Source organism: Sorex araneus, chromosome 4 (genome assembly GCF_027595985.1).
Source record: "Sorex araneus isolate mSorAra2 chromosome 4, mSorAra2.pri, whole genome shotgun sequence".
Classification (NCBI taxonomy): domain Eukaryota; kingdom Metazoa; phylum Chordata; class Mammalia; order Eulipotyphla; family Soricidae; genus Sorex; species Sorex araneus.
The window spans coordinates 191,098,454-191,235,375 of NC_073305.1; the positions used below are offsets into that span (position 1 = coordinate 191,098,454).

At 51.8% G+C, this 136,922-nt stretch overlaps 2 protein-coding genes across 8 annotated transcripts; one reads left to right on the top strand and one right to left on the bottom strand.

The window, feature by feature from the left end:
* Nucleotides 1-10,743: 10,743 nt before the first annotated feature.
* Nucleotides 10,744-18,837, bottom strand: DLL1 (delta like canonical Notch ligand 1). 2 transcript variants are annotated; one of them, XM_055135190.1, is made up of 11 exons: nucleotides 18,714-18,837; nucleotides 18,347-18,640; nucleotides 18,211-18,271; nucleotides 17,865-18,122; nucleotides 16,469-16,529; nucleotides 15,893-16,023; nucleotides 15,639-15,808; nucleotides 15,344-15,560; nucleotides 13,845-14,550; nucleotides 13,645-13,762; nucleotides 10,744-11,789 (listed from the first exon to the last, which is right to left on the bottom strand). In XM_055135190.1, exons 1-11 carry the CDS (start codon nucleotides 18,765-18,767, stop codon nucleotides 11,658-11,660), a joined length of 2,202 nt encoding a protein of 733 aa, XP_054991165.1. In that variant the 5' UTR covers nucleotides 18,768-18,837; the 3' UTR covers nucleotides 10,744-11,657. The 2 variants fall into 2 exon arrangements, with proteins under 2 accessions (XP_054991165.1, XP_054991166.1); XM_055135191.1 differs by lacking the exon at nucleotides 10,744-11,789 and adding an exon at nucleotides 12,979-13,567.
* Nucleotides 18,838-32,107: 13,270 nt separating this feature from the next.
* FAM120B (family with sequence similarity 120B) lies at nucleotides 32,108-89,038 on the top strand. Of its 6 annotated transcripts, none has more exons than XM_055134554.1 (12): nucleotides 32,108-32,213; nucleotides 38,965-39,086; nucleotides 39,779-41,058; nucleotides 49,820-50,000; nucleotides 52,472-52,573; nucleotides 58,005-58,177; nucleotides 61,751-61,843; nucleotides 72,096-72,302; nucleotides 74,144-74,252; nucleotides 77,215-77,307; nucleotides 79,657-79,708; nucleotides 86,116-89,038. In XM_055134554.1, the coding sequence occupies exons 3-12, from the start codon at nucleotides 39,799-39,801 to the stop codon at nucleotides 86,126-86,128; spliced, it is 2,283 nt and encodes a 760-aa protein (XP_054990529.1). In that variant the 5' UTR covers nucleotides 32,108-32,213; nucleotides 38,965-39,086; nucleotides 39,779-39,798; the 3' UTR covers nucleotides 86,129-89,038. The 6 variants fall into 6 exon arrangements, with proteins under 6 accessions (XP_054990529.1, XP_004617327.2, XP_054990530.1 ...); XM_004617270.2 differs by having other exon boundaries at nucleotides 38,965-39,060; XM_055134553.1 differs by lacking the exon at nucleotides 32,108-32,213 and adding an exon at nucleotides 33,555-33,687 and having other exon boundaries at nucleotides 38,965-39,060.
* The last annotated feature ends 47,884 nt before the right edge of the window (nucleotides 89,039-136,922 follow it).

Genomic DNA, 136,922 nt, shown 5'->3' on the forward strand with positions numbered 1-136,922 from the left:
AGAACTGCACAGGAGGAAGAGAGCAGTGTGGAACGCCTTCAAGAGCGTCGAAAAAGTGGTTAATAGAACGAAGAACCTCCGACTCTGGGCACATCTTTTCGATTCCACCGTTCTTCCTGCACTAACATATGCCTCAGAGACTGGGCCCTACGCAAACAGGACGAGAACGCTATTCGGGTATCCCAAAGAGGAATCGAAAGAGCTATGATGGGAATATCATGTCTCACTCAAGTGAGAGAAGGAATCCGGAGTTCTGACCTCCGTTGACAATCAAGAATCAGGGACGCTGTCTCGTTTGCCAAGACATCAAAGATCAGATGGGTCAGTCATGTAATGCGATTCAGAGACGACCGCTGGACTAGAGCTGTTACCGACTGGATTCCACGGGACATCAGAAGACCTCATGGCCGCCCACCAACTAGATGGTCAGATTTCTTCGTCAAATCCCTGAATGAACAATTTGACGCTCTTCCTGTTCCTGGAGCAAGCAGATATCATTGAGCTGCACTAGCTCTCGACAGGGACAAATGGAGACGTTACTGGTGCCCACTCGAGCAAATCAAAGATCAACAGGATGACAAGTGACAAGTTTATTGGATCACCATGAGATACAGTTACAAACTTGCAAGAGTATGTTTCAGTTGTACAACATTCCAGCACCCATCCCTCCACCAGTGCACATTTTCCACCACCATTGTTCCCAGTGTTCCACGCGCCACCCCCGCCCCACCCCACTCCCTGCCTCTGTGGCAGGCACCGTCCTTCTTACTGTCTCTAATTTGGGGCATTATGGTTTGCAATACAGATACTAGGAGGCCTTTGTGTTTGGTCCTAGGTCTGCTTTCAGCACACATCTCCTATCCCGAGCGATCACAAGGGCACTTTCTAAAGCTGCTGGTGGATGGTCCTGAAAACACCCGGCACACACGCATGGGCCTCCATGCCCACACCCACGCCCCTCAGGGTGACACGGTCTAACAGTCTCCACAGTGGAACTTTGTGCAGGAGGGCAGGCTGGGCGGGGAGGGGTGGCGCGGTTCCCGGCTGCAGCTTGGCTGATGGAGTGGAGAGGTTGGCCCTTGTGGACCCTACACCTGCTACACACGGGTCATCCCCTCAGCCCAGGATCTGGTCACGGCAGCCATGGAACTGCCTCCTGGACTCGGCACCCATCACCGGCCAGGAAGCCCCGTGGGGAGTCAGTCTGTGCTGGCCAAAGGCTGTCCCCAGTGGGGGGAGCAGGAGCCTGCAGCCCAGAGCCCTCCCCAGAGCTGCTGCATCCTTCCTGTGCCCCGGAAATGGGGGTCCATTGGGCGCCTCACACAAGGGTCACAGCACGGGGGGCCCAAGCTTGTCCCCTGTGTCAGCTGCTGGGCTCATTGCTCTGGAGCAGGTCAGCATTCTCCTGCCCCTGAGTCAGGGTGACCCTGGGCAGGGGACAGGGCTGGACAAGGAAGCAGGAGAAGGGGCCCCACAAACTCCACCGTGGGCTACACTAGGACCACCTGCTCGGGCTTTGAGCACTGACCCTCGGCCATAGGACGGGCATCCTGCAGGCAGAGCAACTCTGAGACAGCGCAGGCGGCTCTTACTAGAGCCAGTTCCAGACGACTGAGGGCCCAGCAGCTGCTGCCCCTGGGACAGAGACCCCCTCGCACCCCGGGGACCAGGACAGCCTGCATGTGTCAGAGGACATGATGCCACGGAAGGCCCTGTGCCTCTGTCCCACCCACCAGGCCCAGCCGCTGTGGGTGTCATCGCGGTCTCCGCATGGACCTGGGGCTGCTCTGCCGCTGCATGTCTCGTGAGTCACTTACCAGCACACACGGCTGCCAGAATCAGAAAAGCAGGAAACATTCCTTAAATATCTCAGACAAACCCTCTGAAGGGCCCCGCTCCCCACAGAAACGTCTCTGAAGAGAAGAGCATGAATCAGAGGCAGCTGTGCCCGCACCTGTTGGTCCCCTGCACGTTCCGGGCTTTCCCTGAAGGAACCTGGTTCACCACACGCTGCTCAGGAGACAAGGGCCAACAGCACCCGGGGACAGAGGCCCGGCTGGGCACTCCCCTCTGCCACAGCAACTCAGGGCTTGGCAGGACACTCAGCAAGTTCAGGACAGGGTCACCCCAAACCCCACACCTGGGCCTCACCCCACCCCTGAGCTGCCCTGTGTTCCTTCATGCCCAGCCACCCGTCTCCTCCAGACCTGCCCCGTCGCCCCACCTGCCCCATCGTCCCACCTGCCCCGTCTCCCCACCTGCCCCATTGCCCCACCTGCCCCTCTCCCCACCTGCCCCATTGCCCCACCTGCCCCATCTCCCCACCTGCCCATTGCCCCACCTGCCCCATCTCCTCCAGACCTGCTCCCCATTAGCATCCTGCACGCAATTTTCTCAGTTCATGAGATGAGTCTCCCATAATGATACCAGTAGGTGACTGGGAGCTGTTCAGGCATGGACCAGGCTGGACATCCCTCGAGGTGGAAGCCATAATGCACAGACTGACGGTGTGGTCGTAGGGTGATGGGTCCCCAAGACATGCCCCTCAGCTCCTCCTGGTGTCCAGAAGCGAAGCTCCTGGAAGGGCAGCCAGGCTGGGGGCACGGCCTCCTTCCACCCTTTCAACCCACTCTGTGGGGCCCCAGGGTGATAGCCTAGATGGCACCTGCTTTGTCCTCTTGGCGAGGGGTGGGCAGGACAGACTCTGCTATGAACTAACTGGTCAGCTTTTCCTGGAAAAGATGGGTCAGAGATTATTTGGTGAGCCCGTCTATCAGGGGAGCCCGTCCACCAGGTGAGCCCGTCCATCAGGAGAGCCCGTCCAGCAGGAGAGCCCGTGCATCAGGAGAGCCCGTGCATCAGGAGAGCCCATCCACCAGGAGAGCCCGTGCATCAGGAGAGCCCATCCACCAGGAGAGCCCGTCCACCAGGAGAGCCCGTCCACCAGGAGAGCCCGTCCATCAGGAGAGCCTGTCCATCAGGAAATCCTGTCCACCAGGAGAGCCCGTCCACCAGGAGCAGCATCCGGTGTTGCCCTTGGTTCTTGCCTATCCAATCAGCCAGAGCATGGATAGGCTGGCCAGCTCACACAGCTTCCTCATCCAGAAGTGTCTCAGTGTCTCTGACGGCCAGCCGTGTGCCACCCAGGAACAGCCACATCAGGTACATCTGTGGCTGAGGTGTCCAGTGCTGGGAGAAGGTGCTGCCAAGAGCACCAATCTGAAGTGCAGGCACCAGCCAGGAAGCAGCCACTGGCAGTGGTGACAGCACTTGAGGATGGCCCCATTGCTGAGTGAGTCCCAACAAAGGGCAGGGGCTACACTCAGGAGGGCCTCCCAGCCCCCAGCAGTCCCTGGGTCCCCCTCACTCCTCCTCCTGGGGCCCCGACTCACACCCAGATGACCACCAGTGGTCCCTGAATCCCAGGGCCTGTGAGTCACTGCAGTTAGGAGCCAGAGGGACCTGCCCCTACCTGGCCTCCTGTGTGCACACAGGACCCTCCCTCTGCTCGGAGGCTCTGGGAAGCTCTATGGGGGCTGTTAGGGGGGGGGCGGGCAGGGAAGGCAGGATACAGGCCGACCAGCCTCAGTTTCTCCATTCCCAGGAGAGAAATGTGTTCTCAGAACAAGGACCTGCTGGGGCTGTTTATCAAACACGGTATAAAGTTTTCTGGAGAGAAGTGTCCATGCCGGCAGCAGTGTCCAGACCCACGAGGGGAGCTCAGTCGTGGGAAAGATACCCGACTCGGACTTCCCATCTCCAAGCCAGGGTGGCAGCCGGTGTGAGGGAGAGCAGGCTGTGCGGTACTGGGGCCGCTTCCGGCGAGCAGCAGGGACAGCACAGGACACAGCGGCTCTGCAGAACAGTGCACCCAGGCCTTACCATGGCGTCTCAGGGCCTGCCCCAGCCGCCAGGGCCCACCACCAGGATGAGGCCCACCCCAGTGCTGGCTGTGCTGACCTTGCTTCCCTCTGGCTACAGATCTGTCACCTGCAGTTAGAGAGCTTGCAATGGGGTTCTGCCATCTTATGCCTGAAACCTCTATTTTGGGCCCCAGAATGCTTTTGCTCACGTGGAGTAAGGGTGAGGGTGAGGCAGCAAGCATGGAGGGTGGCTGGGGAGAGGCAGGGTGAGGGTCAGCGCCGGCCTGAGTCTGAGTCTGGGCCAGCTGTCGCTGTTCCCTGATTGGCGGGGCAGTGCTCACCGTTGTCGCGTGCACTTGGTGCCGTGGCCCCACAAAAGCACCGTCTTCCACAAAGGATGGTGGCTCCAGGGGGTGCTGGGGCTGTGCTGGTGCCCACGGTGTCCTGAGAGTGAGCCCAGCTCCCGGTTCTGGATCTACACAGCAACGACCTGCTCAGGAGCTCGACCCGCGTGCAGCCTGTGGGGTCTGCAGCTCTCAGCAGTGCTGGGCTCTGTGGTGGCTCTGGCTGGGGGCCCTCCTCTCTCCCACACTGTAAGGCCCAGAAGTCACTCTGCAGACCACAGGAAGGACAGGGGCCGTGCTGGGCTGTGCTGGGCCCCCGGGCAGGCCCTAAGCCTGTGCGTCCATCTGCAGAGATGGACAGGACGGGCTCCTTCCCCTTGGGGTGCTGAAGCCCAGGCCGGGCCTTCGCCCGCAGCCCCAGTTCCACCACAGGGGCTGCCTTCTGATGACCCCACTGGAGCAAGCAGTGGGGTGAGGCCTGGGATCCCACACTTCAGCCAGCACTCCCACCCAGGGGCCTTTACGCTGCAGCAGGAGACCGCAGGAAGCAAGGGGGTCTCAGCGGAATGAGGAGCCAAAGAATGGGGTCCTAGGCACCAAAAACTTCAGGTAGACACTTGCCTGGAGTGGCATGAGTGCAGTAAGGCAGGGGGTGGGGAGAGACGGGCCCCTCAGTGATGTATGGGGGCCAGTCCCTCAGTGAGGTATGGGGACAGGCCCCTCAGTGAGGTACAGGGACAGGCCCCTCAGTAAGGTACGGGTAAAGGGCCCCTCAGTGAGGTATGGGGATGGGCCCATTAGGGAGGTATGGGGGGACGGGCCCTCACTGATACCGCTAGTGGGGGACTAGTTCTCGCCACTCTGCAGAACTAGAGCAGCGATGGGAACTGTTCTCCTAGCTGGTCTCCACGCGCTCCCACAGAGCAGCCGAGTCCTGCCCCCTAGAGCCTCCCCCTTCTTCCTCCTCACCTGAGCTCAACCAGTCACCTCAGACCCTGTTTCAGTGATGAACCTCAAGGGATGTGACTGAGACCAGCAAACCAGCGGAGCTGTCTTGATGCTCCCTGAGCCCTCAGCTCCTCAGGAGTCACCTCCTGCTCGGTCCCCAGGACCAACCCAACATTTCTAGCCCAGACCTTGACTAGAGGCCACAGTCACAGCCAACAGGACCACACAGGTGACCGGGGTGCTCAGCCACGTGTCTGAGGAGACCTGGGAGCCGGCCCCACATGGCGCACACAGGACAGCGCTGGCCCCACGTGGCACACACAGGACAGCGCCGGCCCCACGTAGCGCACACAGGACAGCGCTGGCCAATCTGCAGCTGGCCTGAATGGCATGGTCCTCATGGATGCTCGCAGAGCCAGAGCCAGGGTGAGGCCAGCAAGCGAAGCAGTGGTGGAGCCAGCAGGACAGTTATGAGGGACACCGGTCACTAAGGACAGTCACGCTGCACACCCAGCCTGGTGCTGCACAATCTCTCACATGCCCCAGCAGCTTGTGGCATGGCCATCTGCCCTGTCACCTGCTGAGGGAGCCAGGGCTAGTAAGAGCTAGAGCGTGCAGCAGGTGTGCCCACTGCGGCCTGCTCCTTGGTCAGTCATGGGCTGGAGTCAGGGCCCTCCCAGCTCCCAGCAAGCCTCTGAGTGTTGGTGTTCACAGGCTGCTATTTGCACTCAAGTTGCTGAATGAAGTTGTTCAATCGTGATACAGATTGGATGGAGAGCAGCTGGTAGAAGTGTAAATTAGTATAAATTTTCTAGTGGGAATTTATAAATATATAATAAGTGTCTTGAAAATGTTTATTCCTTTCAACAAAATAATTCCACTTATAGAAATTTATCTTAATGAAAAAATTAGACACAATCACAATGATTTATGTACAATGACGTTCGATGAGTTATTATTTAGAACGCTGAAGGATGGAAGCCATCCAAGAGTCGACAAATAGGGGAGATTAAACCATCAGGACTGCAGCTGAAGCAGCGTCCACAGCGCCGTCCCCAGTGGGGGCTGCCAGCTGCCGCAGGAGCTCCGGGCAGCTCTGCTGCATGGTCCTGTTGGAAAAACTTGGAGAGCTCAGCTGAGCCCTTAAAGAGCAGAGCCCCTCAGCATGAGGGCTCCTGAGGGGCCCACACTGGTTAGAGAGGAGCAGACAGCAGGGTCTGTCAGGCATGAGGCCCCGAGAGCTGGGTCTGGGTCCCGGCAATCATCTCTCCACAGGCCACGGTGCTGCTCGATACACCAAGAGCTGCACCCAGAAGGGGCTTTCCAGAAACTAACCCACCCCCGGAAACAGTCAGCGGCCAGCAACAAGTGAACAGCTCCATCACCTCGGGCGTGCAAGGTCGAGCAGGCCTGCCTGCAGGCCCTTGGGTCCCAAACTCCTGGACTCTTCGGAGAGAGGAAGGAAAAGGAAACAACCCGGATTGAGTAGAGTCTCTGAACCAGAGAACTCTGAACGTCTCTGTCCCCTGGTGTGTGCACCACACACACGCAAACATGCACACACTGCATGCAGAAATACATGCAGACATACAGTGCAGTAAACACATGTGCATAGACGCATGTGGCTGCATTCCATGTGTGCCCATACACCCCAGTCACGCGTGCACATGTGAGCACCCGTACACACACACACAGAGGGTTCATAGTCTCACCACACACCACGCGATGCCTGCCAGGCTGGGGGCCTGGACCTGGCGGGGAGAGGCGGCCCAGGCTGCCTCAGCAGGCCCCCGAGACGGAGTCTGGCCCTGAGCTGACAGGCTGCAGGAGAGGCCCACACTCCAGCCTGCGCACGCAGCTGCCCTGCGTGGAGTGGCCGCCTCCTCCATTTGCTGTCATGGCACTTCCTCCGAAAGAGAAAGGGTCGTCCTGGGGAGGGGACAGAGCCGGCGGGCTGTCGAAAGGGAACCCACTGGAAGAGCACCGGAAATAGCAGATAAAACTAAAATAGCGCACTTAACTTTTGGAATGAGCCCACGGAGGAAGGGAGGAAGAGGGTTGCGACATGGCGCCTTGTGAGTTCGGTTTGGGCCAGTTTGGTAAATGAGTTGACCTCCCTGGGGACACAGCAGAGGCGGCCCTGCCGGGGGAGAGGAGACGGTGCCCTCTGCCCTGGTCTCTGGACAATGCCCTCGAGGCCCTGCACACATTGGCAGACGCCCGCCTGACGCAGAGCCATCTGCGTTTCTGCCCCATCCTGCAGCCCAGCCCAGGCCCCACTGCCAACACAGCGTCAGCCTCGGTTCCCCTCAAGTCCAGGAGCCTGTGTGCCACAGAGGCAGCCTGGCTCCCCCGGGTCCGGAGGAGGGGCTTTGCTCTCTCCTCCCTCATCTTCTGAGTCACAGAAACGGCCTTCCAGGAGTGGGAAGGAAGCCTCTAACTTCCATTTGGGGTCTTAACTGAAATTCCCAAATGTAGGATGCTTTTATCCCTGGTAACCGCCATTTGAGGCACTGCAGAGAGAGCAGAGTTACAGCACAGCAGGGAGGGCACGTGCCTTGCGTGCGGCGTGCGGCTAACCCAAGTTCGATCCCTGACACCCCATCCAGTCTCCCAATCCCACCAGGAGTGATCCCTGAGCACACAGCCAGGAGTCAGCCTGAGCATCTCCAGGTTTGGCCCCCAAACAAAAACAATAACAAAAACTTAAGGTGGGAGATTGGGCCGCACCCAATCTCGGGGGATCATGTGCGGTGCCAGGATGGACCCAGGTGTGGCTGTGTGCAGAGCAAGCACCTTCCCCTGCACCATCGCTCGGACAGCAGTCAGCAAGGTAACAGACCCTCCTTCTCGAAGTTTATCGGCTGCTTGGCTCTGTGAGTGAAGGGCTCACTGGGACCCTCTGTGTCAGCCTCCCTCCCACAACAGGATACATGTTGGGCTTCCTCTGCTGGCGGTGACCCAGCAGGACTCTCCACAGTGTGATCAATGACCAGGCCGAGTGACATCTGGGAGGTGCCATGTCAATTCTGTGCCTGGAGTTCCCCGCCCCGTCGAGGTCCCCTGGGAGGTACTCAGGAACCCAAGCTGACATAGTCCCTTCTGGTCAACTGCTTTCAAGTTCAAATGAACTTTAAAATGTACTGAAGTTGGGTCAGAGAGAGTACAGGGTTCAGGCACTTACCTAGCACCACATCATCCCAGTGGGAGTGAGCTCTGAGCACAGAGCCAGGAGTAGTCCCTGAGCAGAATTAGGAGGGAGCCCTGAGCATCACCAGGCAGGGCCCACCCACCCCCATGTACTAAATTTGAAGATAGTGATTTGACTACGATCGATCGGGGCAGACATAGATGCAGCCATGTGTAGCAGAGAGGAAGCTGGTATCAGAATCGGGAACCTGAGCACGGGCCTGCGCGAGCCCCACCCTCACAGGCCTGAGCAGTAGCCCGTGTCCCAGAAGCACATCTGAGGGTGCTCCATCACCTCTTCCTGGCTGGGCTTTGAGTCCTGGGGACCCAGGAAGCCTAAGTGGTTCCTCGGCTGGCCACGAGGCTGCAGACAGCTCCCGAAAGCCCTGCTCCACCATGGGCCCTGTCAGGCACCCTGCGCCTGCATCGGCCCTGAAGCCTCCGGGAAGAAAGGGCCTTGTCCACAGCCTGTTAGGGAAGCATCATGGTGGGCCTGCCCACTTCTGGAGCACCCACCCCCACCTGTCCAGACTGTGAGCCATAGTACAGTTGGGAGGGCACTTGCCTTGTACAAAGCCGACCCAGATTCAATCCCCAGCACCCTCATGCTCCCTCAAGCCTGCCAAGAGTGATCACAGAACCAGGAGTGCGTCCTGGGCAGCACCTGGTGTGGTCCAAGAACAACAAACAAAACAGCCAGCGAACTCCGGACTGACACATGTGTGCAGCTGCAGTTTTCCTCCAGAACCAGGACAGTGCTGTCTCCAAGGCTGCTGACTGAGAAAGTGGTGACCCACAGCCAAGGCAGAGGTGCAGGTCAGGCAGGGACCCTAGGAGGAGCAGGTTGCTCACTGGGCGGGTCTGTGGAGCACACCCTGCGTGGGAGTCTAAGAAAATGATCACCGGCTCCTGCAAGCACAGAGTCTGGGGCTGGCCAGTCCACACAGTGGCTCTGTGTGAAGCCGCAGCTCGCGGCCCATGCCAAGGCCACACGTGATCCTTAATGCCATGGCCTGCTCTGTCATCACAACAGACACCAGCCACCATCCAGGAAGTTGTGGACTCTTCCCCGACATGGTGGCTGCTTTACACTGCTGGGGAAGGGTGTGGCGGTGCTTTGCTCTGATCTCAATGTCCTCTCGCCCAAGTGGACAGGAGCAAGGGAGATGGCCTTCCCCCTGTCTGACCTCACATCACGGTCGCAAACTACCAGCAAGGTGAGGGGAAACACCAGCCTCGATGCTCCTCCCCCACACGCTGACCACCTGTGGTCACAGCTCTCCTGCCCAAGCACCTCCCGGACTGGACACAACAGGAATCCAAGGCTGGACGCACAGAGGCCGTCACACATGCTCTGGGCAGAGGCACTGTCCCAGGGCCCAGCTGCAGGGAGGAGCTGGTCAGATGCTAGGCGTCTTGGGAGGATGGAGGGGCCGGGGGCCCAGGGCCAGCACGGGGAGAACAGGCAGGAGCCAGCCCAGCCCAGAAGGCCTGGGCCTCAAGTCACGGCCCTTGAACTCGATGCTGGAATTTGTCAGAAGTGGTTCACCAGCAGCAGGCATGGAAGACGTGCTGGGACTCGTGCTCTGGAAAGTCCCGCATGGAGTGTCCCTCGGAGGTTGTGCAGTGCCCCTCTGCAGGCTCTGGAGCGACAGTCATCATTCGAGCCTTGGGCCTGAACCCGGGATCCTCGACCCGTGGCTCATGAGGCAACAGGGCTCTGACAGGTGACTTGCGTGGTCATCTGAGGGTTCTTGCTGGCTCCCTAGAACCTAGCAGGTCACAGCCTCAAATGCACGGACCACATGCACCAGCCAAGCCCCTGCCTGCTGAGTGTCTGCACAGCTTCCCTTGCTTTTCTCATTTCTTTATTTCTGTTTGGGGGCCACACCCAGCAGTGCTCAGGGGTCACTCCTGGTGCTGCTCGGAACCCGTGTGGTTCCTGGGACAGAAGCCAGGCCTCTGGCTCTCAAAGCATGTGCTGACCCTGTGAGTCACATGCTGGACCCCCTTCGCACTTTTCCTATGGGACATCCTGCTCATGGAAACAGAGGAGAGGACAGGAGGACAACAAGCCCAGGGCAGCGCACATTCTATCCCTGCTCCATCTCTCTCTCTCTCTCTCTCTCTCTCTCTCTCTCTCTCTCTCTCTCTCTCTCTCACACACACACACACACACACACACACACACACACCCTGCTCAGAGCTGGCAAAACAAAGTCCAGGCACTCTGGTATTTGTTTGTAATATTTCACAAATCTTCCCTAAAAGATAAAGACTTGCTTTCACCTCAGTAATGACTCTCACATATAAAACACTCAAGAGAAATAAGATTTTAAAAGTTTTTAAAAATAAAAATAAAACAATTTACATGGACATCAATAAAATACCCACCCACCTGTGTTCTCACTTCTCCGCTGGCATGTGAAGTCTCAGCTGCTTTCAGCCACGTCCCTGGGTCTGCATGGCCTGCTGAAGCTCCCTGCACCTTGCTGGGCCTGGTGTCCACCCTGGCTCCCCCGCCTAGGTCCCAGCGGTATCCAGCAGCATCCTTCTACCTGTGGTCTTGTCACAGTGACCAGGTGGGACCTGAGCAGACTCAAGTCCCAATATCTCTGCGCAGAACCTGCCTGCCCAGCGGGCACCCGTGTCAGGCACATGGAGCTGTGACCCCTTGCAGGGATTGGCACCACTGGCACAAGGCAGCAGCTGCCCTCAGCGGGGCTCACAGTTGCACAGGATTGCAGGCACCTTTGCTGCTCCACTGCAGAAACCGGGGCTTGCTGCAGAAAACGGCTGGTCCCGTGGCTGGGCGGCGCTGGCCTGGAGGCACTGGAAGGCTGCCACAGGCCTGGGACACGGGAGCATGCAGAGAAACAGCCACAGGGCAGGCCTGCCAGAGGAACACCAGCCAGGGTGCACACGAAAAGGCAGAACCAGCCCAGGGGCATCACAGCACTCCAGAGGGGAAGGGAAAAGATCTAAAGAACACTCTGAGGCTCCCCATCTCACGGGCACCCACACCCCAAGGACGGTCCGGAAAGATCTGGCCCCTGGCAAAGCCTGCAGGCACACAGCCGCTCACAGCTCCTGGCCATCCCAGGAGTAGGCCAGCTGCCCGTGCAGAATTCGCTGGAGTGAGGGACGAGCTATTGGAGCACTGGGTCTCCCTAGTTCCACGCCGATGGAAACATCCATCTCGGGACATCCCCAGCCGAGCTGGGACTCCAGAATGGCGAGGCGAGGCTCAGCCTCATCACCGCAGGTCACCCGCTGGATGAGGGAAAGGTGCTCCTCCCCTGACTTCCAGACTTTACCAGACAGTGCAGGAGATATCTGAAAGCGCTTGGCAATCCTTTGTGAAATGGGCCACCAGAATTCTGGCATTTTCCATCTCCATGAAAGCAGATGAGACCTTGAACTTGTTACCCAAGTCAGGGCGCTTCTGAAAGGGAAAGGGCAGCTATTAATTAATAATTACTCCAGGTCAACAGGCGCACAACGGGCGCCATGCCACCACCCAGCACCACAACCTGTGGACAACTCCCTGGTTATTCTAGAATGTGCCACTCACCGCGACAGCAAACAGAGGCTCTCTGAGACACTCAGAACCCTAAAACCCCCAGCCCCCACCCGGGCTGGCCTCTGGAGTCCAGCCTTGGGGGATCAGAGTGGGCAGCGCGAGGAGGCGGTACTGGTCCTGCTCTTCCCTGGGGGCCATGCTGCAGCACATCCTTCCCCTGTAGGCCCACACCCGGAGTGTGGACTCAGCAGCACACAAGGCTCACCTCTCCTCCAGGAACATTCCAGAACTGGCAGCTGGACGGTAAAGAATCCCTTCCCCTGCAAGAACTCATCCGCCATCTGAGAACCGCCAAACCTCACTGCCATGGGGGCCCTCGGACCCCCAAGTCTGCTCTCAAGCTGTGTCTCTGGTGGAGGCCCACGGTGACGCCCAACGGTCAGCCTGCTCACTCACAAACCCGAAAGGCAGCTAGCTCATCTCTCCAAGCTGTTTCCTCAACTCCTGAGCACCGCACCAGGATTCCCGGGGGTGCCCACGGGAGGTGAGGGCAAGCACGCAGGAAAGAGCATCTGCACCATCACTGGGTCTGTTTTCTGTGCTGCGCCAGTGCTCCTCGGAGCAAATGGTGAGAGCCCATAAACAAATGTGGCACGTTATTCCAGAGCGAAGGCAGGAGCCGTGTGGAAGCCCTCGTGGGTCCTTGATCCCAGACAGGGCTGCTCCAGTCCTGGGAGACGCCTGCATGGGATGCACGAGGCCAGGAGCTTCTTCCCCAGGACTGCCGGCTGTAGCCTCAGTGGCCACCGGCATCAGAAAGCCCAACACTAAACGCCCAGTGGACTCTGCAGAGTGTCTCGGGAGTGGTCCCCAGGCCCCCAGCTCTGCTGGGGTGGCACTGTGAAGTGACAGAGCATCGTCCCTGGTGGTGTCTGGGGCACCTCAGTACCTAGAGGACTGGGAGCCTCAGGCTGGCAACACTGGCCACTGCACAGCCAGAGGAGAAACAGGTGAGTGAGCAGCTTTGAACAATCCCGTGAGACCAGCAAGACCCAGGAAGGGGGAGGTTGAGCCGTCCTGTCTGGCAATGAGCAGAGCAAGCCAGTGGGTCTCTGGTTGCCATTCATAATATTTATTTGGAAAAATATCTTAAAAAGGATTTTCTTCATTAACAAAACAGTAGAAAAACCTCAAATAACATTTGCACAATATTTCATAAATACATTTATATACAAAAAATATAGTCACGTAGACCCGAAGTGCCTTTATACATATTTACCAAAGATTTAAATTATAAAAAATGAACATCACAAAATACTCAAGCTTTACAGATATCATGGAAAATATTTTTACAGGTCCAAAAAAATAACACACATCTTTTTCCACCTAGAAAAAACACATTTTAGTATCAAAAAGGACAATAAAGGCAGTGTTTGTGATTCTAATTCAAGAAAAGACTGGCTCATAAGAATCCAAAATATACATTTCAGGCAGTGTGCGCCCCGTGTGGAGTTCAGTCGCTCATCTAAATATATCTCTGTAAAAAGCAAGGGTCCATAGTGCAACGGAGAGTGCCTGCTGGCCGGGGCAGCGCAGCGGGCGCACCGGGAGGCTCCCGCGACTTTCAGCAGCATTCAGGGGGCTTATATCCTTGGGAGTACCCAGTCCAGAGTCGGGGCTGCCGAGCTGCGCCGTCACACCTGGAGGGACCCCGGGAGGGAGCGCTCAGCACGGGCACGACCTCCTCCCACCCCGCGCCGCCCACACGGGCACTGACCTCGGTGGCTATCACGCACTCGTCCTTCTCCTCCGAGATGACGAACACCGACTGGTACTTGGTGTCCTTGGACAGCTCGAACGCCGCATCCGGCCGCCGCCTCTCAGCCACGTCCCCCCTGCGGGCCGCATGGGAGAGCACAGTGAGCGGGTGCCCGTGGGTGCGCCCCCTGCCCCACCCAGCCCAGCCCTGCCACGCACCCGAGGGGCGCCCGGTCCTTCTCAGTGCCAGCGGGCACCAAGTTGTAGTCCACGGCCGGGCAGCGCGCCGGGAAGCTGGGCTGGGCACCGTGCTCCCCATGCAGCTCAGCCTTCTTGTTGGTGTTCTTGATCTGCGTGGGCCCAATGACGCTGACCGCGATGTCCTTCTCACGCTGGCAGCTGGCCAGGTTGTTCATGGTCTCCGTCTCGGCCCGGCAGGGGTCGGCGGGAGGCCGGCGCTTCTGCAGCCGCAGCCGCACGCAGACCACGCCAGCCGCACAGCCCAGCAGCAACATGAGGACCAGGACAGCGCCAGCACACACGGCCACCCAGGGGAAGGGCCCGGCCTGGCCCTCCACGTACTTCTCCGACGGGGGCCCAGGTTCCGGCTCAGGCAGCAGGAACTGGCAGTTAGGGCCGCCATAGCCGCGGGCACAGGCACACACGTAGCGGCCGTCCCGCTGGTGGCACGTGGCTCCGTTGTGGCAGGGTGCGTGCTCACAGCTGCTGACCGGGGCGCTGCAGCTCGGGCCCGTGTACCCAGGGGGGCAGGTACAGGAGAACTCATTTATGCCATCCCGGCACGTGCCCCCGTTGGCGCACGGGGACGGGGCACAGTCGTCTATGTTGTCCGTGCAGTGGCGCCCTGAGAAGCCGGGCTGGCAGCGGCACAAGTACGTGCCACCCAGGTCCACGCACTGTGCACCTGGGGGAGACGAGGACGCCGGTCACTCAGCGGCTCGCAGCCGGCTTCGCCAGAGATGGGCTCACAGCCCCATCCTGCAGACCCCGGACACACAGGCAGTCGGCCTTGCCCACTCTGTCCGCAGACCCCCCACGTGCATGCAGCCAGCCTCGCCCGCCCGAGACCGCACTCACAGCCCAGTCTCCCCACCCCACAGATCTGGGGGGTTAAGCACATGACCTGGCCTTGCCTGGTCTGCAGACCGGGGCATGCACACAGCCTGCCCTTGCCGGCCCCCAGGCCCCTGGAAAGGCATGTAGCACCACCCCTCAGTGCCTCCAATGGGAGTCAGCGGGCAGCACCAGCACGAGGGCACAAAGCCTGCAAGAGTGTCCTCAGGCCCAGCAAGTGACAAGCTGATTGATGGGAAACCGAGGCACAGAGAGGGTGGTGCCCACCCAGAGTTTTGAGAAAAACAGGGCTGGGAGCAGAAAGCAGGAAAGGACAGGGGAGGAGGGCCAGGGAGGATTTTGTGGCACGTAGACACCCTCCTCGTGGGGAAGGCAGGGCCCAGGACTGCTCAGGGGTCTCTGTCAAAAGCAGCTGGACTATTTGGCTAAGGCCCAAGTTCCCTCTCTGCAAGGGTGCCCTGGACATCCCACCCACTCATCGACAGCCCCCTGCCCACACACTGACACAGCGGTGGCCATCCAGTGACTGAGGGGCAGCTTCCTGCAGAGGCACGTGCAGCAGAGGCTGGGGCCAGGGGCAGGGGGGGAGCTCTCTGCCCTGCTCGATGGGGCTCAGCTCTCACCGTTGGAGCAGGGCTCGGAGCTGCACGGATCCACCTTCTTCTCACAGTTGAAGCCAGAGAAGCCGGCCGGGCAGCGACAGCTGTAGCCTCCCCCGGGGTTGTCCGTGCAACGTCCTCCATTGAAGCACGGGCCGTCAGCACACGCCATGGCGCTCAGTTCACAGATCCGGCCATAGAAGCCCGGAGGGCAGCTGCAGGAGTAGCCGTTCTCGAGGTCCTGCAGGACAGAGAGGAGAGCCTTGCAGGGTGGTCCTCAGCACCCCACCCGCCTCCACACAGCAGAAAGAGCACGCACCGTGCAGCTGCCTCCGTTCCTGCAGGGGCCAGGCGCGCACTCGTCCACCTCGGTCTCGCAGGTGGCCCCTGTGTACCCAGGCTGGCAGGAGCACGTGTAGCTGCCCTGGCCCGTGTTGGTGCAGGTGGCCCCATTCTTGCATGGCCTGTGGTGTGTGCAGTAATTGAGGTCTGCGAGGAAGCACAGGAGAAGCAGGCTCAGAGCCTTCCCAGGCACTGTCCCCTTCCCGGGGCACCGCAGGGCTCGGGCCTTACCCTGGTTGCAGAAAAGCCCCCCCCAGCCTTCCTGGCAGTTGCACTGCCATGGCTGCTGGCAGGTGCCGTGGAGACAGCCTGGGTACCGGATGCACTGGTCACAGTAGCGGCCCTGCCAGCCCACTCTGCACCTAAGGGCAGAGAGTGTCAGGCAGTGCGGGGGGCGGGCCCACAGCAGAACCCGTCTCCCCCCAGGGCGCCCGGCAGCTGTGGGTCCCACAGGCAGGGCCTGCTGTCCCTCAGCCTCCCACACACAGTCCTGCCCAGAGGAAGCTTACTCAGGAGGCGCTGTCCCCAGGGTGTGTCAGAGACCCCCTGGACGGTTCAAAGGCGCCAGCCCACTGGAAAGCCCCCATGCTGAATGCTCCCTTTCCGCTGCTCTGGGGCTCTCTAAATCCCCACGCACAACCACCGGGATCTGAGGTGAACCCTGGGACCCTGACCCCTGGCCAGGGACAGAAGCACCAGACAGCAAACCGGCCTGACAGCACAGGGAAGCACCAGCATGCACCGTGTCAGAGGCAAGGGACAGGCAGGAGAGCCAGCAAGCAAACCTGAGCCAACCCTCTGACTTACTTGCACTCCCCAGGCTTCTCACAGAACCCATGCTGGTCGTCACATCCTGGGAAGCAGATTGCTGCAAGAGGGAAAGCACAGGTCAGGCCCCACCCAGGCGCCCTGCCCATCCGAAGTCTGCCAGGGGCACTCGCTCAGCCTCCCGCCTGACACCAGGGGCTTTACTCAGGCCAGGGACCAGCATTCTTCTTAACACAGTGCCTCAAGGACAAAAGGGCGCGGAAGCCCCCGCCCCCACCCACCCCCTTTTCTTCAGAGAGAGGGTCAGAAGTCCTTCCCCCACTCCTCCCCCACTTCCCAATTCTATGAGCAAAGCTCCACCTCTTAATACCCAGAAAGTGTGTGTGTAGATAAGGGTGGACAGCTGGTATGCAGAGTACCAGGGCAGACAGCTGCCCTATTGTCTGTTCTCTCCCAGCAGCTGCCCTAGTGCAACAATACCGGCCTCCCCCCACCCCTGTGCCCCCTCACACACACCCCAGCGCGCACACACGCACGCACAAGCGCACAGACACACACACACACACACACACACACCCTCTCCACCAATGGGGATTGGCGTGTGTCCCTGCCGCCTATCCCCAGAGATCTAATCTATGGCACGCGTGAGCTGGGGGCGGGGAGAGCCTCCAGTGTTTGAATAAGAGAAAAAAAGTTGAAGTTTATGGCTACCCCATGGCGAGGAAGAACAGGGAGGAAAGGCAGCCGGCCCAGAGGGCCTGGGGCCGGAGGCCAGCAGCCCAGCCCCAACGGGTCTGAGCCAACACGTGCGGCTCAAGCCGGATGGCCCTGAGCACTCCAGAACTGGGGTGCTGAGCCCCCTCTCCAGCACAGAAGCAAGCTCAGGGCGCCCAGACCCTCCAGGGAACTCACCACCTGGACAGCTGCAACCAAAGGCCATGAAGGCCCAGGGGAAGCAGACCTGAGGGCAAGGGACCCCTGGGCGTGCCGGTGTCCCTCTCACAGCGGCCCTGGGTGCAGGCAAGCCTACCCATCCAGCCACTCTCGGCACAGGTCCTCCAGGAATCCCCAGCCAGGAACAGTGCCAGGGCGTTGAGTGCCCAGCACTGATGCCGGAACATTCTCATGGCTGTCTGCACCTCAGCTCCCAAGAGGGACAGGGAATCTCCAGACTGTGGTATAGGACTCCTGTCACACCCTCCTCTCTCTGTCTGGCTGGCTCTCTGGTGCCCAAGTCCCCCCACTCACGCGCACACACACACACACATACACACACACACACACACACACACACACACACACACACACACACACAGCCCCGGGGCGGCAAGGCTGACTTCCTGTCCCCCTGCCTGCTCCAGAACCGGACGTCCCACTGTGGAGCTCCATTGCCGGGAAAGGAGGAAGGCCAGAGGGCCGCGCGGCAGGGACTCACGTTCGGTGCAGTACTGGCCTTTCCAGCCCGGGTCGCAGACCTTCTCCCCGCGCTCCCCGCACGTGAAGTGACCGAAGGCGTCGTCCCGGGGCCGGCAGAAGACGGAGCAGCCCTCCCCATAGTAGTGCTCGTCGCACACGAAGCGGTACGAGTACTTGAGGTCCGTGCGGCCGCTGCTGTGCAGGTCCTGCGACCACTCCTCGCCCACCGTCAGGTGCCGCTGCGTGGCCAGGCGGCTGATGAGCCGGTCCGGGTTCTCTGCGGGAGACGACGCGTGATCGCGTGATCGCGGGGCGCGGGGCGCGAGGTCCGGGGCGCGAGGAGCGGGCGGCGCGGGGCGCATTACCTGTGGTCAGGTCGTCCGGGGAGTCGGTGTGAAGCGCCTCGATGATCAGCGAGAAGGTGCCCTGCGGAGGAGGGGCGCGTCAGCGGGGCGGGCCGGCCGCTGCCCTCCCGCGGGGGCACGGCGCGGGCCCGCTCACCGGCCAGGTGAAGCCGAAGGGGAAGCGGATGGGGTTGCTGAAGGCGGGGTCGCTGCCCGCGCCGTCCGGCAGGCTGAAGGAGCCGGTGCCCAGCACGGGCGTGACGAAGCTGCCGTAGGTGCAGGGCGGCTCGGGGGACACGCTGCTCTGGTAGTGCTTGAGGCACACGCGGAAGAAGGTCCTGCAGGCGCACGGCGGGCCCGCGCCCCCGCGGCAGCAGCTGCGGTTGCCCGGCAGCCCCTTCCTGTTCACGAACTCCTGCAGCTTCAGCTCGAAGACCCCCGAGCTCCAGACCTACGGGGGAGGCGGCTGAGCGCGGGCGGGGCCAGGCCCGCGCCCCCCGCCCGGCGCCAGCGCGCGACCCTACCTGGCACAGCAGGGCCGAGAGCACGGCGAGGGCCAGCGCGGCCCGACGGCCCATGCTGCCCCCGCGGGACGCCGGGCAGGTGAGGGCCGAGCCCGGCCCCGCGGCGCGGCGCGCACGGCGCCCACGCGCGACGGGCCGTGGGTCAGCCCGCGCGGCGGGGCGGGGGCGGGGGCTCGGGCGCGGCGCGGCGGGCGCGGCGGGCGCGGGGGCGCGGGGGCGCGGGGGCGCGGGGGGCGCCCGGACTGGGCCCGCGTCACTCGGCGGCGCCCCGCGCTCGCGCCTCGGCAGCCGCGGCGAAGACTGGCGTCCCCCGGGCCGGCGCGGCCAGGGCCATGCACGTCGCCACGCCGCGTCCTGCGCGAGCGCCCTGCGCCGGGCTCCGCGGTGCGCGCCGCCGATCTGGCCGCGGCCGGCGCCCGCGCGCTTATATCCCGCCGGCCGCCCGCATGCCTAATGAGATGCAAATGAGCAGCCCCCCAATCTGGCGAGCGCTGTCACAAAGGAGCCACTTTTCCAACCCTCCGCTCAATGGCTCGCCAAATGGTCAGTGAGCTGTAAAATGTGCAACTCCTCCCCGCCCCCACCGCCGCACAAAACGCGCTCATTTACATTCCTGCGAAACCCCGGCGGCGCGCCCGCGCCCCCCGCCGCCGCTCGGACCCGCGGCCCGCCGGGGAGGCGGCCGGAGGGTACAATGGGCAGGGCCGCGCGGCGCGGGGAGTCCGGGGCGCGCCCGGCCCGCGCCCGCCGCGGCCCCCGCGCGAGCCCGGCCCGGCGGCGCGCGCTCCCCGCCCGCCCCGGGCAGCGCCGCCCCGCGCCAGCCCCGGGACGCGAGCGGCTCGCGCGGCGCCCCCGGCCGGACCCCGGGCCCCGGGCCGGGCGCGCCCCTCCGGCTCCCCGCGCCGGGGCGAAGTGAGTCCGCCGCGCGCGGTCCCGGGCTGTCATTGAGGCGGCTGTCATTGTGCGAGGCCGGATCACTGGGTCTTTGTGCGCTCAGCTGTATGGTAATGCGGGCAGCACCTGCTCGCGCACAATGCGCGGCGAAAGAGCTCCCCTCAGCGCGCCGCGGCCCGCCACAATGTCCGGCCCGGGGTCCGAGGGCCTGTGCACGGCGTCACCTGACTGGGTGGGGACACCTCCCGCAGACACCACAACTTTTGTTTTCGTTTTCTGATTATTTTTTTTTAATATAAGGGATATGAGTTTATTGGCAGGCCCAGACCACACGTACCACACAACGAATTATCGAACTCACCCTCGGAGCAGGAGGACCCTTGGGGCATGGACTAGCCTGGCATCTAGCCGCCCGCCGGGCGTTGGTCCCTTCGCTGGCACGCGCTCCCGCACCCGGCACGCACCTAGGGCAGCTGCCCTGGGTGGCAGCGGGTCTCCAGTGATCACGTCACAGCCACCTGCTGGGATGGAAGGAGGGCCATCCCAGCAAGATGTGACTTTCATGGCCGCGGGGGTCCAGGTGATGGGCTCTATCTGTCCTAGAACTCAGAAAGAAGGAGAAAGCCCCCAAGGCCAAGTAAAGCCCATGTGAACAGCCATCTAAAGTCATTCACTGAACCACCCTCCTGGCTATCCCTGCCTGGCTGCAGGCAGCCTGCAGACTTGACTCTGGGGGTCCCCGGTTCCCTGTCCAGTTTGGGAACAGAAATGTAAGTGTGGGACAGGCTCCCCCCTGCAGCCTGGGGAGAATCAATGGAGAGGAAAGAACGAGACTTGAAGGCCAAGGGGCGGGGGGAGGCAGAGGCAGGCTCCCACCCAACGGGGGTGGAGGGGGGTTAGAACAAATGGAGGCTTTAGAGGTGCTGCTGCCCACCACACAGGCCAGTGTGCCCACCTCAGCGTGGCGGCTCACTGCAGACTGCCGAGGGCTTGCTGCCTCCCAGAGGCTGGGCCCGCTGGAATCCTAATTTAATCTTGCCACCTAGTGTCGGCACCCTTCTCTCACTACATCCACATTTCCTTTAAAAGCTCATTTCAGCACATTCTGCTCCCTACAGCACGGAAGGTGGTCTCGTGTGTGGGGTGTGTGTGTGTGTGTGTGTGCGTGTGTGTGTGTGTGTGAGAGAGAGAGAGAGAGAGAGAGAGAGAGAGAGAGAGAGAGGGCATGCAAGGGGGGTGGGGTGGGGGGCTTGGGATCAGGGAAGATACCACAAAAGCACAAAAGAAAGAAAAGTGAGCTCTAAATCCTCTCTGCTTTCAAGACAGAGAGCAGATTTCTGTAAGAAATAAAATATCAGGAACCTTTTAATTAGAAAGTGGAAGTGAGAAACAGGTTCATTTGAATGACTGTTTAGAAATCTGGAAATAAAAAGTTCCACGCGCAAGGGCTTAAACCTTGGGGTGGGGGAAGACTTGCCCCGAACCCTTAACAAACCCCCTCAGTATCAAGTATTTGTTAAATTGACACGGCACAGATTTCTCGATTACAGCGGCAAAGCGGAACTGAAAGGCATCGTAAAATCCATCAGAATCCTGCCCGAAGCATTCATTCTTTTCCAACTTAATTTATGCCACGCGATTCTGTGTTGGGGAAATCAAGCAGAAAGCCCTTTTCTCCTCCTCCTCCTCCTCCTCCTCCTCCTCCTCCTCCTCCTCTTTCTCCTGCTCCTCCTTGTCCTTTCCTCTTCTTCCTCTTCCCTTCCTCTCTCTTCTCTCTACCCCCTCTCTCTCCTTCCCTCCCATCTCCCTCTCTCCCCTCTGCCCCCTCCTACTCATGTTGGTTCCTCCCCCCCCTCCCTTTCAAAGCCTAGTGAGAGAGACTGTTTAACTATAGGGGCCTGTTGTAGTTTAACTCCTGCACACCAGTAGCTGGGATGAACAAAGGAGAGACTCGAGGTCCAACTATTCACCCTTTCTTTGCACTTTAATTTTCATTGATTGGGAAGACAAGGGGAGCCCTTAGGGATTCAGGCTGAAGGGGATGACACGCCTTTAGACGCCATCAGCCCCCTAGCCAGCCATCTGCTCCGAACCAAATGGCGTTTTTTCACTCCCTAACTGCATGTCTCTATACTCCCGCAACTAAGCACTCTGAACCCCTAAATGCAGGAGGGAGCTTAAGCTGGACTATGTTAAATAGGCTTGCCTCCATGCTGGCCAGGCCACCAGATTCCCTCCTCCCCCACACCATAAATCCTCACCTTGTTCATTAGGGAAAAGCAGGAAACTTTCTTTTAAATACTTTTTGATGCCTCAGCAAATGTTCCGTACAAAGTGAGACTCATTAGAGTTTAGAAGGCACCCGCACCCCGGAGCCGGCAGTGGAGAGAGTGTTTGTTGTCTGGCGCTGTTCTGGCTTTGCCAGGTCTGCACAGTTCTGAGTCCCAACAACCCCAATTACTGGGGGATAGGCTCAGGGTGGCGTGAGTGGAACCACGGCCACAACTACAGTGGCGCTCCCCGCTGGCTAGGACCCCAGGGTTTTCTCTGCATTCCACTTGGCCCCCAGGGAAGAAAGGCCCAGGATCACCACTTTAGCAAAGGAAATGTATCTCCTCAGCAAAGGGTAGGACCAGTGCTGGGCCCACACAGTCCTGTCTCAGTCCCGGTCCAAAAAAAGGTTCTAATCCCTGGGTGCCATGGGCGGGGTGGTGGCGGTGGTGGTGTTAGAGGCTAGAGGAAAGGAGGAGGAGGAAGAGGAGAATGGGGAGGAGTGGGGGAGGAGGAATAAAAGGGGGAAGAACAGGAGGAGGATCAAGAGGAGGTGGAGGGGGAGGAAGAGAAGGGAGGAAAAAAGGAGTAAGAGGAGATGGAGGAGGACAAGAAGGAAGAGGCTATGGAAGAGGAGGAGGAAGAGGAAGAGAAAGGAAGGGAAGGAGGCGGAGGGGGAGACCCGGACCAGGCCGGCCCGCAGTCAGCAGTGCGCGGGCAGGCCCCGCTCCGGCCAGCGCGGGTGGGACCTGGCGCGTGAGCGAGTCCGGAGGCCTGTGCGGGCCGTGTTCTCGGGGCAGCCCGGGCCCAGGTTCCGGAGGAACGCGGCGCGGCGGCGCGTCCGCGGGTCCCGGGGGTCCCGGGGGTCGCGGGCCGGGCGGCGGGCGGGCTTGCAAAGGCATGTGCTGCTTTGCATGAGAAAGGGCGAGTCGCGTGGCTCAGCTGGCGGCCCGGACCCGCGCGTCATCTGCCGGGCCGCCCCTCATCTCCATGACAAAGCGCTGTTTACCTGCCCGGCCCGGGCCCGCCTTTGTCCGGCTCGGGTGACGCGGCAGCTGCGCGGCCGCCCCGCGCCGCCCCGCGGAACGCCCGGGCGCTCCGGAGGCCTTCCTGGAGGCGGCGCGCGCGCACCTGGAGCCCGCGCCGCGGCGGCCGCCCCTCTCTGCGAGCATCTGCCGGGAGAACAGATGTGAGCACCTGCGGCGGCGGGCCGCATATGTTCCATCCCATTCACAGGCATTCAGCGCGGCCACAATGCGCCGCCTTTGTGCGCGCGCCGCCGAACGTATTAATCTGCGCTCCCCGGAGCACCGGCCTGTTTAATTTTTCACCAGCAATAACATCTGATCTAATCCCTAAATCGGCTCCGAGGCCTCCCGCCCCGCCCCCGGACGTGTGAAGCTATTCACCCCTCCACCTGTTGCCGGCCGGGCTGGGCGCGGGGCGGGCGGGGCGCCGCCGGGCGGAGCGAACCGCGCGGAGTGGACGGCCCGCGGGCCCTCGGCGCGCCGCGAAGGGTCGGAGGGCCCACCTCGCCCTCTGCTTGAACTCCGGCCGTGGTCAGCCCGGGAGTAGCCACACTGCCCGGAGGTAACGAGCGCAGGTGCTGGTCTCCTTGCCGACTCTCATCTCTGCACCCCTTCCTACGGATTTGTCTGGGGCCGCAATGAGTCCCTTAGTGCCACTGTGGCTGTCACGACGCGGACGCACATCGCGCTGCGAGGGAAGGCTGAGGCCGTCTAAACAAGCCCAGCCCGTTCTTTCCTTTCTGCCCATCGCCTAGGAAAGGGCTTCTGCATTCGCGCTCAACCCTGGCCCTCAAGGCCCTGCTCCAGCCAAGGCCCGGGGAGAAGGGCCCGGAGCGCTGGCCCAGCCCGGGGGAGAGCAGGGCACGCGCGCAGACTGAGGCTTCAGCTCCCTGCTTCAGCCCCACGTCGAACAGCCACTCCAGGCTTGCAGTCCTTGCATTTCAGGTTTCCTGCTTGTGATTTTCATTCTTCTCTTTCTTGCCACCCCTGCGGACTGTTACCTTCCAGACTTGGTTGCAAAATGCTCCTCTCTTTGGAGAAGGTGGGGCTGGTGAGGTGTGTGACCTGTGACCTCTGAGCAGGGCCCACAAGGGACTTGCAAAATGAGCGCAAGACTCAGCCCAGCCAGTGCCTGGGAGTGAGTCTGGGAAATTTAGGAACCTCTGGAATTATGGTGTGCTTCCCGTCACTGTTGGAGTTGTTCCTGCTGCCTCGGAGGGTCACTGAGGGTCCCTGAGGCAGGGACGGTTGCTGCTTTCAGGGTAAGGGTCCAGCCCAGCCACTATCTCAGAGGCCAGACTAAGTCACAGGTCACCTGTCACTGCATCCACTGCTCCCACTCTTGTTTCCCTGAAAGCAGCCCGCCTGCCCCTGGGCCAGGACCACTGTGAGCTCAGACACGCTCTATGGCACGGATACATGACACAGGGAGGGCACAGCTGCACTTCCCATCCAAAAACTGATACTTTTTGTTTGTTTGGGGACATACTGGGTGGCTCAGGGGACCATACATGGTACCAGAGGTCAAAACATCATCTGCCCTGTGTAGAGCAAAAACACTATCCAGTGCACCCTCTCTCTGTTATCCTGCATGGTCCCATTTTGGGAAAATTTCCTTTTTCTTTTTCTTATTTTTTTTTCATTTTGGGTCACATGCTCAGGGTTTATTCCTGGTTCTCCACTCAGGAATTATTCCTGGTGATGCACACGTGGCCATATTGAATGCCGGGGATCAGACCCAGGTTGACTGCATGCAAGGCAAATGCCCTGCCCGCTGTACTATTGTTCAGCTCCTGGGAAGATTTTTTTTATAGGATTAATATGTGTTCTGTAACTGCTTGATAGAATTCACCACTAAACCCAACTGGACCTGGGATTAACATGGCTACACATTTTCTATTTATAAATTCAACTCAATAAAATTTAATAAGGATTTTCGGGTTTCCTTTTTCCCCCCATTTTGTTTTGTTTTGTTTAGCTTGTTCCAATCTCATTGATTTTAAAGAGTAATAGTAAAATCCTGACAGATTGTTGACTTAACAATAACATTGTTTCTTAAAAACACACAGTGTCAGCTGGGATGTAACCCAACAGTAAAATGCCTCTGAGACCAGCAGAACAATCATCGTACAAACAAAAAGCCCTACAAGAGACATAAGTAACCATGTACAGAGAAGTGATTAAAAGTTACTTAGATCAGTGGTTTTTAACCTCTGGTGGGCAGACCAATGCCATAAAAATTTCCTGCAAGTTTGAAAAAAAAGTTTTTACCATTAGCTGACAGTGCAGGTAGGAAAAGTTGGAAAACTGCTGACTTAGGTAACTTTGCAACATATAGAAAAAAAACTTATATAGGAAGGCACATAGAAAAATAATTTTTTAAAGCCTTAAGTTCTTGTTCTGTACGTGACATTGTTTGTGCCTCCTGAGCAGAGCTCAGGGGTTTGGAGGCCACTCCCTCGCCCTCGAACTGGGCCAGTGTGTGGAACAGAACATGGAGCCAGTGGCCAGTGCACTAGGCTGCAGAGCCGAGCACCAGCTGTCAGGTCCAGCATGCCGGGACGCCAGGTTCTCTATTTCTTCTTTGGTCAGGTGGTGATTAGTATGGTTCAAAGACTTTCTTCCTGAAATCTACAGGTGTTCAAACATTCTTTTAACCCTTTTGCATAAGATCTGTGATACCACTTCCACCATTTGTATGGGTGACAGCTTTATCAGATTTATTGATCTTACAAAAAAAAGTCTTTTGTCCTCTTACTGCCACTGCTGATCAAAGCAGGAAATCAGAGCCTCATGTCACTTCATTTGTCCTCCTTTTCTCAAGAATCTCCACCCTTCATTCATTGTCTACTTCAGAAATTTTCATTTAGTATCTCATGTTTTATTTTCTAGTCATTTCGAGTGGAAGGACAAATTCTGTAGACATATCCCTTCATGGGAAGAAGCTGAAACAGGGTACCTTAGACTAAAAGTAACAAAACCCTAATTCAGTACTACACTGTTTCTCAATCTTTTTCTTTTCTTTTCTTTTGCTTTTTGGGTCACACCCGGCAATGCACAGAGGTTACTCCTGGCTCTTCACTTAGGAATTACTCCTGGCGGTGCTCGGGGGACCATATGGGATGCTGGGAATCAAATCTTGGTCAGCAGCATGCAAGGCAAATGCCCTACCCGATGTGCTCCAGCCCCCTCAACCTTTTTCTGACTGTGGCTTTCTTCCTATGGTCCCCCTGTCCTACCAGTTGGACCCCAGTCTCGTGCTGTGGCCCCCAACTCACCTGTAGCCCCCTTGGGATCCCCTGGGAAATGCTGCCAAGTATGAAGTGTCTCTCCAGTTCCCACCCTTCTTGGAGTGGTCTCCACAGGTGGCCTGGACCAAGCTGGCAAAGGACTGTTTCTTTGAATATGGCACTTTTTGGTGTGTGTGTGGGGGGGGTCTCATTGCTGTTATTGTTGTTTGTTTTTGGTCCACACCTGGCAGTGTTCCGGGGTTCCTTCTGGCTCTTCACTCAGGGATAACTCCTGGTCCTGACAGTGCTCAGAGGACCACATGGGATGCCAGGGACCAAACCTGGGTCAGCCACGTGCAATGCAAATGCCCTCCCCATAGCCTCCTTCACATGACACTTCTTCTCACAGTAATACACTTTATTAGTGGTGTCTGGGATATATCTCAAAGGAGTGGGGGCCGGAGCAATAGCACAGTGGGCAGGGCATTTGCCTTGCACTCGGCCCACCCGGGTTCAATCCCCGGCATCCCATATGGTCCCCCAAGCACCGCCAGGAGTAATTCCTGAGTGCAAAGCCAGGAGTAATCCCTGGGCATCACTGGGTGTGACCCAAAAAGAAAAAAAAAAAGGAGTAGGACATGTGCTCGGCATGTATGAGGCCCCACATTTGATCCCCAGCACCAAATGGCACCCTGGGGCCCCTGGAGGCATGACAGTGCTGCCGCCGCCATGTCCCCAACACTGAGCTGTCTGGCTATATTCACCTGCTGGGTGAGTATCGCAGGGAGTGGCATAGGGTAGGTACAGCTCCGACTTAAGGAAATAAATCGTCAATAGCTACTGTTTGAGTGTCAGAGCTAGTACAGCAGGAAGGATGTTTGCCTTGTAGGTGGCTGACCTGGTTTCAAAGTCCCTGCACCCTACAGGGTCGCTTGAGCCCTGCCAGGAATGATCCCTGAGTGCAGAGGCAGGAGTAAGTTATGAGCACCATAGGTGTGGCCAAAAACAAACAATAAAATCATTACTGCCCCTCAGTTGCATAGAAATCAGCGTTTCGGGGCTGTCACCTTTCTCTCAGGATGTGTGGTCATGGCACTGCTGCTCAGACAGAAGCTTGGACAATGTGGCTGTTGTAGTCAGAAAATTTTAGCTTTTGCCAGAAATAAAACTGAAACAAATTCCAAGTAAACCCTCAAGGCTATTTAACAGGCTGGTTTGTCACCAAGAGAATCCTCTCCCAACCCTGCCTGCTTTCACCAGCTCTCTCTACTCATGTTCCTTTTCTTTCTCACTTAAGTCTTTCTCCACAGCCACATCCTTCCCTTCCCTATGCTTTTCTTCTATGTAAATCCTTCTTCCTGAGACTGCTATGCCCCAGATGAGGGCTGGTCTGGACCCACTGCACTGTCACTTGGGTCCAAGCCAACCCAAGTTTGATTCCCTAGTACCACTTGTGGTCCCCAAAGCAATACCCAGATCTCCGGAAGCAACTTTACAGCGCTGATAAGTGTAGACCACCCCCCCACCAGTAAAAACAGACAAAAATTTTCTAATGCTTCGTATTTTTCTAATGCTGTGTATTGTCTGTGAACTTCCTAACTCTGGAAGATAAGACTCTAACTCCTGATGAATACACACATTTATGAGTACACACACACCACATCCCAATCTTCAGAGCTAGCACCTGTGATGAATATGACGCTCAATATTTACCTGCCAGAAACTGTTATTATTTATAGCTGAAGCATATGGTATCATTATGTTTTCTCTTTTGTGCAATTTTTGTTGATACTGAATTCAATGATTGCTCTATATGTTTTTGTCTTTTCTATTACTTTTCATCACCAACATATTTTAATGCTTTTCTGTTGCTTCTCATCACCAACATATTCTAAAATGCTCTAAGACGTTAGTGTTCTATGCATTTCACTTTTCCTGGAGGTGTTTCTATGTGGAGCATACTCGATGCAGTCTGGGTGGGTTCTAGTCTGTGTCCCATTTCCCTGGCCTGTCTTCACTGGTTCCCCACCACTGTCACTGTCACTGTCATCCCGTTGCTCATTGATTTGCTTGAGCGGGCATCAGTAACGTCTCCATCATGAGACTTGTTACTGTTTTGCTTTTTTTTTTTTTTTTTCCATATCGATTACACCATGGGTAGCTTGCCAGGCTCTGCAGTGCGGGCGAGATAGTCTCCATAGCTTGCTGGGCTCTCCGAGAGAGGCGAAGGAATCGAACCCGGGTTGGTCTCGTGCAAGGCAAATGCCCTACCCGCTGTGCTATCGCTCCAGTCCTCTGTGCTATCGCTCCAGCAAGATTGCATCGTAATCTTGGAGAATCTCCTTGCAGGGGGTGCTGAAATAAATTATTCTGTAAATAGTATGTTCAAGCTGCTTGTCTGAAAAATAGCTTTGTTCTACCCTCAAACATTTTTGGGGGGAACATACTCAGCTGGGCTCAGGGATCACTTCTGCCAGGACTTGAGAGACCATATGTTGTGTCAGGGACCAAACTTGGGTGGGTAGAATGCAAGGCAAGCACCATATCTGCTGTACTTTCTCTCTGGCCTCTCTAACCTCAAACTTAATTACTGCTTCATTTGCAAGTTCAGTTCCATGTAACATTATTTTCTTCAGAAATTTGCAATATAAATTTGTTAAGATTTTCGATGCTATTCTGATTGATTTCCAATCCCTTAAATCCTCTGATCATTGTCTTTTTCTTCATTAAATCTTTTACCCCCACCAGGTGGGAGGGGGGTGGAGGGCACTGGGCCATACTCAGCGGTGCTCAGGGCTTTCTCCTGACTCTGTGCTCAAGGATCACTTGTGGTGTGCTCGGGGGACTGTTGTATGGAATGCTGGGGATTGAACTCAGTCTGCCACAAGTAAGGCAAGCACCTACCTGCTGTACTACCGCTCTAACCCTCATGGAAATTTTTAAAGACTTTTTTTCTTACCCCCCAAATTCCTGTGAGGATGAGCCTTAGTGTGGCTCTTTTTGTTGTGCTGGTCTCTGGGGGACCCTTTCCATATGAGAGTGTGTCTTTTATATCTGGAAATTTCTTGAATTATTATTTTTTCTTTTTGGGTCACACCTGGCAATGGACAGGGGTTACTCCTGGCTCTGCACTCAGGAATCACCCCTGGAAGTGCTCAGGGGACCATATGGGATGCTGGAAATCGAACCCGGGTTGGCCGTGTGCAAGGCAAAAGCCCTACCCGCTGTGCTATTGATCCAGCCCCTTGAATTATTTCTTGAATAATTTCCTTGTCTTCATTTCGTCTGTTCTCTTTCCTGTAATTCTTATTTTTCAGATGTCAGACTTACAAATCTTCTAATTTTTCCCACTTTTATTTCTCACCATTTTCTTTTGTTCTCAGAGAAATCATATTTGTTTTCTATTTTTTGCAGCAATATTTAAGATTGTTTTCTTTGTTTCGTTTTGTTGTTTTTCAGGAACTCTTATTTCTCAGTGTGCTTTTATAGACCTATTTCCTTCATGCATGGATGCCATGTTATCTGCAGACTGATCAAGGTTTTATAATATAAACCAAGGTTTGATAGTTCAGGTAGGTAACATGGTTACAGCAGTGTTCGTGGTTACAGTGTCGATGAAGAAAACCATGGCCAGCATCTGCCCATGGCCTGCCACCGCTGCCTCTTTTCACCTCAATCAACCTCTTTATGATCTAACCCAGGCCTAGGGTTTGTCATTGGTAACCAAGTTTTGTTTTGTTTCGTTTTGCAGTCACACTCAGTGGTGCTCAGGGCATATTCTTGGCTCTGTGCTCAGGAATCACTCCTGGTGGGATTCCGGAGACCACATGGGGTCCCGGGGACTGAGTCCAAGTCAGCTATGTCTAAGGCAGTGCTTTACCTGGTGTACTATCTCTCCAGCCCCAGTCACCAAGTTCTTAATAATAACATTTTTCTCCATTCTGGCTTCTGCCTTTCTGTTTCTTTCTCCCCAGAGGTCACCTGAGCATGTGTGCTGTTGCTGCTCCTGGGAAGCTCCGTGGGGTGGGTGAGGGTTGCAGAGCCAACCCTGGGCTCAGTCAGCCCTCTTCCCTCAGTCTGGCCAAGTCCCCTCATCCCATTGGCATCCCCCGCTTCTCTCTGCTGCCACTTGAGTTTCCACTTTGCTTCCTGAGTTTGCTCCTTCAGCCTGATGGAGATCTACCTCTTCTCTTCCCCATCCAGGTGCAGCTGCTTCTAGACATCCCATCTGCTGCCCAGCTTCCTCCCCGCCCTTCCCCACCACCCAGCTCTGTGTTTCCTCTGCTACAGCAGGGTCTCCTCAAGGTCAAGATTGTGCCTCACCCTTCTCCATGCAGCCCCAGGCTCCATGCCAGGCACGGAGAACTGTGTGTGCATCTGATGTAGGGGAACATGTCCATGGGAAAGAAAAGCCTTGATGCCAAAGGAGACAGCCTTCCCAAGTTATCCAGCACAGAGAGGTGGTGTCACTTCACCTCGGTGCTTTATCTGTCAGGTGCTTTTTTGTAAGTGACTGAAGGAAACTGAGAGACTGTTTCCTTAGAAGTGTTCAGTCACCTGACTTTCCATGAAGTCCCTAGTTCCTGGGGGCTCACAGCAGTCTCTGAGATGTGAACAGTGTGGGAAGAGAGGTTTTAAGATGCACCTTAACAAATTCAGCATCGCTCATTTATGAAGTTTATTAATAATTTACTTTAAAAAAAATCTAGGTTGGTTTCTGCGTTGTTCTTTTGTCATCACATTTGACTGCCAAGATACTCTCTTGGCTGCAGGTAAAGGGTGCGTTGCAGCTAAAAAAAATGTTTGTGCCATTGCTGATATCTGATGTCCTCAACATAGCTCTTATAGATCTTAAGTCTTAGGGGAATTAAAAAGTGGTAAGGTCGCTGCTCCCCACCCAGACAAGATCCCAAGCAGCCACCCACGAATGGCTCCTCCACTCCTGAATGGCCATGATCCCAGAGGCACACAAACCAATTTCGGAACCCAGCGGCTTCTGGCAGAAATGCTTCTAGACTGTGAACTAAGCTATGGCTCCATGCTGCTCCGGACTTAATTACTAACATACCAGAAATCCAAAACCGTGCGGCTGCAATAGTGGCTGTGCGACATCATATGCTCTTCATTATCAGCAATAGAAAACAAATTATCAAATGATGACTTTTCGGCAGGTCTGATTGTTGGGGGAAAATTCCAAATAATAATAGTGGGTTTTCTGTCAAACCATTGAATGTAATCAAAGTAAAGAGAGAGTGAAAATCATCTACCACACAGGCAGGGTTGGGAGTGATATGGGGGGTGTACTGGGGTTCTTGATAGTGGAACATGTGCACTGGTGAAGGGATGGGTATTTGTTCATTGTATGACTGAGACTTAAACCTGAAAGCTTTATAACTATTCTCACGGTGATTCAATTAAAAAAAAAAAATGGTAAGGTGGTGGAACTGAGGCCAAACACAAGGTGGAACCCTGTGTGATCGATCGGGTGTCACCATGCACCTGTAGCCTCAGTGTCCCGACCGGGACCTCTGCCATAGGAAAGCGTGAGGGCCTAAGAACCAGTGCACGGGCAGAGGCGCTCGCCTGGCACAGGGCCAGTGCGCTTGGCTTTTTCACAGCCCTCTTGCTCGTCCCCACCTCCCTGCTCCCAAGGACAAGTGCCAGAGAGCGACTGCGTCGTGGCCCCGGGGACCCTGCGCTGCGGACAGCGGGGCCACAGCAGGAGCGAGCACCGTGCTGCCAGATCGTGCCTTTGGGCTAGCCTGGGCCTGAAGACGAGCTGGACACCCTCAGCCAGCCCGCCGGGACTGCAAGTCCCTCTGCAAAACCACGGGTCCGAGCTCGGTGCCTGGCCCGCCAGTAGGCAGCAGCCAACGGCGGACGCCCCGCGGTTTCCGAGGCAACGGGGAACGGGTCGCGGCCCGCGCCTGCGCAGTGCACCTCAGCGTGGCCCCGGAGCGGGGCTCCTCTGCGCGTGCGCTGGCCTGCGGGCGGAAGCGGAAGCGGAACCGGGCTGGAAGCGGAAGCTGGGCGGGGGCGGCGGTGACGGCGGCGCGGCCGGGCGGGCGCGGCTCCAGGTAGGACGCGCTCGGCTCCTGACTCGGACCCGCGCCCGGCGGGGCTGCAGTGTGGTCGGGGCGGCCACCCCGTCCCCGCGCCTCCACTGTCCACCCGACTGACCCGCGTCGCGGCCCCTGCGGCGGACACCGCGCTGCCCGGCCAGGCTCCGCGCCCCTGCACACCTCCCCGAGCCCCTGCACCCCTCCCCGCGCTCCCCGCCCTCTCCGCCTCTGCACCCCTTGCACCCCTCCCCGCCTTCCCCGCGCCCCTGCACTCCTCCACGCCATCCCCGTGCCCCTGAACTCCTCCCTGCCCTCCCTGCGCCCCTGCACCCCTGCACTCCTCCCCATCCCCTGCGTGCCATCCCCGGCCCTTCCCCGAGCCCCTGAGCGCCCTGCCCGCCTTCCCCTAGCTCCTACACCCCTCCCCGCCCTCCCCGAGCCCCTGAGCGCCCTCCTCGAGCCCCTGTACCCCTCCCTGCCCTCCTCGCCTTCCCCAAGCCCCTGCACCCCTTCCCGGCCCTTACCTGAGCCCCTGCACCCCTCTTCGTCCCACCCCGAGCCCCTGCTTGCCCTCCCCGGCCCTTCCCTAAGCACTTTCACGCATCCTTCCCTGCGCCCCCACACCCTTGCACCCCCTTTCCCTGCACCCCGCACCCTTGCGCGCCGAGCTCCTGCACCCTTTCCTCTGAGCGCCATTCTTCATTCTGCCGTCCTCTGTTTCTGCGCCCCTTCACAGCCCATCTGCACCCTGTCTCCACCAGCCCCACTGTGCCCCCTGCTGCTCTTGGAGGCGCTCCAACCAGGAAAACCCTTTTGTGTGTGGAAATGTCAGGGTCTGTGGTTTTGTTTCGTTATTTTCTAGTTCGGGGCCACACCCGGTGGTGCTCAGAGCTTGCCGCTGGCTCTGTGCCCGGGGATCATGCCAGGACTGTGGGAGGGGCCATCCGTGGCGCCAGGCATCAAACCCAGGTCAAGCGTGTGCTTTCTCTCGCCTGGAGATGGCTGTTTTAGGGTTTTGGTCAGTCCATCCCTGCCCCTCGTCCTGTGCAGCTGTCATTCTTGTGTCACATTTACTGTGACACACACAGGAGTCAGGCCTCAACCTCTCTCACAGCCAGGGGACAGCAGAAGACCCAGGGCGAAATCTGTCTTTGGTTGGGGCCCATACCCAACAGTCTGAGAGCCCCACTGCCAGCCTGGGGCTTGGGGACTGTGTTGTGCCAGGGGTCCGGCCCAGGGTCACAGCCAGGAAGCACACAGCCTAGTAATGGGCTTTTTAGAGAGAGCAGCTCTTTACTGCAAAGCTGCTGCCATCGACTTCTGCCTTGGCGTTTGTGTTCCTCCAGGCTTGTCTGCTCTCCCTCACCCTCACCTCACCCCTGCCCCTTCACCTGTGTGTGCTCGTTCTTGAGACTTGGAGAGAAGATGTAAATGGTGGAACAGATGAAATTCTTCCTGTGCCCTGACTTTCGTTTGCTCTGTCAGGGAGGTATGCTACTGGGGAAAAAAAAAGGGTTTCAAAGATTTAAGACAGTGTGTGAATGCATTTCTGACTGTCATAGAAGTAACACATCATTTTCACAAGTAAATCAGTAGTGTACAGAGATGAGTCATTTACCTTCATTCACTTGAGACTGTTGCTGGACAGAACTGCCATCTCCTGAACACCCTTTTCCTTTATATAAAAATCACTCCGTAAAAACAGAGGAATCCAGCTCAGCTCCTGCCTCGGAGTGTCCTCTGCGACATGGCCCCAAGATGTCCTGCGTGCACGTCCCTCGCCTGTGTGCCCAGCAGCCGCGCTCCTGCCTTCAGCTGGAGCCTCACCAACTGCAGCATCATAAAGTCGTTTGCACTGTAAAGCCTTTTCGAACCAGGACAAGAGGAAAGGGATGAGTTTTCTCCGTAGTCGAGTTTGTCCACTAGGCATCAAAATACCCTAATTAGGAAAGAAAACTTTCTGAAACATTTCCTTGCCTTCTTTAATTTGGGGGTGGGGTAGGGGGGTTACAGGGGCTACCCCTGGCAGCTTGTCCTTGCAGGGCACCAGGTCTGCGTTGTGGTGCTTGCGGACATGCTGTGCTAAGGGCTGAACTCAGGACCCGCTTGGCAGGCCTGGGCTGGGCTGAGGCCTCGCCTGTTTCCGCTGTCTTCCCAGCTCTTCTCCCACTTCTCAACGACTGCTGGATGTGAAGTGAACCTCCCCAGTGGTATGGAGTCAACATTTGGACAGTGGCTGTTAGTTTGTAATGTAGTTAGTGTTGGACTTTTCCTGGCACAAATGGCTGTTTTCCTGATTTGGGCGGTTGTGTTTTCCCTGTGCCAAGTGCCAGCAGGTCTGGCCGCTGTCACTCAGCTTCCCGAGGGCCTTTTCTCCACGGGCCTGAGGGACTAACTGTGAGCCAGGGCTCTTCAGCATCTGTTTTGACTTCTTCCTCCCGCTACTGGAGACAGAAGGAATGAGGCACATCTTTCTGCAGGTGTGCGTGTTTTCCTCCTGTGCTGAGTAGCAGTGGCTCTCCCATTGTGAGGGGCCTTAAAGAGATGCCCAGAGTTAGCCAGAGCTTGTGGCATTCCCTATGCTTCAGTTAGGACCCCAAGGCCAGGCGCACCCTCAGCAGGGTGAGAGCTTGGCTGGGTTCTGCAGACGTTGGGTCCCAGCTCTGCTAGGCGCTACAGAGCAATTGAAAGGCATCAGGTCCCGGTGGGCTGTGGCTCAGTGAAAGGAACAGGGATCGGAGGCAGATGGGGACAAATCCCAGCTTCAGTGGGACTTGGGCAGGTGTTTTAATGGCCTGCACTGCTGGCTGCCGCCCAGCAGCCCACTCGCCCTGCCCCCTGGCTGGCAGAGCCGTGGAGTTGAACAAAACTGGGCCTGTGCCAGGGGCTGGAGCAGTGTCTGCTCTTGGCTTCTAGACTTTTGGGTCAGCTGCACATACACAGAGTGTGCTTGGAGGCACTTTGGCCTATGTGACACCCCAGACTGAGCCTTTCCCTCCTTCTGGATGCATGTCTTGGTCAGGGACTTCGTCCAGATCATCGCTGTGTCCACATCTACCAGCCCCTGGTTGCAGCAGAGCAAATACTAGTTGGATATTTCTGAGCAAATACGGAGGTTTAGATCTGAGGCCTGGAGTTCAAAGGTTTTTCCTGTCCCTCTTTGTCTCTTGTGGAGGGGAGTATCACCGCATCCCTGCAGGGGTCCTGAGAAGGCCCTGGACCCTCTGCGTGATGCATGCATTTCTCCCCGTGGCTTTTGGCTCTGTCCCCTTCCTGTGCTCTGGGATGCAGTGGCCGCAGAAAGCCTTGGGGCCTGAGTGCCGCGTGTCTGGCCACCATCCCTGAGCAGTGGCTCCCCCAACCCCCAATTTTTCATGTTTAAAGAATGTATGACAGTTAAGTTGTAGCTTAAACTGATAAATAGAACCGATCCTATATACCTTAATAATTCTAAGAAGCATGCCTTTGGGGTTTTAAAAGCCACCCCTTCCTGTTCTTCCTCAGACCCCCTCCTCCACCCAGACAAGCTCTTGACTACCGGGACCTCCACTCGGGGTTGATGTTTCTGCTGGATGTGCCCTGCGCTCGTACACCCCTTTCTCTTCTACAGCTATGCCCACGTGACTGTTGGTCATCGAATGACTCTTCCTTTCGTAGAGGTAGAGGGTCAGGGCCTCTATCCTGGTTGTAGCTCTGTGTCTTCTGCGGTGAATGACATAGAAGTTCCTTACTAAATAGGTAAACTATTTCAAATAGAATTCCTTGGGATTGTAGAAGTAGTACAATGGTTAAGACACTTGCCTAGCATGTGGCCGACCTGCTTGATCCTGGGTCAGACATGGTCTCCTTAGCACATGTGGTTCCCCAAGCCCTGCCAGGAGTGATCCCCAAGCATAGAGCTGGGAGTAAGCCCCGAGCACAGAACCAGGAGTTATACCCAAGCACAGAACCAGGAGTGAGCCCCAAGCATAGAGCCGGAAGTGAGTCCTGAGCACAGAACCAGGAGTGAGCCCCGAGCATAGAGCCAGGAGTAAGCCCCAAGCACAGAACCAGGAGTGAGCCCCAAGCATAGAGCCAGGAGTGAGCCCCGAGCACAGAACCAGGAGTGATGCCCGAACATAGAGCCAGGAGTGAGCCCCGAGCACAGAACCAGGAGTGATGCCCGAACATAGAGCCAGGAGTGAGCCCCGAGCACAGAACCAGGAGTGAGCCCTGAGCATAGAGCCAGGAGTGAGCCCCGAGCACAGAACCAGGAGTGAGCCCTGAGCATAGAGCCAGGAGTGATTCCTGAGCACAGAACCAGGAGTGATCCCTGAGCACAGAACCAGGAGTGATGCCCGAACATAGAGCCGGGAGTGAGCTCCAAGCACAGAACCAGGAGTGAGCCCTGAGCATAGATCCAGGAGTGATTCCTGAGCACAGAACCAGGAGTGAGCCCTGAGCATAGAGCCAGGAGTGATTCCTGAGCACAGCGCCAGGAGTGATCCCTGAGCACAGAGCCAGTAGTGATGCCTGAACATAGAGCCAGGAGTGAGCCCTGAATATAGAGCCAGGAGTGAGCCCTGAGCACAGCGCCAGGAGTGAGCCCCGAGCACAGAACCAGGAGTGATGCCCGAACATAGAGCCAGGAGTGAGCCCTGAACATAGAGCCAGGAGTGAGCCCTGAGCACAGCGCCAGGAGTGATCCCTGAGCACAGAGCCAGTAGTGATGCCTGAACATAGAGCCAGGAGTGAGCCCTGAGCACAGAGCCAGTAGTGATGCCTGAACATAGAGCCAGGAGTGATCCCTGAACATAGAGCCAGGAATGAGGCACGAGCACAGAACCAGGAGTGAGTCCTGAGCATAGAGCTGGGAGTGAGCTCCAAGCACAGAGCGAGGAGTGATCCCTGAGCACAGAGCCAGAAGTGAGCCTCGAGCACAGAGCCAGGAATCAGCCCCGAGCACAGAGCCGGGAGTGATCCCCGAGCACAGAGCCAGGAGTGAGGCACGAGCACAGCTGGGTGTGGTCCAAAAAACAAATAAATTACTTGGTATTGTTGAAGAAAACAGTGTCAGTGGGCTGCTACTGCATATGGACAGCCCTGTTTGCACAAACTTCACCTGCCTGGGGCCTGGGGTGTGGTTCACTGGCAGGAGTGCCCCCTTGGCTTCAGGGAGCTGTAGGTCTCGTCCCTGCCAGGCACCGCTGGGCATGGCCTGAATAAAACAACAGTGAAAGAATTTCGATGGTTACCAGAATGTACATTTTGTTTGACTTGCACCTGGGGGTCCAAGGGTTGCCCCAGGGAAGAGTCTGGTGTTTCAGTGGTAGTACCGGGTGGGATTACTCTGTGATAGCTGCTCTGTGTGAGGCTAAGGAACGTGTCTGCACTGTGCCCCTTAGAATGATGCGAGGGTCTCGGGCCAGACAGCTCAGCCGGCTGAGCACATGCATTGTCATGGGAGACCTGGGTTTAATCCCCAGCACCACCAGCTATGACCCAGAAAACAAGATAAAAAAGGTGCTGTCAGAGAAGGTGATGATGAATTGGGATATGTTCATAATTAAGACTGTAGTGTCTTATAGAAAAGTCTTATAGACAAAGGAAGTTAGAATGGTCAGAAATGTGTTCTTTTGCGGCCTGGAGCAGTTGTAAAGCAGGCAGATGCTTGCCTTGCATATGGCTCTCCCGGGTTCAATCCCTGGCATCCCACGTGGTCCCCTGAGCCCCACATGAAATGATCCCTGAGCACAGAACCAGGAGTAACCCTTGAGCACTGCAAGGTATGGTGCTCAAACAAACAAACAAAAAATACTCTTGAAATGTTAGATGTATCACTATCTTTGGAAGGCGAGATTGCGAGTGGGCTTCCCTTACCCGTTTTGTGTTTTTTCTCTGATTTTTTTTTTTTTTGCAGAGAACATCATGACTTTGGGGGTGGGGTCTGTTGTATACTGGAGGTTGAGTGGGCGAACCCCTGAACTCTCCCTGGCCTCTTGGACATGACTTTATTATTATTTTTTTGTTTAATTTTTTGGTTTGGGACCACATTTGGCAATGCTCATGACTTACTCTTTGCTTCGAACTCAGGGATCACTCTTGGCGGGGCCTGGGGGCCACATGGAGAGCTGGAGATCAAGCCTGGGTTGACCAGGTGCAGTGCCAGTGCTTCCCTCCGTACTGCTGCTCCAGCCTGGACATGACTATTCTTTGAATCAGGAAAAGAGCTTATTCTCCGCAATAGTGTGGAGCAGATAGTAATGTCTTGGAGCTTTTAGCCCATGTTCTTCCTTCACTGTGTTGAAGGAGGACCTCTTAAGTTTCGCCTTTTTAGGCAGATTGGGGGTTGGGTGGGAAGGAAAGGTAATATGCCACCCAAGGGCCTGAGTGCTGGTGCTCCCCGCCTGAGGCTGTGTCTCCGTGGCTGACCCTGAGGCTTCTGTTGTGGGAGGTGTGTGTGGTGAGTTCTCACCCCTCCTGAACTCTGAGTGTCTCAGACCTGTTGGGAATCACGCTAGTAGGTGCCCCAGCAACTTCCTCTGGAGCCTTCCTGTGGCCGTTGGGCTGTAGGGAGAAGGCAGCCATCCCGGGAGGGAGATCCAGCCCTGCTCCTTGGAGGGTCTGTCTGCAGGGAGGCTGAGGGCTTCAGCCTACCTGCCCGCTACCTGAGGGGCTGGCATTCAACTTGGTCCCTTCTTTGTCCCCAGTTGGAACCTATAAACTTAATGGTTCCCAGTTTCTCTTACAATCTGCCCTTTGTTTTCCTGTTTGTTTTCACTCACAGATACTTCTTGGCCCTCCCAGGCCGGACCCCGTGGCTTGTGACTGCTGCTGGCAGACTATTTGGGCAGAAAGACTCCTGCCTCATCAGACACACACGGTGAGGGGCTTCAGGATAAGCTGCAGGTAGAGTGAGTGAAAATGTATGGACATTCTGACCCGCCTACAGGCCTGTGACTGTCTGTGCAATAAAACTCTGCACTACTCTAAGCAGTAAAAGGCTTAAAAAACAGGGAAAAAAATCAAAGAATGCTCATGCATATTTCATTTAAGCATTTCGTGTCACAGCAAACAATTCCCTTTTAGAGCTGCTCCCTGCTCTGAAAGTGCTGAAATGCTGCAGGTTCCCTCTTCCCCCACCAGTCACAAGTTCCTGAATCTTTGCCAAATCCACCCAAACTTTCCTTTGTAAATGTTGTAGAGTAACACTCCTGAGGTAATTTGTGATTTGGAATGTGAGAGCTTGATGGTATGAAGAACAGTGGAAACAGCACGTGTTTAGTTAAGGTGAACTCTCATTGTCGGGTGAGAAAGGAAGAAAACATTTGAATAAAATAAAACAGAGGCCCGGCCTGGCTTCTTATAAAATAAGGAGGAGAGTACTTCAAAAACACAGTGTTGACACTTGCAGTTTTAGACAGAAAATAAAGAAAACAAGTGCCTTTTCATCTGATTGCAAGTGCGGCACATGGCCTGACCTCTGGGTACCTGGTGGCCCAGGTACATGAATCTTCCTCAGTAGACCTTCATCAGTTCACGCATCACGGTGGGTACGGGAATGTTTTTGAAATTATTTCCTGTTGGTTGTTTCCTTTCAGGCCCCTGCTAGTGCTGCGTGATGGGTGTGAGAGGTCTGCAGGGGTTTGTGGGCAGCACGTGCCCACATATATGCACAGTGGTGAACTTCAGAGAGCTGGCAGAGCACCACCGGAGCAGGCACCCTGGCTGCCCCCCGACCATCGTGGTGGATGCCATGTGCTGTCTCCGGTACTGGTACACGCCTGAGTCCTGGGTCTGTGGTGGCCAGTGGAGAGAATACTACTCTGCCCTGCGGGAGTTTGTGAGGACCTTCACAGCTGTCGGCATCAAGCTGATATTCTTCTTTGATGGCATGGTAGAGCAAGATAAGAGAGAGGAATGGGTGAAGCGGAGACTCAAGAACAATAGGGAGATAGCTCGGATTTTCCATTACATCAGGTCACACAGGCAGCAGCCAGGCAGAAATATGTTCTTCATACCCTCGGGACTGGCCATATTCACACGGTTCGCTTTGAAGTCTCTGGGTCAGGAAACGCTTTGCTCGCTGCAGGAGGCCGACTATGAGGTGGCTTCCTACGGCCTCCAGAACAACTGCCTGGGCATTCTCGGGGAGGATACTGACTACTTGATCTATGACACCTGCCCCTACTTTTCCATCAGCGAGCTGTCCCTGGACACTCTGGAGACAGTCATGCTCTGCAGAGACAAGCTCTGTGAGAGCCTGGCCCTGCGCCGGACCGACCTTCCTCTGCTGGCCTGCTTGCTCGGCAATGACATCGTCCCTGAAGGCGTTTTCGAGAGCTTCCGTTACAAATGCCTGTCTTCCTACACGGCGGTCCGTGAGAACGTCGACCGCAGAGGCAGTGTCATCTTGGCTGTGGCAGACCACATCGCTCAAGTTCTTCGTCTGCACCAGGGAGAGAAAAAGCTAGAAGAGATGCTACCATTGGGACAGAACAAAGCTCTTTTTTATAAGGGACTGGCATCTTATCTTTTGCCGGGGCAGGAATCTCCATGGCTTTTCCAAAAATCCGAAGATGTGATAACTTTGAACAAAGAGGTAGTGCCCACGTACACACACCCTGAGTCCAGCAGGCAGGAAAGCTCTGAGGGCCACCAGCAAGAAGTGCCCGAATGCAGGCAGGGTTCCTTGGGAGCAGTTTTTGAACCCCAGCAAGAAGTTTCTCTGCCTGTGTACTCTGAATCCAAGCAAAAATCACCTTTAGATACAGAACCTGAGTTTGGGCTAGAAGCTGAAATGAAACATGAAGACCTTGTGAATATGGAGCCTGAGACCCAGCCCCAAGTCACCATGGTGTCAGACCCTGAAATCTTAATGGTATGTAGATGTGTCCACTCAGATCTACCACTGTCCCATTGTCATCGATTGCTCGAGCGGACACCAGTAACGTCTCCATTGTTAGACTTGTTACTGGTTTTGGCATGTCATATATGCCACGGGTAGCTTGCCAGGCTCTGCCATGTGGGCAGGATACTCTCGGTAGCTTGCCAGCTCTCAAATCTCCCATGACTGGAAATGTGTTCATAGATGTACTTGTCAGTGAGTAGCTCACTGCCTGCGGCTGTATGTGGTGGGGAGGGATCTGGGAGTCGGGTGAGGAAGTGTGGAACACATCGAGAAAGCAATTTTTAACCAGTCGTTGTGGGGTAAGGTGCGTCTCCAGAGAAGTTTTCAGTACAGGTGGAATTGGAGCCAACTCTGATGCAGTTCATTTTGAATTAGCTAATCGAGGGTGAGGCAGGAATCTGGTGTTCACTTTTGAATCTGGGTCACTGGGTGCAGAGTGGTAGAGGAGTTGGCTGGAGCTTGGGGTATAAAGAGAGAAACATTCGGAAAAGGTAGAGTGTAGGCAGCCTTGGAGACTGCTAAATGTTACACGAGGTTCTTGAACTTAATTCTGACATTCATATAGAACCTTTTACTTTTTTTTTTTTTTTTTTTTTATTGAATCACCAAGTGGAGGGTTACAAAGTTCTCAGGATTATGTCAGTTATACAATATTCAAACACTCTTCCCTTTACCAGTGCCCATCTTCCATCACCAACCCCCCCAGTATATCTGCCGCCACCTCCCACCTCCCTAGTCCCCACCCTTGTACGTGATAAGTTTCACTTCATTCGCGCTTATCTCGATTACATTCCATGTTTCAACACACAACTCACTACCGTTGCTGGGGTTTCCCCCCAAAAAGAAAAAGACAGTCCTATTGCCAATGAGGCATTTGATAGTTCTCCATTACTAAGAATATAGAGATATTAAGTCCTGCTGTTTGGGGGCTGGAGCGATAGCACAGCGGGTAGGGCGTTTGCCTTGCACGCGGCCGACCCGGGTTCAAATCCCAGCATCCCATATGGTCCCCTGAGCACGGCCAGGGGTGATTCCTGAGTGCAGAGCCAGGAATAACCCCTGTGCATCGCCAGGTGTGACCCAAAAAGCAAAAAAAAAAAAAAAAAAAAAAAAAAAAAGTCCTGCTGTTTGTTACATAACTTTTCTTTTTCCCCCTTGCCCCGCGCCACCGAGTTCACGCCTGTTTAGTAATCGCCACGCTGTCTGACAAAGGGAAAAAAAACCGAAGAGGATGGTTATTTCCCGTCATCAGCCGGCGTGGGGCTCTGGCTTAGTTGATAGTCTAGTAGAGTGTCTGCAAGCAGTTTCTGGAACCAAAGGTCTTGCGCTGATATCGGCTCCGGCTCGAGATACCACCAGCGTTCCGCTGGTCCATGTACCTAATTTTTCCCCTTATTTCCCATTCCCACGCCACCAGGTCTGTTTGCTTAATGGACATCACACTATGTTTGACACCACACCACGTTTCTTCCCGAGAAAGAAGGATATTTCTTCTCAGCCGGCGTGGGGATATAGCTTAGTTCAGTCAGAGAGATGGCTACCATTTTGATTGCCTTCAATATTTCAACAAAATACTTACTATTCTTGTTAGGATCACCCACAAAAGTCCGACCCATTAAGAAGGAACCATTACATATTGCTGATACTAAGATGACATTAGGTCGCGCGGCCGCAGTAGCTACTGCGGCCGCGCGGTTTTGGGTTTCTGTCTAAAGTCCAGGGAAAAAGTTGAAGGAGAGAGAGAGAGATTTCCGCACGGGGGACCTGGCGGAAACTCTCAAGTCACATACTGCAGGTTGCTGGTGGGCTGCTGGTGTCCCAAGCAGCTTCCTCCTCTTCGTCAGTCATTCTGGGGGTGCAGGCGCGGAGAAATGGGAAAGCCCACGTGGCTGCACTCTCTTTAAGTGTCCGATGTGGGCGGAGACCGGTACTTCCCCGCCCTCGATCCCCCGCCAGCCGCGCCGCGCGTTTGGGTGCGTCTCTCCGTTTTGTGCTCAGAGAAGTGGGGTAGATGCTGTGCTATGCCCCGGAGAAGTTGAGGGAAAGAGAAAGAGATTAAAGAAAAAAAAAAAAAAAAGAGAAACGCCGGTCCCCCGCTCGGGGGACCTGGCGGAAACTCTCAAGTCACATACTGCAGGTTGCTGGTGGGCTGCTGGTGTCCCAAGCAGCTTCCTCCTCTTCGTCAGTCATTCTGGGGGTGCGGGCGCAGAGAAATGGGGCAACCTTTTACTTTTTTTTTTAAATGGAGGGCTGCCAATTATCCATGTTGTATTTGGTTCTGTTGTAAGTGAATTCTGTATATTATCTCATTAACCCGCCTAACAGCCCCTTGAGACAGGCAGCATTTTTGCGTTGCTGATGAGATGGTCCAGGCAATTCACAGATCAGTTTGGAACCAAACTTCTGTCCCTCAGAGAACCCTTGTGGTGTCTGCATTGGAGACTGAGCGTTTAGCCAGCACCAGTGTAGGTACTCTCTGCCTTTCCTCGTCATCACTCACTCCAGGTCTGGTTCCTGTCTGCTTCCTGGGCCTGAGGCTGAGCTTCTGTGTGTGGGCGGCAGGACAGCGGCACACTCTGCATGGCCTCCTGAACAGCTCTCCTCATCCTCGGTCACACATTCCTGATCGTGGCACACCCCCCTTCCCTCAGAGCCCTTCTTTGGGTGGCAGAACCAGCTTCTCTTTCTCACCACAAACTCTGCGCTAACTTCTTGAGTATTCAGTGGGTCATTCCTTTGTCTTATATCTTTATTATTTAGTTTTGGGGGTCATATGCAGTGGTGCTCGGGGTTGCTCCTAGTGCCATAAATTTGCAGTGCCGAGGCCCAGACCAGAGTTGGCCAAATACTGCCCGGCACCTCATCACATTCCTCCGACACTCTTAGACCTTAGTTTGTTTTGTTTGGGGGCCACCCGGTGATGCTCAGGGCTGACTCCTGGCTCTGCCCTCAGGGATTAATCCTGGGGCTGCTCAGGAGACCCTATGGGATGCCAGGGACTGAACCCTGGTCGGCCACATGCAAGGCCAACGTCCTACCTGCTGTACTAATGCACCGGCCCTATCTTAGATCTTCAGTGTCTCTCTGTGGTGTGTTCCTGCACACACTTACATGGCTTTTCCTGTCTTGAAAGGCTTTCATCTCTTCCTCTGTCACATTGTAGCCAATCAGCTAACATTGATAGAAAATTGCAGTGGAAAAATAGAACCAGTGCTTTAAGAGTTACAGATGAAAAAGTATTAGTTATTCTACCTGGAAACATTTTTAAGTCTTTCATAGAGGAAATTATAGCTTGGAAATCTGGGAAAGGGTAGAATTGTGGGAAGTATTGCAGCTAAGTACTGCGTAGGACAAAGGCCCATTTAGAAGTATGTGAGGAGATTTAGTGCTTGGAGCTGGGAAATAGACAGGAGTGTAGAGAGTGGACCGATAGATCTTGATGGGCCTCACTGGGATCCCCAAGTGCCAGAACCCAATTCCATTCCAGGCCCCACGTGGCTCTGTGGTTGTCGTAACCGCCACTCACTGTTCCGGTCATCACCCCTTTGCTGTGACTTGCTGTGTCTAGGGTAAGTGGTATTGTCTGCACCCTTGGGTCCTCAGTGCCAGAGGGTTGTGTGTCTGCTTGAGGCCGGCCTGGTGCTCAGCCACCACGTCTGCCCTGCCTCTGCCTCTGCCGATGCAGTGTTCTTGGGGACCCCCGATAATTCACAACCCCATTCTAGCTCCTCCTTTCCTCCCAGCCCCTCCTTAGCCTCTGTCTCTGTGACTGAGTGTCTGTCTTCTCTGGGCCGCACCTGGTCTGCAAGGCCTCTTGCGTAGGGCTGTGCTTAGCACAGCAGCCACCGTCAGCGGGTCCTTGGGGTGGGAAGCAGGGTTGCCCCTGAGTTCTTTGCAAGGGTAGTTCTGCACTTGAGAGGGTTAGGGTGGAAGTTTTGTGCTCATTGAGGAAGTGTTGAGTGTCCTTAGCAAGGCTGTGAGCATGTGTTTGTTTCTGGGCTGAATGAAATAGCTGTTGTAGTTCTTTCTTTCCAGCTAGAAAGGCAGAACGACGGCCGGAGTTAGGAGAATGCAGTGGGAAGAGACAGAAGCAGTTTCTGGAAGTGTCTGGAAGTGAGACACTGACTCTTGTCTGGAGCTGACGCCCTGTCCTGCATCTCCAGGGGCGGGTGTTGTCTTAGCTGGGAAGAAAGGACAGGGCCATCACCCTCTGACACACAGAGCACCCCAATCTCCGAGTCCTGCTATGTGTGGCTGAGATACTCTCCACGTAGAAGACTATGTGCAGTGGACTATGAAAAGGGTGACCTGGGCTGAGGAGAGGCTGGCACCACACGTGCCCCTTCCAGCCCCCAGGAGATACCCTGAGATTAAGGGGGGATGAGGAGGAAAGAACCCCTCGTGGGCTGCTCTGTGGTTTTAGGGTCATTGTCTGGAGGGAGGGAGAGCAGCTGAGGTGTGGTCTGCTCTCCGGGAAGCCTAGACAGGCAGGGCAGGGCCAAGAGTCCCTGGTGCTAGGGCAGAAGTGCCGTGGGGAAGCAGTGCACACTCCCTGCCCTTCCTGGGCTCTCTGCCTGAACTCTTGGAAAGCAGTTTTGAGTTTAATCATCCCAGACTTTTCCCTTCCCATGTTTCTGCAATTCCTTTCAGCTCTGTCTGATAAGTGACCAGACTTCAGTCAAGGCTGGTGTCACCCCTGGGCATGGCTGCCCTCAGAAAGACCCCGCTGCTGCCCTCCCTCCCAGCACAGCACCTGGGGGATGAGATTTGAGAAGTTGTGGGGTTCATATAGCGTTGTGAACTGAAGTAACACTTAATTTAGAATGTGTTTTGGATTTTTCAGATACAGAACACAGAAACGAGAGCAGTCAGTTGATGATACTGATGTACTTAAGGAATCAGGAGAATAAGCATGAGAACCTGTGTTTGCACAGGAAAGGGGATTGCACCTCAGGTTCTGTGCACTTGCCCAGACTGAAGATTTGCTAGTAGGGTACTTATGTAGATTAATTTGTCAAGATGCCAATCTTTTGAAATTAAAAAATGAGAAATGGAAGAGGAAATAGGAAAACAAATTGGAGCACTTCTTTAAAAATCATGAAGTACACGACGATTCCTGATATATCAGGACACTCAGAGAAATCGTCACTACAGATTTTACTATGTTTTTAGTTAGGCTCCATGATTCACAGTTGCTCATGATAGGGTTTCAGGCATACAGAGTTCTAACACCAGTCCCCCCACTAGTGTAAACTTTCTCTACCAAAGCCCCCAGGTTCCCTCCTTCCCCCAGCCTTCCTCTCAAAAGGCACACTTAAAAAAATGGGAGGGAGGGGCTGGAGCGATAGCACAGCGGGTAGGGCGTTTGCCTTGCACGCGGCCGACCCGGGTTCTAATCCCAGCATCCCATATGGTCCCCTGAGCACCGCCAGGGGTAATTCCTGAGTGAAGAGCCAGGAGTAACCCCTGTGCATCGCCGGGTGTGACCCAAAAACCCAAAAAAAAAAAAAAAAAAAAAAATGGGAGGGAGGGGACCACACCTGGCAATGCTCAGGGTTATTCCTGGCTCTGTATCTTGTGGCTCTGCTCAGGGGATGTGGGATGCTGGGGATTGAACCCGGGTTCAAGGCAAGCCCCCAACCCCTCTGCTGTTTCCCAGAAAACACATTTTTAAGTTGCTCTAGTTTTGATCTCACAGCTGTTGGCGCTGTGGATTAAGTACATACCCATGCACTCAAGGCTCCTGCCCCTGCCCTGTGTACTCTCTGCCTCGTTCTCCCTCCTCGATTTCTCTCCTTCCCTGTCCTCATTTCTGGCTTTGGTTTGTTTTTCTTTTTTCTTTTTGGGCCACACCTCACAGTGCTCAGGGGTTACTCCTGAGCACTCAGGAATTACTCCTGGTGCTGCACTCTGGAATCACTCTTGGCAGTGCCAGGGGAACCATATGGGGTACTGAGAATCAAGCATGGATTGGCCACATGCTAGGCAAGGCCCTGCCTGCTGTGTTATCACTCCAGCCCGTGTCCTTCTCATTTCTGTTACCTAGAGCCAGGAAAGTCTCGGTCTCCCCTCTTTGATACCTTGCGGTTCCCTCCTGTTATTCCATACACCACAGATAGGTGAGAGCTCTCTCTGTTGGCCCCTCCAGGTTCTTCACGTACTGTGATACCCAGTTTCACCCAGGCTGCAGTGATTCTCATGATTTTATCAGTTCTGGCAGCTATATTGTATTCCATTGTGTATACATAACACACTTTCTTATCCACTCCTCTGTCATGGACACCTGGGTTGATCCCATGTCCTAGCTGCTGTGCTAAGTGCTGCAGTGAATAATGGGGTGCATGTGACCTTTTGAATGAATGCATCTGTCTTAGGGAGCACGTGGTCTTTGTTGGTTCGTATCCAGTAATAATCTTTTTTTTTTTTTTTGCTTTTTGGGTGACACCCGGCGATGCACAGGGGTTACTCCTGGCTCTTCACTCAGAAATTACTCCTGGCAGTGTTCAGGGGACCATATGGGATGCTGGGAATCGAACCCAGATCGGCCGCATGCAAGGAAAATGCCCTACCTGCTGTGCTATCGCTCCAGCCCCCGTATCCAGTAATAATCTTAAAACCCTTTTAAAGTTTTTCTAATGTTGAAGCCACAAGTCTTGCCTTGGAAATAGGCATTTGTCAGGTATCTGGCGTAAAGTAATTAACACTGCTTTCCATGTATTGACTCCATGTACTAATAGGTCTGTTAATTTGGCACTTGCTTAAGACTTTTATATATGAAGGAACTGGGAAGCATAGATTAAGATTCAAGCCTAGAAATGAATTAGCATGAATAGGACAACTGACCTATGTTTATTTTTTATTTATTTATGTCTTTTTGCTTTTTGGGTCACACCCAGTGATACTCAGGGGTCACTCCTGGCTCTGCACTCAGGAATTACCCCTGTCCATGCTCAGGGGACCATATGGGATTCTGGGAATCAAACCCGGGTCGGCCTCGTGCAAGGCAAACGCCCTACCCACTGTGCTATCACTCCAGCCCCTGACCTATGTTTAAATATGAAAAACTCTGATGCAATTTTTCATGCTTTGAATTACCCCAATAGTCATTTTGTTTGGGGTCCACACCCAGCTCTTTGCCAGGGGGCTGCTCCTGGCAGTGCCAGAGATTGACCCTGCCCTCAGCTTCTAGCATCTTCCAGCCCCTAATACAACATTTCAAATGCCTTTAGTGATAGACTCTTTGGATTTACATTTTCAGGAATAACTAGATGAATTTATTCCTTTACAAATGAAAGTACTCATCATAGGAAGGTAAGTTCTATGTAGGTTGGGGCAGGAGAGATAGTACAGTGGGTAAATCAGGTTCAATCCCCAGTACCACAATCCCCAGTACCTGAGCCCTGCCGGGAGTGATCCCTGAGTACGGAGCCAGGGGTAAGTTCTGAGCACAGCTGGGTGTAGCCCCCAGATCCAAACTAGAAAAGACACTTTGGTTATTTGAGGCCTCTGATGGTAACTGGTTAATAAATAGACAAGAAAGTGGTGTTAACTTGAATTATGTATCTCATTATCTGCTGTGAGCAGCGGCTTGCCGACATTGCAAAACAAAGAGATGTGGGCTTGTGGGAAGTCACTGAACAAAGGCAGCAGCATCTGTAGACCAGGAGGAGTGTGCGGATTATTGGGGCCACAGATGAGGGGCCACAGTCTCTAGGCCAGTAGGGGCCGCAGTCTGGACACCAGTAGGGCCACAGATGAGGGGCTGCAGTCTGGGTACCAGTAAGGGCCACAGATGAGGGGCTGCAGTCTGGGTACCAGTAGGGCCACAGATGAGGGGCCGCAGTCTGGACACCAGTAGGGCCACAGATGAGGGGCTGCAGTCTGGACACCAGTAGGGCCACAGATGAGGGGCCGCAGTCTGGACACCAGTAGGGCCACAGATGAGGGGCTGCAGTCTGGGTACCAGTAGGGCCACAGATGAGGGGCCGCAGTCTGGACACCAGTAGGGCCACAGATGAGGGGCTGCAGTCTGGGTACCAGTAGGGCCACAGATGAGGGGCTGCAGTCTGGGTACCAGTAGGGCCACAGATGAGGGCCACTGCTATGGACCGGAGTCTGTGGAGCCATGGTAGTCATTGGGAAAGGGAGAAAAGAACTTACGGGGAAGGAGGCCTGATTGGTGGCCCTCGGGAGAAAAGGGCCCTGTGGACAGGACTGTGGAGCACTGGGAGCAGAGGCAGGAGGTGCTGAGCTCCCCGAGTTCCTGGCACGGGTGGAGGTGTGGTTTGGGGGTGGGGCTACTGTGCTGGAGGCGAGGTGAGGTTCAGGTGGCCGAAGACCGTGAGGTCTTCTTGGGAAGCGGCGTGGGGAAGTCTGTGTCAGTGTTCGAGGAGGGTAGATTTGGGGTGTCAGTGATGCGGAGAGCGAGCTGGAGCAAACAGCAGGCAGGCCAAGTGGGAGCACGGCTGCTCTCGGAGCTGAGGCGTGCAGTTCTGTGAGGCAGTCGGAGGAGCCGCCAGTCCAGTCTGAGGGACAGCCTTCCCCTGGAGAGAGCGGTGGGCGGGGGTACGCAGCCCCGTTCCCTCGAGCACAGCCAAGTGATGGTGACTTCAGAGTCAGGACTCAGCCCTGCGTGCCGACAGACAAAGGCCAGCGGGGGACGGAGAGCCGCTGGCTCTGAAGGCTCCTGTTCCGTCTTCGGGGAGAGTGAGCTGTGCTTTCTCTTGAGCAGGTGGCCCGAGCCCGGCACGTGCAGGCGGAGAGCTACCTGGTGTACAGCGTCATGACCAGCGGAGAGGTCGAGTGCAGCAGCACCCTGGAGGACGCCCTGGACCAGGCGCTGCCCAGCCAGGCCTTCGTGTACCGCCCCGTGCGGCAGCGCGTGTACTCCCTGCTCCTGGGCCACAGCGTGGGTCAGTGCCCTTGTCTCCGCGCAGCCACCCCTGGGTGCTAGTACAGTTCTCTGCATGTTGGTGACCTTTTTTTCTGAAAAAGTTTTGAGATTTTTATCACCCTTTATGTTGACAATTTTCTCTGCTCCTCTTCTCTGTTTTCTGTTTTGGGGTCACTCAGAAGTAGGGTCACCCCCGACCCCTGCCTAACTGTCAGCTGCCTAGGTGCAGGCTGTCCCTTTACATTGGCCTATGCTTACTGACTTTGCTTTTAAAACCATGCTTGTTAACAAAGAGACTCTTTTGTTACTTTTGCTGTTGGGCCACAGCTGGCAGTGTTCAGGGCTCACTCCTGGGGCTGCCCTCAGGGATCACTCCTGGTGGTGCTTGGGGGACTTTATGTGGTGACAGGGATGGCACCTGGGCCATGCACATGCATGGCAAGTGCCTTACCCACTGAACTCTTTCTGGCCTGAGGATTTTTATTTTCCTGAGTAGGCTGTGCTTCAAGCCCCTAAAAACTAAACCTTCCAAATTAAAAAATGAATCCTCCCAAATTCCTTTTGTTGCCTAGAGAAACAAATTCCTCATGTGGGCCCCGTAGGCTTCTGTCCCTGAGCTCATCGCCGTCTGATTGGCGTTATATCCTTGGATGATCGTTTTGCGTGCCTTCGTCTGGGTACGGGACGAGTTGGTGGGGAGCGTTACAGCAGCCTTTCGCTGCTTTGGGCAGAGCAGTGGTGCGAGTGAGTTGGGTCTCCTTGGAGTATGTTCAGCCCAGTACCTTTTCAGGTATATTTGCATTTAACAAGGCATCCAGGTCTCGTGATCATTTCACACACTAGTGGGACCCACTCAGTGACAGTTGTCACAAGGCCAGATTTCTGGCAGGTGGGAGACCCTCTAAGTGAGACTTAAAATAACTGAGCTGAGTCCCTGAGCTGAGTCTGGTTCTCAAACCTGCACAGCTGTAGGTACCGCCGGTCCCAGCAGTGAAGCTCTAGGTCACAGACACTGAATCGGTATTTTGATGCTGAAGGCCCCTAACTATAGTGTATGGACAGTTGATATACAGGTGTTCCAGTTAACCACTGTACTTTCCTCTTAAGGAAGCACCGCCCCTTCCCTCTGTTGGTGCTGTTGTGGTACGGTATGGGACGGTGCACGCAGGGTTGTGGGGCCTCTCTCGCTTATTGGGGTTGTACTTCAGGCCGTGGTGCTCACGGGAGCCACAGTAGCTAAACTTAGAGGCCGTGGTACTCTCTCGAGCTGCAGGTGTGGCTCACAGGAGCTGTGGTCTTTGGTTGCTGTGCTGGCACACACCTAGCTGCCAAACAACCAAAGTTCATGAGCAGTGCAGGGATCTCAGCAGAACTGCCAGGGGAAAGAAGAGACAGAGACAGAGATAAAGAGACTGACAGAGACAGAGAGATAAAGAGAGACAGAGACTGAGACAGAGAGAGAGGAGAAAGAGAGCAAGAGAGACCAAGAGAGACCAAGAGAGGGATGGAGAGGCAGAGAGAGACAGAATTGGAGAGGCAGAGATGAAGCAATCAGCAGACTGAGACAGAGACAGAGACAGAGATAGATAGAGACAGAGATCAAGGGACAAAAAAAGACCAAGACATACTGAGACTGAGGTTGACAGAGAGAGATGGAGACAGAGAGACCAAGACGGAGACTGAGGCCGACAGAGATTGACTGAGAGAGACTAAGAGCTTCTCGTGAGCACCAAGAAACCAAGGGTCTTGGTTGTCTTGGAGCTCACAGTTGGTAGTGGGGCCCCTGGACACAGGAGGTGGCTTGGGAAGGGATAAGATGCCTTAGGGACATTCAGGGAAGACTGAAGACTCTTGTCCGTGTGGGAGCAGACACCTGGCTGGGACCCAGAGGAAAGGGGAACCTGCCCGCCCTGGGCAGGGGAGTGGGCTAGGCGGCCCCGTGTGCAGGTGGGCAGGCCGTGGCTCTGGGGCCAGAACGAAGCGGAGCTCAGTGTGACAGCTGGCTGTGCCCTGGGGAACTGAGTATAAGCAGGGCAGGGCCCGGGGAGTGGCACCCTGGACTTTGCCTGGCCTTCTCTCAGAGGGTCTCTTTAAAGCAGCAGAAACCCTAAATGAGGGGGGGAGACACAGAGACTAGGTCAGGAGCTTGACCTGAGCCTACACTGGGGGGGTGGCCAGTTTAGTCCAGGCCCCCTGGGAGAAGCAGGGCAGCCGGGGCACTTGCACTTGGCCTGCGGTGCTGGTGACTAGACAGGTACAGAGGGCTCCCACAGGGCTCCCTAGGGTCTTGGGGAGGGAGACTCCATGTTGACCAGACTGCCTGGGTCACCCGCCCTTCCCGCACCCCAGGAGCCATTGCTCCTGTTGGAACGAGTGACTCGGGTCACTGTGGTCTGGGGTCCGAGCTTGCTGCGCTCCTGGCTGAGCTGGTTGCCACCCTGTTGGACGTAACAGACCGTACCCCACGACAGAGTTTCTATGTCCACCCAGATGGCACTGATGTCTGCCCTACCGTCAAGGAGTGGTTTGTGTACGCTGGGAACCCCCTGCAGCAGCCGGACCTCGTCAGGCCACTGCAACTGAACATGCCAGGTAGGCTTTCCGTGCTGCCGCCCGTCTGCCCCCGGGTGGCCAGCCAGATGCCTCTGTGTGGAAGCCTGCTTTCTCAGCTCTTGATTTGCTCACAGCATGGCCCGCGGTGCCCGTGACATCACAGCAAGGCCTGCGGTGCCTGTGACATCACAGCAAGGCCTGCAGTGCCCGTGACTTCACAGCAAGGTCTGCAGTACCTGTCATGTCACCGCAAGGCCTGCAGTATCTGTGATGTCACAGCATGGCCTATGGTTCCTGTAATGTCACAGCAAGGTCTGCAGTACCTGTGATGTCACCGCAAGACCTGCGGTATCTGTGATGTCACAGCAAGGCCTATGGTGCCCGTGATGTCACAGAAAGACCTGCAGTGCTCATGATGTCACAGCATGTCCTGTGGTGCCTGTGATGTCAGACAAGGCCTACAGTACCCATGGTGTCACAGCAAGGCCTACAGTGCCTGTGATGTCACAGCAAGGCCTGCGGTGCTCATGATGCTGACCTCTTCCCTCAATCCTATTGCTCTTCTTACCTTTTCTAAATAACACTACTTCACAAAAACCAGCAGCAAAACCATTGCATTTCCAGAGCTGCACACGTGCTGGTCTTCATTTCCTGCCTGGTATAGGAGAATGTCTGATGCGGTCTTAAAGCAGCAGCAGAGTGACCGGGCTGTTAGCAGGGAGAGGGGTGGGGGCAGAGCTGGACTTTGCTCCTGTTCAGGGCTGGCGGCAGGGAGGGGGCGGGGGCGGGGGCGGGGCTCTGTGAAGGCCACTCCACTTCTGCTGGATCAGAAACTGCTGGGACATTTTGATGAGCTGGAAAGGGATGACCACGACAGATACTTGAACTGAGGAAAGAAGCTTTCTTTCCATGAGAGGTATCTTGAAACAAAATCTAAAGGGAAGGGAAGAAACTGGCCTAAGAGGTGGAATAAATCTTTCCATTGAGTTTTCAGTCTCTGGAAAAAAAAAAAAAGGAATCAGTTTAATCAACTTAATCAATGGCTGAATAACTAGCAATACTCCTACATTATTAAAAATAAAAAATCAAGGGGGGCTGGAGCGATAGCACAGCAGGTAGGGTGTTTGCCTTGCATGCAGCTGACCTGGGTTTGATGGACCCATATGGTCCCCTGAGCACCTCCAGGAGTAATTCCTGAGTGCAGAGCCAGGAGTGACCCCTGTGCATCGCCAAGTGTGACCTAAAAGGCAAAAAAAAAAAAAAAAAAACCAAGAATCTATTCTATGACTGTAAAGGATAGTGCTTACTGAGAGGCAGCTGTGCTCTCCCATTTATTTTTAGTGACTTTTTTTTTTAAGACACTTTCAGAATTTCTGACTTCATTTTTATACACAACATATCTTTTCGTGGTACAAGGAATCAAACATAGCCCTTTCCACATGCAAGTCAAGTCAGCGATTTTACCAGCAGCCCACATTCATGACCTGGCTCTTCATGACCTCAGGAGAATATTTGAGTTGTGAGCATTATTAATTTATTCTGTAGACCATAAAATGTGGTAATAAATGCCAGGGCCATATAGTTACCAGAGGCTTTCTGGGCCTTACAGAAGCATCCCATTGTGACACCTCAGACTGCACGTCAGTCGGTGCTTCCTGTGACACCTCAGACAGCACATAAGGCAGTACTCTGCTTCCTGGGACACCTCAGACAGCACATCAGGCGGTACTCTGCTTCCCATGACACCTCAGACTGCACATCAGGCAGTACTCTGCTTCCGGTGACACCTCAGACAGCACATCAGGCGGTACTCTGCTTCCAGGGACACCTCAGACTGCCTCTCAGTCGGTGCTCTGCTTCCGGTGACACCTCAGACTGCACGTCAGTCGGTGCTCTGCTTCCAGTGACACCTCAGACTGCACGTCAGTCGGTGCTCTGCTTCCCGTGACACCTCAGACTGCCTCTCAGTCGGTGCTCTGCTTCCAGTCTGCTCCCTGTCCCTGTGTTTCCCTCCCGTCCAGCCACCGCATATGACCTGCAGCCTGTGGTCTGTCTGGAAATGGATCCTGAGCTGTTACTTGTGGATGATTTAGGCTAGACTCTCAAGTTAATGCTTATGTTAGAATGATACAAAATGCAGGATTTTAAGACAAGAAAAGACTCTAAATGATTTCTGCACCAAAAGGGTGGTGGACCATGCAGTTTCTTCTGTCCTGTTGGATGAGCCTTTGCCTCATCAGGACAGGGAAACCTGAGCTGCAGATGCAAAATCTGCAGCTGCCTGAGAGACCAGCAGAGAGCTCATTAGGGGAGCACCAGCCTGAGACTCCACATCTACTCTTGTTCTCCTGCCACAGCCTCAGTTGAGTGTGAGCAAGAACGCTGATTCCAGGGCACCTCAGGGACTGAGGGCTGCGCCATTGGTTTTTTTTTTTTTAAGTGAGTATCTGTGAGATAGTCCATTATAAGCTGTTCACGATTGGGTTTCAGTCGTACAGTGATCCAGCACCCATTACTCCACCAGTGTACATTTCCTACCACCAATGTCCCCCTTTTTTCTCCCACCATCCCCCAGCACTGCCCCCCCCCAATACACACACACACATACACACACCACCACCACCCAGCCTGCCTCTATGGCACTTTTCTTTTTTCTCTCTCTCTCTCCTTTTGTGCATTATGGTTGGCAGCACAGGTACTAAGACGTCATTATCTTTTTCAGGTAGTTCAGTATTTTTATGGGGAAGGTAAGGTTAGAGTAGCTTTTTTAATTGGGGGCAGCTTTGCGGGTGGGGAAGGTAGCCCATCCCAACCCCAAGAAAGCCTGAAGATGTCAGTCACAAAATCCGCATACCCAAATTTTCAGCAGATTAATATCTCAGTGAGGTCTTTCCCAAGATGGTGGAGTCTGGCTAGGGGCATAGTGGTGATTTTGGATTGCTGGGAGCAAGCTGCTCCCAGGGGCTCTGCCTGGGTGGGCACCAGCTGACCCACCCCCTCTGATTTACCCAGATCTGCTTAACTTTGCACAGGTCTATGCTTAACTGCTGCTTTTGATCTCTTTTTGAGATTTATTTATGGGTCTCTGGAGCAGAGCCAGTAGTAGAGCTTGGTGGCACTGGAGTTGGTTCATGGGGGTGACAGCCAGTGCTTCCAGGAGTTGAGGGATGTGGGGGGTGATAGCCCATCCCAAACCCAAGAAAGCCTGGAGATTTCAGTCACAAAATTCCATATACAAAGAACTGCTGCTTAAAAGCCCATTTCCTCTAACAGTGGTGGAATTTAATGCTTGATTCCTTACTTGGTAGCAATAAGTACTGTAGCACTGTCACTGTCATCCCTTTGTTCATCGATTTGTTCGAGCGGGCACCAGTAACGTCTCCATCGTGAGAGTTGTTGTTACTGTTTTTGGCATATCGAATACTCCACAGGTAGTTTTCCAGGCTCTGCCATGCGGGTGAGATACTCTCAGTAGCTTGCTGGGCTGTCTGAGAAGGATGGAGGAATTGAACCTGGGTTGGCCACGAGCAAGGCTAAGGCCCTACCCACTGTGCTATTACTCCAGAGCCTGGCAAACTACCCATGGCGTGTTCGATGTGTCAAAAAGAGTAACTTGGCATAAGTCTCACAATGGAGACGTTACTGGTGCCTGCTTGAGCAAATCGATGAACAGCGGGTGGTCTTTTGATCATGACCCCACTGTAGCAATAAAACACATTTTAATTTTTTTTTTTTTTTTGCTTTTTGGGTCACACCCGGTGATGCACAGGGGTTATTTCTGGCTCATGCACTCAGGAATTACTCCTGGCGATGCTCAGGGGACCATATGGGGTGCTGGGAATCGAACCCGGGTCGGTCACATGCAAGGCAAATGCCCTACTCGCTGTGCTATTGCTCCAGCCCCTTAATTTTTAAAATTTTTTTTTGTTTGTTTTGTTTTGGGACCACACGCAGCTGTGCTCAGCCGTTACTCTTGTGTCTTGAGTTATTCCTGGCAGTGCTCAGGGAACCATATGGGATGCCGAAGATTGAACCTGGGTTGGCGTGTGCAAGGCAAATGCTCTACCTGCTGTCCTGTTGCTCCAGCTCCAGAAGCCACATATTTTTTGACAAAGTGAGAAAGTGGTAACAGAAAGGGACCACAAAAATCATAGCAAATTGCTATAAATTAGGAAGTGGGAGAATTAAAGAATGACCAGCAGGGGTACATAAAAATAAACATTCTTGGGTCTGGAGCGATAGCACGACGGGGAGGGCATTGTGTGACCTGGGTTCAATTCCCAGCATCCCATAGGGTCCCCCAGCACCGCCAGGAGTAATTCCTGAGTGCAGAGCCAGGAGTAACCCCTGTGCATCGTCGGGTGTGACCCAAAAAGCCAAAAAATAAAATAAAATAAACATTCTTACTGACATATTTTACTGGAGCGATAGCACAGCAGGTAGGGCAAACGCCTTACATGCTGCCAACTCACCGACCCGGGTTTGATTCCTCTGTTCCTCTCAGAGAGCCTGGCAAGCTGCCGAGAGTATCTCGCCCGCATGGCAGAGCCTGGCAAGCTACCTGTGGCGTATTCAAGATGCCAAAAACAGTAACAACAAGTCTCACAATGGAGATGTTACTGGTGCTCGCTCGAGCAAATTGATGAACAATGGGACGACAGTACTACTGCTGCTGGCATATTTTATTAAAGGAACACATTTCTATACATGGATCTCTGTTGTAGGATATATGCCTAACCTTCCTCACATGTGATCCATTTATAGTCATACATTCATACATTATTTTACATCCATATTCCGTATTTGTAATGTATCACATATATACATGGTATATTCATATGCATGCACACTCATGCAGTTACATCTGTGTACATATCAGATACACATAATATTCATATACATGCATATTCATATACATCACTTATATAGTACTTATACATTCATGTGTATATACATATGTATATAGAGCTGCATATATTCATAAGACATGCACACATTCATGATTACATTTATGATATATAGTTATATATAAATACTTATGCATTTGCACACAAAGACATTTGTTATATATATATAAAATACTCATATGCACATATTCACACATATTTATAATGTCATACACAGTCATCACTTAGTGTCCACAGGGGATTGTTTCTGAGTTCCCCTGAAGATGCCAGCATCCTCAATTGTTCAAGTCCCTTATGTAAAGACATACAGGAGGTAAGACTCTTGACTTGAGGCTGCTTTGACCCAACCTTGCTTCCAGGCCTCTATACCATGTTGCACTGAACATCATGAGGGTTCACTCCTTAGCACAAAGCTGAAAGCCCCTAGTACCACAGCCAGGGGGTGTGGCCTGCCCACACCCTAGTCCTGCCCTCCGTGTGTGTGTGTGTGTGTGTGTGTGTGTGTGTGTGTGTGTGTGTGTGTGTGAGAGAGAGAGAGACTGAACTCTTTTTTTTCTAATTAGGAGGAACACCCAGTTTGAAACGCTTGTGGCTGAACCAAGAGCCCGAAGTACAAGCCCAGCGCTTGGATGCTCTGCTGGCCTGTTTTGACCTATCATCCGCCAGAGAAGAGCTGCAGGAGGTGGAAGACCCCTTTAAAGCACTCTGCTGCCTCTTGACCTACCTGTTTGTGCAGGTAACCGTGGCTCTGGCTCAAGCCTTTGCAGTCACTCCCTGTCTTGCCCCCAAGAAGATGTGTTTCTCTGGGGCATGGCCGTGAACCAGTCCTTGGCAGCACCTTCCCGGCATCCTTTTCCTGCCCAGTGAGAGCATCATTCTCAGACTAAATGGTGGTTCCGTGTGTCCTAAATCAGAGTAACCCCAGCTGAGGGGGCAGAGTCCTTGAATTGAGGAACTTCGTGCTGTGATTTCCCAGTCTCTGACCACGACATGCCTCCTCGTCAGCCCTCCCTTGCCCAGTCCTGCTGGACCCAAACGTGAGTGTCCTGGGACACTGGCCTTCGCCTTCTGCTCACACCTCTTGCAGGTTAAAGAGGAGCAGCGCCAGCGCCTCGTCACGTTTTCATTCAGTGTGGCAGATAGTTTATATCTTGTTCGTCTTTTACTTCATTTTTATATGGAAATCAGGCAAACGAAAGATAAATCTTCTATATAGGTTTTCATATGCATACAGGATTTAAACCCACTTTTTCCCTGTGCCCTTGTTGCCATAAAAAAGATTATTTTGCTCTTGCCGTGACAGTGATTACAAGAAACCCTCTGCAGTCAAGTGTGTGCAGGCCATCGGGACTGTCACCCCTCCATGGCCTCTTATCTTCACTCTTTGTGCCTGTGTTGACACAATCAGTGTGAGCTTGTTTGCCTGGAATAGGACGTTCTTTTTCAGTTTTTGAGACTTGAATTCACTGCAGGTTGCTGATGCTTCGTGAAACTCACTTTGAGTGTGTGATCTCATCTCAGGAGCCTCCTACTGACTGCCTCTTTCTGAATGTCTTTGCAATTCTGCCCATTTGCAGCTCACTTTGGGTTTCCAGTTTATTAAGCAAGCCTTGGAGATTTGTTGTTTCATCTTCAAACTCACATGTACTGAGTTAACTTTGGCTTTTGCATTATTTTGTGTAGAATGTATTTTGCATAGGACCTAGCAAAGTGTAAGTTAAAGAATGATATTTAAGTGTAAAAATAAGTTTATTGCAACATACGCCCATATCTTTAATTTTGGTTTTTTGCCTCCCAGTAACTCTGGCTAAAGTTGAGCAGTGGGAAATGGGCAGTGGTAGGTGACCAAAAGTGTTTATTCTCCTATAAAATAAGTATTTCCTTCCCAGTCTGGCATGTTCACAGACTGACCGCACCGTAGTAGAGGAACACTCCTGGGACAGACATCGGGTGACTTTCTCACAGGAGAGGGTCGTATCCTGCCTACTGTATTATCTCTCCTGCTAGTGAGCGCAGGGAAACAGTGGTAATCAGTAAGGAAACAGGTCATCAGTCAGGCACGGGAAAGCAGCGGGGCAGAAGCAAGGACATGACAGTCAACAGTGGCAGAGCTAAGAGCGTACTAGGTGAGACACAACACTCAAAGGATGGCCTTCGCACAGGGTGACAGCAGCTGAGGGCAGAAATCTATGAACTCCAGAGGAGATGCAGGAACCCTCTAGAAAACAACAGAAGATGGACAAGTGAAAGAAATGGGCAGCAACCATTGAACGCTTGATGGGATGCCATCAAGAGGGACGGCATAAGAATCATCGGTGTCCCTGAGGAGGTGAAGGTGAATTTGATGGAGATCTGCAAATCAACTTCGCAGCCTTGAAATCAGTTTTGCAAGAAGCATTAAATGAGCTTCTCTAGCTTGCCACAAGAGTATTTGGGGACAAGGGCAGTTAGGATAAAGAAGGGATCAGTATGATAGTAATAGTTAGAAATGATCATTTTGGACAGGAACTGTGTTGAAAGCCTGATAACTTCTCAGTATCTGTATTGCAAATGATCAGGAGAGAGGAAGAGGGAGAGAGAGAGAGAGAGGGATAGGGAGGGAGAGCAAGGGAGAGGGAGCAAGAGAGGGAAAGAGAGAGAGGAGAGGTGCCTGCCATAGAGAGAGAGATTGGCCGGGGTGGGGAGTGCGGGGGTGGAACATCGTTGGTGGTGAATGTGCACTGGTGAAGGGACAGGTGTTCGAACATTGTATGATTGAAACCAGTCATGAACAGCTTTGTAATTGTGTATCTCATTGTGATTCAATTTAAAAAATTTAAAAATTAAACGAATCACTTTTCTGGAAGATAAGGCAAACTTCACAGTCACATAACTTCTAAATGATGACAATAAATTCCTTCATCTCAAGATCCTCAATGTCAGTGGCTTGAACTCAGCAATCAAGAGATATGGAGTGACAGAATGGATCAGAAAACTGAACCCACCTTTCTGCTGCCTCCAAAAGACATGTTTGAACAGTCAGGTAAACACAGGCTCAAAACATAAAGGCCGGAAAACAATCTTACAGTCAAAGAATGTTCCCCAGTGGGCCAGGGAGCCATACTTATATCGGACAGCATAGACTTCAGATACTCAGAGGCTGTAAGGGACAGGGATGATTGTTTCTTAATGACAGAGGAATCGCTGCATCTAGAACTCAGTCCTAGTCACCCATGCTCGCCAGGGTGCACCGTGGAAGAGTGAAGCTGTGACGGGCACCAAGGAAGGTGCTGGCACCAAGACAGCAGGAGGAGGAGGACTCGGTCAACCAAGCAAAACCAGCGTGAAGGAGGCAACGAGACAGGCCTGCAGACACATACGGCCTCTTCACCCAGCCGAGTCCACTTTCTCCTCCTGGGCACCTGGGCCGTCCAGGACAGACCACATGCTGTTCATGAAACCTGTCTCCATGAGACCAAGAAGACAGAAATTGTATCGACTACCCTCTCTGAACAGGATGCTTTGGAAATGGAAGGAAATCACAGCAACAGGGACAGAAAAACAATAAAGATTTTCTGAGTCAAAAAAATTATGGTTTTAGCCATTTTTTTTTTTAAAGAAAGAAACATAGGTAATAGCTAGTGGGAAGGCTGCATTTGGGGGCATTTCCTTAAGAGCAGACCTGGGTCCCTGCACTCACCTTCCTGCCTCTTACCCTCAGCAGGGACTGGGCTGCTGCCCACCGTGCTGCTGTGGATCTGTCTTTGGTGCTCCTTCCCGCCCCTCCCTTCCCTCCCCTGCCCTTCCTTCACTGCCCTCCCATCTCTCCCCTCCCCTGCCCCACACTCCCCTCCCCTTCCCTTTCCTTTCTTCCCTCCTCCCCTCCTCTCCCCTCCACTCCCCTCCTCTCCCCTCCCCTCCCCTGTTTCATTTGAGGTCCAGCAAGTCTCCCTCTGTGCCTCTCTCCTTGTCCCTCTCACCGTGAACCTTGACTCCACAGAGGATCAGAGGGCCTCCCTGTTAAGGGTCCTGGTGTCCTTTAAAATGGGCAGGTTGGGTGCTTGTCTGCCCCATCCGTGATCACCGCATCTCAGCTCTTTCTGGAAACTCCAGAATTGTCAGCTCTTGAGCTTCCAGAATTTGTGGCCGAACATGATGACCAGTACTGCTTTGACTTGGTGTTAGCATTCTGGAATGTTCGGACTCCCTAGAGTAAATTACTAGGAGTCCAGGCTCCCTGTCCAGCTGGTTGCTGGGCACAGTCTCCGTGCTTGGGCAGGGAGCAGAGGCCCCAGACACTCTGTAGAGCTAATGCTGTCCTCTCCTGCAGGTGGACACCCTGTGCATGGAGGACCTCCACACGTTCATTGCCCAAGCCCTGTGTCTCCAAGGGAAGCCCACCGTGCAGCTCATGGACTTGGAGGTACAGCCAAGAGCCCAGCCTCATCCTCATTTTGCTCTTTCTCCGGTTCTGGGTGGCTCTCCTCGGAACAGACCAAGAACCCTTCTTGGCCAGTCTGTTCCGTGTTGTAGTGTGTGTGTGTGTTTCACTGCTCTGACAGCCAAGAGTCCCCAGGGCGCAGGAGTGGTGGCCCTCGCCTCACTGGCCACAGCTCTCTGGCAGCAGCCCCTGGGCCCACAGCTGCTCTGTGGGACCCCAGGAACAGGCCGCTGAAAGTGTCCACTTGCCCTGCACTCTCCCAGACGGACACTGCTGGCAGGGTGGCTACCTGGTCTCTCCTGTGTCCATGAAGGCTTCATGCAGAACCAGATGATGGACAGAACTACCGTGGTGGTCGCTTCAGGCCTCACTGTCTCTGAGTTTTTCTTTGATTCAACCAAATGGCCTTTCCCTTCTCTGCTCTCCCCTATCTCCTCTGCGGGCCTCAGTTCCTCGTACAGTCTGTGTGAGTGTGTGTGTGTGTGTGTGTGTGTGTGTGTGTGTGTGTGTGTGTGTGTGTGTGTGTGTGTGAGAGTGCGTGATCATGTGCACTTGCAGGCCTCCTTTGTTCCCACATGCCCTCGATTCCTTGTATACTCTGTGTGTGCGTGCGTTTCATCTTTTGAATTTGTTCCTTGTTCCCAAATACCCATCTAGAAAATCAAGTTCCAAGCACGGTTCCAAGTTGTGGGGGTGCCAGGCCATGAACCTGTAGCACACAGATGTGCCCGGGCAGAGCCTGGTGTCTCCTTCACTAGCACGCCTCCTCAGGATGTGTCCTACCAGCAGATGACACCTGTGGGAGGGGGAAGCAGTGGTGTGAGGGCCTCGCCAGGAGAGAGGGCCTGACCAAGGCTGAGTCCTCACGCATACTGTCATCACTGTTTGATGGGCCTACCGGGAAGCAGTGGACGGGGGATCTATTTCTGGCCAAGGACCTGTGTGTGATTGGGCTCCCTCATCACCACCTGTCCCTCCTCGCTGTCTGTCCCTCCTCACTGTCCCCTCCTCACTGTCTGTCTCTCATCACTGTCAGTCCCTCCTCACTGTCTCTCCTCGCTGTCTGTCCCTCTTCACTGTCTGTTCTCTCCTCACTGTATGTCCCCTTCTCACTGTCTCCTACTGTCTCCTCCTCACTGTCTGGCCCTCCACACTGTCTGTCCCCTCCTCACTGTCTCCTCACTGTCTCCTCTTCACTGTCTGTCCCCTCCTCACTGTCTCCTACTCACTGTCTCCTCCTCACCGTCTGTCCTTCCTCACTGTCTCCTCCTCACTGTCTGTCCCCTCCTCACTGTCTCCTCCTGACTGTCTTCTCCTCACTGTCTCCTCTTCACTGTCTATCCCCTCCTCACTGTCTTCTCCTTACTGTCTCCTCCTCACCGTCTGGCCCTCCTCACTGTCTCCTCCTCACTGTCTCCTCCTCACCATCTGGCCCTCCTCACTGTCTCCTCCTCACTGTCTCCTCCTCCCGTCTGGCCCTCCTCACTGTCTCCTCCTGTCTGTCCTCTCCTCACTGTCTCCTCCTCATTGTCTCCTCTTCACTGTCTCCTCTTCACTGTCTGTCCCCTCCTCACTGTCCCCTCCTCACTGTCTCCTCCTCACTGTCTTCTCACTGTCTGGCCCTCCTCACTGTCTGTCTCTCTTCACTATCTGGCCCTCCTCACTGTCTGGCCCTCCTCACTATCTGGCCCTCCTCACTGTCTGGGCCTCCTCACTGTCTGTCTCTCTTCACTATCTGGTCCTCCTCACTGTCCGGCCCTCCTCACTGTCTGTCCCACGTTCACTGTCTGCGCCATCACTTTCTGCTTTTCTGTCACTTCCTTTGTACGTTGCTAGGCAGATGAGACCTGTGGAATGTACAGCCAGTGAAGCTGTTGTGCCACAGATATTTGTGTTTTATTTGAGCTCAAAGATTAGCAAATCAAATCTAGTGCCTAGAGCATGCAGCAACCCAATGATGACCCTGGACGTCCGTGGCAGCAAGGACAACCACCGCAATGGGTGGGAGAGAAGAGGGAAAAGTGCTTAAATTGGTGCCTTGTATCCGGCTACCCCACTCGAATCCCCAGCACACGTGGTCTCACAGCATTACTGGGTGCAGCCCTGGAAGGCTCCCGAGTGGTGGCCCTGGTGTTCCAGCAACATGTCCTTGAACCCAGGTTCTGCCTACCCCGCCGTAATCACCATGAGTAGTTACCAGGCTCCCAAGGCACTGTTTGGGAGGTCTGCTCCCTTCCCTTTCTCAACATGCTCAGTTGTTGTCTTGTTTTTGTTTGGGGGCCACATCTTCAAGTGCTCAGGGCTTACTACTCCTGACTCTGTGCTCAGGGATCACTCCTGCTGGGGTTCAGGGGAACTTATGCAATGCTCGGTAGGCCTCATGCCAGGCAGGCGCCCTTCCGGGTGTATGGTCACTTCCCTCAAGCATTTACCTCATGCCCCCAGCACTGTAAAAGAGAGGAGCCTATTCTGTGAGGATTTGCGGGGTGTCTTTGAGGTATGAGGGTCCCCCTGAGCCCAAAGGGGAGTGTGCCTGTCCAGGAAGGGCTGGGCAGGAGAGGCCTCTTCAGCTCTTGGGAACTGGGCTGAGTGAAGAGGCTTTGTTTTGGGGAGAAGCTGGCATAGTTTGGCATATTTCAAGGTCTTTACTACTGGAGGTTAGTTTGGGGGCTGCATGCAAGACTTTGGCCAACTCTGCATGGAATTATTTAAGGCACACTCCAGAGATTTCCATTTCCATTTCTACCCTTGGATAGTGCTCTGTGTCCTTTCTTGCTTGTTCTGATGATCCAAGGATCATCCCTCCCCAGGTGAAGCCTTAGATGCTGACCCCCTGCTTGGTACCGCCTTCCCTGGGCTTTCTGGTTTACCTGCATTCCATTAGGGACTTAGTGTATTCCCAGGTCAGGTTTATACTTTCCATTTAAAAATGTTCCCGGCACTCCTTCCTATGGATGGAGGGGGCTGTTTTTTCTTGGTGCCCTGGATATAGTCACCCTGATGTCAGTGACAGCAGTTGAGTGACACATTTAAACTTCGCTTGAACCTATAAAGACTCGACTGAATGAGAGTGAAATAATGACTTGTGATGGCATTAATAGTTGGCCTGGAGAGGCAGGCATGGGAAGGAGGCTTTCTGGAGGGGGTTTTACTAACAAGGAATGGTCCTAACTTGTGGGCATCACATTAAAGATTTTTGACAACTGTGTGTGTGTGTTTGTGTTGTGGTGTCAAGGATTGAGCACAGAGCCTCATATATAGTGGGTAGGACGTTTGCCTTGCACGCAGCCGACCCGGGTTCGATTCCTTCACTCCTCTCGGAGAGCCTGGCAAGCTACCGAGAGTATCCCACCTGCACAGCAGAGCCTGGCAAACTCCCCGTGGTGTATTCGATATGCCAAAAACAGTAACAAGTCTCACAGTAGAGACATTACTGGTGCCCACTCGAGCTAATCAATGAACAATGGGAGGACAGTACTACAGAGCTTGTGTAGACCCCTTTTAGGAACAGGAAAATCTGGGGTCCGTGTATGAGCTGAGATTTCTTTCAGAGCGAGAAATACAAGAGAAGAGGTAAGTAAGACCCTGGTATACAGGAGGGTCATGGGGCTCAGGTGCAAGGCAGGCAGACAGTTCTCTCTGGGCTCTGCTCTCCGGAGCTCTTTGTAGCAGACTCACAAAGACCATGAACTGTACTCTCTGAGGGACAGTGAGACCAGCACCTTGCCCTTGGTGGCCTCAGGGGCTCTCTGAGGATTATTTTGTGAAGTGATGCATGTCAAAACCAGGAAACTTGGTTACGAGAAAGCTGTAATGTGGGGAGGATCTCAGACACCCCATGCTCCCTCAGGGCTTTTGGACTGGACACTTGAGGCTTGTTTTTGCTTTCTGTTCACTAGTAAACCTTGACCCTTGTAGCTGTTCTCCTTCCCTGCTTGAGTTTCCACCTGCAGCAATCTCCAAAACTCAGTTGAGTTCACTGAGGGGTTCCAGGCGCCAAGAATAGTAGTTTTGTTTCATGTCTCATGTTCAAGCGCTGTCAGTTATCCCCAGTAAATGACTGTGTCAGTCTGAACACCAAACAGTAAACTGTTTGCTGTTAACAACTGAGGGAAAGCATGACCAAGCGTGTGCAGTCATCATGGTTGCATGAAGGAAGGGGAAGCCAACTGGAGACATTAGAAGGGCATAGGGATTAGCTGTACTAGATCTGTGGGGTTTTGTTTGGGGCCATACCCAGTGGTGCTAAGGGGTCTTTCCTGACAGTGCTTGGGGGACCATCTGGGGTGCCGGGGGTCTAACCCAAGTCAGCCACGTGCAGGACAAATGCCCTCCCTACTCTGCCATTGCCCCAGCTCCTGGGTTAAGGTCTGATGAGAGACTGATCAAGACAGAAGCCCAGCTTGAGCTCCTTCGTACCTGGAGTGTTCTCTGCAGTAGGAAGGAGCCACAGTTCGCCTGACTGAGGGGAAACGGCATCCCTGGATACCCCCTCAGGGGCTGCTGCAAACAGCTTGGCATGCCTGAAATTACCAGTTTAAAAACTGATAGCCGAATCCCTAAAAAGACATATGACCACATCTGTTACCAGTTGGTCACTCAGACTGCCCTTGGAGGACTAGGAGATGGCTCAACGGCTGGAGCTGCATGCTGGGCTTGAACCCTGGCACTGCAGGGATAGCCAAGGGTCTCCACTACCACTGGGTATTCCCCCATATGAGTAAGAACCCTGCAGCCGTTACAGGCATAGGATTACGGCTTTTAAACGCCCCTAAAATATTCCTCTAGCAGGCTAGTTGGCTTTGCCAGGTAATTGACTAACATTTAAAGAACTAAATCCAATTCTTCACAGTCGCTTCCATGACGTCAGAGATGGAAGACTTCCCACAAGGCTGGTGTGAGCCAATACTGAAACCAGGTTATTATAGAGCCAAAAACAAACCTCAGGGCTATATTCGTCCTCCATGAAACAAACCCAGCAGTTGCAACAAAGTACCAGCCAGTCCAGTCCTGTGCAGTGAAGAGAATTCTGTGCTGTGTGAAGCAGCACTCCTTTGATGATTGAGAATGCTAATAGGTTAACAGAGAGAAGTTGCACGATTCTATGGATGATTCAGAAAAAGCATTCGAGAGAATTCAGCATCCATCTGTGATAAAGTCCTCAGAAAGGGACCTTTTTTGTCCTAGAGACATTTGAAGAGCTGCACATGAGCACTGCACACAGCTTTTCTGGAGTCTAGTCACTGCTCCTGCTCAGGGCAGTGTGTTAGCCAGAAGGTACAAGGGCAAGAGGAATGACAGGCAAGCTGGTCACAGAGAGAGGGAGGAAGTGCACATAGATTGGCTTTCTACATAGAAAACGCCGGGTTTCAGCAGGTAGGACATTTGCCTTGCACGTGGCCAACACGGGTTCTATCCCCAGCATCCCATGTGGTCCCCTGAGCACTGCCAGGAGTAACTCCTGAGAGCAGAGCCAGGAGTAACCCCTGTGCATCGCCAGGTGTGACCCAAAAAAGCAAAAAAAAAAAAAAAACCAAAACCGGGTTTTCCCTAAAAGCTGACCTACAACAGTAAGAGTTCAGGGAGACAACAAACAGAACATCAGCCACATGTTTCTGTGCCAAGATTAAAGGCAGCACCACTGAAATGATGAATGGCCCTGCAAAAATAAGTATAGACGCAACAAACAAATAGAAAATTACAAAATACTGTTGGAAGATATTTTTTCAGAAAACCCAAAACTGAAAATTGGAGATGGATATGCATGCCCAGCAGTGGACACACTCCTGCGTCCTCTGGCTCTCCTCCAGCTGATGTGCAGGTCCTAGCAGAGTCCAGCAGGGATCTTCCAGGAAGGGTGCAGGGGAGACCGAAGCATCTGCGTAAGCATGAGAGACAGGAGCTACAGAGCCAGAGGCTGTGTTGGAGAGTCCTCTGGCCTGCACTGATCAAGGCGGCAGTGCTCTCAAGGTTTATGTGGTGATGTCCTCAGAATGCCACAGTGAAGGTGAGGACAGATGGTGGAGTTTAGGGTCGGGAAGGGAACAGACAGGCGGGAGGCGACTGCTGATGGAGAGCACAGGGACCCCGGGCACATTGTCCTGGAACATCGGTGCCTGCCTGCACCTGCGCACACACCAGTGAGTCCGACAGAAGTCGCTGCTGGTCGGCGTGCTGTGTCTGCGTGTTGCGTCGGCCCGTGTGCTGTGTCTGCGTGTTGCGTCGGCCCGTGTGCTGTGTCTGCGTGTCGCGTCGGCCCGTGTGCTGTGTCTGCGTGTCACGTCGGCCCGTGTGCTGTGTCTGCGTGTCTTGTCGGCTCCCCTGTGTTGTGTCTGTGTGTCGCGTCGGCCCCTGTGTGCTGTGTCTGCGTGTCGGCCCCTGTGTGCTGTGTCTGTGTGTCGTGTCGGCCCCTGTGTGCTGGGTGGCAGATCCCTTGGCACTTGGTAGGTTGTGCTGCAGGCTGTAGTACTGGCCCTGCGATCTACAAATTACAAGTGGTATGGGGGTTTCTCTCCAACGTTTTAAAAGGATTTTTTTTCCAAACAAGACTTTGGGGACTGGTGTGAGTCCTGACTTCTTCCTGGCTTTTTTAAAGAAAGATTTATTGACATGTCTTCACCTCAGCTGTACTCGAGACTTAATTGAAAGCCTCAATAAGCAGAAATAAAAGGGCAAAAGTTTTGAATGTCTAAATATGAGAAACAACCCTGGCCTCCTCAGCACAGACATGTGACACCCACAGGCTACTGGACCCTGGTCGAGGGTGTGTGGGTAGCTTATCATTATGACTTTTGGGGTTGGGGCTGACACGATGGTACAGTGGAGACGGTGTTGCCTTGCACACGGCCAACCCAGGTTCAGTCCCCAGCATGCCATATGGTCCCCTGAGCCCCATCAGGAGTGATACCTGAGTTCAGAGCCCGGAGTAAGCCCTGTACACCACTGGGTGTGATCCAACCATCACCGCTAAGAAGGAAGAACTGACTTCTGAGGGATTATGAAGCAAACCTTATCAGTTTCAGAACATCGACATCATCAGTCAGAACTAGGCAACTGGAGCAATAGCACAGCGGGTAAGGCGTTTGCCTTGCATGTGGCCAACCTGGGTTCGATTGTTCCATCCCTCTCGGAGAGCCAGCAAGCTATCAAGAGTATCCCACCCACATGGCAGAGCCTGGCAAGTTACCCATGGTGTATTCGATATGCCAAAAACAGTATCAAGGGGCCGGAGCGATAGCACAGCGGGTAGGGCGTTTGCCTTGCACGCGGCCGACCTGGGTTCGATCCCCGGCATCCCATATGGTCCCCCAAGCACTGCCAGGAGCAATTCCTGAGTGCAAAGCCAGGAGTAACACCTGAGCATCGCTGGGTGTGACCCAAAAAGCAAAAAAAAAAAAAAAAAAAACAGTATCAAGTCTCACAATGGAGACGTTCCTGGTGCCCTCTCAAGCAAATCGATGAACAACAGAACGACAGTGCTACAACAGTGCAGTGCTACAGGTGAACTAAAGATCAATGATAAAACAATTTAAAACGGTCATATGAAAGTTAAAGTCTGTTTCTAAAGAACTCTGGGATGAAGGTAGAAATCACAGTGAGTATTATAAGTCTTTTGAATAACAGCAAGAATATTCCATGTGTCTGTAGGATGAAGCTAAAAGCTGTTTTTTAGCACTGAATGTGCTATTTGGGAGGAGACTGGAATCAGATGTCTTCCAGGATTGACCAGGGTGCCAGGCACCTCCCCAAGGGACCAAATAACCCAACACAGATTGGGGCACCAAAAGAAGATAGAGTTCCAAGGATGTTTGGTGCTTTATTTTTCTCCTGAAAAGGGGGCTGTAAGTAAGTTTGAGACCCTCTGATTTAATCAGCTCTGTAAGTTAGGAAAGAAGAAATGGAACCCAAGGACTGATGGAGCCAGTAACCTCAGCAGCAGAAGAACAGAGATCACTAAGACAGAACAGTCCTCTCACATTTGGGCCAAAAAGCAGCATGAAAGGCCGAGAGAAAGTGCAGAGATATGTGGAAAAACAGTCCATGGTCAAAATGAGAAGAAACAGAATCGGATGGCAGCTGCTGGGGAATCCTGAGCCCCCAGACCTAACCTAACCAGGCACAGCAGGAGATGGAAACTCTGGGCCCATCTCTCACTGAAAATAAGGGGGATCTTCAGCACCAGCTTTGTGAGGAAAGTCTTTGGGCCGATCCAGCACCTGTTCTTGGTGAGGAACATGTAGTCTCCGAGCCAGAGAACCTTCTTCACTTGCTGGAGGTGCCCCTGGGTCTGCAGTGTGCATGGGTAAACCGTGGGCCCTACCTCCACCCGTGCGTTGAACACAAGTCCTGGCCAGAGAGAAGGCACGAGTGAACAGGAGTTGTAAGATTTGGAAAAAGGGCAAAAACCCTCGGCAGCAGCAGGTGACATGATTGTCATGTTTATGGAAAATCCAAGGGAGCCTCAGGGTTGAGAAGCAAATGTAGTCTGTAATTGTATTCTGAGAGTCACAAGTAAAATCTCCTTTTTAAGTCACCTGACAGCTAAGAAGAAACATGAGCTGTTTAGGAAATACCAAGAGATGTGTGGCTCTGCAGTGAAGGCCCCCATTTCCGAGGGGCCAGACTGGGAGTCATCTTGTTCAGGCTGGGGGAGGTGTCTGTTGCCCCAAACAGATTCTGCAGACCCAGTCACAGCCCAGCCTTCTGCAGCATCTCAGAAGGACCGCACAGTTACCTCAAACGACCTCGACAAGGGCAATAAGCTACTTGACTCGTTGAATCCAAATCCAGTGATCTTTTAAAATGTTTCATTAATGCACCATGATTTATAGTTATTCTTAGTTAAATTTCAGGCGTATCACATCCCAGCACAACTGCACTCCTAATGTCTCCAGGTGCCCTACCAGCCCTCCTGTTATTTTCTTGTTGGTCAGGTGACTGGTGCTGACCTCAGGTGCAGCAGGCAGTGGGGAGGGCCCCAGGGAGTCCTGGGGTGGGGTGGCATTAGCCTCGTGGCATCTGGTGCCCGTCAGATGGTTGCACAGGGACGGGAGGGAGGCACCTGTAAATGTGCTTTAAACAAAGCAATACAAGGGATGACCAGAAGGTTATTCCATACAGAAGCATCTTCCAGCTCAGAGAAACACAGCGTCTGTGTTTGTGCAAGCTGCACTTTTGCTCTCTGCGCTGAGCAGAGCAGTCATCGAGGCGTGCACTGGCTGCCTCGTCTCAGAGCTGTGGTCTCGGTGATGGGTCTCTACGATAACTGCCTGCTCCCTTCTTGAGGCAGCCTCACTTAGTCATTATGCTCATGTGTGACAAGAATGTAGGCTTCATTGGCAGCCTCTGTGGGCAGTTTCTTTTTTTTATTTTATAAAATAGTTCACAATATTTGCTTACATTCAATATTCAAACAAGAATCCCACCACCATTATACCATCCCACCACCGTATTTCGGATGTGTCCATCCTGAACATCAACCAGTTTCTCCAAACCAAACACCTGACATCAAGATCGACTTAAAAATAAAAATTTTACTTGGGATTAAAGTCTGATTTATAACATCATCAAATAAGTATTTAATGATTATGTTTGTTTTGGGCCACACCCAGCGGGAATTGAACCCTGGCCAGCTGTGTGCAAGGCAAACAAACACCCTGTCATGGTACGATCGCTCTCACCCACCTGTTGCAGTGTTTTGGTAAGTTCTCAGGACTGAGTGTGATCTCTGAAGTGGTGACCATGTCAGTACCTGCAGTGATATTCTCTGGCTTCTCTTTTCTCTTCTCTCCTTTTTTTGTGGGTGTACAGGGCACCCAGGCAGTGCTCAGTTGCCAGGTGGGACTTGGCCATTGGACCAGACAGTTCAAAGTCTGGGCCTTGCAACTGCAGTGCTCACTGCTCAGGCAGGTACTGGGACCACCGGGGCCACACCCAGTGGTTGGGGACCACCAGAGTCATTTCTCGCAGTGCTTGGGGGCTCAGACGTGGGTCCTCGTGCATGCAAAGCACGTGCTCCTGACCCCCCAGTTGTCTGCTGAGGGTGTGGCCTTAGGGCAGTGAGTGTCGGGGTCACTCACGGTGAGGCTGCTGCCCCTCTGGTGCTACTGCTGTGCCCTCGGCTGTGCAGTTGTGGTGGCACCAGGTGACCACGGAGCTGCCAGGCAGCGTCGTGCCCGGGCTATTTGCTCGGGAGTGCAGCTCCTTTCCCACACTCTCTGTCTCGTTTCTGCAGCTTGACTACATCGACTCCAGAGCTGTGCAGCTTGGCTCGCTGTTTGTCCGCGGCCTCACCACCCTGGTGCTGGTCAACAGCGCCTGTGGCTTTCCCTGGAGCATGAGCGACTTCATGCCCTGGAACGTGTTTGACGGGAAGCTCTTCCACCAGAAGTACCTGCTGTCGGAGTCAGGGCACAGTGTGGAGGCTCTTGTGGAACAGAACGTGAGTTCTGCCTTTCATTCACTCAGAAACAGAATGTGTTTGAATTCCATGATTCACCTGTGTCTTGAAATGCCTTGGCTGGACGTCAGAAAGGTCAGCCTCACTGTCTGGATTCAGGTCACTATCACTGTCACTGTCATCCCATTGCTCATTGATTTGCTCGAGCGGGCACCAGTAACGTGTCCATTGTGAGACTTGTTACTGTTTTTGGCATATCGAATACACCACAGGTAGCTTGCCAGGCTCTGCCGTGCGGGCGAGATGCTCTATCTACGTAGCTTACCGGGCTCTCCGAGAGGGGTAGAGGAATTGAACCTGAGTAGGCCGCATGCAAGGCAAACGTCCTACCCACTGGGCTATCGCTCCAGCCGATTTGGGTCATGTCCTTAAACAAATGTACAACTCTCCTGAAACGCCATTGGTTGGGGGGCACAGGGCCAGGCTGGGATCTCCCCAACTGCTGCTCCTTGTTCCTGAGAAGGGTCAGGTCAGATTCTTCTGGAAGGCTGAGTATGCAGGGGCAAGACTACTACCAGGGGCAAGGCTTCGAGACCCTGGCAACTTCCGACATGCCAGAGTTTCTGTCCCAGGAGTCCCCTTGGACTAGGGTGAATAGCAGAGAGGGAGAAAGGTTCAGAGAGCTGAGCAGACATTTTGCCTGTGGAAGGCCCAGTTCAGTTTTCGGCACTTCATGATCCCTGAGCACCACGGAGAGCCCGGAGAACAGAAGCAACAAGTATTTCTTCAGAGACACCCGTGCAGACCCCACACCAGTCGGCCCTTGCAGCTCCATTTGGGATTGTGCTGGATGGTTTAAAATCTCTGTGAAGGCTAACAGTTTAGTTGGGTATGTTGACTGTTGGCTGTGATTCTGGTTTTATAAAATACAATACAAATATTATAAATATAAAATACTTGTATATTTATATATTACATATAAAATATAAAGTGCTTTGTGATCTGGAAGATTTCCAAATAAAACCTTGGCCAGGCTCCATGGGAAGTGTTTGGTCCCACAGGCCACGTAAAGCCGTGTGCTCTCTGAGGCTTTGTTGCTCCATTAAGGGAAGCCCTTGCACTTTCTCATGGGACAGACAGCACTGGGTGATATTTTGCTATTGCTCTTCCCCCAAGTCCAGATGTCAAAGGGACTTTAGAACTGAGATGCCATTGTATCAGGTACAGACAACAAAAGCAGAATGATAGAAGGAGTGCTGCCCAGGTTGGCTTGTCACTATGGTCCTGACAGAAGGTACCGGCAGATTCTGAGCCTTAGCCTATGCCCAGGAGGCGCCTGTGCTTCCTCTCTGTGTCTGGAGTCGGTACAAAGTGCTCTGTGGCTCCAGGAACGCCACCACAGACATGGTGGGAAGGAAGCTGGTAAGGAGGGGGGATGAGGGCTCATCCCCCAGTTTGCCACTGTTGTGCATCATGTTGCTATTTACTGCCTCGCAACTACGCAGAGAAATAACAGGCTATGGGGCCGAGCAACAACACAGCATGGAAGGCGCTTGCCTTGCACACAGCCAACCAGGTTTGATCCCTGCGAGCACCGTGTGCGCCCTCCCTCCAAAGAAGAAGTAACAGGCAGTTCCCAGCATCAAGGGGCAGAGCTGTGTGGTGACGAGCAGGACAGCACAAGACTTGAAGCTGCTGTTGGGCCATGATGTCCGAGAGGACACAGTCAGATTGTGTGGCCGTCCTGGGGCCTTCCCGGAGTCTCCTCAGAACCTCCTGTGACGGTGCTGCAAAGGGGGTGCTTCGACGAGCATGCCCACTCATGGCGTGCCCCTGCCCGCACCCCAGGTGGCTCTGGGTCTCATGTGCATCTTCCTTTTCAGAGGACACGGCTTGCCAGGTTCCAAGCCCTCAAGTCGGCCGTGTGCAAGGCCTGCATGAAGGAAAACAGGCGCATCACCAGCAGGCAGCCCTGGCGCTCACACCACACAGGTGCGTGGCCTGCTGTGCCCTGTGGCCACTCTGGGCTCAGGGAGACGGGCAGCCAAGAAGAGGCTGATAATCTGGAGGGGAATGTGGAGGGGGGGTGTGCTTGGGTGCTGCCTGCGGGGAGCAGGGGGCTCACGCCTGCCGCACAGGAGGCCCCTCCCCGCATGCAGGACCCTGAGGACAGCCCACTGTGCTCTGTGGTCTGACAGTTTGTTCACCTTTTCTTATAGAAGTATATTGAAAGGAAATGCAGACACCTTAATTTGGGACCAAAAGACAGCAGATACGACAGGCTACACGTTTGTAGTCTTTTCCTGGCTCTCATCTTGTTGTGATTTTGCTCTCTAGTGTTCTGTATCTTGCACACGAGGCCCTTGATGGACAGATCTGAAGTGGGAGCGTCCCCTTCCCCCTCAGTACGCATCAGAGTTCCCATGGTGGCACTGTCTTCTGACACACACGATGCTTATCTTCCTCAAGTGGACAAGCGTAGTTTCTAAGTGGCGCATGAGCCTGCAGCCAGCCTTCAGATCAGTGTTGCCAGATAATTTTCTAAAGCCCTTTTCACTGGTACACGAGTCTCTGTTTCCTGCTGAGCCCAGTGTGAAAGATGAGAAAGTCCCATTGATTGCTTGTCTCTTTATCCACGGGCTTGGATGGAGTCATTAGCTCGTGTTAACAATCTTATTTTAGGGGCCGGAGTGATGGAACAGCGGGTAAGGCACTTGCCTTGCACGCAGCCAACCCAAGTTGGATCTCCAGAACCCCAGAGGATCCCCCAAGCCTTGCCAGGAGTGATCCCTGAATGTGGAGCTAGGAGCACGCCTGAGCACCACTGGGTGTGCCCATGAAACAAACACAAGCTCGTACTCTATTGCTCTCTGTGCCTTCTCTGCTGCAGAGCTCAAGCAGCCCAGCGCTTCTCCGTGGGGCAAGAGAACTCAGTGCTCTTGGTTCTGAAAGGCAGTTAGGAGCCAGGAAACCATTAGGTGGGGGTTGGACGGGACTGTCCACTGTGAAGCTTCCCTTCCCCCCTGCTGGGGATAGTAGACTTTTCCTGCCCTGTCCTGTCTCCTCTGACTAGATGCACACAATTTTAAGCCCCATCATAACAACTCTGCAGTAGTGCTTGCCTTGTGTACGTGACACCCTCAGCTCAGTCCCTGGGGCCAGGAAAGAAGAAGAAAAAAGACTCAAGGTGGGGCTGGAGAGATAGTACAGCGGTGAGGGCATGTGCCTTTTATTCTGTCCACCCGGGTTAAATCTCCAGCATCCAGTAGGGTCCCCTGAGCACCTCCAGGAATGATTCCTATGTGCAGAGGAGTAACTGCCCCTTGGCATTGCTGTGTGTCCTCCCCCCCACCCCCCGCCACACACACACACGGTAAAACTTGTTTCCATGCAGCATAGATGAGAGCATTTCTCTTCCCATTGCTGATTTTGACCCCAGATGACATCCTGTTACCCTGCAGAGCTGCACCTAAGGGGACTTGTCCCTGGCAGGGTGAGTGACAGTGAGATGGCCCGATTTAGGGACTCCCTCTTCCTGTCCTCTGTCATCTTAAGTTCAGCCTGGGAGCTGCCACTCTGCCGTGTCCTACAGAAGGAGCCAGCCTGTCCCACATGTATCCCCTTCTGAGTCGCACCCAGGCCCCTGCCCAGCCCACTGCTCTTACTTCCCCGGGCCCGTGTGTGCCAGAAGGTTGGGGGTGATGGCCAAACTCCGGCCTCAGTGTCTCCACAGGTGTGCTGTGGTGTGCCGCACACCTCTGTGTGTACCAAGGAGACGCAGCCACTCCAATCGCTGGTCCCTGAACTCCCTCATTCCAGCTGGCCATCACGCCAGGGTCATCTGCCTGGTTTCTGGACTGTGTGTGTGTGTGTGTGTGCGCGTGTGTGTGTGCATGTGTGTGTGTAGGGATGAAGCAAACAGTGTGTGTGTGGCCCCTGAGTTGACAGAGACAAGACAAACTGTGTTTGCCATGTCCTGGTGTATCAGGGGTACAGGAATGGGCAGTGCTTATCACAGAGAGACATGGGAACGTCCCTGTGGATGAGGCTCTCAGTGAGTGACAGAAGGACCTGCCTGTGGTTAGGTTTGCATGGATCAGGGCCAGACAGACTGCACAGTGGGGAGGGCGGTTGCCTTGCACACAGCCGACCATGGTGCCATCCCTGGCACTACCAGGAGTGACCCCTGAGTACAGCCAGGTGTGTCCCCAAGACAAACCAGGCTATGGCAGGCCCAGGCAAGTTCAGGAGCTTGAGGTTACTGATGTACTGCATCAGAGATGGCTCTAGTGACGGCTTCAGCAGTACCAGAGCCAGGCTGATGGGCCAGGGGTTGTCCCAGGTGGACCTCTGATGCCGTGGAGCTGTGGAGGGCTGGTCAGGGCCAGGGTGCTGGTCGTTCCTATGTGGTCAGCGCTGTGTCACCACCAAACTCTCCTGACTGTCAGGCCTGGATGGGGCTGGGACAAGGTCACTGGCGGTGGTACCATGTGGAGAGCCGTGGGACTCCGGTACTCATCCTAGGTGGGCAGCTGCAGCTTGCACAGGATGTGGGTCTCCTCCCAGTGCTGTGGAGTGGAAGTTCACCTCAGCCATCCAGGGGTGGAGAGCACCAGCCCTTGGTATGCAGGGCATGGGCGGGTTGGGCGCACCGTGGAAACCATGTACCTGCTGGCCTCCCATTTCCACAAGCATGGACTCTAGCTCCAGGCCCTCACAGACGACCCAGTGCCACCCCTGGCGCTTCTGAGGAGACTTGATTCACCATTACTCATGTCGGGATGGGGAGGTGCTGTGTGGCTCCAGGATGTGGGAGGGATCGTCCAAATGGGAGCACGTTGGGGTGGCCACCCGGCGGGAGGAGATGGCGTCACTCCTGTCCATGGCGGGGCCCACCCTCCCACCTTGAAACCACGTTGCTCGTTTGCTGACACCTGACCACATGTCTCCACAGGGAGGTGGGAGCGAGAGGGCTCCAGTTCCCACAGGACAAGTTCTGGGCACAGCCGGTCTGGCCAAGGACAACACTGGAGAGACCAGGCATCAGGTAAGACCGGCTTGCGGCGTTCCTGGCACCCTGCTGAAATCTGCCTTCACTCTGTTTTGGAAACAGGATGTATGTTTACAGCTGAAATCAACAGATACAAGTGCTGATAGACCCAGTTTCACTCCTTGCCGAGGTTGAGACAGATAATTTCCTTGCTTAATGCTATCTACCACGTCCTTTATTTTATTTTATTTTATTTCTTTTTGGGTCACACCGGCAATGTACAGGGGTTACTCCTGGCTCTGCACTCAGGAATTACTCCTGGCAGTACTCGGGGGACCATATGGGATGCTAGGAATCGAACCCGTGACGGCCGCGTGCAAGGCAAACACCCTACCCGCTGTGCTATCGCTCCAGCCCCCTACCACATCCTTTATTTTTTACCAATTCATACATCTCTTTAAAACCCAACTTCTGTACTTTCCTTAAAGCAAGACAGTCCTAAGGTCACATCATGCAGCCATTGCATCCTTGTAGCATTTACCAAGAGTTGCATTTTGGTATTTTCAGTGATGTGGCTTGAATGCATGTGGGCTTTGCAGTGTGAACTGGGAAGAAACAAACTGTTGGTACTGAACTTTCCTTGGACGTGACAGGAACAGAGTTGCGGGGTGCAGACCTCCTTCGTGAGGCCATGGCTGGACCCCACCATAGATGCTGGCTTCACTGTGCCAGCAAGAATCTCCAGGCTCATTCCACACGTTCATGAACCACTGAATAACGAAAGTGGATCTCAGTTCTGGGGCCCAGAGAGGCAAAGGGATGTCTAGTTCCCCCACCCCACTTGCCCTGTGGTCCGACCTGCCATAGGACCCCTCTGAGGGGCCCTGCAGTGACCAGGGCCTGGGAGGTCCCAGATGTGCTGGCTGGGGCCTCCACATAAGCAGCAGCTTTTCATTCTGAAGCTGAGCCACAGTAACACCACAGTGGCCCACAGTGGAGCCACAGACAGCCCACAGCTGTGTCGTGCCTGGGTCGTTAGGGTGGTGCAGTACCACAACAGATGGAAAGGCCTGAGCCCTCGGGGGCAGGCGAATGGAAGTGGGAAATTTCTGAGGCAGTGGGGACAGTGGGACAGCTGCAGTCTGCATCCATGGAGGAGGGCCCACAAAACGGGTCCACCTAAGACATTTCTTTCACTGTCCGCCTGTGCTGCCTCCGGCAGGGATGTGCCTCAGTGTCAGTGTGGCTGGGGGTCTGGCATTCTGTGGCTACCTGTGCTTTGCTGGACACTGTGCCTGTGAACCTGTACTCTGAGATTCTTGGGAGCCATGAAGTGTACTCTGTGAGAGAGGCCACTGGTTTCAGGTGACAGGCCAGTGGGAACTAAAATGCCCCGTGACTTATGTTCACTCACTGTCTAGGAGCGGGCCCTTGCCCAGTGGCTGAGGTGGGAACCCCTCCCTGCTGTTTGAGGGCTGTTCAAGCCCACAACACTGTCTTCCCACTGTAGCCGGGTGAGGCTTGACCCCTGACCCCTGGGGCGGCAGCATCAAAGCTGGCCTCCCACGGTCAGACCTGTTCACCCTGCAGCCAGCTGGGTGAGAATGACCTGTGAGATCCTGCAGGCAGTAGCCACAGGGTGCCTGTGATCCCCAGTACTCCCCTCTCTGTGGGAGCTGCTGTAAAGCACCTCTGATCATCTGGGATAACAGGGGTGGGGTCCAGAGTCACACTTCTGAGAAGGTGTCAGCCCAGGAGGGCCTCTCACCTGCAAGCTGGGAAGCAGGCAGCCCGCATCTGACCTCTGGGGCTTTTCTTGCAGCTCTCTGGCTGGGAAAGTCACTCCCTGGGCTCCCCTGAGAGCCTGTGTCATTGAGTGCCCACCCCGCCCAACGCAAGCATGCTCTGTGTTCCCCCACCTGGCTGCTGCTAAGCAGAGCCCAGTCAAGAAGGGAGTCTGTCCTCAGACACAAATCAGCACTTTCCTTTTTTTTTTTTATGCTCAGGGATTACTCCTCGCTCTGCACTTAGGAATCACTCCTGACATTGCTCAGGGGATCAGTCATATGGAATGCTGGGGATCGAACCACATGCAAGGCAAACACTCTCCCCACTGTGCTATCGCTCCAACCCAAATCAGCACTTTCTTACACACTTTTAGTCATCAGACGTGGCCCAGCATGTTCTTAGGTTTAGTCCTCAAACATGACCCAGCACTTTCTCACATACATTTATTCCTCAGACATGACCCAACATGTTCTCACACACATTTCTCAGACACGACTCAGCATGTTCCACACATGTTTAGAAACATCCATTTTTTAAAATATTTTAGTCTCAGAGAAATTTAAGTTTTAGTTTTCACAATTTAGATATTAATTGGTTTTGATATCTTATTCTGTACAGGAAGTCGATCATATGAGCCTGACCAGTGGAGAAGATATTCCTCATCGTCTGGGTGAGTCCACCACTGACACCTACAAAATGAGTCATTTTTATCAAAAAGTGAAGTAAGAAATCTGCCTTTATAGCAGATCTTTCAGATCAAGTGCCAGACATATACATCCATACATGCGTATGTACATTTATAACTTTATACACATTTAGCCAACCAAATAAGGAGGTGAACTTCTGTCCAACATAGTACTGGAAGTACTTGCAATAGTGATTGAGCAAGAAAAAGTCATTAAGGACATTCCAGTAGGGAAGGAAGAAATCAAGCTCTCACTATTCGCAGACGATATGATACTATATTTAGAGAACCCTAAAGCCTCTACCAAGAAACTATTAGAAACAATAGGCTTGTATAGCAAAGTTGCAGGCTGTAAAGCCAGTACCCAAAAGTCCATGGCTTTCCTATACGCAAATAATGAGAGAGAAGAAAGTGACATGAAAAAAGCAATCCCATTGACAATCATGCCACAGAAAATCAAGTACCTCAGAATCACCTTAACTAAGGAGGTAAAGGACCTGTACAAAGAAAACTACAAAACGCTACTTTACAAAATAAAAGAGGACACAAGGAAATGGAAAGATATCCCCTGCTCATGGATTGGGAGAATTAACATTGTCAAAATGGCAATACTCCCCAAAGCATTGTACAGATTCAATGCGATCCCTATAAGGATACCCATGATATTCTTCAAAGAAGTGGATCAAACACTCCTGAAATTCATATGGAACAAACCCACACGAATAGCTAAAGCAATTCTGGGAAAAAAGAAGATGGAAGGCATCACCTTCCCCAACCTCAAACTCTACTACAAAGAGGTAATAATTAAAACAGCATGGTCTGGAACAGAGGCAGAGCCACAGACCAGTGGAACAGGGTTGAATATCCTTATACACACCCTCAAATATATGATCACCTAATCTTTGGTAAGGGAGCAAGAAACGTGAAGTGGAGCAAGGAAAGCCTCTTTAACAAATGGTACTGGCAAAACTGGACAGCTACATGCAAAAAAATGGGCTCAGATCTCTATCTACCATCATGTACAAAAATCAGATCAAAATGGATTGAAGACCTCAACATCAGACCAGAACCCATAAAATACATTGAAGATAAGGTTGGCAAAACCCTCCACAACATTGAAGCTAAAGGTATCTTCAAAGATGACATACCACTGGCCAAGCAAGTGGAAACAGAGATTAACAAATGGGAATATCTTGATCTAAGAAGCTTCTGCACCTCAAAATAAACAGTGACCAAAATACAAAGACAGTCAACAGAATGGGAAAGGGTGTTTACCCAATACCCTTCAAATAAGGGGTTGATATCAAGGATATACAAGGCACTAGTTGAACTCTACAAAAAGAAGACTTCCAACCCCATCAGAAAATGGGGCGATGAAATGAACAGAAACTTTCTCAGAGAAGATATCCGAATGGCCAAAAGGCACATGAAAAAATACTCATCACTAATCATCAGGGAGATGCAGATCAAAACAACACTGAGATATCATCTTACACCACAAAGACTGGCCCACATCCAAAAAAACAAAAGCAACCAGTGTTTGCACGGATGTGGGGAGAAAGAGACTCTCCTTCACTGCTGGTGGGAATTCCGACTGGTTCAGCCCTTTTGAAAGACAGTATGTACGATTCTCAAAAAATTAGAAATTGAGCTCCCATTTGATCCAGCTATACCACTTTTGGGAATATATCCTGGAGAGGCAAAAGAGTATAGTAGAACATTGTATGTTCACTGCTGTACTATTTACAATAGCCAAGATCTGGAAAAAACCCTAGTGCCCAAGAACAGATGACTGGTTAAAGAAACTTTGGTACATCTACACAATGGAATACTATACAGCTGTTAGAAAAGGTGAAGTCATGAAATTTGCATATAAATGGATCAACTTGGAAAGTATCATGTTAAGTGAAATGAGTCAGAAAGAGAGGGACAGACATAGAAAGATTGCACTCATCAGTGGAATACAAAGTAACAGAATAGAAGACTAACACCCAAGAATAGTAGAGAGAAGGACCAGGAGGTTTACTCCATGCCTTGGAAGCTGGCTTCAAGTGCTGGGGGAAAAGGCAGCTCAGATAGAGAAGGGAGCACCAAGTAAAGGGTATTTGGAGGACCAGCTTGGGTTGGGAGATGCGAACCGAATGTAGACTATAGATCGAACACAATGGCCACTCAATGCCTCTAGTGCAAACTACAACACCCAAAAGGAAAGGGAGTACAAAAGAGAATGCCCTGCCACAGAGGTAGGGGGCAGGGGAGGGGGACAGTGGAGGTGCTGGGAGGAATACTGGGATAATTGATGGTGTAGAATGGGCACTGGTGGAGGGATGGGTACTCGATCATTATATGACTGAAATGCAAGCACGCAAGTTTGTAAATCTGTAACTGCCCCACGGTGATTCACTAATAAAAAAGAAAAGAAATAAGGAGGTGAAAGATTTGCACTCTGAAAACCCTAAAATGAAAGAAATTGATGAAAGAAGTTGAAAAGATACAAATGGGAACGGTGTTCTGTGCTCATGGATTGAAAGAATTGATATTATTAAAATGTCTGTACTACCTAAAGTTGTCTACAAATTCAATATAACCTCTGTTAAAAGTCTAATGAAATTTTTTCATAGAAATGTAGCAGCCCTGAACTTTGTATGAAATCACAAAATACCATGAATAACCAAAGCGATTTGGGAAAATAAGAACAAATCTTGGGCCACAGAAATAATACTGGGGTTAAGGCATTTTTGTCTTAGATCCTGCCAAGCCCAGTTCCTAGTGCCAGATTGGGTCCTCTGGGTACTACGAAGACTTCTGAGCACAGAGTCAAAATAAACCTTGAGTATCACCAGCTATGTCCCAGAAACCCAATCCTCAACCCACTCCCCACAAAAAACAAACAGAAGAACAAATCTAGTCATACTACAAAGTCAGTATAGTCAAAACGTAATGTTACCAGCATAAAAACAGACTCGTGGACAGAACAAAGTAGAGAACCTATAAATAAACCCTCACGTGGTAACTAATCTTTGACAAGGACCCTAAGAACACATACTAGAGAAAGGCCAGTTTCAGTAAAAACTGCATACATGTGCAGAGAATGGAATCTCATCCTCATACTTTCCATGAAAATCAACTCAAAATGGACTAAAGATTAAACTATAAGACCTGAAACTGTAAAACTCCTAAAAGATAGGTGGTAGGTTCTTTGACACTAGTCTTAGAATGAATTTTTGGAAATGAGAACATGAAAGGTATCGGCAACAACAAAATAATAATAATAACAACAACAACAGCAGCAGCAGCAATAATAATAATAAAGTGGAAAAAGTCGAGCACCTTCTGCATGGCAGAGGATGAGGTCGACAGAATGTATGAGGCAGCCAGTGGGATGGAGAGAGTGCTTGTGAACCATGATCGGGTGAGGCTTAATATCCAGAAACATTCAAGGAGCACCTATAAACTCAATTGCAAAAATCAAATAAACCAGTGGGTGTTGGGGGCGCAGGGGGAGAATGACTTGGTTTTGGTTTTTGGACCACTCCTAGTGGTATTCAGGGCTAGTTTCTGCCTCTACGCTCGGAGAGCACTCCTGGAAGAACTCTGGAGACCATATGGGATGCCAGGAATTGAACATGGGTTGGCTACGTGCAAATATCCTCCCCACTGTCCTGTCACTCCAGCCCCAATAACCCAGTTTTTAAAATGAGCTGAGAAATAAGTAGGCATTTCTCCAAGGAAGACTGGAGACAACCAAATAGTACTTGCAGAGATTCATCAGACAAGCAAATCACAAACCATCAGGGAGACTATCTCAGCCCTGCTGGGGAATGGAGGGTGTGGGGGATAGAATACCATCAAAGGAACCAGAAACTGGGGCGGAACCATAGCACAGCGGGGAGGGCCTTTGTCTTGCACATAGCTGACCTGGGTTCTATCCCCAGCGTCCCATATGGTCCCCCAGCACTGCCAGGAGTAATTCCTGAGCGCAGTCAGGGGAAACCCCTGTGCATTGCCAGGTGTGACCCAAAAAGCTTCCCCCCCCAAAAAAAAAAAGACAAGAAACAAGTATTGCAGAGGATGTGGAGAAATACTTCCACACATGTGTCGCAGTCAGGGGAAACCCCTGTGCATTGCCAGGTGTGACCCAAAAAGCTTCCCCCCCCAAAAAAAAAGACAAGAAACAAGTATTGCAGAGGATGTGGAGAAATACTTCCACACATGTGTCGTCTGTAACAGGGATATGGTCAGTGAGTGCAGTCATGCAGTTTCTATTCTGCAAACATCAGAGTGACTTCCCCACAGCCAGCCCGTGTGGCAGGACCTGGGGACCCCAGCCACAGATGCAGTCTGTTGTGAGCAGGGCCCTGAGAAGCACGTGGGGCTTTTACACTGCAGACTCCAGTCAGCCGTAAACAGAAGCAGCGAGACAAAAAAAGAGAGACCAGGAAAAAGACAAGCCGGGCAGTACAGCTTGTGCCTGCTCCTGCGGCTCGCAAACCTTCTCTTCCTTAGAGTTGCCATGCTGGGAAGAAGCTCACACTGGCTTCCCCAGGCCAGTGACGTGGCTCAGACAGAGCAAGTCAGCCCACCCCAGAAGTCAGGCACCGACCCAGTCAGCATGTGAACAATCTTCCAGCTGGGGCTCAGACATGCACACAGCTGTACAGCTGTGCTGTGACTGACAAAGTCTCTCAGACTACAGGTATCTGATCTCGTTAACCACCATTCTCACATACACACAGCCAATCTCAGAGCCATCTGCTTGAGTTTGGGGTGTAGAACATGGTGCTTGGATCTCGCAGTCTTTTGCCATTACCAACACATGCGGATGGTGGATTTCTTGAGCACGGCCATCACTTCACACAGCACATGTCAATGTTGTTACTATGTTATATACCACATCTCTTGAACTTACTTTTTCTTACAGTTTTTATTTGGGGGGTGTTTGGGCCACAGCCAGCAGTGCTCAGGGCTTACTCTTGGTGGGCTCAGAGGACCCTACAGGATGCCAGGGATTGAACCCAGATCAGCTGCATGCGAGGCAAATGCCCTACCCACTGTATTATCGCTCTGCCTACTTCCCCTTCACCCCCCACTCCCTGTTCCTTCTCCGACCTTATTAACTGACATTGTGTCCTTGAATTAACACACACCTCCCCATTCCCCAGCCCTCAGGAGCTCTGTTTCTCCAGGTGCCGCATTGTAGGTTCCAAACATAGGTGACAGCACATCACATCTGAGTCTGGGTTTCATGCTATACATGCCAAAGTCACCTGCACATCTGAGGGCAGTCACTGACTTCTCAGCAAAATCCTGGGGCCAGAAAGCAAAGGACTGGTATGCTCAGTGCCAGAAGGGGCTGGCGAGAAGGGGCTAGCTACCAAGAATTTTGTCTCTGACCAGATGCCCTTTGGAAATGATCAGGAAGTCAAGACATTCCCAGATAAACATGGGCCCCACAAAACTGATTGTAAATTAGTAAAATTTGCAAGAGACAAATGTTAGTCATCTTTGAAAAAACATTCTATAATGACAAGTTTCAGTACATCACTGAGCAGTTTGAGTGGGATAATGAACTGCATTAATGGTCACAGCAGCACCCACTGTCACACCCAGGGGTGTCCCTCGATTCCCATGGCTGTTCATTTCCTTGGAGAGTAGACAGGAGGAGGCAGCTCAGAGACATGGACCTGGCAGGGGAGGGGGGAGGCAGCAGAAATGGGCCTTGTCAGCAGAACCCCATTCTGTTCTGACCTAAACTGGGGTCGTCAGTGTGGATGGTGTCCAAGAGTACAGACAAGACTGTCCTTCACTCTTGCTGCCTGCTGGGACCATGAGAGGGACTGTGCATGTACACATGTGTGTACACGAGTGTGTGTGTGTGTGTGTGTGTGTGTGTGTGAAAGAGAGAGAGAGAGAGAGAGAGAGAGAGAGAGAGAGAGCGCAAGGCTCTGGTGTAAGAGGAGCCTGGTCTGGGATCCACACTGCGTCTCTACCGAAAAGCACTGCCATGTGCTGCACCATGGGGCAGAGAGCTTGAAACAGCTGCCAGAGGCTGGGATGAAGGCTGGGATGCAGAGCCAGGGCGCCAGGGAGGAGACCAGGCCCCCGCACACACCGGGCACCATGAGCAGGCACTGGGCAGTGAGCTGAAAGGGTGAGCTGTGCTTTCGGCTCCAAGCAGGCCAGTAGGAAGGAAGCACCCTGAACAGCAAAGGGGGTGCCTTAGCTTACCCTGGATGAAATTGAGGGGAATGTTTTCCCATCACTCCCCAGCCATGCACGCATACATCCCTTCCCGTCTGATTGCTTGGCTGGAGTGGGCTGCCCTCCCACTGGACTGGCTCAGGACAGGCTAGTACATTCACCTGTGTTCTCTTTATGTTCTCGTGTTCTAGGTGGTCCAACTGATGCGTGCCATAGGGGCAGCCATTCTCGGTCAGCCAGTCAGTATGTGTTACTCTGTAGTGCCAACATAGACTAAGTACACACCGAGATGGAAGGGTTCTTGGAGACAAGACTCCGAGCCCCTCACAGTCAGGAGCGGCGATGGACAGCACCCAGCATCCCCACACCCTTGGGCAGGAGGGCCTGGGAGTTTGCCCTGAGCAGCACCAACGTGTTTCACATGCCAGCTCTGAGTTTTTGGACTCTGTGTGTCTCACTTGAGGGCATTCCCGTTGGAAGGGGACCCACAGGTTCATGTTACCATTTGCTCCAACAAGGAATTCATCTAGACTACCCTGATTCAAAGAAACGAGCCCATAACGGTGCTCAGAACACTTGGACCTCTGGAAGCCATCAGGAGCAGCCCACACCGGGACAGAAGGTCACACGCTTGCTCGTCGGGAAGGCCTGGCACCGGAAAGCCAAGTGGAGGCAGGCTGGCCCTGGTGGTGCCAGCGATGCCCACTGTGCAGGCTGTTTATCACCCTGATTGAGTGTGACTTTGTTTCTATTTCTCATTTGGATCATTATTCAACTTCTAACCCTAAAGAGAACCTCGAAGACGTCCTGTGCTCTGGCCACCTGGGACTGTCCTGCCCTATTGTCCTGCCACCTCCTGCTTGGTGTCCCCTAAGCCCCAGGCTGTCGTCTTGCAGCTGAAAAGTTTGCTTCAGATCTTGGTTTCTCCTTGTAAGCCGAGTCCTCACTCTGGAAATGAAAGAAAAAGAAAGTGCTAGCTCCTGGGACTGTTAAATATATGCAAACTGCATCAGCTTCCTTCTGCTTAGGGCCCTTTCTCCATGCAGCTTTTCACCCCAGATGTCCTGTAATGAAAATAAAACGATCCCAGTGTTCGAGCACAGCCCCCAGTGACTGAAGCAGCCCTTTCCTGTAAACCTGCGGTCCCTGGCCGTGCTTAGGAGGGCCGGGCACTGGGCAGGACGGGGATACCGACAGGAGCAGAGTGCTGATGTACTCAGAGCCAGGGGCGTGCCCCGCCCCGGCCAGCGGTGAGTCTTCACCCCGGTCCACTACTCCACAGCTTCCCAGGAGCAGGTGGCGGTGCTCGAGCTCTCCGAGGGTGATAGCCTGTATTGGTGATGGAGAGCACCGGTCACTGCAGGCTCTTCACTCTCCTTGACATAATGTGTTTTTCAAGTCCTGCCTATTTGGACTTAATGTCTGGTTTCCTCCACTTTGAGATGTGAGGTTCCTTCAGAACTCAGAAAGCAAAATGGGTAAGTGGGCACCAGCATTTCCTGACTGACTGTCAGCAGAGGGAGCTGACTGAGCAAGAGGCAGAGGACAGGGTGGGCTGTGGGATGATATCTGGATGGAAAGACTGTCACAGGGTGTCAGCCTGGCCTGCCCACCTCCCCGAGAAGAGAGGACCTTGGGGCTGCCCAGGGACTGCCTGCCTTTCTCACTTGGTGTGGTCTCTGTCTGTGCCCAGAGCTCCTGGTGCTCCGCCCGTGGGCCTCGCCAGAAACAAGCCTGACAGGGAGGGCCGCCACTGGCAGACCCTCCTCTCTCTCTGACTCCTGAGCACAGTGGTCTGTCCACACCCTACCCAGCGTCTCCCTGTCCAGGGCTCCTATGTGCTGCTCCTTGTTACTCATGCTCTGTTTTCCGGGGTCGGGAGGTGGGGGAGCAGGCTCCCTGTGTCCTGCTGCGCTGGCCTGCCCAGTTGGCAGTAATTGTCCCTCCCTGCTCATTTTCCCTAGCTCACAGACCTGAACTCACTGGGTGTCAGGTAAGAATTACAGGGAACTAAATTAAAAAAAAAAAATGCACAGGACTAGCCTGGGGTGAGACAGCAAGAGGATTAAGGATTTGACTTGCGTGTGGTGACCTGGGTTTGATCTCCAGCATCCCATACGGCCCCCCGAGCCCCCAGGAGTAACCCCTGAGCACAGCTGGGTGTGCCCTCCCCACAAAATAAGCCTGGTCTCTACTCCTGAGAATCCCCCAGAAACCCAAGGGTGCAGGGCCCTGAGAACTCACTGATGGGCCATGGCAGAGCCACTGCCCCACATGCTGAGCCAGGGCCAGGGCTGCTCTGGCATGGGACAGGAGCTTGTCATCTACGGTGAGCGTGACAGGCCCTCGCTCCCAGATGGGGTGAGCGTGCATGGTGTGGCGTGTTTGTCACACCTTTGCCAACACTGCTCTTCTTCTATGGGGCAACTCCAAACCCAGAGTCACTCTCGGGCTATCGGTGCTGCTTCCTCCTCTGCTTTCTCTGGTCTGGGCTTTGGGTTCAGATCCTTAAGTCGGTACAAAACGTCCTGAGCTAGACACCCCTTTGGCTGCTGAGATGTGGAGAGAGCAGATAATTCTAGTCACGTAAGCCTTTCTGTGGGACCAGGTTCTTCCAGCTGCAGCCCTAACCCCAGTTCCCAGTGTGGGCTGCTGTGTGACCCCGGGATGCTGAGGGACCCGCCCCCTGCGGCTGTGGTGACTCCAGCAGAGGTTCTGTGGATCCTGGGCCACTGAGAACGTCAGGGTGGGCAGAGCCTACAGAGAAGCCTCTCTCGGGCTGGAGGGATGGTCACTAGGCAGCATCTCTGTGTCCTTCTGTCTCGCCACTTTGACTTTACCCTGAAGTATGTACCCAGAGTTCAGAAACCCTCCTCTCCTTTGCTCTCGCTGGTAATGGGCTGTTTCTGTGGATTTCCTTGTAATAACTTAGTGGTTTTTTTTCTGAACCTTTGTTTTTTTCTTTCGTATTTTTTTCTTTCTGAGTCTTAAAGCTGAGTTAATAGTTTTGTTGCTAGCACTGTGATGTGGGCATCACTCACTGCTCTTCATAAACATTTCCACAGCATAAAACTATGGGTTGAATTTTGTGTGGAATAAATGTTATAAAAATTACTTTCTTGTCATGTGTGCATACTGAGACCTCTGACAGGGAACAGCTGGCCACTTCACTTATTAAGTCCACTAAGAGACATTAGACTGTGAGAAACCAACTTCCCCCAACCACTCAAACATAAACATCACTGTACCAAAAGCTAAAGATGGGGCGGGAGCGGGGGGGAGTCATGATAATGCAGTCGAGTGCTTATTAAACAGTATCGGCACAGGCCAGGAGGTGCTCAGGGCTGGAGACCCGGGGTCAGTCCCTACACCACGTGGTCCCCCATCACCCTCTGTGTACTGAGCTGGGAATAGCCCCTGAGCAATGCCTACAAAACATGACGTGGGGAAGAGAGCTGGTACAGGCTAAGGGGCCTGCCCTGCACGCTGTCAACTCCTTTCAGTCCCACATAGGTCCCTGCAGCACAGGTGTGACCCCAAAACAAAAGGCATCAGCCTGCCAACCACAGACTCATGCATGGGGGGGTGGACCCTCTGACACGGACCCTAGGGCCTCACACATGCAGGACAGCTGCTCTGCTGTTAAGCCACTTCCCTGATCCGTGTTGACATCTTTAATGAAAAGCAAAGCAAAACTATACTTTCCAGAAATAAGATTGAGGCTACAGGAGAGATGCATAAGGGGCAGGGTGCCTGCCTTGCATGCTGCCACCCCAGGTTCCATCCCCAGCACCTTGTAGGGTCCTCCAACCCCTGCCAGGAGTGATCTCTTAGCACAGAACCAAGAATAAACCACAGTACTATCAAGTATGCCCAAAGAAACAAAAATAATACCAAGTGAACCAGACAGACCACTGGTCTGCAGTGAAGTAGGGGGCACAGCGGACGTGTCAAACCACTGTCAGAGCCGAGTGACAGTACGATAGAGTTGGCACTTGCCACACTCTCAGTGGAACCATATTTGATCCCCAGCATCACATGTGGTCCCTCGAGCACCACCAGGAGTCATTTCTGGGTACAGAACCTGGAGTAATCCCTGAGCATCGCTGGGGGGAAGGGGGAGAAAAAAGGAAAAGGGGGCCAGATAGATAGTACAGTGGATAAGGCACTTGCCTTGCATACAACTAACCCTGACTCAGTCCTCGGTATCCCATATAGTACCCCCAGCCCCACCAGGAGTGATCCCTGAGTGCTGAGCCAGGAGTAAGCCCTAACAAAACTCAGGAGCTAGGGGCCATGTCTGGCAAGGGACTTGTGAACCCGCACAATCAACACCGATAGCATCCTGAGTACCACTGGGAGGTCCTGGAGGCCCCAGCTCACTTCCATGCCCGATCATTGAACTATTCAGCCAAAGTAGCCAAAGAGCACTGGGAATCTGAGGCCCTGAGCATTGCTTGGAGGCTCCAGACAAAATCATTACCAGCAGATGGCTGACTCCCTGCCCATATTAGCAACTACATGCTAAACGGAGGGAAATAGAGGCCCAGAAAGGACCAGGTGGCCAGAGGGCAAGTCAGCAAGAACAGCCGACACATACGTGCCCCAAGGGAAGGGGGTGCTATGATTCTGTAGTTCTGACCTCGTCTGAGGGAAGGCTCCCACTTGGGGCCTCTGAACTTGAGTGCTGGTCTGTGAGGGTGCGTCCACGGCCAGGCCCAAGGCAGGCTGCCAGAGCACCAGGATATGGGGAGCAGAAAGATGCCAGCAGTGCCTGGGCAGCAGGCTCCAGCCAGGCAAGACATGAGTCACTGGACAAAGCCAGGCCTCACTGGCAGCTGTGATGAGGCCCCTGCAGTGCACCCCATCTGCTCACAGCAGGCAAGGGCAGCAAGGAGGCGGGTCCCATCCCTCAGCACTCGGTGCTCTAGAAGGATTTGAACATGATTAGGTGACAGAGCTAGATTTTAGAAGGATTGCTCTGGTCACATGGAGAAGGGGTGGAAGGAAGCAGCAGCATAGTCACAGACTGAGTGTGCATCCGTCTGTTATTTTGCTCAGAAAAGTGGGTTGTGTCTGGTGCTGAAAGAGTAGTGGAAGGCTTAGTTCAGTGGAGAGTGGAGGGGGCAACAGCAGGATCTCCCCTCCCCCTCCCCCACGGTGTGCTCCAGCATACAGGTTCCGTGAGTCATAATCTGAGTAAGTGGTGCCCATGACAAAGGATCATATATGTGACTTGGATAGAACAGTGTTTAGAACTGTGACATTGACATGGGACTTGGGTTTGGGCTGCAGGGTCATGCTCTTCACCCCCGGCTTTCTGTACTACCCAGTCGGAGTCCTACAGGGTGCGTGGAGAGAGAGCACAGCACCAAGGGAAGGAGGAGAGGCGGGTATGCTCAGAGTCAAAGATGGCAAGTAACAGTGGGCAGGAACCACACACCTGAGTTCTAGAAATACAAGATAAAATGTGTTTCCTGTTATCTCAAGGACAACCACCCTGTACCTTACCCTTAAAAGTGAGCTGCCCGGTATTTTACCTGAGAAGTGAGCTTGCTGGGGAAGAGCGGAGGAATCTCAGTTTGGGGCAGGCAGACTGGTGAGCCACAGGGTTCCCAGATGAGAGCAGAGGTGCCTGAGCACTGTGTATGGAGATAGGGGAGAGGGGCGCCCAGCTGACGCGTCTCACTGGTGGGGCTGTGCTGGGACAAGAATCATTCTGCTGTCCTCCCAATGGGGACTCCTTTCAGGGTTTCCCACCCCAAAATGAGGCACCTGCTCTCTTGGTCACACTTTCACATTTGTGTCTGTTGGGACCATACCCAGCTCAAACTTGGGCATCTTGGACAGACTGGAAGTGTCAAACTAAAGACTCAAAGTGTAAGTGACTCAAAGGTTCATGCCATGAAACTGGCCCAGCCTCCAGTATCTGTGCAAAGAAGTCTTTGTGAAAATGCTGCAGTACCACCATTGGCCCTGAGTGAGCCGACATGCTGCCTTGCTCCCTGTGGGAGCATGTCCTCTGTCCCATGGCATGTGTGTGCAGCTGCGTGTTGGATGGTGAGCATGAGAGGACACCAGCCTGCTGCACTGAAGACTTGGGTCCGTAGTGCTGGCTCAGGGCTTGGGACCAAAGCAGGGGCACAGCCCTGGGAACCACCTGGGTTGACCTGGGGAGGGACGTCAGGAGCTTTTTCCATGAGACCAAGTTCCCTCCCACAGGCTGCTGCAATTACACATCTATTTAACTTTCTATTTAAGGCTGGACTAAGCCATGATTGTGGGGCTTTGGGGAGGCCTAGGGTTAAAGAAAGGAAGGAGGAAGGGGGAAGGGAATGAGAGCGGAGTGGGAGGCAGCTAGTTGGGTTTTTTTTTTTTTTTTTTTTTTGCTTTTTGGGTCACACCTGGAGATGCACAGGGGTCACTTCTGGCTCTGCACTCAGGAATTACCCCTGGCCATGCTCAGGGACCATATGGGATGCTGGGAATCGAACCCGGGTCGGCCGTGTGCAAGGCAAACACCCTACCCACTGTGCAAGGCAGCTAGTTTTTATTTAAGACATTTTTACTGGTAATTAATATTGATAAACTGGCAGCTTTTGTTTTGTTTACAAAATCTAATAACCATTTAACCCAATTAAAAAAATAGCAGAATCAGGTTTAAAAGCCAACTCTACTGAGAGCATGTAGCTGGATGCAGGCTGGCAGAGACAGTTTCCGCTGTCATGCCTGCTTCCAGAGCTGAACACAGCTGCCTCCAGGCCCCGGCGCCCTGACCCAGCCTCGGCCCTCCCCATCTCTGCTGTCTCTAGCCTCTCCCCTGAGGAACCTAGACGGGCCTTGCTTTCACCAATTACCCTCTTGTTCTGTCTGGACAGCTGTACTCAGGCTCTGTGGCGGCTGTGCTCCCTCCCTGTCTCGCCTCTGGCCCAAGTAGTCAAAGTCTGGCTGGGTTTACCCTGGGGAGTGCAGGCTGTGAGGAGGGCACGGACTCAGGGCCCAGCAGGGCACATTAACTGGGCTGCACCCAAGGTCCTTCAGTTTGTCCACCCGAGTGCCCAGTGGCTGCCATACCCTGCCTGGGATCCTGCAGACCCTCTCCCTAAACACCCCTGTGGCTCTCCCACCTGCAGTTGTGGTCAGCACAGCTAAAGGGCAGTTCAAGGGAGTTGAGCATGGCCATTTGCATTTGGCCAAGGAGAAGCAGAGATGCCTCTGTAACTGGCCCTAAGCTTGTCCATTCAAGGGCAGCCCCTCTCAAGGTGCAGATCAGGGCCGGGCCGTGTGGTGACGCTAAAATCCACGTTCTGGCCCTGGAGCTCTCGGGTCTTCACTTCTGGCCTGTCCAGGCTACAGAGGAGACCCAGGCCATGAGTTATTGGCATAGTAGGAGAAGCTCTGTCCACTGCAGGTGTTGGACTTGGGGGCAAGAGCCCACAGCAACTCCAGCAGGTTCACCCACAGCACTGCTCAACCGCCTGTGGGTCTTGGTCGGCACTCTTGTGTCCACTGGCATTTGATGAGGGACAGTGAGCTGGTTGTAATGCCCTAGACCATGCCTGGGCATTACACATCTGCAAGTGCCATCATGTGTTTTGAAACTAGATAAGGGAGACAGGGACAGAGGAACAGAGGTCACCTTTGGGACACTCTGACGGTGTAGCTTTGCCTTTGGAACAGCTCCTTAGACACGCTACACCTCCCCCGCTCCAGTGACAGCCCGCAGAGTGCACCAGGTCCCGGGGGGCACAGCTTCCCCCACCTCACCCCCAGCCAGCTCCAGCACAGCCCTGGTCACTGGGAATGAGCTCTGACGGTAGGTGAGGCCAGGGCAGCCACAGCCTGACTGGACAGAGCATACGTGCCCTGAAGGTCTCTGGGTGCCTTGGCAGAGCTGCCCTGTCCAGGCCCCTCCCTGAGAGGCCAGCCTTTACGTCCTGGGAGAGGCAGGCTGTCCCTCAGAGGGACTCTGCTGTGTCTGAGCCTGCTCCCAGAGCTGAGACCAGCCGCGTGTTCAGACTCCTCGCCCTGCCCTTCCGTTGGCCTGTCCGCAGCTGCCAGGAGTCTGGGCCAGTGGGTGGACAGATTTGTTTCCTGTAGCACTGTGCCTGAGGGCGGCAAACCCCCTATTAGTCCTTGTTTGTTTGTGGGCTTTGTGTTATGTTTGGGGGCCACACCTGACTATGCTCAGAGCTTATACCTGTCCTGCCATCATGGGTAGGACTGTTGTGCCCTGCTTCCAAAGCCCAGCCTCTCACCCAACACAGATAGTCCAACCAGTGAACAGCCTCTGGGAACCAGTGCCACCAAGGCCAGTGTTTCTGCCACAGAGTGACCCCATCTGTTCCCGTTCCTCTGCTCTCTGCCCTCTGCCCTCTGCAAATGACCTGGTTCTCGACTGCCCGCAGGGCTCTGCTCTTTCTCACGAACTCTGGTTCTGTGGCCTCTCAAAGAGCCCACTTCAGGTTTGCTCAGTCTCTCATCAGAGTCTCCTACCTACCTCTATGCTTTTGTCTGTGCCCTCTTCTCTGTCCTGTGTCTTAGTGGACACGGAGGTCAGCCATTCTCTGGTGAAAACCTATGAGCTGTCATTCCACAGAAGGTGCTTTCCCAGACACTTTCTAAGTTTTGTGGCATGTTACTTGGGATCCTAGATGACCTCTGCAGATAGATAGGAATGTACAACTTGGTACCTCTGAAGGCGCCACAGGGACGTGGTTGGGCGCTGGGCTTATCCAGGCAGTATGAGGGAGATGGGCATTTTAACATAAACATGCCTCTGAGAAAATGTAGAGAAACAAACCTCGGGGCCATTGTCTTGGCTCCGCTGGAGCAGAGAACTGTGCAAAGGCACCTTCCCGGTGTCTCGGCAAGCCAGCCTGGCCCTAACCGGGACTCATCTGCACTCTGCCCTCAGGCTCTCCTGTGCTTTCTCTAAGTTTGTTCTGAAGGAGACACTCCAAGTCTTGGCTGAGAACTCTGGTTTCTGGGTATTGACCCCAGAGGTGGTTTGAAGAGTGTCCTGAAGGGCCACAGCAGGTGGGGCTGTCGGCCCACACAGAGGCAGGCGGGGTCTGCACTGCTGTTGGACATGGCAGCCAGAGTAGGAACAGACTCAGAATATAGACTCAGGCTGCTCTAGTGCCTGGAGGAAGTGACCCCTTTCCTGTGGCAGCACCCAGTTGGCCTAGCTGCCCGGTGGCCACTCCTGCCTCAGGAAGCCCCACATCCTTCAGTCTCCAGGACTCGTGGTAGCAAATGTCGGTGAGAGGCTGTATCAGGATCAATGCCTGTGCCCCTTTCTGCAGGAGCCAAGGGGGACATGGTGCTGTCAGGTGCAACCACAAGCTGAGCCCCAGATGCAGCTGAGGAAACATGCAGAGCACCTCCCTAAGGAGGGTCCGTCTCTCTCCATCGGTGCAGCCACAGACTCGCTCACATGGCCCTACTCAGCCCTGAGGCCCCGTGCATCCACCCTCCACCCTTTCAGTCCCAGCTCCCACCCCCAGAGGAAAGTTTGACTTCTCCTGTCAGAGCTGCAAAACCAGGACCAGGGCTGCAGGTACGGGGACTGGATGGGGTGGCAGGGGTGTTAATCAGGGCCCTCGGCCTGTCATCAAAGCCGGCTTTGTACTCCTGGGCTGGGCCGCACCCGGTGTTCGTGTGGAGACTGTGCCCCTAATCTCCTGGCCCCTGCTCAGTGAGAGGGCAGGGAAGGGCGTCAGGTCAGCCGGCGCCCTGCCACCCTCCATCTGTGCCCATGTCAGGCTCACGGGAACATGTGCTGCCTGTTGCTCACTGACCATCTGCTCCCAAGCTGATGAAGGATCCCTGTTACCCTGGCAACAGAGCCCTTGATTGGCGGCGGCACCACAAACATTCCCCGCTCATGTTTCACATCTATCTGTGCTCTGGAATGGGGGAGGGGTGGGGGGTGGGGCACCCACTGCCTCCTTTCTCCACCTCCCCCTCCTGGCCTCTCAGCACGTCCCACCACTGCCTGGCCCCTTGCCGGGTAGAGCAGGTCTAGGTGAGTGGACAAACCACAGTTCTGTCTGCCTGGTGCTGAGTCCGAGCTGGGCCGTCCAGGATTTCAGGCTGGTCTCAGCCCTACCCCCTCCCAGAGCTGCCGGCTGGGTTGCTGCCCGGGCCGAGGAACATCTGTCCAGCCCCATGCAGCTTTGGGGAGTGGGTTTGATGGAACAAACAGGGCTCAACAATGATCAGCAGGCCCACTGCACATTCCTCCTGGTGGCCCAGTGGCCAAGGGCTGCCTGAGTCCCTGAGAGAGTGGACACAGGTGGTGTCTGGAGCCGTCGCACACACAGGACACAAGCCGTCCAGCCCGACTGGTCCTCTGGGCTTCTTGGTTGAGAGCCGACCCAGTTTTCCTTCTGGGCTGTGCTCTGGGGCCACTTCTGTTCAGGTGAGGACTGGGGTGGCCCTGGAGAGTTGCTCCCAAGTGGCTCGGATTCTGGTGCCACTGGAGTCCCAGTGGCCGAGGGCCTGTTTCAGTCAGGCCAAGGCAGCACCCCCAGCGGAGGGCCCCATCCGGCCTCCTCCCGGGGGCTAGCATGTTCTGGGCGGCTGCCCGCTGCAGGCAGGACGGCTGAGAAGTCTGCTCCAGCTTCTGGGCCTCTAGCACACGTGGCGAACTCAACGCGGGTTTGTGTGTGGACTGACACTCACTTCCCCAGGCGCCCCAGAAGCCCAGTGTAGCTGAAGCCTCCATAGAACAAAGGCCTCACTGCTGTGCACTGTGCCTTCCCCAGTGCCCACACTTCCCTGCCTCCGTTTTAAAGGGCCAGTGACCACCACTCAGCACAGCTTTTCCTTGGCTTGGCAGCACTGGCCTCCCCCCAGAAGAACCATCCTGAGCCTTCTCCTCCTCCTCCTCCTCCTCCTCCTCCTCCTCCTCCTCCTCCTCCTCCTCATTTCTCTTCAAACTCCAGTCCCTTCTGCCAGCAAGACCTAATGTTGTAGAAAACAGGCTCCACCAAGCAGGCACATTGTGACTTATTAAATTACATTTTCCTGTTTTTCACTATTGTAGCTTATGAGTATAAAGCAGTGTTATCTAAATAAATTTAGGCTGTGACGTTCTGGCAGTGTGATGGGCACCAAATGGATGGAAAAGCAATCAGATTTAAAATTTTATCAAAAATAAAAATCCTGGGGCTGGAGCAATAGCACAGTGGGTAGGGCGTTTGTCTTGCATGCAGCCAACCCGGGTTCGATTCTCAGCATCCCATATCGTCCCCTGAGCACCACCAGGGGTAATTCCTGAGTGCAGAGCCAGGAGTAACCCCTGTGTATCACCGGGTGTGACCCAAAAACAAAACAAAACAAAAAAAAGCCTTGTAGACTTTATCATTTCAACTGAGAGACATTTCATCACACTATCTCATTTTTAATTTCTAGCAGTTCACATAAAAGCCCTTTCCAAAAGCCCTTTCCAAAAAGTAAGACACTTGCCTAGCATAAGGCTGAAACTGGTTTGATCCCCGATACTGCAAACGGTGCCCTGAATACTACCAAGTGTAGTCCTCAAATTTAATATTAAAAAAATTAAAAAGCGCCTTTCATATTACTTGGGTCATGGTTATAAAATGCCACTTTCTAACTCCCAATTGCAGCAGTTTTGTAATTGCAAACAGGGAAGGAAAGAATCATCCATATTTTTATGAAGCAAAAGTATGATCACTTCACTTGTATCACTTGTCATCCCATTGATCTTCGATTTGCTCGAGCGGGTGCCAGTAACGTTGCCATTTGTCCCTGTTGCGTACCAGTGCAGCCCAATAATATCTGCTTGCTCCAGGAACAGGATGAGCCTCAAACTGTTCATCCAGGGATTTGATGAAGAAATCTGACCATCTAGTTGGTGGGTGGCCACGTGGTCTTCTGATGTCCCATGGAATCCAGTCGGTAACAGCTCTAGTCCAGCGGTCATCTCTGAATCACATTACATGACCGGCCCATCTGATTTTTGATGTCTTGGCAAACGAGACAGCGTCCCTGATTCTTGATCATCAACGGAGGTCAGAACTTCAGAATTCCTTCTCTCACTTGAGTGAGATGTGATACTCTAAGCATAGCTCTTTCGATTCCTCTTTGGGATACCCAGATAGCGTTCTCGTCCTGTTTTCGTAGGGTCCAGGTCTCTGAGGCATATGTTAGTGCAGGAAGAACGGTGGAGTCGAAAAGATGTGCCTGGAGCTGGAGGTTCTTCGTCCTCTTAACCACTTCTTCGACGCTCTTGAAGGCATTCCACGTTGCTCTCTTCCTCCTGAGCAGTTCTGGCACCAAGTCATTCCTCATGTTGATTTCTCTACCCAGGTACACATAGCTGCTGCGTTCAGAGATGTTCGTTCCATTGAGAACAAATAGAGCTTCAGGGACTAGTTTGTTTCTCATGAGCATCGTCTTGTTCAGATTCAGCTGCAATCCGACTCTTCCACAGTTGTGGTCGAAGTCGGCCAGCATTTGTGCCTCTTGGCTAATGTTTGGCATTATGAGAACAATGTCATCAGTGAAGCAGAGGTGGTGTAATTGCCGACTGTCTATCTTCACTCCCATTCCTTCCCATTCCAGTTGTCGCATGATGTTCTCGAGGGTGGCACTGAAGAGTTTCGGTGAAATGGTATCACCCTGCCACACCCCTCTCTTTACATCAATGATCAGTTCCTTGTAGAATGGTGAGATCCTGGTGGTGAATCCACAATACAGCTCTCGGAGGATTTTGATATACTGAGTTTGAATGCCCTGTTTGGCTAGGGCTTCGATGACCGCTTCAGTCTCAACAGAATCAAAGGCCTTCTTTAAGTCGATGAACGTTAGACAGAGTGGCATCTTGAACTCTCGTGAAACTTCAATGAGTTTGGTCACTGTGTGGATATGGTCTATTGTGCTGAATCCCCTCAGAACCCGGCTTGCTCACATGGTTGTCCTTCATCTAGTGTTCTGCCTATTCTATTCAGGATGACATGAGTGAACAACTTTTAGACGACAGACGGAAGGCAGATTGGGCGATAGTTGCCGATGTTGTAGATGTCTCCCTTCTTGTACAACAGAATGGTCTTACTGGTTTTCCACTGAGACGGAACCTTGCATTCAGACAGGTAGCATGTAAAGAGCCGAGCCAGTGTATTGATGAGTACTGGCGGCAGATACAAAGTATGATACAAAGAGATAAGTAAAAAAAGAAAACTGTTCTACTATCTTTATGTATTACTACTGAGGCAAAAATCCTAAAGTAATGATTAGCAAGCCATGCAGCAATGTCTCATGGTCATTTACCAACTAAATATGAGTTTCCAGAGCAGTATGAAGGTGTCCTGGATAGGGACTCGGGTAAAGAGCAGGAATGTGTGTTTGGGTGAGGGATCCCTAATTTATAGGAAAAAGGAAGCAACGTTTGTGAAATGAATCCATGCAAGAGTTATTTATATATTGAAATTTAAGAGGCCTAAATGTTAAGTATTACAAAATCCAGAAATCATATTATAAATCTGGCTAGATGAGAATTAAAAAGTTCTCCATTGGGGCTGGAGCGATAGCACAGCGGGGAGGGCCTTTGCCTTGCACGCGGCTGACCCGGGTTCAATTCCCAGCATCCTATATGGTCCCCTGAGCACCGCCAGGGGTAATTCCTGAGTGCAGAACCAGGAGTAACCCCTGAGGATCACTGGGTGTGACCCAAAAAGCAAAAAAAAAAAAAAGTTCTCCATGGAACAAAGCACTCTGACACTCTGAACCAAATAAAGCATGTAGGCTGGCAGCAGTGTTTGGGGCTCTCCTCAGAACCCACGGTAATTCCCCTAGTCCAACAGAGAAGAAGGCCACTCAGCAAGGAGCAAAGGCACAGCAAAGCAAGGGCCTGGCAGTCGGCCTTGCATGTGTATCTGCAGATGTGGGCCAGCTGTTGTAGGATGTGCCATGTGCAGTCTCTGGCGAGACATGTCAGATGCACGCTCCAGAACTGGAGTGGGGTGCTCACAGCAGATACTTGGAGGTGTGACATGGCTGTCCTTTATCTGCAGAAACAGATGAACAGAGTTCCCCAAACCACAAGGCATGCAGCACTGGCCAGGCCAGCTACGGGACCAGGATTGGTACTGGAGAGTGTCTCCACCAGGATTGGCCCTTATGCTTCGGGGAGCTCTGAGTTGTGGTTGCAGACCTCACACAGTGACAGTTTGCTGATGCCATGTCCCCTTGTCCCCTGTCAGCAGAGATCAGTGCTGCTGACCAGGAGCTCCCAATTGCCTGTGAAAAGCACCCACATGCCAGCACAACTGAACTTCACACCGTCCTCTGCACAGCTGTCCCAGAAGTGAAGGACTGACTGAGCACACCGCAGGGGTTCCCAGGGGTGACCTTGCCCATGTGAGCGGCTTAGTGAGGGAGGGTCCTATCCCATTGTAAGACTGACTTGAGCCCTCTGGGCATCTCTGTCCTCAGGTCCTCTCCATGCCTGCCTGCAGGTACTCTGAATTTCAACCACTCCAGAGACCTCTAGAACCTTCTGAAACCACCTCTGACAATGAACCATTCTTTTACACTGTGAACTGTACTCACCGTGCCACATAATGGAACCCCAGCCTCATGGATGCCACGAGGAAAAGTAGAGTATAAATGAGAGACCAAGTTCTAAGCTGCAGCTGCCTCCACTTGCAGAGCATGGATGCCACTCCAGAGAGTGAGAGGATCAGAGTTAAAATTAAGCACAGATATAGTCAGGAGCCGGAGGGATCTGAGGAAATGAGAGTCCTGAGTGGCATGAGGAGACTAAGGACAGAGGGGTCTGAGGGAGACTGAGAGGACTGAGGGAATGAAGTAACTAAGGGGATAAAGATAATGAAGTGTCTGAGGGAACTGAGGAGGTCTGAGGGGTCTGAGGGTTTGAAGAGACCTGAGGGGATCTGAGGGGGCTTGAGGGTGTCTGAAGGCACTGAGAATGATGAGGTGACTGAGGGTTCCGAGAGATCTGAGTCGGCATTGACCAGGCTTTAGAGTCCCACCAGCATGCTTCCTGTCAGTGGTCCCTGAGGGTTCAAAGGACATGCCACCATTCACACCACCAGGACCTTTGCAGGTGCTGAGGTTTTGATTTGGGGGTGGTGAAGCTGCCCCTCCAGGTGGGCTACAGAAGTGCCTTCTCAGACAAGGACGCATCTTTGATTTTCTCTCACGCTCATGGCCTCTTGGTCTCTCATATTTTGGCCCTTATGTGACTACCATGTACTAGATTATCTTTGTCAGAGGCAGCAATGAGCCTCAGATCTGTGGTGCTTTCTTGGAACCGAAAGAGGCATCCTCTTAGTCAGGTGCTCCTCTGGAGGCTGAGTGGATTCCCACTGGGGATGCCAGTGTCCCCAGATCAGACTTGGCCATGTTTACCAGCTGTTAACTTCCCTAGCCCTTGTTAACAAGCTTCCTGTCTGGGCTCAATAATTTCTTCCCAGTGCTGAAAAAGCAGTCAGGTGTCCTATATGCTATCTGGGATTTGGGTATGTTCCTTGGAACCCCGAGACTGCTCAGGTGCATGGTGGGCATAGAAGCTCAGAGACAGCCAGCTGGGACCTCATCTGCACCCCACCCTGCTGAAGAGACCCTGAAATTTCAAGGGAGACACTGTCCCCACCCCTCTTCTGTTAAGTGACTCCTGGGCTCAGGCGGTGGCAGAGGGCCCAAAGCTCTGCTTGTCCTGAGCAGAGGACAGGGGACAGGCCTGCTGTCAGGCAGCAGGGCTGGCTGTCAGCCAGCTCTACTGTGCTCAGACTTACCTGGGAGATGCACGTGATGCCATGTGGATGCCTATCTCTGGTCTTCTTGGGAGCCAGGAACAGTGCTACAGCTCTACTGTGAATGAGTGTAAGTAGGCTCTGGAAAAGTGTTGCCTAATTCGAAAGAGTGGAGCAAACTCTGCTCTGCACTGACTGGGTTATAGGCGCCAGCCCCTACCTCAGGCCTAAGGAAGGGACTCTCTCAGGGACTTCAGGGAGATGGAACCTGCCTGTAAGCCATTTCCTCATCAGACTGATCCCCACATAGCTGCTTCCTCTAGTCAGACTGATCTCCACACAACCCTTCCTCCATTCAAACTGATCTCCACACAGACCTTCCTCCACTCAGACTGATCTTACACAGCCACTTCCTCCATTCAGACTGATCTTACACAACTGATTCCTCCACTCAGACTGGTCTTACACAACTGATTCCTCTCAGTCAGACTGATCTCTACACAGAGCTTCCTCCACTCAGACTGGTCTCACACAACTGATTCCTCCAGTCAGACTGATCTCCATACAGTAACTTCCTCTCAGTGAGACTGATCCCCACACAACCCTTCCCCCACTCAGACTGATTCCTGTACCCTTGCACAGCTCCTTCTTCCAGTCAGATGATCCCCACAGTGTTGCTTCCTCCAGTCAGACTGATCTTACACAGCCGCTTCCTCCAGTCACATGGATCCCCACACAGACCTTCCTCCAGTCAAACTGATCCCCAAAGAGCTGCTTCCTCCAGTCAGACTGTTCTTACACAGCCACTTCCTCCAATCAGACTGATCTTACACAGCTGCTGCCTCCAGCCAGACTGATCCCCACACAGCCACTTCCTCCAGTCAGATTGATCCTTCGCAGCTGCTTCCTCTAGTCAGACTGATCCTCACAGGGCTACTCCCACTAGTCAGACTGATCCGTGCACCCTGACCTTACACAGCCGCTTCCTCTAGTCAAACTGAACTGTCTTTTCTTGGGTAATGGGCATCACCCAGGCATGGGGTTTAGGGGTCAATGGTGGCTCCATTCAACCCACGGGGTTCAGGTTTCTTGAGCAATGAGTAGATTAATAACTAGCAGTGTGTTTTTTTTTTTTCTTTTTGGGTCACACCTGGCAATGCACAGGGGTTACTCTCAGCTCTGCATCAGGAATTACTCCTGGCGGTGTTCAGGAGACCATATGGGATTCTGGGAATCTAACCCGGGTCAGCCGCGTGAAAGGCAAGCGTCCTACCCACTGTGCTATCGCTCTAGCCCCAGCACTATGTTTTCTTATAGTCACTGTTCAAGGTCCCCTTGTGCCTCAGACTTACAGACACTGTGCCCCTCCCAGAGCACCTGCATTGCTAGCTTCTCCCAGAAGTTGCTGGTCTGTGGATCCTGGGTGGATCCTGAACAGTGCCGCTTTCAACATAGACCTTACTGAGGCACATGCAGGGCTGAGCATAGTTAGGCCCCAAAGGTAGAGGTAGCCTGGTGGCCTGACCTATATCTCTAAGTCCCCTGGACCCCTGAGGAAGCAGCACTTGGGCTGGATGAGCAGAGGCACAGGCATCCCAGGGCCACCACAGGGTCCGGTCCGGCAGCACAGCCGTCCTGTGCTCCTAGTACTTAGCAACTTAGACCTGACAGGGATCAAAGAGACAGGACTCCAGCCTGTCTTACCTGGGTTCTGGCTAAAAGTCTTCTTTGTTTGCTTTTTGACTTTTGTTTTTGTTTTCAGAATACATCCATTGGTGCTCAAGGGCTACTCTGGGCTCAGTGATCACTTCTGGTGGTGGTTGGGGGCCTGACCATATGCAGTGCCAGGGATGGAGCTGGTCGATTTCATGCAAAGCAAGTGCCCTACTCCCTGTTATTTCTCTCTGGCCCTTGAAAATCTTGCTGCAGCTCTCAGCTGTAAGAGAGGGATAGGCAGTGTGCAGATGCAGCCATGGAAGTTTTCTGGGCACTGGGTCTGAAATGCCCATCAGGTCCTAGGTCTATGGGGGGACTCCCCAAGGGAGTGCCCTCCCTAAGGAGTCCTTGTGCCCAGTCCAGTCGCCTCCAGCCTTCTCCTCCTGCATGAAGCCTAGTGCCAGCCAACCTCACCCTGCAGCGATGGCTCCACAGTGGCAGCAGGTGGCCTGGGACAAGGAGCAGCAAGTTCCCTGCTGGCTCTTCCTGGGGGACATCTCCCCACTGACCGTCAGGTCCCTATGCTCTCGCAGCGTCCTCCTGCCCCTGGGAGCTATGGGAGTTGTTCCATAGCTGCCCCAGTCAGAGCACAAATCGGCATGGCTGAGACTCCAGGAGCCATGCCCACCCATCCCAGGCCAAGTAGGTCAGACCCGGGGTCTCGGCGCAGCAGACATCTCCTCTGCCCTCTGCAGCCCAAGAGCTGGGTTCTGAGCAACAAAATTCCAGCCGAGACCACAGCAAGCAGCACTCCTGCCCTCAGGATGCCATCATTGGATTCCATCACTAAACCCATCACTAGACCTGACCCTCAGAACCCCATCACTGGCCCCCATTGCTGGGCACTATGCCCTCAGGGCCCCATTGTTGGACCCTACCCTTGGAGCCCATCACTGGACTCCATGACTGGATCCCATTTCTGGGCCCCGTCATTGGACCCCTTCACTGGACCCTGCCTCAGGACCTCACTACTCAACTACTCTCTCTGTCTCAGGCAGCAGGTGAGCAGTATGAATCACTTCACACTTGGACTTCCCACCTTGGAGGGGGTCCGGCTGCACAAACACGTGTGGTATTGAGAGGTGCTGCCCTCTCTCTCTGGGACCCTCCAGGGCCTTTGAAGTAGCTTGATTCCAAGAGCTGGTGGGAATCACACCTTCGGGGTGATTGTTCCAGCTTGTGCGGCCTCCTCAAAGGGAAAGGGCCATTTGTTGTTCGGGAATTGCGGGGCTGCATAAACTCAAGGCCGGGAGGGGGGGATAAGCCAGGGCAGCTGGTGTCCCAGGGCCAGGCAGCCTCAGGAAGCTGGAAAAGGTCAGCTCTGGCCACCAGTTAGCAGCCCACAGACCCACCCCAGAAGCAGGGCTTATGGTGTTTGCCATGCTCAGGGTTAGCATCCTGGCCTCACTGGCAGCCTGTGGGCTTCTTCTGGGCCTCTCGGTGAAACCCTTTGCCCTCTGCCATGACTAATTGGTGCACAGGGTAGGGAGCAGGGAGAAATGGCTCAGGAGTGGGGCTGAGAGTGGAAAGTCCTGGGTGTGCTGGGCACGGTTGCAGGGGGACTGGCTACACTCTGTCTCTGGGGACAGGAACGACAGAAGACAAAGGCTGTGCTTTCCTGCCGCACACCAGGTCAAAGAGAGAAGTCAAGTCTGCCCACTCTGCCTTCACCCCAAAGCTCCCAAGCTCCCAAGCCTCAGGTGGGTGGACACCTGAAGAAGTCCCTCTTCTGCACTGCTTTTAAGGTTCCAGAAAGCCTCCTTGTCTTGATCAAAGTTGATAGAATTGTCAATGCTAATTTCCCTTTTTCTTGTTTTGGCAAGAAAAAGATGAATGATTTAGATCATAACACTGAGGGGTCCCAAATGACACCAGACTCCTGATCCCCCTCCTCCTCACCCCAGACACCCTATGGGCTGTGACTGGGTGGCAGCAAGAGGCAGGAATGTAAGGGGAGTGGAAGCTTCTCTTTTAGTAGTACCCATGTGGCTGGCAATGTTTATTATGCTAAGCTTCTTAGACAAATAGCTATTAACCATAAAACTGTTAAATACATACAAATCCCTAGTACCAAATGGCAGCAATGATGAGAAGCTGACAGCCTTGTGCACAGTGTAATCGATGACATCTGCATGAATTCCTCTGTGGGAGTTGCTGCCTAACTGCTTGAACACAAAATAGGGGCTGAGCATCAGAGGACCGTGGTGAGGAGCGCTCTGGGCTCCAGCGAGGCCCCGAGGCCAGCTGTGAAGGCCTGCTGTGAGGCCCAACCTGTTCTGCGTATTCTACAAGTAGGACAGTCAAGAAAGGACCTTCTAGGAAGAAAAGCAGGAAAAGGAGAAAGGGAGTGCTTCAGTTATTGGCAAAGAAAAGAAATCCAAAGTACACTTAAATATCACAAAGAATTTTAAGGATAGCCATTTAAGACACTCAGTAATTAGGGGGTCACTCCTTGCTGTGCTTGAGTGACCAAACCAGGTCAGCCATGTGCAAGGCAAGTGCCCTACCCCTGTACTCTAGCCTTAAGGCTCATGTTCTCTAATGACAGAGATTTAAACTACATCTAGAATAACTGCATTCACTTATGGGATAGAAAAAAAAATAGTTTGAGGCTAATATCCAATGCCAGGAAAAACAGGGGCCTGGTCAATGGTTGTAAACTTGCCACAAGTCTGTGTGTGGGCAGGGGACGGGGGAACGAGTTGGGGGCCAAGGACAGTTAGGGTAGAGAAGGAACTGGTAGGACAACACTAGTTGGATATGATCACTTTGGACAGGAGCAAAGTATTGAAAGGAGATAAGGGGATATACCTGATGACCTGTCAGTGTCTGTATTGAAACCATAAGGCCCAAAAGGAGAGGGTGGGGGGAGGGAGAAAGAAAGTGCCTACCATGGGGCGGGGGAGTGGAACTGGAAACACTGGTGGTGGGAAGTGTACACTGAAGGGACAGGTGTTGGAACATTGTGTGGCTGGAACCCAATTGTGTAGAACTTTGTGACTGTGTATCTATGATTCGATTAATAAATGCATTTTTAAACTAAAAATAAATAAGCTAAATCTAGACACAGGCACAGCAAGACAGACTTCACTGATGAGCATAACCTTTCAAGCGAAAGACCAGACATTTTTCAAGCTACTTTGTTGTCGTTTCACAGATGACTCCAATGATCATGTCCCACATCCCAGAAAGTACAGAGAGTGCCCAAACCCGTGCTGCACAGGGAGTGTCTGTGTCACTGCTCTGAGGCACAGAGGAAACGTCTCAGCACCCCAGAAGGCTTGAAATAGACAAGGGAGTGTAAATGAGCAAAAGCCACCACCCCAAACAAGGAATTTTCTAAGACTGAGCTGTCTGTTGTCACTAGCAGAATCTGTGAAAAGACAGAAATGGGGTCACATGGGTGATGAGATGAAGAAAAGTCACACCCGTCACCCCACGAGGGGTATGGCAGAACAATTCTGCCACAAACACAGCCTCAACACTGGGTAGGAGATGCAAACCTGAAAATACTCTTGCATAGAGGAAATGCACATCCACACACATACACAGTCATGTGTTCACACTCACAATGAGCATCCACACACTTACACATGTGTGCTCTCAGAACACATACACACACACAGACGTGCTCAGACTCAATGAACATCCACATGCACAGATGTGTGCTCACACTCAATGTACATCCACACAGACATGTGCTCATCCACACACATGCACAGGTGTGTACTCACACCCAGTGCACATCCAAACACAGACGTGCTCACACTCAGTGCACACACAGATGTGTGTTCACACTCACTGCACATCCACATGCATACACAGGCGTGTGCTCACACACAGTGCACTCATAAAGAGATGTATACTCACATCTGCATGCTTTCACCCACACATGCACACCCACACCCACACTCACACCTGCACACTCACACCTGCAGACACTGGCATAGCACACCTTTCCTTGGAGGAGGGCAGACAGCAGTGAATCCACGAGTTGTCAGTTATGGTAAAGCATTGAGGGGATCACATAGTAGCCATCAACAGTCTGGGCTGGACCTCCAGGTGCCATTGGGCCACTTCTCCCAGGGCCTCAGGGACCAGCCCTCTGCAGCCTCCTTAGGGCCCTTCTTGACTGTCTTGCTTGTGGGATGTGACAAAATTGGTCTGTTTGTCACATGGTTTACATATCAAACAATATAAATAAAGATGCTAGGAGGCTTCAATCAATATCAGCAGACATTGTGACCACCAACTGACTGTGTGAAGTTTTTCTGCCTGGACAGGTTGGGTGGGTGCAAGGGGTCAGGGGTGGGACAGGTGCCCTGGAGGGTTCTGGCCAGAGGCCGGAGGCAACAGTGCCACCTGGAGAACACTGCGAGCAGCTGCTGGAGGAAGTGCTCAGGACCCCAGGCAGAACTGCCCTGCAGTGGTGCTGGGGCCACCAGGGAGGGCAGCAGGAGGGGACCTGTGTGGGGGAGGGACAGAGGGTCCTGAATGTGGCTTGCACCAGGCCCCTCTCAGGCACAGCCGTCAGCACAGCCTCCTCCTGGGCTCCTGCCCAGCCTGTGGAAGAATCCAGACACCAGGGACTCTGATGGCCCTCAACAGAGCCTTGGGGACCCTCCAGGGCAGCCCTGAGAGTGACCCTCAGGGAAGGGAGTCTGCTCCAGTAGGGACAGTGTGTGTCAGACCTGTGAAGTGCCCACGTTTCTTCTACTGCTCTGCCTGGCACGAGCTGAGGTCTCTCAGCTCCCCTGGGGCCACTGTCTGAATTTCCCGCTGTGGCCTGCTCCTGGCAGTGCACCTCCATCCGTAATCCCTCTGTCTGTGCCCTAGAGCCCAAGAAAGACGAAAATCCAAGCTATGAGGCCACAGGTCTCCTGAGAACATGGCAAACAGAAAGAGCCATACTGGGGACACATTGCTTCCTGCCCCGACCTGTTCTCGGCCTCAGGAGGCCTTCCAGCCTGTGAACTGGGCTGACAGCCCGACTCATCAGCACTGGGTTGAGAAGTGGGGCTACTCCCCCTTGGTCCCTCCTCCTCTCCCTCCCCTGCTCAGGAATGACCTGAGAGACTCTGAGATCAAAGGCACCGGCCAGAGGTCCACTCCAGGCCCTGCCCCACCCCCACAGGGCAGAGGCAGCACCTTCAATGGTTGTTCTGGGCAGCTGTGAGGCTTTGGAAGCTCCCTTGGAACTGAGAGGAGGGAGCAAGGTCGGGAGCATCACAGGCATGCTGGTTCCTGAGACATGCATGGCAGTCTCCACTCTCTGCAGCCTGACCTCCCCCAAACTTCCCCTTTAGAGATGTCTATGGTGGCCTCCTTGCCTCCCCTCAGCCTTCTCCAGGTCCTCCCTCCAAGCAGGCTAATGTAGCCAAGTGGAAGGAGCCACATGTGAAGGCAAAAGGGAAGGCAGGGTCCATGTGACCAGATGAAGGGTGCCATAGACCCCTGACAGGACTCTAAGAGTCCAGAGGCCTTTGTGAGTTGGCCACATTCTCCAGGCTTTCTCCATTTGATACTTGGTTTCAACTAGACTCAGGAAACTGGCCCCAAACAGATGGCTGACCCCGGGCTGCACCCAGCCAGCCCCACTCAGAGTGTCCCCTCCAGCATGCCTGGCCACAGGCTCTGTTCTCATGTCTGCTCTCACTCACTTTTTGTTGAACAGAAAATCTGATGCTTGATTAACATAGCACAGTGGGTAGGGCGTTTGCCTTGCACGCGGCTGACCCAGGTTTGATTCCTCCATCCCTCTCGGAGAGCCCAGCAAGCTACCGAGAGTATCCCGCCCGCATGGCAGAGCCTGGCAAGCTACCTGCGGTGTATTCGATATGCCAAAAACAGTAACTACAAATCTCACAATGGAGACGTTACTAGTGCCCGCTCAAGCAAATCGATGAACAACAGGACGACAGTGACAGTGACAGTGCAACAGTGCGGCTTGCCACACATTCTTCAAAGTACATACTAGTGGTTGCTGTGTATGTTATATAGTGATGGGCATTACGTGGTCTGCAATTTTAAAACTGATATCTGGATCATTGGTTCCCCCACGACTTGATCGTCCATACAAACTTTATCCTGTCTTTAAGGGGCCAGAGAGATAGTACAGGGATTAAGGCACTTGCCTTGCATGTGGCTGATCCTGGTTTGCTCCTTGGCATATGGTGTCCGAGCACCTTCAGGAGTGGTCCCTGAGCCCAGGGGCAGGAGTAAGCCCTGAGTACTGCCAGATATAGCCCCCAAATAGATGTCACTGTCACTGTCATACCGTTGCTCATTGATTTGCGGAGGAATCGAACCTGGGTCGGCCTCGTGCAAGGCAAATGCCCTACCGCTGTGCTATCGCTCCAGCCCCCCAAATACATAAACAAAAAATTCTTATCTGTATTTAAGTTATTTTCCCAGCACAACAGATCCCAGATAACTGTGGACCATCTGAATTTTGTGGTCTAAATTCTACAAACAAAGCTTTTCATCTTATCTGTAAGAAAGTGTGCCAATAATAGCTGACAGACGCCATGAACAAAGCGTATCTTCAGGAGTGAGCAACACTCCACCTCTCCTGGCTGATGCCTATACGCTATTCTCAGGCTCCTGCTCAGGGGTCTCTCCCTGAGGCCGCAAGTCTCCTGCTGCCTCCTTCACAGTCACTGGAAGGCAGACAGATAAACTGCTGCCTCTCTCTCTCTCTCTCTCTCTCTCTCTCTCTCTCTCACACACACACACACACACACACACACACACACACACACACACACACCTCCTCTCTTCTGGCCTCTTGCTTGGAGCAGGTGGCTTCTTTTCAGCCTTTTTCGTCTAATGCTCAGCACCCCTGCTCACAGGTCATGGACACAAATAGCCCAGCAGACAGGAGCCCTGGAAAGATGACTCACTGAGTGTGACGTTTCAGGACTATTCAAGGGCTTAGGAGACATACCAGAAAGGAATCCTCTGGAACCCTCTGGAACAGCACAAAATAAAGCTCTTCACTTTCATACTTTGTACACAGCCAACCTGGGTTCGAGTCCCAGGACAACACATGGTCTCCTAAGCCCACCAGGAGTGATCCCTGAGCACAGAGCCAGGAGTAAGCCCTGAGAACTACAGTGTTGTCTCCCCTCTCTCTCCCCATGAAAAAAAAGAAAGGAAAAGAAAGAAAAGGCTAGGGATGTGGTTTCATGGCAGTGCCCATGCTTTGTCCCCAGCCCTGGCTCTGCAAAGGTAAATATAACTGGTGATCCTGCAAGATGAATAAAATCACATGCCAGTCGGGTTGGAATATACAATACAAGGGCCTGACAACATGGTGATGCTTTGGCCCTGTGGCGTGAGGATCGCCCAAGCCACCTCAAGGTGCTTGGAGGTCACAGCCAAGGTCCAGGGCCCAGCCAGCAATGCTCAGAGGACCATGTGGTGCTGGAGATAGACCCATGGTCAGGTCCATGTGAGATACATGTCTAAACTGTACTATCATATTAAATTATAATAAATTATACTAGGCTCTAGCAGTATAATTTTTTTTTTTGCTTTTTGGATCACACCCGGCAATGCACAGGGGTTACTCCTGGTTCTACACTCAGGAATTATTCCTGGCGGTGCTCAGGGGACCATATGGGATGCTGAGATTCAAACCCAGGTTGGCTGCATGCAAGGCAAACGCCCTACCTGCTGTGCTATTGCTCCAGCCCCTAGCAGTATAATTTTCGAGAAAAAGTTTTTCATATGAATTTTATAAATATATCTCAACAACACCTGATTATTTGAACTCCTCCAGAGCATATATCAGAAATCAGATAATAGGGGCCAGACAGATTGTGCAGAAATTAAGGTGGTTGCCTAGCCTTTAGCTGCAGCCATCATGCTGTTTCAAATCCCAGAACTGCATATGTCACCTGTGCATTGCCAGGCATGATCCCTGAGCACAGAGCCATGTGTGGCCCCCAAAACAAAAGTGTCATCAAAAATTTTTATGTTCTAGGGGCTGGGGCAATAGCACAATGGGTAGGGCATTTGCCTTGCACGCGGCTGACCTGGGTTCAATTCCCAGCATCCCATATGGTCCCCTGAGCACCGCCAGGAGTAAAGTAATTCCTGAGTGCAGAGAGTAACCCCTGTGCATCGCCAGGTGTGACCCAAAAAGAAAAAAAAAATTAAACATTTTTATGTTCTAGCAGAAGCAAAGATAAACAAATGGTGTATATCAAACTAAGAAGCTTCTATAGCACAAAAGAAATAATGACCAGAATAAAAAGACACCCCACAGACTGGAAGAGAATATTTACCCACTACTTATTTGATAAAGGATTGATATGAGAGTCCGGAGCAATAGCACAGCGGGTAGTGCATTTGCCTTGCACGCGGCCGACCTGGGTTTGATTCCCAGCATCCCATATGGTCCCCCAAGCACTGCCAGGAGTAACTCCTGAGTGTAGAGTCAGAAGTAACCCCTGAGGATCGCTGGGTGTGACCCAAAAAAAGCAAAAAGAAAAAAAAAAGAGGGGGTTGATATGCAAGGTATATGAAGCATTGGTAGAACTTTAAAGAGAAAAAAAAAAGATCAGGGGCTGGAGCAATAGCACAGTGAGTAGGGCATTTGCCTTGCACACTGCCGACCTGGGTTCGATTCCCAGCATCCCATATGGTCCCCTGAGCACTGCCAGGAGTAATTCCTGAGTGCAGAACCAGGAATAACCCCTGTACATCGCCAGGTGTGACCCAAAAAGCAAAAAAAAAAAAAAAAGATCAAAAAGTGGGGAGAAGAGATGAACAGAAATGTCCACAAAGAAGACATAAAGATGGCCGAAAGGTATATAAAAAATGTTCTACCTCACTATCATCAGGGAGATGAAAATCAAAACACCAATGAGACATAACCTCACACCAGTGAGACTGGCACACATCACAAAAAAATACCAACCTGTGCTGACTTGGATGTGGAAAAAAGGGGCCCTCATTCACTGCTGGTGGGAATGTCAAATAATCCAGCCTTTTGGGAAAACAATATAGACATTTCTCAAAAAACTAAAAATTGGGGGGCTAGAAAGAAAGTGCAGCAAGTAGAACACTTGCCTTGCATGTGACTGACCTGGGTTTGGACCCCTGTATGCCATTTGCCCCCCCCCCCAAACATTGCCAACAGTAATCCTGGAGTACAGAGCCAGGAGTAACCTCTGAGCACAGCGGCAGCTGTGGTAGAAAAGCAAACAAAAACCTAGAAACTGAGTTCCCACATGACCATGATCCAGCAATTCTGCTTCTTGGCATCTATCCCAAAAACGAAGAGAAAAGAAAAAGAAAAGAAGAGAAGAGAAGAGAAGAGAAGAGAAGAGAAGAGAAGAGAAGAGAAGAGAAGAGAAGAGAAGAGAAGAGAAGAGAAGAGAAGAGAAGAGAAGAGAAGAGAAGAGAAGAGAAGAGAAGAGAAGAGAAGAGAAGAGAAGAGAAGAGAAGAGAAGAGAAGAGAAGAGAAACCTATTCAGAAAAGACATCTACATGCCTATGTCCACTGCAGCACAATTCACAATAGCCAAAATCTGGAAACATGTCAAGTGTTCCAGAACAGATGAGTGGCTACGGAAACTATGGTACATATACACAGTGGAATACTACTCAGTCTTAAGAAAAATTAAAATCATACAATTTGCTGCTATGTGAATGGGTCTGGATAGCATCATGCTGAGTGAATAGTCAGAGGGAGAGGGACAGACCAGAGTGCTCTCTCTCATATTCTGGACAGAAAGAAACATAATAGGGGAATAATGAATGCCCAAAGTCAACAGAAAGTGAGAACTGATTTAAATTTCCCTGTGGGGCTAGAGGGAATAGGAAGTGAGGGGACTGGAATGATGGAGGGGAGAAGTGGACACTGGTAGGCAGCATGGTTCTGGATTGGGTTATGCAAGAAACCCTATCATTAACAGTATTGTAAACCATGGTGCTACCTAAAATAAAATTTTAAAAAATATTTTTAATGCTCTCCCAGTTCATGACTCTGATCTCCTTCAATTTTGTTACAAGAATAACAAAGATTAAAAGTTTAATTTTTTTTCCAAAAAGTGAAAAGCGAAGCAACTTTATAGAGATAGAATTTGAGTCATGAACATAGGACATAATCACTTATTCATCTCCAGGCACCTCTGTGCCCACAACTTTGGGGGTGTGGAGGCATGGACCTCTGTTTCATGGCATAAGAAAAGCTGAGGACATGTGACCAGGGAACAACTCACTGGCCTTGAGACCTTTGTGGGAGAGGGAATATTGCCCCTCACAGGCCGGGTCTGAAGGCAGTACCAAGTGACTGCTCCCCTATAGACTCGATGATTCTAGTCCTCACAGAAAGCCCCCTTCTGCTTAAACTAGCCAAGCAGATGGAATATCAGATAGTAAAATCTTTCCTTCAAGTCTTGTATTTGTCCCAAGTTGGACCTAGCCTGTGCTTTCACTAAGGTGGTGTACCACGAAGGCTCAGAGTGCCACAGAGAGTGGGTGCCTCCCTGCATCTGTGTCTCCTCACCAGCTAAGATAGTATACAGTCTCTGAATCTCAGCTCAGGGGAGGGTGTGTCCCCAGGCCCACACTGGGGGGTGCTGCTGCCTAGCCTGTGTGTGTGTGTGTGTGTGTGTGTGCGTGTTGGGTAGGGGGTGGAACACAGGACCATGCTGCCTCTGGGCAGGTCAGAAGAATGCAGCATCTCTCTTTGAGCTCCTTCCATCCTGGAGAAGAATGCATTCAGGCCACCAGTTAGATCCATGCAATATGCTGCATCTGTCCCAGCCTGAAGCATAGCTGACCCACAGCTGCGATGACAGCAGTGATGTTTACCCAAAGACATCACCAAGCACTACATTGTTGTCATAGCAACAACTGTCCAATATCTCCCAGTACTGCTTTTAGAATGAGACGAGATGAGAGATAGGAAGTACTTCACTGGTGTTTTATTTATCAGGTAGAAAGCTCTGGACTGCTGCTGAAAGCAGTCTTGGATTCCTCAATCTGTCTGTCATCCCAGTCTACAGGCTCTGCTCTTTCTTTTTCTCCTTTATCAGTCCCAGAGCCGCAGGAGCCTAACTGCAGAGGCTGTGCTCTGGAGGAACCCTTAAGTGGCTCTTAATGGCAGGCGGGCTTGGGGCTGGGGGTGTTCTCCCAGAAGATGCCATCAGCAGGCTGCTTCTGTGACTCTAGCCAGCTTGGAGCCCCTCCCACCATCTCATCCTGCTCCACTCCTCTGCTCCTCCTACCCAGCCCCCTTCACGGACTTTGTTTTCTTGCTCAGTTCTGCCACCACCCAGCTGCTGGGCTGCCAGGCTGATCCCTAGCCAGCCTTCTTTGAAAGGCTCACAGGGTCTCTCCCACAGCAGCCCAGCCCTCCCCCTGCCTCCCTCTTCAGACCCTGCTGTGCGATTTAATAAGCACACCCTGTGCTTCCTCCCCCACTCCCAAGCTGCCTTCTCTCCCCCTCCCAGGGACCTCATGTTCTTGCTCTTCTAATTGATTGAGGATGCACAGACTCTGCACCTGCCTCATCTCTGGCAAATGGATCTGTCACAAGGCAAACCTGTGAAGAGTTTGCCTCACTTACTCTCTTCCCCGTAACCCCCACTACCCCCCTTCTCCAGGAAGATAATGCAGAGGATTGGGTGAGCTCACTGGATCCTGAGCCTCCCCTTTCTGGGTGGTGAGAAGGGTGGGCCCACCATGAACGGGGTAAATAGTGGGGTAACCACCTTAGCAAATGCAATGATCTTGCCTCTCCCTCCCCTGTCTCATCTCCCCATTCCTATGTCACTCTATTTGTCTGCATCTCCCTCTTGCTCTTTTTCTCTCACTCTCTCTTTACCATTGTATCTGTTTCTGTATTTGTCTTGCTTCTCCTCTTGCTCTCTGTGTGTGTCTCTCTCACTCTCATGCTCTCACTCTGACCTGGATGTCAGAAACTGCCTTCAGAGCTCCTGCCATCCCCACGGTCCTTACGTCACTCCTAGTCCAAGGGCAGACTGCCTTTGAATGCACTTCTGGCCTGAGAGGCAGCCGGCCCAGGGGGCTGATGGGGAACTAAGCGGACAGCCAGCTCTCTGCAGGAGTTGGACTAGAGACAGACCGCAAGAGCCGAGCAGCTGGCAGCAGGAACAGAAGCCAAAAGACATACAGAACAGGTAGCAAGGAGATAGTTACCACAGGAGCAGACACAGCTGCTTCTGAGACCAGCAGCCGCTCTCCTGAGTGGGCTCTGGCACCAAGGTCAGGGTGTGGGGGTGCAGCTCCATTTCCTGGGTGCCCTCTGGGAATCTTTGTGCTGGGATGTCCCCTTTGGAGTCTGCATGAGCCCAGAGGTGCCTGCAGAGAAGGTCAGAACTATTTCCTGGCAGATGCTCAGGTGTTCAGGCTGCGCAAGGCTTCCAAGCTGCTGCCTGCCTTCCACATTCTGAGACCCAGCCTCTCCCTGGAATGATGCCTCCAGCTGGGCACAGAGCTCCTGAGCATACAGGAGATCAGGCTCCACTAAGCTCTCACAGCAGATTCACCTCTAAGAGGACATCTGCCCTTTTCCTTCAGAGGCCGGTCTGTGGGGCCTGAGGAAAGGGTCAGCGACCGTACCATCACCGAATGACTCCATGTTCTGAGTTCTCTCCTGTCAACATATTTATCAAGTTGGAATCGGTACCTGCCAAGTCTTCTACCTGAACAGCTTGACATTGCAGTTATTAATGACCTTCTCTCACTCTGATGAATAATCTCTACACCCATGAGCACATGGCTGGTACATATACACTGCTGCCATGTCTGATATCCGGGTCCTGAACACTTATCCCACAGTCAGGTCACTTCAGACTGTGTCCTCAGCACCCTCTCATGACCAAGAAGAACAGGACTTCTACCTTCTCAACATCAGGAAGAGAACAAGGCCTGAGGGACAAATGGGAAAACATAGTTTTAATTCTTTCAGACCATTCTGTAAAATGCTGTATGTGGACACATGATGCTTTGTGATTATTTTATCAAAACCCGAGAATGTATAATCTAGAGTGAACCAAAGTATAGGTTGCAAACTTTTGGTAGTAATAATGGTATTACTATTGCTTCATTGTGGGGTGGAAGAATTTGGCCAAATCATCTGTGCTCAGGGTTTATGCCTGGCTGCTCTTGGCTCGGGGATCACTCTTGGCAATGCTCAGGGGACCATATATGACAGCAGGGATAGAATCAGGATCAGCTGCATGCAAGGCAAACACCTCTGGGTGTTATCTCTCTGGTCCATTGCTTCATTTTTAATTTTTATTTATTTTGAGGGTTTTGGGGCCACACTCAGTGATGCTCAGAGTTTACTTCTGGCTCTGCACTCAGGGATCACTCCCTGGGAGGAATGGGAAACCACATGGGGTGCTGGGGATCTAACCTCTTATCCACTGCTTCTGACCCACTTGCTTTTTTAATGAATCAGCTACACTAGTTCAAGATGTAATAAAAGAGAAATTGAATGCTGTAGTAAGATTAATGCCATGACTTTTCTATTTGTAGTATTTTAATAAATTTTAAAGTTTCCTAAAAATAGTCTATTAACTTAAAAATTAATGGAGCACTAGCAATCATAGAAAAACTTCTAAATACAGTGAAAACTGTAAACAACACATTCATGCAGCTCGCTCAGCCAGCCACAGAAATATGAATATTCTGTATCATTGCACTTCATAAAATGCTAGAAATCAAAACAAAGACAATATTGAAAACATTCTAAGAACCATGTCTGAGCAGTAAAGATAAGAATGACAAGTGCTGTCAGGAATAACAACCACCAGAAGTCAGTTGATCAATCATTTTACAGAAGAAATAAAACTTCACTAAACTAGAATTCTATGATGCGTGAAAATAATTTTTGAAAACAGGGAAAAAATAGATGCTTTTACACAGACCAAAAATGAAAAAAATTAATAAGAAGAAGATCATCAGTAGAAAATTTTGTGTACCCTTGATCCTGAGTATTTTCCTTACTTGTTCAATCCATACCAATGTTATTACTTTCCTGAGTCCTATTCTTATACATAATACTAATGGATATTCCTTCTTGTCAAATTCCCCTAGAACATACAATACTTCTGATGCAAGTATTATATTGTTAATTTCCTCTTGAAAAATAAAACTATTATTTGGGGGCTACTCCTGGCTCTGTGCTGGAGCCGGAGGTGTTCCTAGAGGGTTTTGGGAGACTCTGTGGTGCCAGGGAGTCAAACAAGGGTTGACCACTAGCAAGACAATTGTCTTAACCCCTTATCTAGCTCTTTTGTAAAAAAAGGAGGAAATATTAAGGTCCTCTATGGTGTAGAAATAAGTTACAGAAAGAAAACACTATAATCTGTGCACTTTCATACTTGTTTGTATATATGCCTATACATAAATTTCATTTTCTATTTCTATTATAATTAAACGTTATATTTAATATGTACATTCTCCACCAGGGCCTCTCGGAGGGGACGGGTTGCCTTTCCCTCCCCGCCCCAAGCAGAGCCTTGACAGTTGAAGACCTCCGGAACCCAGTCACAGCCATGCTCAAGGCTACTCTCCACACGTTCGGATGAGCCTCACGCATGAAGGGACCAGCAGAGGAACCCAGGTGTGCAGGACCCGGGGCTGAGATCTCCATACCTGCTCAAATTGGGACTGAGTCTTCTCCATCCAGAACCCCCATTTTCCAGTAGTGTGGCAGCCACACTCACAAACTTCCCCAGGCACCGTGTAATCCCACTAATGGCCAACATCCAGAGACTATAAGACCAAGCTCCTGGAAGCATCTAATAACCTTGTTCTCCTTCTTGGAGAACCTGACAAGCTACCAAGAGTCTATTTCCCACATGGGAGAGTCTTGCAAGCTCACCATGGTGTATTCATATCCCCAATACAGTAAAAGATATATATGTATACCTCTCAGAGAGCCCAGCAAGCTACCAAGAGTATCCCACCCGCACGGCAGAGCCTGGCAAGCTACCTATGGCGTATTTGATATGCCAAAAACAGTAACAATAGGTCCCATTCCCTTCACCCTGAAAGAGCCTCCAATAGTTGGGAAAGATGAGTAAGGAGGTGCTAAAATCTCAGGGCTGAGTGTAATAGAGACGTTACTGGTGCCCGCTCAAGTAAATCAATGAACGGGATGACAGTGATACAGTGATTATAATTAAAAACTATTTCTAACAGGCTCAATATAATGTACAAGGGCTAAGGAACTTGCCTTGCGGGCCTGAGAGAGGAGGGCATTTGTCTTGCACATGGCTGGCCTGGGTGCATCTGAGCTGGGTTTGGTCCCTGGCATCCCATATAGTTCCCTAAACACCACCAGGAGTAATTCCTGAGTACAGGGCAAGTCAATGTCAGGGTGTGGCCCCCAAACAAAAACACCCCCCCTCCAAAAAAAAACATAAAGAAAGGAGAATGCCTTGTATGTGACTAATTCTGGTTTGATCCCTGGCACCTCATACAGTTCCCTGAGCACTATCAGGAGTGAACTGTGAGCACCTGTAGGTATGGCCCAACTGCTCTCCCCACCATGCTTGGGTGGGGGGAGAGTCCACATAGTGATGGGTATTGGATTCAAGGCTTCACTCATGCAAGGTATGAACTCTACCATTTCAGCTATCTCCCCTGCACCTGATTTCCTCTTCTCTGTACCCCATTATTTTATGTAAGAATTGTATTGTAGGACCAGACACATAGTAGGGTAGGGAGGGAGCTTGGTTTGCACATGGAAAACCTGGGATTGGAGTGACTCCTGAGTGCAGAGCAGGAATAACCCTACAACATCACTGGGGTGTGGCTCACAGAATAACAAAAGAAAGAAGGAAAGGAAAGGAAAGGAAAGGAAAGGAAGGAAGGAAGGAAGGAAGGAAGGAAGGAAGGAAGGAAAGAAGGAAGGAAGGAAGGAAGGAAGGAAGGAAGGAAGGAAGGAAGGAAGGAAGGAAGGAAGGAAGGAAGGAAGGAAGGAAGGAAGGAAGGAAGGAAGGAAGGAAGGGAAGAAGGAAGGAAGGGAAGAAGGAAGGAAGAGGGGAGAGGGAGGGAGGGAGGGAGGGAGGGAGAGAGAAAGAGAGAGAAATGTAGTAGATAACTGAGAACATTCATTTTTAGATTAAAGTGTTTCTGGGTACCAAGCTGTTTGGATTCCAATGAAACATGTTCATGGAGGGATTATGTTAGTAGCAGCAGGGTTAGTTCTGAGGAGATGGTGACTCCTCATCACATGCCCTCACTGCAGTCTTCAGACTTCAGGAGACGTTCAAATAAGGGGAGAGCAAGTGATCTGGGGGACACCTGTGTGATCTGCAGCATCACTCTTCCCGAGGTGTCTCCTCAGACAGGTAACTGGAACTATCTTCGTAGCCACCAAGGATCACTAGTTTCTTATTAGATCCTGCCAATGGCGGACCAGAGAGGAGTTTGGGTGGCAGAAGAATGTGGCCTCCTTGTTCTCTTGTCCCCAACCACCACAGCTCAGCTCAACAGCTGAGCACTGGCCATCACAGTCCCTGCCGGGAGCTCTGCCGCTTGCTGTTTTGCTTTGTTTGGTTTGAGTGGTTGGTTGGTTTGGGGGTCACACTAGTGCTCAGGGCTTACCCTGGCTCTGCGCTAAGAAATCACTACTGGCAGACTTGGCTACCATATGTATGGGGTGCCCAAATAGGACCCAGCTCATATGTATGGGATGCCCAAATAGGACGTGTGCAAGGCAGCACCCTCCCTGCTGTACTCTCTGGCCTCTGAGCTCTGTGACTTCAAGGAGATTTTCCCATTTGTGTCTCCCCAGTTAAGGGGTGGGTGCTGCTTCAATTACCTCTCAGGTTGTGTTATTTCTTCTCCTCTTCCCAGCTCAGTTAGTCTTCTGACACCTCTGAGGCAATCTGTCTACATACCCTCTTGGAATCACCTAACATGACTCACATTTATGCCTGACTCATTCATACTGTTTCACCAAAAGAAACCACACAAAAAATGTCTCATTTCCCAACCTCTATCAAATGCCAATTTGCGACCATTGTCTTCCAGTCTACAGGAAGCAGATGGGACCTGTGGCTTCCCTCATCTGGCGTTGATGACAGCAGCTGTGCCAACTCTGACCGTTGCAGCACCTGTGGTTAGTGATGCATCAAGAGCAACTCTGTCATCCCCTCTGCCCCATGGTGCTGATGACATATGAGATCAATATTCTCCAAAACAGGTGTACTCAAGAGGTAGATGGTAATGGTTGTTCAGGAAGAGGGAGAAAAAATGAAAATTCCTTCTACATATGCTCTCACTTTCTGCTGTCCCTCTCCTTTAGGGTCACCACTTGCAGACCCTACATGAGTTTACTGTCACTACCACTTACTTTTCTTTTTTTTGTTTGTTTTTGGGCAAAACCCAGCAGTGTTCAGAGCCTACTCTTGGCTCTGTGCTCAGGGATCACTCCTGGTGGGCTCAGGGGAACCATATGGGATATCAGGGATTGAACCAAGGTCAGCAGTTTGTAAGGCAACTTCCCTACCCACTGTACTATCCCTCCATGACTTATATTTTGAGCTTCATAAAAAGACACATTATGTTTGTTTCACTCACTAAAGAATTTTCAGTATCCAAAAAAATTACTGACTCGGGCTGGAGCGATAGTACAGCGGGGAGGGCGTTTGCCTTGCACGTGGTCAACACGGGTTCAATTCCCAGCATCCCATATGGTTCCCTGAGCACTTCCAGGGGTAATTCCTGAGTGCAGAGCCAGGAGTAACCCCTATGCATTGCCGGGTGTGACCCAAAAAGCAAAAAAATAATAATAATAAATAAAAATTAAATTAAAATTTAAAAAAATTACCGACTCATGGTAGAGTAGAAAATAAATAAAAATTTGTAAAATATGGGACTGGAGAGAAGAAACATGGAACAGGGGAAATAGTACAGCAGGTAAGGTACTTCCCTGCATGTGACTAACCTGGGTTCGATCCCTGCATCCCATATGGCCCCTTGAGCCAGGAGTGATCCCTGAGCACAGAGCCAGGAATAAGCCTGAGCACTACCAAGTGTGGCCCAAACAACCTCCCTCCCCCACCAAGAAATACGAAAAGCTATCCATTGGCCATGATTTTATCCCTGTTAGATAATGTAATTCCTTGACTCCCTGGGAAAGATACTCCTTCACATCTATCTCAGACTCTGTGCTTGTGTTCACCAATCCTCCCGGCCATGGTTCCTGAATTTGAGGTTCACTGGGAGGGTGGGGTGGGGGTGGGAGTTACAAGGGAAGGCCTGGGGCAGACACAGGCCTGGTAAGTAACAATGACAGCCACAAAATGTGCAGAAATCAATAAGCTTGATAAGGGGAGTCGAGTCCGAGGTGCCACAAACAGGCTGAACATCTGTCAGGCACACAAAAGCCACAGAGAAGAACAAAGGCGAGGGATTATCTTCACTCAGGCTCTCAGTGAGGCCCAGCAGGAGACACCCACGCCCCTCACAGCCTTCCATCAGACACTGGACATCCTTAGAGGGCGTGCATGCAGCCCAGAGTGCCCAGCCATCACAGCACAAAGGCAGGAGGGAGAATCAAAGTGCAGATGCAGAGTTCCAACAAACACAATTGTGACAAACCTCACCACGAGATCATGGATTGGGGTCGGAATTTCCATAGAGTCATTTTGTTTGCAAGTGAGACTCATTGATCCCCAAAGAAGTTATATATCCAGCTCATTAAACACTTTCTCTTTTCTGTCCTTAAGCCAGAAGTTGGGGGAAGGTGGAACACAGAATTTCTCTCTCAGAGAGAACAGAGCTCCAAGACAACTTAGGGCTGCAGTCTTAGTGATCAAAGTGTCGATAGCAAGGAGCCCACCTGAGCACCAGCTTCTCTTACAGCTGCCTGTCCCCACTCAGGGCCAGGAACCCTGCTGTTCCAGTCTTCCACTTGGGAGCCCCCAGGTTCTCTAATGCATATGCCTTCCTAAAGTTCCTTCCTCCACGACTGTGATGCTGTTAGGAGCCAGCATCCCCCCGCCCCGATGAGCAGGACATGAAGGCCAGTTACTTCCGGTACTGTTGAAGTGCCAAGGTGTCCTCTCGCCCAATGCCCATATCCTACAGGCTCTCAGGCAGCCCTGTGGTGTGGCTACTGGTCAGGGACCAACCAAACATGGGATCCAGTCACTGCAGGGGGTCTTCCAACCCCACATGTTGGGGGGGCCAGCCAATTGACCCCTGGACTTTGCCTTCTGCCAGCAGAGGCAGTTGGCTTGTGCTGTGTGGATGCAGAGGCTTTCAGAAGCACCCCAGTGGCAGCGCACCTTCAAGCTCAGGCTGCTGTGCTGTAGATGTCACTGGTGTGTGAGTGTGCTGTGTTAGCTTTATTGCTGTTTTGGGCTCAGTTGATCCTATTTCTCTCAGGATGTGGCTCCCATCTCCTCCTTTGCAACTAGAACAAGCAGAGAAACATTTTTTAGTTTCCAAGGACTTTCTTCCAGCCTCCACTTTATGGAGTCGGGGGTCTTAAAGGGAATAAGGCCACTGCCACTGTCACTGTCATCCCGTTGTTCGTTGATTTACTGGAGCCGACACCAGTAATATCTCTATTCCTCCCAGCCCTGAGATTTTAGCAGCCTCTCTTTACTTGTCTTTCCCAACAATTGGAGGCTCTTTCAGGGTCAGGGGAATGAGACCTATCATTACTGTTTTTGGCATATCAAATACACCATGGGTAGCTTGCCAGGCTCTGCCCGTGTGGGCAGGATACTCTCGGTAACTTGTCGGGCTCTCCGAGAGGGTTATATATATATACTCTCTATGATTTGTTGTCTACTGTCTGAACTCCATCAAATATGGTGTGGTAATAATTATGGAAAATGTGTAGGAAGTATCTTATAATGTGTCCGGAAAGTGGCCTGGAGTGTAGTGGCGGTTGGGCAGTGGAGGTCAGCTACCAGCACTGGGTCCCTTGGGGGAGGGAGGGTTCTCACCCGCCCCCCTCTTGGGCACCCCGAGTGAAAACAGCCTGGCGCAGAGTCTTATGTATGGCCCAAAGGAGAGTTCTAGCTTCAGTTTTCCACAACTCACAATGGAGCGGATAGTTATCAGAGGTGCTTAGGGGTGGTCAGGGTGGTTCCAGCCCTCTTTTCAGTGAAGCTCTGGTGGTCCAAAGCTGTGGGTTAAGGCAGGCCTGAGACCGTGGAGGCTGCACACAGCCAGGAGTCACATGGAGGAGTCAGCCCTCCTTGCTCTCCTTGTTCTTCAGAGGGTTAGAAGACTTGTCTGGGCAACAGGGTCTGACTTAAAGCAGATTTCAGTCTGCACAGACATCAAACCTTTTCAAAAGACTCTTTGAAGTGAAAATAACATATAAGTACAAGCTGAGGGACTTGTGATACAGGGTCCGGGGACACTGGCTGGAAGGCAGCTCAGGCCTCTCCTCACACCCAGCTCCCATACAGCAACCCAGGCTAACTTTCTAGACTGGCGTGTGGCTGGAGGGGAAAAGAGGTGAAAGAAAAAAGATGGAGCTCTTCTTTCAGGAGGCAAGCAACCAATTCTAATCTTAGATTACTAGCCTAAAAGAATAGGAGAAAAGGCCCCAGGGAACGGGCCACAAAGGCACAAGTGGTAGATTTGACCAAGCACTTAGAACTTCTCTTTGTGAAAAGACCACATAAGTGAGGAGCAGAAAAGGCAACTGGAGTAAAGCATTTGAAAAATATGTAAAAGAGTATTAATCCATGTGTATAGCATATAAGTTCTTCAGTTATATGAGTTCATTAGAAAAATGAGTATTCTAGCAGTTTTAGAGTATAGCACACTCCTGAAATATTAATATTAACAGTATTGTAAATATCACTTGTATCACTTGTCATCTCGTTGATCTTCGATTTTCTCGAGCAGGTGCCAGTAACGTCTCCATTTGTGTCGGTGCTAGTGTAGCCCAATGGCATCTGCTCACTCCAGGAATAGGAAGAGCCTCAAATTGTTCATTCAGGGTTTTGATGAAGTCTGACCATCTACTTGGTGGGTGGCCATGCGGTCTTTTGACGTCCCGTGGAATCCAGTCGGTAACAGCTCTAGTCCAGCGGTCGTCTCTGAATCGCATTACGTGTCCAGCCCATCTGTTTTTTGATGCCTTGGCAAACGAGACAGCGTCCCTGATTCTTGATCATCGACCAAGGTCGGGACTCCGGATTCCTTCTCTCATGTGAGTGAAACGTGATACTCCAAGCATAACTCTTTCGATTCCTCTTTGGGATACCCAAATAGCATTCTCGTCCTGTTTTCATAGGGCCCAGGTCTCTGAGGCGTATGTTAGTGCAGGAAGAACTGTGGAGTCGAAAAGATGTGCCTGGAGCTGGAGGTTCTTCGTCCTTTTAACCACTTCTTCAACCACTGTAAACCATTGTAAATAATGGTTTCTAAATTTAAAAATCTAATCAAAATGAACAAATAAACAATTGACAGAAAGCACACACATGTGCACACATGTGCATATACATGCACATGCTCACGCACACACATACCAGTGACTGCTTGTATCCACATGCCACTGTGTAAGTCCATGAATATTGGCTTGCAGGTGACAAGTTCATCTTAATAGTAGGCAGAGTGACAAACATGGAAAGGTTTAAGGAAATGGACTATCCACATACATATCCATATCCAGCAGCTACTTTGCAGACAATGCAATGTGTACAAGGACATAGAGCCCCTCGGAGCCCCCATCCCCTTCAGAACTGCTCTCTGGGCCCATGTGTTCCCAGCTGGAGAACCAGGTGCAAAGAAGCTGCCACCAGAGGGTCAACTAGTGACAAAGCCTGACTGTGCTCAAGTGCAGTGACAATAATGCAGGTTATGCCAGTTGCTGGGGACACAATAATGTTTGCTCTGGAAAATAATCAGTCTCAGACAAGGTAGCAGAGAGACAGAAAGGCTGAGGAGAGTGAAGAAGAGTTGTCAGGGAGGGCCAGGGGCCTGGCGGCTGCTAGGAAAGGAAACCAGTCTTCGTGGGAGAGTGATGTGACTCCTTTAGATCTGTGTCTTTCTAACAACACGACATACTCAACGGAGCAACACATAATGACACAAATGTCTCAAAACCCAAATATCTCCAAGATTCTTCCAGGATCCCTCCTGAACCCAGAGAAACATGGTAAGCCAGGTGCTGCTGCAGGGAGGGCCAGGGTCTTGGGTCTTGGATCTCAGCTCTGCTCAGGGAATCTTAGGTGCCCGAGGCCAGCGACGGCCAATCCCACACATGCCCCACTGTGGAGAGCCTCCACAGGACCGAGCTTCGTGGACACCTGTTTCTTGTTAATTGCACCGTGCTTCGTAGACAACACCTGATAAGGAAACAGGATGTCTTGTCACGCCCACGAGCTGTAACTAGTCTATCAGCTGCAGACACTTGGGCGTAAACAAGCAGCGAGAGGTATATAAGGGGGGAAGCTGCCTAGCTAGTCAGTTCTCCCTCGTTCCTCCCCCTCGTTCCTTCTCTTTCCCGTTCCCCTTCTTCCCTAATGCATAAGAAGGTCCCTGAATAAATCGCTGCAAGAAGAATCTCCAGGTTGCGTGTTTCTTTGCTGGTCAAAGTGGCGCGTGACACCCCATCAGAGGAGCAGCTAGGAGGCGGTGTCCTGTCAGGGCACATAGGAAACTGGAGCACTGCGCAGGACCAGCTGTTGCCAGGCTGGGACAGAACATCCCAAGAACCGCAGGCAGTAGAAAGTGGGAAGAATCTGACACAAGAGTGGACAGAATGTGGGCTTCACAATCTGGACATGGGTCCTGGCAGCATCCAGAGCTAGGCCCCAGTCAGCATTTTCCTAAGATGTTCTAACAGACTAAAACTCAAAAACAAGTAAACAGAGCTGGAGAGAGTACAATGGTTGGGGCACCTGATTTGTTTGCAGTTGACCCGGGTTCAATTGTTGGCATCACAGAGTCCCCCAAACATCACCAGAAGTAATCCCTGAGCACAGCCAAATGTGACCCAAAAACCAAAACCAAAATAACAAGCCAACAAACTGAGGGCCAGAACAGTGGGTAAGGCGTTAGCCTTTCATGCAGCCAACCTGGGCTGTCTTCAAAATATTATATGGCTCCTGATCCCTGCCAGTCCCCAAACAAAAACAAACAAAAAAAGCAAACCAACTAAAATTTCACAAAAATAAGAACATATTACTAATTTCACTATGGTAATCTCTTGTTTTGGTTTGGCTTTTTGTTTTGGGGTCAAAATATCCAGTGATACTCATAGGTTACTTCTGGCTCTGCACTCAGGAATTACTCCTGGTGGTGTTCAGGGGACCATGTGGGGTGCTGAGGATTTAACCCAAGTCAGCTGTACACAAGGCAAGTGCCCTCCCTGCTTTAGAAGTTTTCATGGGCAGACCTCCACTACCTCCACTACCCAACCACTGCCACGCTCCAGACCACTTTCCGGACACTCGGGCTGAACCTCATGCGTGAGTGAAGCCCCACAGAACCTGGTAAAGTAGAACTTTGTAACCTTGGACTCCAGGCTCAATGAGGCCCGGAAACAGAGATCCTCTGTCTGCCTTCCCCAATCTCCAGAACCCCAGGGATCACACCCAGACGACCCACCCTACTGGCTCTAGATAAATACATCATCAGCCGACCTCCGCTACCCAGCCACCACCACGCTCCAGGCCGCTTTCTGGATTGCACAGCTGGGGACACATCATAAGACACTTAATAACCACTTTCCATCATTGCCGAACCATATTTGATGGGGTTCAAATATGGTGTGAACCATGGGAACACCTGTAAGGGCGATTAGAGGCCACCCTAAAAGCCTCCATCCCTCTCGGAGAGCCCGGCAAGCTACCGAGAGTGACCCGCCCACACGGCAGAGCCTGGCAAGCTACCCATGGCGTATTAGATATGCCAAAAAGAGTAACAATAATGGGCTTCATTCACCTGACACTGAAAGAGCCCCCAATACGGCAGCATTAAGAAGGATGAGCAAGGAGAGGCTGATAAAATCTCAGGGACAAACTAGACTGCCAAAATGAAGGACTAAAATGACTATTTGTACTTTCAACACATGTACGCTGGCATCAGAAGCATCCATCGAGGACCTGATGCTGCAAGTGCAGAAAATCAAGTACGACATCATTGGTCTGACCAAGACGAGAAGGCATCGATCACATCACGCCATTTTCGACACTGGAGAAGAACTGTTCCTCGGAACATGCGACAGTAGAGGCTTTGGTGGCATCGGTGTCCTTGTCAACATAAACTTGACCATGATCATTGACTCATTTGAATGCCTAACAACCTGAATCGGACAATTACGTTTGAGTAGATGTGGCTCATTGCTGGCAGTTTCTATCTTCGTCATCTACGCACCAACATCCAACTACGATGAAGAAGAAATTGAAAAGTTATACATGGAGCTGGAGAAGTTCTATAAAGAAGACCACACCTTTTACAAGATCATTGTTGGTGATTTTAATGCCAAGATAGGACTGAGAAGGTCTCCCAAAGAACTCCACATTGGGATCCATGGCCTAGAATGGAACGATCAGGGTGAGAGACTGTCTGAGTTCATCTTATAACCTAGTTCTCCGTCTTGGAGAACCTGGCAGTCTTCCACAAAAAAAAAAAAAAGATACTGTAGAGGCACACCTGAGCCAAAATCAGGAGGAGGGTCGTATGAGAGTTTCTAGGCAGACAGGGATTGGGAGAGTTGTGGGACCACCAATGTATGGGAGCTGGTGAGACCCAGTCATAGGTAGTTGACCCCAGTCTGTGTCCGGTCTGGCCAGCCCCCTAGGACACAGACCCCTAGGAGGGAGGCAGTAACATCAGCTTCTTCACAGGTGAGGTAGCACCAGTGTCAGTTCATCCAGTACTTGAGCTGATGCCACACAGATGAGAAGGGACAGAATTAAATCCCAGAGCCCACCACCAGCAACTCTGCAAATACCTTTGGGAGACCATCAGCTCATTGGTTTTACCAGAACAGTGTTAGAAAGTGTTGCATCATGCTGTAGGCTCACAATTTCCATTCCTTACCAGGTAGACCTAGGTGTCTAAGGAGCACAGCCCCTTAATCTGAACAGTCCCTTAATCTCTGGGCCTTATTTCATATCCCTTTCATGCTGAATGCTCTAACATGGTGCCCCTGAATCTCTACCCTAAGCTGATATTGAATCTTTATGATATTCCAAGAGCTCACTGGACACACATTCCCCCTTAGCACTCGTGTGCCCCACGAGTCTGCATGGAATTCATTATGGATGGAAATTTACACACTTCATTCTCAGTTTATGATTTTTCTTAGTCTTCTTTAATTTGGTTATTTAATAGCTACAACAGCTATAAAGTAAGGAAGATAGCTGTTAGCTAACCCAGCCACTTGCCACATTTTTATAAATGCTTTTTCCATTAAAAGCCTACTTTGGAATGCAGTCATGGAGGAAAATTGAAGCTCTTCCTTTTCTTGAAACTTCTTGTGAAAGAACCTTCTCCTAAGGCCAGCATCCAGATTAGTCCTAGAAGCTAATATCACTTGGGCCATAGCGGCAAAGGCAATGACGATCAGAATCAATTTCTGACACCTGGCCCTTCCCAGGCCCACTCACATGATCTGGATATGCAGGTCCTTCCCATACCCATCCATGTGACATAACCTGTGTCCAGCTCAGGTCAGAGGCAAGAGGACCCCTTGACACTGTAAAATTTCTTGGTTTTTAGAAAAATAAAAGAAAGCAACATACCTTAAGAATAATATTTTGAGGAGCCGGAGCGATAATATAGCAGGTAAGGCCTTTGCCTCTCACATGGTCCACTGGGTTCAATCCCCAGCGTCCCATATGGCCCCCTGAACACCGCCAGGAGTAATTCCTGAGTGCAGAACCAGAAGTAACCCCTGGAACTACACTAATGTTTCATGCCTACTTACATGCATGCATTTTATTATTGGAATATTTCAAATGCAAACAAGTTGAGAGACCAGTGTAATGAACTGTTATACTCCCTCATATACTTCAAAAACTACTTTCACTGTCACTGTATCACTGTCATCCCGTTTCTCATTGATTTGCTCGAGCAGGCACAAGTAACGTCTCTACTGTGAGACTTGTTGTTACTGTTTTTGGCATATCAAATTTGCCACGGGTAGCTTGCCAGACTCTACCATGCAGGCGGGATAGTCTCGGTAGCTTGCCAGGCTCTCCGAGAGGGATGGAGGAATCGAACCCGGGTAGGCCACATGCAAGGCAAATGCCCTACCCACTGTGCTAACGAGTACTAAAACATTATTAACATTATCTCAAAGGTCAATAACCTCTTTAGTTGTCCTATTTTAATTTAATTTAAATATTACTGATTAATTGAATGTCCCAAATATAAGTGAAATGATCAACCTGTTGAAAGTGTATAAAACAGGGTCCAGGAAATAATGATTGTATTTGCATGCCATTCAACTCCAGATGCGATGTCAAAAAGGAGAGGAGAACTATTGGCAGTGTTTTCAATTATTTTAGGCCATGGTTAGAGAATCCAATAAATGTGGGATGTAGAAGTTTGTCTGGAAAATGTGCCAAGGGACAATGAAGGGACACTGAATCTGAGTCTGGATTCTAGGCCATCTGACTGCAAACAGAATGACTATGTTGTCCTTACCTCTCCCCTCTCTCTGCTTTGTCTAAGGAGGTGGCTTGGTTTGTGGGGGTTTTCCTGCACTATGAAGCTGAACTTTTGTCATTTCACAAATGTATTATAGTTCTCATATCTTGAACTTCCCAAAGCCCTCCTTTTCTGAGCTCCTCGAGCCCTCTTTCCATATTGGTAAAGGTTCTCATTTATATTTTCCTTCAATTTAGTCAGAAAATTTAAATGTACCAGGGCAGAACTTTGGTCTGTTTTCACTGCTATTTCCCCGTGAACTTTAGAAGATATGAAAGAAAACTGCTTTGAATGAATGGATATAAAATTCTGAAGAATTTATAACGAATAAGGGACTCTGATGAGAGGGAAAGTTACAAGATTAGTTTAGGTTTTCTTTTGCACTGTGGTTAATATGCTGAAGAGAAGTAACAGTTTTTCTTACTCCTGGCAGTGTACCAATTATTAGTTATGGAAAGTAAAATTCATGTTGGGGGAAAAGAAGTTTTACTTTTCTTTTTTATTTTTTTTGAAGTTTTACTTTTCTTAAGAAGACTTGCGGTAAAAAAAAAAAAAAGAAGACTTGCGGAGCATGGCGACTGGCACTGGAGCAGATAAGACCCAACCTTGCAAAGCGGCCCAGAAGCGAAGCCTCAAAGAGGGAGTATCTGGGCAAAGTTGGCAAAAATTACTTTCAGTCAGCTTTATTTCTCTCCTTCCACCACACCAGATTATTTTGGAGAAATGATCATAAATCCATAAATTGCATCTGTAAATATTTCAGTTCCCAAAAATAAACGATGTTTTGAAACATGGATTGGTGCTGCAATACTGTATGTCTAAGATTCAACTATGAATAACTTTGTAAATCACAGTTCTTTAACAAATTTTTAAAAAATTGGTGGTTACTTTAAGAGTTTTCATGAGATTTAATTCAAACTTTTAACCATAGAGCAATCTGTTCAGTTGGCATTATCACTACTCAGATGAGAAAATCAGATCCATGCCTATCAGCTGCATAACAACCTACTACTGCTGCCCTCATGGTCTATAACAGCTCTATAACATAACTGAGAGTCACTGAAAGAGCTACGAGCCTCTTTCAGTCTTAAGGCCCAGATTCAGACTAGACAGGGTTGTTTTCCATGGGCCTGAGGGTGAGGCCAGGAGCTAGGTGCAGGGGGCTCACTGAAAACCCTGAGTCTGTTTCTCTCAGGTCAATGCCTTCTTTTCCAGATTGCTGTTGTATGCTCTGTGGTAATGACAAAGATAACACTTGGTTTCTCAGGCAACACACTTTTCAGATTATCTAGCATGCTAACAGAATGTCTTTTTGCTTCTGTTATGATTTATCTTAATAGCTTATCGCCTCTATTGGACACTGTTTCCTGTACTCACTTTGGGTTAATACCTTTATATACTTAATTCAATACTAATAACACATCCCTATTAGTCTCCTAATACCTCTAACTTATTCTTTACTATTCTGTGTATGGTTTATTTTTGGAGATAGCTTCAACGGCAGCTGTGGACCACATTTAACTCACTAGCTGAGTGTCTAACAAAATGCTTTTCTTGTTCCAGTTCTTGCAGTGGTCTATACAGAGCACCCTAGCATCAAGTCATGTATGATGGTGCTTCTAGGACTTCAAGTGGCACAGGGTCCCTCTGGGAGACATCATAGACACACTCTGAGGTGACAAGCCGCTGTCACACCTGCTCCTCACAGCCTGTAGCAGAGAGGTCTTAGGAAATATGCCTGAGTGGGATTTGGGCTCCCAGAGGTGTTGAGGGGTGAGAGGTGTCTAGGAGCCTGACTTCAGGACCACCTGAGCACCCTGAGCTTCCCTTGTTAGTATGTCAGGAATCAAACATCCACATTCCTCCACACCCAAAGGCGACCATCCAGAATATATGTTAAACTTTAAAAAACACTTTATTTTTGAGGGGATGAGAGGACTTTGGGCCATAAGTCTTATTTCTGGCTCTGCTCAGGGAGTCACTTCTGGTAGGGTTCAGACCAGCTGGGATCAAGCTGGAGTTGGTTGCATGCAAGACAAGCTCCTTAACTCCTCTCCTATGTCCCTGGTCCAAACCTTTTCTTCTTTTAATGTTGTGTCACTGGAAATAGCAACTGGATTCAAATTTTTTGTTTTGTTTTTTTTGGGGGGCCACACCTAGTGATGCTAAGGGAAAAAGATGTCAGACCACCCAAGGACAGTAGATACAAGGGCCAGGAGGATTGCCCCATAGCTGGAAGACTGCTTCATGAGTGGAGGGGAGAAGGTAGATGGAATAGAGAAGGGATCACTAAGAAAATGATGGCTGGAGGAATCAGTTGGGATGGGAGATGTGTGCCAAAAGTAGATAATGGAACAAACATGATGACCTCTCAGTGTCTGTGTTGCAAGTTGCAAGCCATAATGCCCAAAAGTATAGAGAGATTATGGGGAATATTGTCTGCCATGGAGGCAGGAGGAGAGTGGGAAAGGGGGGAGGTTACTGGGGATATCAATGGTGGGGAATGTGCACTGGTGGAGGGATGGGTGTTTGATCGTTGTGTGATTGTAACCCAAATATGAAAGCTTGTAACTATTTCATGATGATTCAATAAATTAAAAAAAAAAAGATGTCAGACATGGTAGTAAACCCAAGCAAGAGATGGCAAAAGAGGGCTAGCAATGTAGGTCAGGGCTATACCACATGTATTTACACGTGTGAGACCCTAGATCTGGTCCCCAGCACCCCTCCCCAAAATCCAGGTGGTGAACAGAGTAAAGACCTTGCCCTTTAGGAAACTGCTGAACTGAGAATAAGTGCATCATACCTCAAGCCCGCATCAACTAGAAGAGACAGAGGAAAGGAAGAGGCACAAAAGCAGCAGACTAGCTGTCAGCCTTGGATAGCAGAAAGCTGCTCGGTTCTCTACTGTGAAATTCAGACTCATTTCCCTATAGGGTTATGAGGGACATAGAATAATATAAATTTATTAAGTGTAAAGGAAAGTCCATGTACTCCAAATCTACACCAAACTTCCTCAGAAGTACTGTTATGTATTTTACTCCAATTTGTGAAAAAGATAAAGCCAGGCATTTGTTTCTTGTTATTGTTGTTGTTTTCCTGGTGGTGGTTGTGGAGAGGGAGGTGGTCCCAAGCAGTATTCAGGGGGATGGGGGTTATGTATTCCAGATATGTGGGCCTGATGATTCAGTGCTTGAGCCCAGCAATGCTAGGGGAAACCAGGCTTCCACCCCATGGTGTTCAGAGGCCACGTGGTGCCAACGATAGATTGAATTTCGGGCTTCAAGCATGTCAGAGATGTGCTCCTGTCCTTGTGAAGTCCTTGATCTCATTGTCCCTTGTTTATAAAGTGTGAAATCTTGACCCATGAGATAGTACAGGGGTTAAGGTGCTTGCAAATCCAGTTCAAATTCCCAGCATCATGTGTGACCCCCTGTAAATTCACAAAGTAATCCTTGGGGGCTGCTGCTGCTGCTGCTGCTGCTGGACACGTGTGTGCGTTCGGTGGCCCTAAGGTTGATATCCAACAATTCCCTAAGCACAGAACCAGAAGCAGGTCCTGAACACCATCGGGTGTGACCCCCAAACACAAAAACAGAAAGAAAAAAAGTGTTGATTCTTAACATTACTCCAGGCTTCTAATTGAATGAAAAATATATCAGTCATTTTCCTTGTCTTCTTTTCTTAATTCTTTCCACAGGGGACATACTGACCCTAATGATTAATTTGTCTTGATTTTTTCTAGGGAAATGTAATCACTTCAATATGATCTGCCTTATTAAAATTTTGCATTTGTATTCTAAAGGTTCAAACTTCATTCTCTTGCATACAGCCTGAGGGAAGTCAGAATATATTGGGGTTTTCTCCACATAACACAGGACTATGTGTACCTATATCTAAGAAGCCTGAGTTTCCAGTTTCATAATCCAACAAATCATCAGGCTATGTTCTGGCCATGCCATGAGCTAACTCTCTAATAGTATTTATTTTGTTTTGGGATAACACCTGGCAGTGCTCAAGGGCTATTCTCAGAGGTGTTCAGGGAACCAAAGGATTGCTGAGGATTGAATCCTGATCTCTTGCATGCTGACCAGGTGCTCTAGCCTTTGAATGAACCATCTCCCCAAGCCTTGCCCAATGGTTTTCAGAGGTAGTATGTTTGTCCTTTACACCAGCACACCAGCAGCCTTCTTCTCCCAGCCTTGTCGCATCTACACACACCAAACATTTGTGGCTTATGAAAAAGAAATAATCTTTATAACTTACAGATAAGGTTCTAATCAGATACATTTGCTAGGGTCAAAATGGCTGGCTGAAAGTGAGATGCTTTTATAAACAGCCTGATTTTTCACCAATTCAAACCAAGTTACCAGTAGGATTTTAAAATCAAGTTAATTATAGAGTTATACTCAGAAAATTAAAATACTTTAGGCTTGCTCTCTCAAGCCCATGTTTTCCCTTGAACACATATTTCTGTCTCTTTGCTTGCTGACTAGCTTTCCTTTTCTTTTTCTTTTTCTTTTTTTCTTTTTTGCTTTTTGGGTCCCACCCAGCAATGCTCAGGGGTTACTCCTGGCTTTGCACTCAGGAATTACCCCTGGCAGTGCTTGGGGGACCATATGGGATGCCGGGGATTGAACCCAGGTCGGCCGTGTGCAAGGCAAACGCCCTACCCGCTGTGCTATCGCTCCGGCCCCTAGCTTTCCTTTTCAATGAAAGCTTGTGTTCTCATTTTTTAATTCTAGAGAAGTCTGTGTTCTCTCGTTTTCTCTTGAGTATGTATTTCTATTTCTCTCCCCTCATATCTTTCTTTTCTTTCCTTTTTTTTTTTTTTTTTTTGGCTTTTTGGGTCACACCCGGTGATGCTCAGGGGTTACTCCTGGCTGTGCACTCAGGAATTATTCCTCACAGGTCTCTGGGGATCATATGAGATGCCAGGGATAGAACTCACATCGGCCACATGCAAGGCAAACACCCTACCCACTATTGCTCTATCACCCCTTTATGTCTTTTTAAGTAAATTTAGTTCAATAAAAACCATCTTAATTCCCAAAACAGGGGTGGAAATACATATTGATTGGTTCCTTTGGAATCATGCAAAAATGTTAATATAAATTAGTAAAACTGTGTTCCAAACATTTTTTAAAAGTCAAAATATCTTACTTACATAGAAAACCACTCATTCTGGGCTCCCCACTGTATTAATTTGGATGTTTTCTCTTCCGCATTATCATATTCACATTTGTGTACTTAAATCATGATTCTCAAGCAATGTTATATTGCATTTCATGTAGTGGTCAGGACAGATATTCTGTCCTTTTTCAAGGGTGTCACAGGAGCCTCTTTACTGACTGCATAGGAATTCATGAGAGGGGTCATCTGATGGCCTGACAGCCGACAGTGGAACATACAAGCGAGTGCTGTTCAGCTGCCAATCTGCAAGACCAGTGATGGCTGTGGGTATAGAAAGGTTGAAAACCACTGCTGGGGTCCCATACAGTCTGTTGTGTAATCGGCTATACCAACTATGTTTGCTTGCTTACAGTCTGATATTGCACAGTGATAAACTCTCCTCAACAACATATTTCTTGGATCAAGTCCCTGTTCTTAAGCAAAGCATAACTATTTTATAACCAGCTTGGCTGAAACCAAACGGCAAGACATATAAGGAATTTAAGCTACACATATCTTAAGATGAGATTTTTGTTTGCAGATTGCTGTCGTCAGGCCCCTTTCTGAGTGAGCCCAATTATTTCCTCAGAGAACCACCTACACTTCCATAGAATGGTCTCAGGACTCCAGCAGAGGTCCTGAGGCAGAGCACAGCAGTCACTGAGCTCTCAGTAACATTTCTAGGGCTGCACCCTGAGATCATTATAAAGTCAAAATTCCTTTGAAAGGAATTTATTGAAGCACAGAAACAAAGACAAAAGACAACTGCTAACAAAAGCAGAGTGTGTGTGGGGGGAACAGAAAAATAGAAAGAGAGAGGTTTGAGCAGGTACAGGTGAGGCGTTTGCCTTGCATGCAGCTGACCTGGGTTTTATCCCTGACACCCTATATGGTCCCCTGAGCACTGCCAGAAGTGATCCCTGAACACAGAACCAGGCAGAAGCTCTAAGCACTGCCTTGCATGGCCTCCCCCAACAAAAATAAAACAAAAGAAATGCAGAGTCCATCTCAGTTCTGCTCCTGGTAAGCAGCTTATGTATATCCTTCCAAGTGTCCTGTTGACAAAGTATGCTACCTCAAAAACATTGTATGTTTTGTCTTTGAACCACACCTGGGGGCACTCAGATCTACTCAAAGCTCAGTGCTCAGGTAGCACTCCCTATGGTGCTCAGGGGACCAAACCCAGAACCTCACATATGCGAGATAAGTCCTATATCACTGAGTCACATCCCAGGCCCCTGATTTCTTAGTATTTTTTCCCTCACCAAATTACAAGCAGTTCCTATTCCGTCTCCTTTTCTTTTTCTTTTGGTGTTTGTGCCAATCACTATTGTGATCAGGACTACTTCCTTCTGCTCAAGTGCCCCAACGTGATCAGGGGACCAAGTGGTCGCCAGGCCTCCTGCTTAGTTCAAACCCTATGCTCAGCCCTTTAAACCATCTCCCTGTCCCTCCCCTTCCCTCGTTTCTCTTCCCTTCCTTCTCTTAGGACCTCCAAGATAGTTTCTATCCACCAACTTCTCAAGGTTTCTTTCTTCAGGGATAGAATTGCTAACCCATTTTGCTGGGTTAGCCGTCTTCCCACTTTGTTACAGGCCGTGAGATTTAGAGGGCCTATCAGTACCCTTCATTCATGCTACAAAACAGGGTTCACAACTGTGCTTAGGGCTCTCTCCTGAGGACGGAGTCCTGGGAGAATGGGGACAGTTAGCTTCTTACTAACTGGA

Bases quoted from the DNA above. Each gene is read 5' to 3' on its own strand.
- DLL1 (XM_055135190.1), bottom strand. From the start codon at position 18,767: ATGGGCCGTCGGGCCGCGCTGGCCCTCGCCGTGCTCTCGGCCCTGCTG. The intron at 13,763-13,844 runs GTGCGTGGCAGG...TGCGGCCCGCAG, and splicing joins AAGGACCGGGCGCCCCTCGG to GGGGGACGTGGCTGAGAGGC. The intron at 11,790-13,644 runs GTCAGTGCCCGT...TTTCCCTTTCAG, and splicing joins AGTGCGTGATAGCCACCGAG to AAGCGCCCTGACTTGGGTAA.
- FAM120B (XM_055134554.1), top strand. From the start codon at position 39,799: ATGGGTGTGAGAGGTCTGCAGGGGTTTGTGGGCAGCACGTGCCCACAT. The intron at 74,253-77,214 runs GTGCGTGGCCTG...ATGTCTCCACAG, and splicing joins CTGGCGCTCACACCACACAG to GGAGGTGGGAGCGAGAGGGC. The intron at 77,308-79,656 runs GTAAGACCGGCT...TATTCTGTACAG, and splicing joins CTGGAGAGACCAGGCATCAG to GAAGTCGATCATATGAGCCT.